We start from the raw sequence: 144,179 nt of genomic DNA on the forward strand, positions 1-144,179 counted from the left end.
TGCAGCCGTTTCGCATAAGCTTCGCTGTACTTCATATTGATTTCATTGCTAAGTGACTTGTATTGTTGTGTTTCTGTCTTTCCCGTAGGTCAACATTTTTCCCTTCCTTCTGTCTCCGATTAATTGATGGATTTTTGGCAGGCAACTGTGGCCGAGCGGTTCTGGGCGCTTCAGTCCGAAACAGCGCTGCTGCTACGGTCGCAGGTTCGAATCCTGCCTCGGGCATGAATGTGTGTGATGTCCTTAGGTTAGTTAGGTTTAAATAGTTCTACGTTCTAGGGGACTGATGGCCTAAGATGTTAAGTCCCATAGTGCTCAGAGCCATTTGAACCATTTTGAACCTTCCCTTCTGTGTGAGAGGATGAATGAGCAAATGTATTTCTAGTTGCATGCTTGATGGTAGCAGACAAGCCTGTCTGCTAGAGAACAGTAGGACCAACGTCGGAACAGGTAGCTACGCTTTCTAAAAGCAGAGAGGTTTCTATTCTTAGTATGGTCCTGTCCGTCCCTTGTCATGTTGGTATAGGAAGCTGCCTCTCTGGTCACTTCTGTTTGTATCTGTTAAGCACCCTCTGTAGGGGCCCAGGCAGTCTGTCCGCGACGAGCGTCTGAAGTGGTTAGATCTCCGGCTAACGGCGTGTCTGCTAAGTCCGTAGGACAATGGATTTCTTAAGTTCAGCCTAACTGAAAATTTAATCACCTTTATTTCAGGTTTAGCTCTAAAATAATTAATGTTATCTTAAATTGGAACGCAGTGTAATTCGAGTGTGAAGTTCAGAATATCTTCCGGTAGTTGATTTGTCACTACTTTGTGGGTAGAGTGGAACCACGTCTTGATCAGTAACTCTAACTAAGATCATCAATATTAAATGCGAATGTGTGTGAGATTATAACATCTCGTCTTGACAATATTTTTCAATAAAACAACTTTTCTTTATGTTCAACCCATGTGGGGTGTACTTTGTGAGACCAGTACCACGTGCTTATGCAATTGTTTGACCCATCAGGTTAATAGTAAGACGATAGTAACCAGTTCGAGGTTTTTCTTTTGTAAATTCCGTTTCGATCTAATATATTTTAATTATCAAAATTATTGTAGAGTTACACTCTTTGTGTAAACCAAGTTGACCACGTAAAGCATGTGGTGTAAGCATCAAAGTAGCCCTCAGCTATTCTTTTCGGGATGATTTCACAGAGAGTTAGTATGAATTTAGTATACCAGTGTATGGTAATTTCATGACAGACACGATTGCGCTACGAACGTAACTTCTTTGGGTGAAAATTGAATCGGTTGGTTGTGTTTAATTTCCTGTTGCATATGTTTCAACGTTCTTCGTGTGTTATCTTATGAATGCAGTGTTGTATGCAGTCTCCCAATCGTGGCTCCCTGTTTGATGTGTTCCGTAAGATTACAAACTCACATTTACACAATCCTAAATAAGGCACCAGTTTAGTTATGAATCAAGTTTGATATGCTGAAATTTTAACGGAACAATGATCAATGTTAAAATAAATGTCCAAATATAAACTGATTTATTTCTTTTTATTTAAATTGTCTTTATATATATATATATATATATATATATATATATATATATATATATATATATATATATATATAGGGTGAGTCACCTAACGTTACCGCTGGACTGCCGGCCCGTGTGGCCGTGCGGTTAAAGGCGCTTCAGTCTGGAACCGCGTGACCGCTACGGTCGCAGGTTCGAATCCTGCCTCGGGCATGGATGTGTGTGATGTCCTTAGGTTAGTTAGGTTTAATTAGTTCTAAGTTCTAGGCGAATGATGACCTCAGAAGTTAAGTCGCATAGTGCTCAGAGCCATTTGAACCATTTCGTTACCACAGGATATGTTTCGGAAACCACATCAAATACTGACGAACCGATTCCACAGATCGAACGTGACGAGAGGGGCTAGTGCAATTGTTTAATACAAACCATACAAAAATGCACGGAAGTATGTTTTTTAACACAAACCTACGTTTTTTTAAATGGAACCACATTAGTTTTGTTAGCACATCTGAACATATAAACAAATATGTAATCAGTGCCGTTTGTTGCATTGTAAAATGTTAATTACATCCGGAGATACTGTAACCTAAAGTTGACGCTTGAAACCTCCGACGTTCAGTTGCGTGTCGTAACAAACACGTGCCACAGTCGGCGAGCAGCATCTGCAGGGACTTGTTTACGATGACGACCGTGTTTACTAGTGTGGCTGTAGTGCACTGTTGTGGTTTGGTCTAGCTGTCGCAGTGTCCGCATGAAGCGCTTGCTGCTATTGTTATTCTGCATTCGTCTCCGCACGCAGACCAACTGTAGTACACCGTGTTAGCAGACGTCTGTGATAGTGTAGTGTTGTAGGAACTGTGACCATGGTGTATTCGAACTCTGAAAAGGCGGAGATGATATCTATGGCGAGTGTCGACGAAATGCAGCTGAAGCCTGCAGGGTGTATGCAGAACGGTACCCGGACAGAGAGCATCCAACGTGCCGCACATTGCAAAACATCTACCGCCAACTGTATGCAACAGGTATGGTCGTAGCACGCAAACGGGTCCGTAACAGGCCCGTCACAGGAGAAGCGGGTGCAGTTGGTGTGTTAGCTGCTGTTGCCATGAACCCACACATGAGTACACGGGACATTGCGAGAGCCGGTGGACTGAGTCAAAGTAGTGTCATGCGCGTACTGCATCGTCACCGCTTTCACCCGTTTCATGTGTCGCTACATCAGCAATTACATGGTGATGACTTTAATCATCGAGTGCAATTCTTTCAATGGGCATTAACAGAGAATGCGTTGCAGTTCTACCTGTTTACCGATGAAGCTGGTTTCACAAACCACGGGGTAGTGAATCTACGGAACATGCATTACTGGTCCGTGGACAATCCTCGCTGGCTCAGACAGGTAGAGCGACAGCGACCGTGGACTGTAAATGTATGGTGCGGAATCATTGGCGACCACCTCTTTGGTCCTCACTTCATTGCAGGGGACCAAACAGCTGCAACATACATCGCGTTTCTACAGAATGATCTGCCAACGTTGCTCGAAAATGTCCCACTGGAAACGCGTCGACGTATGTGGTATCAGCATGATGGTGCACCTGCACATTCCGCAATTAACACTAGGCTGACCCTTGACAGGATTTTCGACGGGCGTTTCATAGGACGTGGAGGACGCATAAATTGGCCAGCCCGTTCTCTTGATCTTACACTTCTGGACTTCCTTCTGTGGGGTACGTTAAATAAGAATGTGTACCGCGATGTGCCTACAACCCCAGAGGATATGAAACAACGTATTGTGGCAGCCTGCGGCGACATTACACCAGATGTACTGCGGCGTGTACGACATTCATTACGCCAGAGATTGCAATTGTGTGCAGCAAATGATGGTCACCACATTGAACATCTATTGGCCTGACATGTCGGGACACACTCTACTCCACTCCGTAACTGAAAACGGAAACCACGTGTGTACGTGTACCTCACCCCTCATGGTACTGTACATGTGCGTCAGTGAAAAAGACCAATAAAAAGGTGTTAGCATGTGGACGTAATGTGCTGTTCCAGTCTCTTCTGTACCTATGGTCCATCACCGTTCCCTTTGGCTACGTAATTCTGTGCTCTCCGATACACAAGATCGAACAGCGGAGGAGTGGTATTCAAGCGTCAACTTTAGGTTACAATATCTCCGGATGTAATTAACATTTTACAATGCAACATACGGCACTGATTACGTGTTTGTTTATATGTTCAGATGTGCGAACAAAACTAACGGGGTTCCATTTAAAAAAACGTAGGTTTGTGTTAAAAAACATACTTCCGTGCATTTTTGTACGGTTTGTATTAAACAATTACACTAGCCCCTCTCCTCACGTTCGGTCTGTGGAATCGATTCGTCAGTACTTGATGTGGTTTATGAAATATATCCAGCGGTAATGTTAGGTGACTCACCCTATATATATATATATATATATATATATATATATATATATATATATATATATATATATATATATATATCACCGGTTATCGTAAGATGAGTACTAAAAGATTATAATTAATGTTAGTCTGGTTGGGAATTTGGTAAGATAGACTGGATACCTGGTGAAACAGTTGTGCAGTAATGCAAGGTTAACTTCCTCAGATAGCTCACAGCTTTTAACCCACTTTTATGGTCTTGAATACCAGCACCGCTTTCAGAACAAATTAATGCAACAACATTACAAACTGACCTCTGGATCATGTCGAACAAATATTTGATGGATTTCATACTGGGCGATCTTGGTGGCTACGTCATTCGTTCAAACTATCCAGAATGTTCTTCAAACATATCGTGAACAGTTGTGGCCTGGTAACATGGAGCATTATCTTCCATAAACATTCCATCGTTGTTTGTATACATGAAGTCCATGAATTACTTAAAATGCTCTCAAAGTAGCTGAATATAACCATTTCCAGTCAATGGTCGGTCCAATTGGACCAGACGATCCAGTACTTTCCATGTACACACTGCCAGCACCGTGATGGAGCCACTACAAGCTTCCACAGTGCCTTTTTGGCTACTAGGGTCTATGGCTTCATGGGGTCTGTTCGACACTCGAACCTTACCATCAGTCCCTACCAAATGAAACACACACAACTGACCTGGCCATCGTTTTCCAGTCGTCTAGGGTCCAACCGATATCGTCACGAGCTCGGGAGAGACGCTGCAGGCGACCTTGTGCTGTTAGCAAAGGCACTCGCGTCGGCCATCTGCTGTCATAGCCCATTAACGCCAAACTTCGCCACGCTCCCCTAAAGGATACGTTCGTCGTGCGTCACACATAGATTTCTGTGATTATTTCAGTCAGTGTTGCTTGTCTTTTAGAAATGGCAACTCTGCGCAGACGCCGCTACTCTCGGTCGTTAAATGAAGGCTGTCAGCCACTGCGTTGTCTGTGGGCCAGAGGTGGGCCAACGTGCTTGCTCAGTCTGTGAAGATTTTTGTTGAACACATCATACAATTTTTCTGAACTTGTAATCTATTGTTTGTTTGTGCAGCACCTCCACCGATTTCCGTCCCATTCGGAAAATTCCTCGATGGCATGTCTCGGTTTTTGTTTTAGAGAGTGTTTTTCTACTATGTTACACGTTCGGTTGAATTATTCACAATGCAAGTGTAGTTATTTTCTTTTCTCTTTCTGTGACATCGTATGTGTGGAGCGGTAGTGTGGCTACTGTTGCGGCCAGATGCTGCTTCACACAGTGGAGAATGGCAAAACAGAGGCACGCCGGCGACCGAGGCGTTGCGAAGTAGGCAGGCACAGGTAGCCTTGCAGTCTACCAACAGACTGACACAAGGACGCACACAGACCGAGCACCGAGCGAAGCCTGGAGAGTGCTGAGTAAGGGGAAGTCAGGCCAGCACGCTAAGTTACGCTGCAATATACTGCAGGAGTAATAACAAAAAGCTACCACCGAGGGTAAAAAACGTCCTCCTGCCAGATATAAATAGTGGAGCGCAGGAAGCAACAGACAGAAGCCATTAGGAAGCAGTTCGGATCTGAGGACGGACGTGGTCCGTGTCCGAACGTTCAGTCTTCACAGATGACGATTCCGGAAGTCTGTTCCAGCTCGCAGGAGTCATCCAGATGTCAACTTCAGCTCTGGAGGACGGCCCAAGTTCGGTCGGCACCATGGCTGACTAACTACAGCGAGAACTTCCTGCAGGACCGGCCGCAGCGCGGTCTTGGTCACAGGTGCTGCCAGGGACTGACGCCCGGACTCCACGGCAACCTGGCCCCACAGCGTGTGAACCGTCCGTGCCGGGACCTCGCGGACATCGCGACTGACGGCTTCCCAGCCGCTGGTGCAGCAGGCGTCGGCAGCTGACTTCACGCTGACGCGGCTACGTGGGCGTGCCGTACTGGGGCGCCGAACGGCGACGAGTTCATCTCAACCACAGGGCATCCTGGCTTCAGCAGAGCACTGGTAGCCTGAGGTTCCCGAGTGCGATCAGCGGCGCACGTTGCGATCATTGTCGGAGAATCTACACAGCAACAGCCAGGTGGCGGGATCCGCATGGCTGGGCAGTGACGACGAGGGGAAATTGTAAATAAAGTTCAATAAATAATTGTAAAACTGCACGCCGTCTCAGTCTTTGGCGCAGCCACTGTGTCTGCTGCTACAAGTGGTTCAAAAATGGTTCAAATGGCTCTGAGCACTATGGGACTTAACTACTGAGGTCATCAGTCCCCTAGAACTTAGAACTACTTAAACCTAACTAACCTAAGGACATCACACACATCCATTCCCGGGGTAGGATTCGAACCTGCGACCGTAGCGGTCACGCGGTTCCAAACTGACGCGCTTAGAACCGCACGACCACACCGTCCGGCTCTACAAGTGGTGTGGAAGTCGTAACACTACAAACAAAGGCCAATTGACAATATAATTTCAAGTGGGTACGTTGAGGGTTGATCGGGAAAAGCGAACAGCCATTTCGCAACTTATGCATTTGCAACTCTATACGTCCACTGACCTCGACATTCCATAGGATTAAGACGAAGGCAAAGAGAAAAAGCAGAGGCTCGAAAAAACTTTATAGACTCGGCGTCCGTCAGTCAGGCAACTACGCCGGTTTTTGAAATATGAGAGTCAGGATGGAGGTCTCCTGAGGCAACACGACCAGTGGGTGTGGGTTTAAATTTAGCCCCTACGACCGGATGCCCGCAGCAATCGCGTCAGCAGGTGCCGCATCAGCACGTCATTAAGCGCCGAGAGGGCCGGGTGGACCGCGATACGCCCTCCACAGCGACGCCTTCTCGACCACTCGACGGGTCGGTGCGGCAGTTGCCGGCCCGGCAGGTGGCGGCAAGAAGTGTCCGTCCTCGGAGGGGCGAGCGCGCCGGCCTGTTAGCGCCCGCTCCGGCGCTGCCTCGAGACGTCCGCTCGATACGGCGTCGGCCCACAGCTCTGGATCTGCAACAGGTAGCGCGGCCGGCCGCACGCTGGACGAGGTATCGACCCCGGGACGATGCTGCGGCGGCGATGCGGAATGTCGCCTCCCGCTGGGGCCGACACTTAGAATGCCCGACATTTGCCACGCCGGACATTTGCCACACTTGCCCCTTCGCCAGGTAGCTCGAGTAGCGATCCCTCAGGTAAGGGACGCCCTCCCTCGTACTTCTTCTGTCCGCTTGCAAACCGCCGTCTCCACATCTTACTCGATACAACCAGTACGTAAGGGACCTCTTCTACGACATCTTGGCGAAATACAAAGCTTCTTTTCCGAAATTGTGTGATGGATTGAAGAGTTCCTAGATAACAGAACGCAGCATGTCATTCTCAATGGAGAGAAGTCTTCCGAAGTAACAGTGATTTCAGGTGTGCCGCAGGGGAGTGTCGTAGGACCGTTGTTATTTACAATATACATAAATGACCTTGTGGATGACATCGGAAGTTCACTGAGGCTTTTTCCGGATGATGCTGTGGTATATCGAGAGGATGTAACAATGGAAAATTGTACTGAAATGCAGGAGGATCTGCAGCGAATTGACACATAGTGCGGGGAATTGCAATTGAGTCTCAATGTAGACAAGTGTAATGTGCTGAGAATAGATAGAAAGAAAGATCCCATATCATTTAGCTACAATATAGCAGGTCAGCAACTGGAAGCAGTTAATTCCATAAATTATCTGGGAGTACGCATTAGGAGTGATTTAAAATGGAATGATCATATAAAGTTGATGCCAGACTGAAATTCATTGGAAGAATTCTAAGGAAATGCAATCCGAAAACAAAGGAAGTAGGTTACAGTACGTTTGTTCGCCCACTGCCTGAATACTGCTCAGCAGTGTGGGATCCGTTCCAGATAGGGTTGATAGAAGAGATAGAGAAGATCCAACGGAGAGCAGCGCGCTTCGTTATAGGTTCATTTAGTAATCGTGAAAGCGTTACGGAGATGATAGATAAACTCCAGTGGAAGACTCTGCAGGAGAGACGCTCAGTAGCTCGATATGGGCTTTTGTTGAAGTTTCGAGAACATACCTTCACCGAGGTGTCAAGCAGTATATGCTCCCTCCTACGTATATCTCGCGAAGAGACCATGAGGATAAAATCAGAGAGATTAGAGCCCACACAGAGGCATACCGACAATCCTTCTTTCCATGAACAATACGAGACTGGAATAGAAGGGAGAACCGATAGAGGTACTCAAGGTACCCTCCGCCACACACCGTCAGGTGGCTTGCGAAGTATGGATGTAGATGTAGATGTAGATTTAGATGAAATTGAAATGGCTATAACTTTTGCGAAACGGAACCAATACCGACGATTATGTCAGTATGTAATTAGTTCTGCCAAGTATAAATATAGATCGCCGGCCGGTGTGGCCGTGCGGTTCCAGGCGCTTCAGTTTGGAACCGCGTTACCGCTATGGTCGCAGGCTCGAATCCTGCCTCGGGCATGGATGTCTGTGATGTCCTTAGGTTAGTTAGGTTTAAGTAGTTCTAAGTTCTAGAGGACTGATGTCCACAGATGTTAAGTCCCATAGTGCTCAGGGCCATTTGAACCATTTTATAAATATAGATCCCTCTGTCTGTAGGGTAGCTTCCTTTCACGCTTACTGATTGCGATAGAAACAGTCCATCGGGATGGTAGCAACAAGAAAGGAACAATGTAAAGAGAATGCGAATGTTCGCTAATCATTTCTTTTTGATCACTGCATTCGTGCCTACTTTAATTACTGCAACTGCCCAAAAGACAATAAAAAAAGAAGAAATGGGAATGTGAATGTCTGACAAGAAGAACGACATCCTCCATATTAATTTACTGTGTAAAATCCGATAACCCTTGCGGCGACACATTAGTTAATAAAGTGTAGAGGGACAATCTTCAAAACATGACTAAATATACGTTCACTAAATAGAGATAAGTACATCTATGATTGACATGTCATCTAAAGTCGACGTACAATTTTAAAATGTTAGAAATAAGGAAATGAAGTAATACAGAATGCTATGCTTGTAACGTACGTTGTTGTTCTACATTGTTTAGCTCTGGTATTTACAGGGTCACAGAGAAACCATGCTAGGTTTTGGAGGGAAAAGCTGTAATTGCAATGATCTGCACTACAACAGAAACAAGAAGCACAACTTAAGGAAAAATAATGTAATGTGTGTTTCAGCTCACAAAGCGACATTGAAGCAGATAGGTCCTGTGACTTAGTATGGGGAGAGGTTGTAGTCGACAACCGGAATAAATTAATAACTGACTCCTTTTACCGACCCCCGATCTCAGATGAAACAGTTGCTGAACAGTTCAAAGAAAACTTGTGTCTCATCACGAATAGGTATGCTACTCATACAATTATAGTTGACAGTGACTTCAATCAACGTTCCGTATGTTGACAAAAATACATTTTCAGACTATATTGTAGATAGAAAACAACTTCCGTAATTGTTCTAAATGCTTTTTTAAAATTATTTTGAACAATTAGTTCACGAGGCCATTCAAATTGTAAATGGCTACGAAAACACACTTGACCTGTTAGTCACAAATAATCCTGAGCATCACGACGGATACATGGATTAGTGAACACACAATCGAGCGAGGCTCAATTCCGTAACAAAGTAATTCACCAAAACTACACGCGAAATATATCTATTTATAAAAGCAGCTAAAAATTCTGTTGACTTCTAAGAGACAGTCTCCAATCCTTTCAAGCTATGTAAGGGAAGACCATAAGTAGTGACAACAGCACTCGAGAGATTCATACCACATAAATTAATGAGAGACGGAACTGATCCACTATGGTACACAAAACACGACAGAAAGCTACTGCAGGAGCAGCGAAAAAGGCACGTATAATTTAGACGAACACAAAATCTCCAAGGTTGGCGAAGTTTTACTGAGGCTCGAAATTTAGTGCGGATTTCAATATGAGATGCATTTAATAGTTTCCACAACGAAAGTGTCTCTAAAAATGTGGCTGAAAATCCAAAGAGATTCTGGTCCTATGTTAAGTAAACCAGCGGAAAGGTTGAGTAAGTACCTTTACTGCGCGACAACGATGAGGAGGAGGAGGTGGAGGAGGGGGAGGGAGGGGGAGACAAGGGACCCAACCCTTCGGAGCAGGTAAAATCGTGGCAAATGTCCGGCGTGACAAGTGTCCGCACACCGACATTATCGCTTAGCGTTCCGAGCGCTTTCCACGCCGTTATCTACGGCGGGCGTTCAAAGGTACGGCAACACATTTGGTTCCTGAAAGCCGATTGGTTTCGTTCTCGATTCCAATACGCCATCTTATTCCTCATTTCTTACGTTACAAAAGCCCACTGGTCAACATAATCTCCGTTCAATGATGCGGGTACCTTACGAAACCTTACTGGCAGGGCCTTTATGCCTGCTACCGCTCTACTGGTCGGCGTCGGATCCAACGTCTTGCTGCATCAACAACCTCCCCATTATCCACGTACTGCATCCTTCATCGGACCGAAGAGATGGGAGTTGGAAAGTGCGAGATCTGGGCTGGAAGGTGGATGAAGAAGAAAAGTCGAATGAAATTCTGTAAGCTCCTCTCGGGTTATCGATCTTGTTCAAGGCTGGTGTTGTCATGGAGCAAGCGACGAACGCACTAAAACCGTTTCGTCAGTTTCCTCAGTGTAGCGCGATACATTTCAGAGTTGATGGTTACACCATAATGGTGGATATCAAACAGAAAACCAACTCACATGGCTTTACCGGCTAAAGTTACGTTGTGCAAGACGCGACAGTTGGCTGCGACTGCGACGCTGCCCCCTCCTCTTTTCCCACCCTGGCAGACGGCGACACGGCCGCAACACGACTGGAGTCGTCGCTGTTTCCCAAACTCCGGTCGGCGGCGGCGGATTCAAATACATAAGAAAAATAAGAATTCCGATTTTCTTGCTGTAAAAATACTGTATGTTAATGCAACAAAGTTACATCGGCTCCCAGAGTTAGTTTTTCGATACAGATTCTCCTTTTACTTTAAAAAATTGAAAAGTATCTCTTCCGGTTTTGCGTGTTTTTTTCGCTGTATATTACTTCTCTATCAATTGTGAGGAAAGTAAAAGGCACAAAAAATTGATGTTTGCGTATCTTACAGTTTCACATCACAGCTTGATAATGAGGTGTCTATTTTTCCGATATTCGTCACAGTTATTCCGATACTTAATTTACAAGCGACCTACTGCATAAAATTTGAATTGTGTACAGTAAAAAATGTGGTAGCTGGCTACTTTACGTATGGTTCACATTAGGTCATACATCGTTGGCGATGAAAAGAAGCTAACATATCGAAATTATTTTTAAAGTTGAGATCAGAATGATATCGATCTCCGTTTCCGAGATTTGGGCTCATATATCTCCGGGAGCGTCGCGACTAGCCGCCAGTTCTGTCGACGCGCAACGAGAATCGTGTGGTCATCACACGATAGAGAATGCATTTGTTTTGTTTCGCTGACACATTTGGACCTAATGAAACCATTTTATGTCCTATATTTCTCCGGTATGAGTTACTAATAGTTCTCCACATGCTCTTGACAATTTCATTTAAAATGCCACGAAATGTAGGTTTCTTAAAGCCAAGTGATCAAGCAGAACCTATTTTCTTGGTTTTGCTGAGGGATCTGAACCTGTTCCAAGCTTTCTTTCTCGTTTATTTCTCTGATACGAGTCCCGAATATTCCTCCATCTGTTTTTGCACATTTCACCTAAAATTCCAATGAGAGATAAGTTTATTAACAATAAGCGCAAGATAGCGTCATTGCATTGTTTCAAGTTCTTGACAACAAGATAGGGTTACACCTTAAACATCTCTAGAATATTCATTCTGAACGTCTACTGTATACACTGGCAGAAATGTGGAAGAAATAATGTCCATGCTTGTTCACAAAATTTCTCCAAATTATACTTGTCAGTTTCTCCCATGCAGAAACTTTTGGAGCAAGCTAAGGCAACTTTCATAGCCGACTGACTCTTTATTCCCATCCAAATGAACTTCCATATTCTTATATTCTGACAGCATACATCGTTATGGATGACATGAACATTTAATCTTGCCAAGCTACACTCAAAAGATGACTTCAGGATTTACAAGAGACGAATTTCAATTGTGAACTGTGTCAGACCAGAAGGGCCTTGTAAAATAGTAGTGCACTTTTGGCACAAGTTTTTTGAGCACCAGCTTCTACCAATGAATTGAAGTGAATGTGACAAATTACTTATTGCAGCATACTGTTTGCGCAATCTGTTGAGAAACCCCTTCCTCAAAAACGAACATCTGTTGATTACAGAAAGCTATACAACAATCTGGTGGTGGTTTTTCACAACTAGAAGGTATCATCAAGACACTAATCTACCGTTTACTTTCAAAGTGAAGGTATTGTAAAATGTAACTTTCTCGTTGTACTTTACATTGTTCATTTTATAATGTACTTGCCGTTTTCAATTTTTATCGTCACAAAAAAGAGTAATGCGAAAATTGACCTTCAAGTTCATTTTCATCATTCTAATTCTACATGTGCATGGATTATACTGATTTTCATAACAGGCCTGAAAAATTTGCATTAATGGGAAAATATTATATATTTCACTCTCCTGCCAGTTTCAACTGTGCACCAATTTCTTCCCAAATTCTGTCTCTGAACATATTTAGGGTTCTTCAAATCGTAAAGGCAAGGATGTTGTGAGACCAGCTCACAGAGTATCACATCCTGTGAGTGGCTCATTTCAGTTTTCCTTGACTGGCTCGACATCTTTCTGGCAGCCGTACGTGTTTGTGTCGTCCGACTTCCGTCGCAACACTGCTCACTGGTGCAGTGCTGCGACAGCTGCTGCAACAGTCGCGCGTCGCATCTCAAACTCGAACTGCGCATGCACCAGCAGGCAACTTCTGACGTCACGTAGCGACCCGTCGCAGTCGCTAGTGTACGTCGCGTCTTGGAAAACGTACCTTAAGACTGCGACTTCGACTTTTTCTTCGGGGAGAGATGTGGTGGCGCCAGTCCATGGATCGCCGTTTTGCGTCTGGTTAGATGTGAGGAACCCAAGTTTCACCGCCAGTCCATGGGTCGCCGTTTTGCGTCTGGTTAGATGTGAGAAACCCGTTTCACCGCTTATGACGATGTTCGAAAAACTTATCACGATCAGCTTCCTTCCTTGCTCTTTACAGTTGCGACAAATCGAGCTAGCACATACCTCTGAGTAGCACAACTGGTGAACGAGTGTGTCAGCACTACTATCAGAGACGTCAAGCTATGCTACGAGGTGTTTGATTGTGATCCGTCGATGAGCACGGATGGGAGAGTCCGCACGTTTCAACACTGCAGAAGTCACTGCTGTTTGCGGGCGGGCGGCAAGAGGGAGACAGCACAGATTTGCGGATCTTGTTGCTATGATGACAGAAGCCTCGCCCAACGACTCGCAGTGCTTTCGTTCACTGCCAGGTCTTCGCAGACATTCGTAGAGCGCCTTTGACAATTTGCGATGGTATGGTTCTAGGCCAAAAGAAAATGGCAGTTCTCTACTTGGAGCGCACCTCCGTTACGGGCATCATTTATAGGGCTTAGCATAGCGCCGCCACCTATCTCACCTTCATGAAACTATAAGGGCTGAAGCGCGAACATTCCATGATGTTCCACAACAAATTCCGCAATATTCAACAAGAATTAGTAGACAAGAAAACGTGTTGCATTTCGTCTGAATGCCCCTCGTACAAAGTACACTACTGGCCATTAAAATTGCTACACGACGAAGATGACGTGCTACAGACGCGAAATTTAACAGACAGGAAGGAGATGTTGTGAAATGCAAATGATTAGCTTTTCAGAGCATTCACACAAGGTTAGCGCCGGTGGCGACACCTACAACGTGCTGACATGAGGAAAGGGAACCGAGCGACCGCTATAGTCTCCGAATACTGCTTCGCACATGGATGTGTGTGGTGTCCTTAGGTTAGATAGGTTTAATTAGCTATAAGTTCTAGGCGACTGATGACCTCAGAAGTCGCATAGTGCTCAGAGCCATTTGAACCATTTTGAAACGTTGTTGTGATGCCTCGTGTAAGGAGGAGTAATGCGTACCATCACGTTTCCGACTTTTATAAAGGTCGGATTGTAGCCTATCGCGATTGCGGTTTATCGTATCGTGACATTGCTGCTCGCATTGGTCGAGATCCAATGACTGTTAGCAGACTTTGGAATCGGTGGGTTCAGGAGGGTAATACGGAACGCCGTGCTGGATCCCAACGGCCGCGTATCACTAGCAGTCGAGATGACAGGCATCTTATCCGCATGGCTGTAACGTATCGTGCAGCCACGTCTCGATCCCTGACTCAACAGATGAAGACGTTTGAAAGACAACAACAGTTCGACGACGTTTGCAGCAGCATGGACTATCAGCTCCGAGACCATGGCTGCGGTTACCCTTGACGCTGCATCACACACAGGAGCGCCAGCGATGGTGTACTCAAAGACGAACCTGGGTGCGCGAATGACAAAACGTCATTTTTTCAGATGAATCCAGATGCTGTTTACAGCATCACGATGGTCGCATCCGTGTTTGGTGACATCGCGGTGAATGCACGTTGGAAGCGTGTATTCGTGATCGCCATACTGGCGTATCACCCAGCGTGATGGTGTGATGTGACGTTGGTTACACGTCTCGGTCACCTCTTGTTCGCATTGACGGCACTTTTAACAGTGGACGTTACATTTCAGATGTGTTACGACCCGTGGCTCTACCCTTCATTCGATCCCTGCGAAACCCTACATTTCAGCAGGATAATGCACGACCGCAAGTTGGAGGTCCTGTACGGGCCTTTCCGGATACAGAAAATATTCGACTGCTGTCCTGGCCAGCACATTCTGCAGATATCTCACAAATTGAAAACGTCTGGTCAATGGTGGCCGAGCAACTGGCTCGTCACAATACGCCAGTCACTACTCTTGATGAACTGTGGTATCGAGTTGAAGCTGCATGGGCAGCTGTACTTGTAGACGCCATCCAAGCTCTGTTTGACTCAATGCCCAGGCGTATCAAGGCCGTTATTACGGCCAGAGGTGGTTGTTCTTGGTACTGATTTCTCAGGATCTATGCACCCAAATTGCGTGAAAATGTAATCACATGTCAGTTCTAGTATAATATATTTGTACAATGGATACCCGTTTATCATCATCTGCATATCTTCTTGGTGTAGCAATTGTAATGGCCAGTAGTGTATATACACGTAGGATCACCGAAAATAGCGCTCTAAGAGGGGAATGTCGAATAAAATGAAATTAATTTACGCAATTTTACAGACGAAAGATTCCCTTGATCCTAAAATCAAGACATGTAAACCAATCCCGTGAGGACAAGTGAACAATACAGTGTAACAGAAATAACGCGTTGAACTAGCTTTTGCTGCAATACTTGCCGCAACCCGTCCGGTATCGAGTTGATTAGACGTTTGATGTTGTCCTGAGGTAGACTCGCTCACAAACCTTGAACAGCCACATAAAATATCATGTTCAGAATGACATGGCGGCATGTGGGCGCACACACACATGTCCTGTAGGGGACAAGTCCAGGTACCAGGTCGGCTATGGAAGAGTCGGAATATGACGCAGGAAGTCTTGAGCAACTCGAGCGGTATGCTGACGAGAATTAGCATGTTCGACAAATGCCGCTGGTTGACCATGTAGGAAGGTCCCACATGGTTTGAAGAATATCATCAACATAACGGTGGCCCGTTAAGATTCCGCGTGCCATAATTAGTGTGTATCGGCTTTCGTAGGCTATGGGCCCCCAGAACGCTGCGTGGGTGGAAATGTACTGTTTGCCAGGCAGCCGTACGCGGTAACCATCCCCCCCCCCTTTCCCAAAAGAATAGGGATTCATCACTACATACCGTTTCGCCAATTTGAGGCAGTCCACAAAGTTGTGGCTTGGCACCACAGTAGTTGCCGATTTCCCGCTGTAACCGGCAGTACACGAAAATGGCGCTTGGCTTGCAAAATCGTACCTGCAATGCATCTGGAAACAGTTTGTGGGACAACTGGGACCTGTACATTTGCTCGTATCGTGGAACAAGTCACTGTGGCATCTCTAATCGCTTGTTGCACGATCCTTCTATCCACTCGCCTAGTCGTCTTCCTGATTACTCCAAATCCGGCATCTGACGTCGACGCCATCTCGTCTCCACTGCTCCCAACATCGTCTGACAGAGCATTCCGAACGATAGACCTGGCGATCAGCCTGCGGTTTTTCATGCCGATGATTAGGCCTCTCCCAAAGTGGCTTGACTGTAATGAATGTCGCCCAACACTTCTACCTGCCATTCTACGTCCTCCTCGAGACGGGATACGATAGTCAAGTTTATGACTCTGCCACTATGCGCCATTTAAATAGGGTCTCCTGCTCGACTACAGCGCCACTGCGGAGTCTGTGGACGTGCGCATTGGCACCAAACTTGAATCAATTGCATATCGGATCTTACTGCACTTGTTTGCATATTTGCGCGTTTGTATCATTTTTCCCTCTGAGTGCGTTATGTTCAGTGGTCTTGACTCTGTGGAAACTTGTGGATGACGCATGGTGCCATTATAATCAACATGTCGATTTTCAGACCAAATTTGGAATGCTGTTCTATTTGTTTTTTGGGTTATTTTCAGCAAAGGTTTCTTTCCTAGAATGGTGATATCTTGTGCAGCGTTGGTTACACCGTAAGACGTTTCGAAATAAATAATATTTCTTTCCACTGGTGACATTGTTCTCAAACCACGAACACATTTTTCAGATGAAATCCATTAATTTGTAATCTGAGGCTAAGGAGTGATATCGTTACCAAGCAAATGCGAATGGTTTTCTATTATAAAGTATTTGATTGAGTCTACATAATACGAATTGAATCATAAAGATAGAAGTAGTAATTAGGTCTCTACGACTACCTCACGTAGAACCCCAAGCACGATATTTTATTATAGATAACATAGTATTTTCCGTTAAGCATACTGGCTTATGTAAATACAGTATATCAGTTATACACGTATACTGGATGTCCCAGGAACAATTGTCAGTAATGAAGAATATAAAAGGAACATTCGAAGCGAAAAACGTTAGTTGTGTACTAGAGTTTTAGCTTCGAATGTTCCTGACGCATCCCTGAATATTGACCGTTCATCCTGGGATTTGTTTCACAGTAGTAAGACGAAGTAATGCTCGCGGCTCTTAAAGTATGAGTTTTGCAGCCCATGCACACTAGACATTTTGGTTTCGAATGATCGTTTCTTTCATATCCCTCAATACCGACCATTGCTCCTGGGGCACCCTGTATAGGTACACAGCAATCGGTCTATTCTTATCTATTCTTTTGAAATGGTCATCAAATAATTTCGGCCTTTCCCATTGATACTGATGTTACCTGATGAACTGTGTGATCGAGACTGGTATCGAGTAAAATTCTGTGTTAGTTCTGTCGTGTATCCACGTGGCGTCTATAGTGATTCTTTTCGTATAAATTGGTAAGGTTTCTTGATTATAGCAACCCTAAAGTCTCAAACAAAAGGATCCGCTGCGAAGGCTGTAAAAATGGTGATGTGCAAGAACTCTAATTTGCAACTAAAGTTGTTGGAAATCCCGATTATTTTTATTAGAAAAGAAATCGTAATCATTGACTACGTGGAATGAAGGAAATTTTGTTTCAGGCCAACAAGACATTGTTGGTTAACAGCGCGGTTGGTGACAAATGACAGTGTATGAAGTCATTTCATATAAAGGAAGTTTCTTGCAAAAAATGCAAATTCGAGTTTCTAATAATAAAATAACCAATGAGAGAGCGCTTAAGGCGCTTGGTTGTTGTGTCGCGAGACAACAATTTAAGCGGCCCGTAGTATATTACGTGATTTCATTAAAACAGGCAAAATGAGAGGTTCATTGTTTTACAAAATGAAATATGTTTTGAATGTAACTCTTATCAGCGAAATTTACAGTACTACTGTTACATCCATATCGTGGCGGTGTCAGAAAGAGGAGGAGGAAGAAATGTAATGTCACTAATTTGATAGGCGGTATAATTGAAACTTCGTAGAATGAAGATAATTATAATATCGTGGGTTACGCATGTTAATTCTTCGATTACTTTGCTTTTTTGTAAGTACAACCAAAATAGTTAGTTCTATACGGTTGGGTCAATGCAGTTGCCATAATTCCGCAAACACTTTAACTGAAATAATATTACGAATTGTTAACGCATCATTGTCCAAGCAGAAATATACTTGACAGTATTGTTTTTACCATGTCTCTTCAAGACTATTCAGTCAGAGATAAGAGTCCAGTTTTTGAGGTTTTAAAGATACGTTACACTTCATTTACTTATATAGCAGCTAGGGGAAACACTGGTTTACAACAACGGCTGCGGAATCTGCTACTTTCGCCCCTAGGAGGGCTGACTGTTGCACTCCACAGATGCGCTGCACTCTCGACTCAAGAGGACATCCTTCAGCAGGTAGAAGAAAACCCGACGGCGAGTACTCGAAGCATTGCCCACGTCGTGGGCTCCTGTAGAGCACAGAGGGAGTTACTGTCTCTAGAAGGAAGCACATTTTCAGGACTGATTTCGGGATGTAGAGAAGATAGTATGCAGAATCTTTTTAACACAGGATGTGGCAGTGTGGAACTGGAAAAAAGTAAAGGTAATAACAGCTCAGGGCTTTCGAGTATGGGAGAGGTGGCAATGTGCCAAGTATTACCTTGTGGAAGGTGGAAATGTATCTGGGATGTTCGACGTGTTTCAGGGGAAGTCAGAATGATATTAACCACTGTACAATGTGAAGCAAAGTGAGAGAGAGCGGGGGGGGGGGGGGTAATCGGTTGCAGATAGTACAATGCAAAGCTTGAAGGGAGTGCACTGAGGTGACGAAAGTCACTGGATAGCGACATGCACATGTACAGATGGCGGCAGAATCGCATACACAATGTATGAAATGGCACTGAATTGACGGAGATGTCATTTGTACTCAGGTTATTTATGTGAAAATGTTTCTGACGCGACTATAGCTGCATGATTAGAATTAACAGACTTTGAGCGCGGAATGGTAATAGGAGCTAGAGCATCATTAGGGAATTCACTATTCAGAGATCCACAGTGTAAAGAGTGTACGGTCAACACCAAATTACAGGCAGTACGTCTGACCACGCACAAGGCAGTAGCCGGCGACCTTCACTTAACGACCGAGAGTAGCGACGTTTCCGTAAAGTAGACTGTGACAGACAAGCGAAACTGCTTGAAATAACCCCAGAAATCAATGTGGGACGTACGACGAACGTATCCGTTGGGACAGTGCGACGAAGTCTGTCGTTATCGGGCTACGGCAGCTGACGACCGACGCGAGTGCCTTTGGTAACAGCTAGCGTTTCTCCTCGGCCTGTGACCACGTCGGTTTGATCCTAGACGACTGTAAACATTGATGAGCACTGATTTCAATTGGTAGGAGCCGATTTTACGGTTCGATTGCTGTGCAGAACCTACGAGGCTGTGCAAGCTGGTGATGGTTCCATAATGGTGTGGGTTGTGTTGAACTGAAACGGACTGGATCTTCTGGTGCAACTGAACCGATCATTGACTGGAAACGGCTATGTTCGGCTGCTTGGGGACCATTTACAGCCATTCATGTACTTCATGTTCTCAAGGTAGGATGAGCTTTTTACGGGTGTCACCGGGCCAGAAATGTTCGCAATATGCTTGTAGAGCATTCTGGACAATCAGAGCGAAGGACTTGGCAACCAGAATCACCCGCGATGAATCTTATCGGACAATAACGGTACACAATCGAGAGGCAAGTTCGTGTACAAAATCCTACACCGGCAAAAATTTCGCAGTTAGTGACGGCTGTAGAAGCAGCGTGGCTCAATATTTCTGTAAGGTATTTCCAATTACTTGTTCGTGCAACATCGAGAAGTTGTACTACGCCGGGCAGAAGGAAGTTCGACACGTTGTAAGCTGGTATCCCATGACATCTGCACTTCAGTCTAATGCTACACTGGATGGGCGTTTATCGAGTCTTTGTGAGTGAAAGGGAGTACATTATACCGGATGGTTGAAGAGCATTCATTGGGTTATTATAGTACGATCAGTTTGTTGGAGCTACGTTTTAAATAAAGTATATACGGATACGACCATCTGCACTGTCGTAAGTGCAACAGTAAAGTCTAATGGTATCTTTTTTCTTAGAAAGAAAGATTGCATATCAGTGAATGTAATATAAGGGACGGTCAGTATCCGTCTGAGGGCGTTGCTGCAGCTTAAATGCAACGTAGCGCGGCTCTGATGTGGTTATACAGGGTGGTCCATTGATCGTGAGCGGGCCAAATATCTCACGAAGTAAGCGTCAAACGAAGAAACTGCAAAGAATGAAACTTGTCTAGCTTGAAGGAGGAAACCAAATGGCGCTGTGGTTGGCCGGCTAGATGGCGCTGCCATAGGTCAAACGGATATCAACTGTGTTATTTTAAATAGGAACCCCATTTTTTTATTACATATTCGTGTAATACGTAAAGAAATATGAATGTTTTAGTTGGACCACTTTTTTCGCTTTGTGAGAGATGGCGCTGTAATAGTCACAAACATATGACTCACAATTTCACACGAACAGTTGGTAACAGGTAGGTTTTTTAAATTAAAATACCGAACGTAGGTACGTTTGAACGGTTTATTTCGGTTGTTCCAATGTGATACATGTACCATTGTGAACTTATCATTACTGAGAACGCATGCTGTTACAGCGTGATTACCTGTAAATACCACACTAACGCAATAAATGTTCAAAATGATGTCCGTCAACCTCAATGCACAATGCATTTGGCAATACGTGTAACGACATTCCTCTCAACAGCGAGTAGTTCGCCTTCCGTAATGTCCGCACGTGCATTGACAATACGCTGACGCATGATGTCAGGCGTTGTCGGTGGATCACCATAGCAAATATCCTTCACCTTTCCCCACAGAAAGAAATCTGGGGACGTCAGATCCGGTGAACGTGCGGGCCATGGTATGACGCTTCGACGACCAAACCACCTGTCATGAAATATGCTAGTCAATACCGCTTCAACCTCACGGGAGCTAAGTGTCAGACTTCATGTTGGAAGTATATCGCCACTCTGTCATGCAGTGAAACATATTGTGGTAACATCGGTAGAACATTACGTAGAAAATCAGCATACATTGAACCATTTAGATTACCATCGATAAAATGGGGCCAATTATCCTTCATCCCATAATGCCGCACCATACATTAACCCACCAAGGTCGCTGATGTTCCACTTGTCGCAGCCATTGTGGATTTTCAGTTGCCCAATAGCGCATATTATGCCGGTTTAACTTACTAATGTCGGTGAATGACGCATCGTCGCTAAACAGAACGCGTGCAAAAAATCTGTCATCGTACCGTAATTTCTCTTGTGCTCAGTGGCAGAACTGTACACGACGTTCAAAGTCGTCGCCATGCAATTCCTGGTGCATAGAAATATGGCACGGGTGCAATCTATGTTATGTAGCATTCTCAACACCGACGCTTTTTAGATTCCCGATTCTCGTGCAATTTGTCTGCTACTGATGTACGGATTAGCCGCGACAGCAGCTAAAACACCTACTTGGGCATCATCTTTTTTGCAGGTCGTGGTTGACGTTTCACATGTGGCTTAACACTTCCTGTTTCCTTAAATAACGTAACTATCCGACGAACGGTCCGGACACTTGGATGATGTCGTCCAGGATACCGAGCAGCATATATAGCACACGCCCTTTTGGCACTTTGATCGCAATAGCCATACATCAACACGATATCGACCTTTTCCGCAATTGGCAAACGGTCCATTTTTATACGGGTAATGTATCACGAGGCAAATACCGTCCGCACTGGCGGAATGTTACGTGATACCACATACTTATACTTTTGTGGCTATTACAGCGCCATCTATCACAAAACGAAAAAAGTGGTCCAACTAAAACGTTCATATTTCTTTACGTACTACACGAATATGCAATAAAAAATGAGGGTTCTTATTTTTTAAAAAAACGCAGTTGATAGCCGTTTGACCTATGGCAGCGCCATCTAGCGGGCCAACCATAGCGCCATCTGGTTTCCCCCTTCAACCTAGACGAGTTTCGTTTCATTGTAGTTTTTTCGTTTGATGCTTATTTCGTGAGATATTTGGCCTGGTCACTATCAATGAACCACCCAGTATAAGTATCGACATGTAGACAAGGGATCAGGGTGAGAGTCGTGTGTCTTCGACTTAATGGCAGTAAATGTCGAAACGTGAGCTGTGGTGACGTTATTACCAAATGCATCCAAACAGAACCAACGTGCTGTTATTCTTTTCTTGGCTGCCAGAGAACAACGGAGAATGAAGAAGGTCTAGGGGCAGCATGTCTGTCGAAAACCTCCGCTGCGGAATGGTGCGACCACGGCTGCTGCTGCTTCATGACATTGCATGTCCCCATATTGCAAATATCATAGCGCAGAAGTTACCCCAACTGAAGTGGGAGACACCGGAGCACCCGCGATGTAGTTCTGATCTCTCCGCAAGCGATTATCACACATTCGGTCTCTTCAAAAAGGCGTTGAAGTGTCGTCGATTCCTGTCGGACGAGGATGTACAGCAGGCAGTTACGGACTACTTCACACAGGAACACACGGTGTTTTACTAAGCGGATATCTTCAATCTACTGCGTAGGTGAGATGATTGCATTATCTTGAACCTAATGCATAGGTGAGATGATCGCATTATCTTCAACCTAGTGTGTAGGTGAGATGATTGCATTATCTTCAATCTAGTGTGTAGGTGAGATGATAGCATTATCTTCAATCTAGTGTGTAGTGAGATGATTGCATTATCTTCAACCTAGTGTGTAGGTGAGATGATTGCATTATCTTCAACCTAGTGTGTAGGTGGGGTGATCGCATTATTTTCAAGCTAGTGCATAGGTGAGATGATCACATTATCTTCAATCTAGTGTGTAGGTGAGATGATAGCATTATCTTCAACCTAGTGCATAGTGAGATGATCACATTATCTTCAACCTAGTGTGTAGGTGAGATGATCACATTACCGCAGTTTTGCCCGATTGGCATATCAATTAGGGGTTTTACGGCCTTCGAACGGAAACCTTTTGATCCCTCCTTATATTTTATCCTATCTAGCAGTGTTTTAGTGTCACAGCAGTTAACAACATTGTCGAGTGTCGTAGGATCGCTTGTGCCTGCAGAATACACCATGTACTGCGTAGGTTCCAAGCAAAAGAATTACGATTCAGCACAGTGTTCTATACCTGTTTCAAAAATGTTTAATCACTGATGATTGAAATACTACACATTTTCAATAGTGTTGTGTAAGTCGATAACAAATAACTGGTTCTAAAATATTTTCAGTATTAACCGTCTGCTTCATGGAATTGCGTTCATTCTCTTACGTTCTTTTCCTTCTTTTTCAAGTTACATAAAGCACTGGACTTGCAGCCGTTTCTAAATCGTAAAAAGCCCTCTTTCCCATCCCACTGCCAACATTTACCAACTGCTTTCCCGCCTCTTCTTTTCAAAGTTTCTCAGTGTACTTCCGTACTCAAGCTGTTTCGCAGATATAAAAAAGAAGTTAATGTCGTCTTCATTATCGGTCCCCTCAGTAAGCCGCCAAAGCTTTGCTGTGAGCCAAAAACTCTAAAATTTTCTGTATAATCTCCCAGAGCGAACACGGCTCCAGTGGGCTTCAGTCGTTGCGAAGAGCTTACCACGATCCATCTGGCTGTGTTTACAGAGAGAGGGGTAGCATGAAGGAGGTAAAAGTTGGTTAAACATAGGGCCCTGTATTTTTCTGTTCGCTTTCCGCCTTGATTACCACTTAATTTTCAATCGTTAACACCCAGGTGTTTATTATATGTACCACTTAAATCTTTAGACATGAAATTTATTTATCATGTGACTCATATATTTCACACTTAAGTAAATGAAATATTACGAAATAGGCGAATAACAGTTTCTAATTCCAGAAAACTGTCAACACGTAACTGCTGAATCCTATTATTTTCATCAGACTCAATTTGCGTATTTCTAGGTAACAGAACTGTTAACGATGTAGCAAATCTGACAATGTTTATTTACCATCCAATATCTGCTGCATTTTTCACATGGGCAGCGATGAGTCTGTCTGTCGTGGGTTTTACAAATCAATGTAATCGGATAAAATAAATACGGCGCAACAGAAAGTACACAGGTTACGGAAACACCCTAAGAAATGCATGCTTGAACACAACTATAGATGCTAGCAGAGCCTGCTAGTTACGGTGTTCCATTTTACCTCAGAAGGTACCTGTGTAACGTCGTCAATTCGTTGTGCGAAATCCTCCATACGTCGCAAGTGTCAATCGTGGCAAAAACAGAGTTTCGTGTAGTTGTGAGTGTCGAAGGTAAGTAGAGTCGAGCGTGGGAAAACTGCTCACTGCTCGTGCTCCTATACTGGATGCGCCATTACAATGACAGCCGAAGTGTTGGTAGATTTATACCGCATACAGGAAAATCGGGAAAACACTATCCCCTAAGTCACTTAAGTTTGTGCTGAATGATCGTGACAGACAGTCACTGAAGAGGATTGTGACGAAAAATAAAAAGATGGCAGCTTCAAAACCACTACAGAGCTGAATGACGCACTCGTTAACCTTTTCAGCACCAAAGCAGAGCAACACGTAGGGAACTCCATAAGCTGCTCATTGCAGGCGAGCTGGAATTCCAAACCCACTCACCACTGATGGAAATTTCGTAACAGGGAAAAGTAGCGTTGAAGCCATAAAACCTGGACTATGGAGCAATGGAAAAGTGTAGCGTGGTCAGATGCGTCCTGTTTCACACTGTATCTTATTGCCGAATTTACGTCTCAAGGCGTAAACATAGGGGAGGGGTTTCGGCGGTCAACCACACTGTGGTACTTCACGGGCCACGTGGTTACCCTGCACGGTCGCAGTACTGTCACAGACTGGGTCCACCCCATGGTACAAAGTTCGTCCCTCAATAGTGACGCTATATTGCCGTGTTCCAACACGACGGCGGCCCTTGATCAACGACCGAGATCAGTTTGCTGAGTACGAGGGGTACCAGGGTGAATCGTCGCATCTCCCCACGGTTACAACAGTCACTAGATTTCAATATTATTTAGCCTTTCTGGTCTACTTTGGAGAGAAGGATGCGTGATCCCTATCTACCTCCATCTTCGGTACCTACGCTTGCCACTATTTTGCAGGGAAAAACGGCTTATTGTTCCCACGAAACGCATACAGATCCTGTATTTATTCATCAAGACACAACTGGAAGCTGTTTTGAATGCCAACGGGTTTTCTGCATCGTATTATTCATCGTAATGTGTCTCGTTTTTTATGCTTAGATATTTTTGTCCACTCCCTGTATATGCCACCTTTGTCCACTTTCTTCACATATGAAAGAATTAGATTACATGGATACAGGTCCTGAGATGCTTTAATTTGGTGTCGGAATTGATTTTCCAAATTTCTTCGCATTAAGTTATTCATGACAACATTAAATTACAGAATGTACTACCAAACCTCATGAAACTTCTTCTGAGTCACGTGTTCGCACATTCGTGAAATCAATATCTGGGATTGGGTGACGTTCAGTACCGCGTTGCTATTACATTATAAAGCCATTCTGTTTACAAAGTGGTCGAGATTTTTCTGCTGAAACCTGTCCTATTATTCTTTGCTAGTTTTCCTGTCGTCTTATATGTGAGGAGGGTTTCTGCCGACGATGCACTCAAGTTACAACTTTTATCACGGGCAATCAACGATGCTCATGTCAGAAAAGACGACATGTCAATATATTTACTTGATTCCTACCTGTTGGTGTAAGGTATTTACGAGGTGGACGTGGGGAGTTCGTTTATTACTATCTTGAAGATAATATGAATCAGTGGGGCAGTGTGACACTTGGTCGTCTCAACACATATATTACGATTATAAGGCGTCTGACAAACCCTGCGCTCGTCGGCGAAGCGAATACGAAAGCCACTCTTCCAGGCGTTCCCTTGCACTTCTCCTTCGCCTACCACGCTGCAGGGTGATTTGTAACGTTGGTAGTAATGGGTACCTAGAGTGTCCGACGACCCTCCCCTTGATTGATGCGTAAAACAATCAAATGCACCCACTTGAGAAAGGTTTTTAATTGTTGTTTAAATCAAGTGCACTTTTCCGACAGCGGGAACGTTAATTAGTGCTTCTAGAATAGTTAAGAAGGAAGGCCACACAGCACAAATTTGATAATTCATCTCTTTCTCGTAGCTCCCCTCATTTTGACATTGTATTCTTCATTTTTCCACATTATCGTCAAATTTAGAACTTTTCATTGCAATCGTTCAAAATGCTTTCACTTATCAAAAGTTATGCTTTCTCTTAAACAAAAAAAAACAAAAAAAAAAAAAAAAGGTTTATGAGAGTTAAGCAATACGTCAACGCGTAATTAACCTCGCGATTTTCGTCAACAGAATGATTTTAATTAACTTTCAAGTATAAGATAATGAAATTAGAACCGTTCTGAATGTCAGTATACGCCAACAACTACATATGATTTCCGCCAACAGCCGACAGCCTCCTCTCACAACTAACTAGAAAGAAAAAGGATTATATATAGGTACCAGATAAATTCCTTTACGTAACAAAATGAATTATTTATCTATATTTTTTTCTTTGAAGTAATTTTGATGAGTTCAGTTAACAATTTCAATGTAGATGACATCAAATGGAAATAAAATTGAATTCTCAAATTTCGAAATGAATCCAATATATAAAAAAGTAATTAAACTTTAAAAGAAATTAAAATTATTAAGATTTATATTATATCCATTATTTGCATACGTATTTTGTGTACAAGTGTACAAAGTTATTCTACAGGTGTTTTAAAACTACTCGTTTGTAACAAATAGGGAATTTATGGAATGTATCGATAAGTTCATTTCTTTAACTGTGTCGACAATTACTATAGTTAGTGAAAGATTCGCTATTGACTAGTTCCATTCTATAGTCGGGTTGATAACATGGAGGAAGTTGCACATATCCAACAATAACATAGACCCCCCAGTTTCCTCCAAAAAAGGCAGTGCCCAGTACTGTTGCATTCTAGGCAGTTGCATAAGAGCAATAGTTTGAAGATGGCGGAAACCAGCTGGTATTGTTGACCACAGGTAACTCCTATGAGCCAGATACTCATTGTGTCGATGGATACGTTGTTGTATGAATGCGCAGATATTCACAAAGTACGCATAACTAGCTGCGTCCGTCGGGTCAAACAGTTAATGCTGATACTCACTATGGCATATTTCCATCACAAAAGTTATCTCTTGCAGGTTCTGAGGCGCGAGTTACTTGCAGCCCAGCAAGCCGGTGACAACGGAAAAACCCCACCAAATTTGGAGACGATGGGAGAAACTGAATGAATACATGCCTCTCACAACCCACTCGTTTACTTAAAAAAAAATTATGCGAGTGGGTAGTGAATTACAAAATGTACCAGAAAAAGTAGTAAAAAATTTCGCGCCTGTTTGCGACATGCCCAGCCCACTGAAAGATCACAAATGTTTTGGTATATGTGGAGAGACAGAAAACTACTGTATACGTTTCTGTATACAAAGTTCCAAAAGTTATTGCTCTCTACGTTTATGTAAAGATATCTGGCTCTCCATACACGCGGGCGGCCAATGTACAGTTGTCCGTGCAAAAAATATGACGTGTCCAGACGAATACCTACCACTTTCAACGTTTGTCCTCTTATTTATATGGAATACCACTCTCAAAGGGAACTACAAGCGTTTGAATTGGAAAGGCAAGTTTGCCGGGATGATAGTTAACTTTCATGGATCAATTTGTAGTGGCGTTACCCATTCTACAGGAACAGTAGTCACGTTGACTATCCCGTAAGAACAGTGATTTTTTTCGGAATAAAAGGTAGCCTATGTATTAATTCAGGGTGGAGGATATCTCCATTCCAAAGTTCACTGAAATCCGTCCAGCCGCTTAAGTGAGAAGGAGTAACAAACTTACTAACTCGACAAAGAACGAAAATAAGTAATTTACAGTTCAGTGCAGAGAAAATTTTATGATATTTGTACGTGCAACAGCGTCATCTGCCCTCACATGTGGGCCTGTTACCAGCAGACACGCAAGCTTTTGAATGACACCGTCATTGTGAGCCTTTAAGCGCCTCAGAAGCTATAAGATACAACTAACAGCTGCTAAAATGCGACGGGCTTTTGCGGAATTTCTGATAGAACACTTTAACGATGTATAATGATTGTATTCAGTACGTTGAATCGTGTTACGTAGGGTATATTAAACAATAAAAGCATATTCAAATGATTCTGTTCAAATTTCAAAGAGTAAATACACTGATGTACAAAATTAAAGCAACAAGTTGAAATTTTACAATGCGTTGTATTTTGCCACAAAACAGTATAAACAGGTGATAGTAAATCAGAAATAATGTAAAGAATACAGAACGTAAACAACTGCAACATGCTTAATGGTATACAGAAAAGTTTCATCATTTTTTCCAATTTAAAGGATTTCCGCACACATTACAACTGATTAATGTGCTCAGTAAGGGTTGTGACCACCTCTGGCAGCAATATAGGCCTGACAACGTCGGAGCATTTGTTGCAATAACGCCCAGTGTTCCTGCAGAGCTGCTCGCAAGTCTTGGAGAGTTGTTGGTAGATGCTGAAGTGACGCCGTGTGTGCAACATCTTCAGTTTCCAAGAAACCATCAACTTTGAGGTCGAGTATTGTCGCCTATCAATACGAAATCTGGTCCAACAGCACCTCGCAACGACGGCACATGGGGTCCCAAGGTCACGTCACCATACATGACAACAATTAAGCTTGCCGATACACTGGTTCAGTTTCCTGAAGAGGCGTTTGAGTGGTCAACATAATCCCTGCCCACACCATTAGGGATCCTCCACTATATAAACTCTTTCCACAATGAAACTTCCTGGCAGATTAAAACTGTGTGCCCGACCGAGACTCGGAATCGGGACCTTTGCCTTTCGCGGGCAAGTGCTCTACCAACTGAGCTACCGAAGCACGACTCGCGCCCGGTACTCACAGCTTTACGTCTGCCAGTACCTCGTCTCCTACCTTCCAAACTTTACAGAAGCTTTCGCAGGTCCCGAGTTCGAGTCTCGGTCGGGCACACAGTTTTAATCTGCCAGGAAGTTTCATATCAGCGCACACTCCGCTGCAGAGTGAAAATCTCATTCTTTCCACAATGATTGGGCCCCGAAGTCGTTTTCCACGTGCTCTGCCGATGATAATCCTTCGAGAATCACTCTCCAGACCAAATCGAGACTCATGTGTGATAATAAAATTGATCCACTCGAGGACTGCACAGTTGGCATGTTGGTGACTCCACTCTTAGACGTTTCCTTCTGTGAAGAAGCGTAAGAGGCACACGTACAACAGGTCTGCGACAATAAAGGCCACTCTGCCTTTCTGTAAGCCGTTCGCCTCGATATGACATCCAGTGGGCGCTGCAAGGTCAGATGCCAGTTACCGTGCAGTTATAAGGCAGAAACGTCGTGCCCTTACTGCTAAATAACGCGCTTCTCTTTCTAATGTCACACGTGGTCGGCCGTGCCCTGGTCTTCAGGATACAGTTTCCTTCTGTATAAACTCTCGCCACGTCCGAGAAACAACAGAACGATTCACATTATACCATAGGGCCATATGACTTTGCGACTGTGCTGCTTCCATTCTTCCTATGACTCTCCAAATCAGACAGTCTGGTAACCGTCTTCTCTGTGCCATACTGCACTGTCTGTGACTCTGTAAACAATGATTGTGGATGCAAGACTATTCGGCAAACACTACCCCGTTTGACAAATGCCCTGACGTCATCGTTGGTGTGGTTGTAGATTGACTGGTATGCTATCTTCCGTGTAGAACACGATCGTACGGTCACCTGTCGACAGTTTGTTCGATTAGATCATGAATCAGATATAGGATAGGGATGTATCGGGTTGTTACTTTAATTTTGCACAGTGGTGTATCTTTTTCGAAGAGTGATTATTGTTTCTGTTTATATAATTCAAATCAATAAACATCTTGTGGTACGCACTTTTAAAAGTAGTCTATGTGTTAATTCAGGGTGTAAGCTAATTCTCTTCCAAATTTATTCTAAATCCATCCATCCGTTTCAGAGTCAAGGAGTAACAAACACATATGCAAACTTTCGCATTTATAATATACAGGGTGTTCGGAAATTTCCGTAACAAACTTCTAAGGCATTTAGAGGGGAATAATTAGAGAATATTTTGAATAGGAACCCATGTCCGGAACGTACGGTTTCCGTGCTACAGCCGTTTGGATACATGATATAGGTATACAACCGGGTGGTCATAATTGGGAGGGGGCTGGTTACGTTGGTTTGGATAACGTTACTTGACGTCTGTTCTAGCTCTATGGCCTGATACGACCTCATTTACGTATCTGTGAGTGTTAGGGCAACATGGGCGAGTCCACATTTGGAGAATACACCGACATGATCCTTTTGAATGGCGAAGCTCACGGTAATGGAGGAGCTTCTCGTCTTCTTTATCAAGTCCACAAGGTCCGTCTCCATCGCCTACCTTATTCGCAAAAATTGTGCAGCTGTATCGAGAAAGGTTTCCTTAACCGTCAGCAGGCGTAACTGCGGTGCTCCGAGCAGACGCCGCAAGCTCGAACAGGGAGAGGCCCTACTGCATCACACTGAAGAGATATCGTCAACGAATACACCAGGCATTTCTTTGACTGTTAATAGGTGAAACTGTAAAAAAAAAGTAGATGTACTGGGTCACATCTAATCATTTACTTACACAAGTGGTCGCGTTACCAATATATTTTGAAATGGTTGTACGCTTCGGGACATGGGTCCCAGTTCAAAATACTGTCTATTCACTTCACTTGACATGTCCTAGAAGTTTGTAACGGGAATTTTCGAACACCCTGTACATGGAATATTCTCCAACTTTTCTTGGAGTTTGCGTAATGGTAGATCCGGAGCAAGGCATGCAGAGGCAACGGCAACAGCCCTGTCAAGCCTCTTGATAAAGAGAGAGTTGTTAAATTAAGTTTAATTTACATTTCCAATCGCAGATTCGGGTTGCAATAACGAGTCCAATGATAACGGCTCACCGGTTGCTCAGATTACAAATTCAAAATTCTATGAAATTAACTGATGAATAAGTGATCAATATTCCCCAACAAACGAACACCACCTGGGCTTGCCTAAACTTAGAGTTAGCGTCTCGTGGGGCCAGAGTAATTATCCGGACCACGGAATAATTATTTCTGCAACGACTTCCGAGTCGTTACTCTGAATGTCAAGCTATGGCTGCCTAGAGGCGCAAGGACACCGGACCTATCCGACATCGCGAAACTGTCGCCATTTCAGTCCCCCAACTTCTGAGCAGTCAGGCCACGCTACAATATGTGATCAAAAGTATCCGGACACGCCAAAAAACATACTTTTTCATATTAGGTGCATTGTGCTGCCACCTACTGTCAGGTACTCCATAACAGTCATTAGACAGAGCAGAATGGGATGCTAGACGGAACTCTTGGACTTCGAATGTGGTCAGGTGATTATGTGCCACTTGTGTCATAAGTCTGTACACGAGATTTCCACACTCCTAAACACGCCTAGGTCCATTGTTTCTGATGTGATAGTGAAGCGGGAACGTGAAACGACACGTACAGCACAAAAGCGTACAGGCCGATCTCGGCTGTTGACTGACAGAGACCGCCGACAGTTGTAGGTGGTCGTAAGGTGTGACAGACAGACATCTATCCAGACCACCAGACAGGAATTCCAAACTGTATCAGGATCAGACCAATAGCTCTACATGCACGTCCAATACGTTTCCGCGAGAAAGTCAAATACCTCGGTGTCTGGCTGGACCGGAAATTACTCTGGGGGGACCACATACAACACATGACCAACCGAGCTAGCGCGAGGCTCAAACAGCTCTATCCTATGCTCAACAGGCGTAGCACACTGAACAGAGGGGTGTCGAGGTCCATGTACATCACACTTATTCGACCCCTGATGACGTACGCAGCTCCAGTCTGGGGATACGCTGCGCCTACACGCCTGCGCCGTCTGCAGCGCATACAAAACAAAGTACTACAAATCATAAGCAATGCTCCACGATACACATGCAACGCGGACCTCCACCGGGAATACCGACTTGAGACTCTCACGGAGGTAATCCACAAACTCACCACAAGACTATACAGAAATTCCAGACATTCGCAGAACCCGTTTATTCTGAATCTAGGGAACTACGACCACAACCATAGATGGAAACATAAAAGACCAAAGGACATACTTGCAAGGACATAACATCTATGGCCAAGCATACGCAAACATAACGGCACAGGCGAGCCCCTGTTAATCAGACGCATTTACTGGATATCCAGCTGAAATACACTGCCCAATAACTGGCACCACACAGGGAAGCCGTACCGTACACTGCATGCAAACAAGCTTCACACATCCCCCACACAGTGAGATGATCTATGGCCGATCTCCCACTACTGTATAACGATCTTGATTGTTCCAGGAATGTAGCAGCTGCAGCAACTGGGACACATCGCCATCGCTTGTCACGGTAATGATGCATGATACCTATACTAACAAATCCAACCTTGCATGAGCTATCGCAGCGAGTAAGCCACTACTGCTCTTACTACCCATCCCACTGTCGCAGAGGTTTTTTTCCCACGGCACGAGCCATGTCACTTTTTTCCCTCTGCTCTTCAAATCGCTACCCTCACTCGCGTTTCGTCCACTATCTATCACCTGATGGACCGTGTTAATGCGTAGCCTTACCCAGACGCACGGACAACATCACAGCCCAGCGTCCTGTCATCCACTTACTAGATAACTAACATGTTTACGGAGGTGACAGTAGAACTTTTGGTTTGGTCACCACGTTGGTGCGGGCGTGGAGGGGCCCCATCTCTCTTTAAAAGGATCCACTACAAGTAGTATGACAGGTGGGCGGGAGGTGAGAAAACTTGGATTTCATGGTCGAGTGGATGCTTATAAGCCACACATCACGCCGGTAAATGCCAAACGTCGCCTCTCTTGGTGAAAGGAGCATAAACATTGGACGAGTGAACAGTGGAATAACATTGTGTGAAGTGACGAATGACGGCACATAATCAGGCAATCCGATGACTGGGTATGGCGAATACCTGGTGTACGTCATCAGCTAGAGTGTGTAGGGCCAACAGTAAAATTCGGAGGCGGTGGTGTTATGGTGTAGTCGTGTTTTTCATGGAGGGGGCTTACACCTCTTGTTGTTTTGCGTGGCACTAACACAGCACAGGTCCAAGCACCTTCATGCTTCCCACTGTTGAAGAGGAATTTGGGGATGGCGAAAGAATCTTTCAACACAATCGAGCACCTTTTCATTATGCACGGTCTGTGGCGGAGTGGTTACACGACATTAACATCCCTGTGATGGACTGGCCTGCACAGAGTCCTGACCTGAATCCTACAGAACACCTTTGGAATGTTTTGGAACACCGACTTCGTGCCAGGCCTCACCGACCGACATCGTTACCTCTCCCCAGTGCGGCACTCCGCGAAGAATGGGGTGCCATTCCCCAAGAAACCTTCCAGCACCTGGTTGAACGTATGTCTGCGAGAGTGGAAGCTGTCATCAAGGCTAAGGGTGGGCCAACACCATATTGAATTACAGCATTACCGATGCAGGGCGCCGCGAATTTGTAAGTCATTTTCAAACAGGTATCCGGATACACTGATCACATAGTGTATCGCTGGCAGAACAGATCGTAGCCACCACCCTTTTTATGTTGGCCACGGGGTCCTCTTTCTGTCGGCGGATGCCTATTGCTGTGCAGCATCATGGACAAAACTCACGACAGACACTCTCATGAGTGCAGTCGGTCGCAGTTGGTGGTCAGAGCCACTTCGCCACTTCACACGGCTCTCGCTGCCATTATCATGTCTGTACGCCTGCCAACTGTACTTGGTGGCAGCCATGGAGCCAGCAACTCGTGTTAGTACTACCTTTGCTCATTGATACGTTCACCCTTATTTAGGTCGCAATTTCTTAAGTATACTTCTACTAGCAATTCGATCGATATTCACGGCACAGCTGTGATGTTCCGGCCTGGGATTCAGTCAACATAGAGTTCTCAGCTTTTAGCTACACTGATGGAAAGAAAGGCGCAACACCAAGAGAAAGTTGTGTGAAATGAACGAAAGTTGATAGGCGCGTTACATCTGAAAGATAGTGCCTATTGAAATTTCGGAGCATCAGCATTAGAGTGATTTCCTTTACCACACACTGTAACGTCCGTGAGCGGTAGATACTCTTGAGATTGGAAGTGACGAGTGGATGAGAGTTAAGAATGTCTTTAAGGCGGCGAAGATTCCATTATCAACACCTCACTGAGTTTGAATACGACTACGAGAAGCTGGATTTTCTTTCTGCGATAATGCAAAAACTTGGCAGGAATATAGCCAGTGTACACGATCGCTGGCAACTGTGGTGACGAGAATGTAAGGTCAAAGGAGACCGGGCTCCGCGCGGTCACGTGGTACTAACGAGAGCGAAGACCATCGTGTTCGGTGTACGGCTCTGCCGCATTGTATTGCATCTGCAGCAGCATTTCGAGCAGCAGTTGGCACCACTGTGACACAACGATCCGTTACAATTCAGTTACTTCAAGGACAGCTACGAGACAGACGTCCAGATGCGTGTATGCTACACCGCCATTTCCGGCTTCAGTGGCGTGAAGCGAGAACTCATTAGAGGGTAGAATGGAGGCCTGGTGTGTGTTCTGATCAAAGCTGGCTCTGCTTCGGCGCCAGTGATGGCCGTTTGTAGATTACAAAGAGGCCAGTTGAGGGCCTGCAATCAACCAGTCTGCGTGCTTAGACATACTCCACCTACACCTGCAGTTATGATCTGCGGTGCGATTTGGTATGACAGCAAGAGCACTCCCGTGGTAATCCCACGCACACTGACTAAAATTTGTGCGTCAGTCTACTGATGCGACCTGTTGTGCTCCCATTCATGAACAGCTTTCCAGAAGGTCTTTTCCAATAGGATACCGCTCGCCCACATACCGCTGTTGTAACATATTATGCCCTACAGAGTGTCGATATTTTGTCTCGGCCTGCTCGATCACCAGATCTGTCTCCAGACGAGCACATATGGGACATCATAGGACGACAACTCCTATATTGACTGACAAAATGCAAGAGCTTGGGACCCACAAAATGGCATCCGACAACCTGTACGACACAATACACGAACGTTAGCACGCTTGCATTCAACATTCTGTCGTCTAGACCAGTTATTAATGTATCAACATTTAACATTTGCAATGGATTATCTCGCGTTTCCATCAACCTGTGATGTCACGATGCTACTCATTCAAATATGTCACTTAGACATTACTCTACATAAATTAGTTTTTGGTTTTCATTCCGTCAGCGTGTTTCCAACGTAATTATCAGTTTGTACTCTTCACTCAAAACTTCCGGGCTGATAGACCGTGGTCGAAGTATAAAACTGTCTCCTGACGTTTCGTCTCCGACTGCGGGAGACATCCTCGGAGGTAAAGCAGTTCGCCGCTTTACCTCCGAGGATGTCTCCCGCAGTCGGAGACGAAACGTCAGGAGACAGTTTTATACTTCGACCACGGCCTATCAGCCCGGAACTTTTAAGTGAAGACAATACCGGCCGTGAAAGCTTACATAGTTTGTACTCTCTCTATCTAAAGAGGGTTCAAAATGGCTGAGGTCTAAACAGGGGTCGGATGCGTTATTCATATTTAATTTCATGTATTCAGCTGTCTCTATACTTTTGTCTTGACCTGCAGCATGACGTTTTCGTGCCAGGTTGTTGCTTAAATTGTGTGTGTATTAAGGACAAACAGAATGTAACGGGGTACCTCACATTTCATGTGTTTGTAGTCAGTATCCTAAACTTCACCAGATGTCTCTGTCTTCTGATCTGGATCTTCATTTACATCAATACTTCGCAAGCCACCTCACAGTGTGTGGCGGTGGGTGCTTGGGGTACCACATACTAATACCCCCTTCCCTGTTCCACTCTCGAATGGTGTGTGGGAAGAATGATGGTTGCTAAGCCTCTGTGTTAGCTGTACTTTCGCGAATTTTTTCAGCGTGATCATTTCGCGAGATATATATGGGAGAAAGTAATATGTTGTCCGACTCTTCGGAAAGTACTCTCCCGAAATTTCTATAGTAACCTCTCCGTGGTGAAGAACGCCTCTCTGTAGCATTTACTCGTATCCTCACATCAAAATATTATGTTTACCTACCAGAAATCACTGTCTGACGGCATGGAGTCCTGTGATATAACGCTCAAGACAGCCGATTGGCGTCGCGCGGAGTGGCCGCGCAGTTTGGGGCGCTATGTCGTGGATTGCACGGCCCCTCCCGCCGGAGGTTCGCGTCCTCTCTCGGGCATGGGTTGGTTTGGTTGTTTGGGGAAGGAGACCAGACAGCGTGGTCATCGGTCTCATCGAATTAGGAAAGGATGGGGAAGGAAATCGGCAGTGCCCTTTCAGAGGAACCATCCCGGGATTTGCCTGGAGTGATTTAGGGCAATCACGGAAAACCTGAATCAGGATGGCCGGACGCGGGATTGAACCGTCATCCTCCCAAATGCGAGTCCAGTGTCTAACCACTGCGTCACCTTGGGCATGGGTGTGTGTGTTGTTCTTAACATTAGAATTAGAATTAGTTTAAGCAGTGTTTAAGTCTAGCGACCGATGACCTCAGCAGTTTGGTCCCTTAGGAATTCTCACAGAGCTGACTGGCAGGTGAGACTAATTATTCCAGCTAATAGTGAATGAGGTGTAGAAAGTTCGAATAATCCCACATCCATCCATTTATCATTCCATTATCACCATTATCATCATTATCACGAACAACCTAAAAATGTCTTTCCTTCTAAACTTTTTTTTTGTGTATACCAGCCATAATTGTCCTCTGATTTATCCAGTTATTGGCAGCTGCCTGTGAAACTAACTGTTGCGGTCACTGTATGTGGTGGCTACACTGAATTTCTCCACTTCGCGCGTGAGTTTTCGTGTTGGGGGAACATTGCGTTTTGTTGTAGTGTAAGTAGACTGTTTATGTTTTCTTATTGGCAACGTTACATAGCGTTCTGTATGAAAATCGCTGACTGTGCTGTGTGCAGTCTGTGGCTAGTTTGCATTGTTGTCTGCCATTGTAGTGTTGGGCAGCGGCAGCTGGATGTGAACAGCGCGTAGCGTTTAGAGGTGGGTCGAACTCGTTCATTCCCGTGAACTACTTCATTCATTTCACTCTTTGCCGTGAAGCGTTCAAATGAAGTAGTTCATTCGTGAAGTACGGAAGCCTAGCGAAGTTGCCCAGTTCGCCGCTCAGCCGCTGCTACGCTCGCTTCGCCTCGCTCGTACAATAAAGCTTCGTAATACTTCACAATTTTACCAACAGATGGCGGAACTATGGAGTAACGTGCACGCAACGTTTTACGCTCTTACAGCGTCTGATTTATCTTAAATAGAGCATGGTCGAAGGGGACAAAGGAAAGATAAACAGAGAAGGCTATCACGTATAAAGAAGGTACTACATTTAATCTTGCTCGACATTTTCTCGTGAAGCGCCCAAAAAAGTCTTTATCTGCCAAATGAAACATTATTTGTTGTATTCATGGACTGAAAAATAGGGCTACCGACGAAATGCAGTCCAATTTTATGTTCCTTTTAAAATTTCATCCAAAATAGAATGAGTATGTTTAACACTGTCACAAAGTCTATATACCTACGTTAAGTAATTATTCAGAAGTTTTCCTGTAGATTTTATTTTTGTTGACTATAATAACCCACTAGATTCAAAACGTAAACTGTCACCTGTAGTCATTGGTACGATTTCAGGTAAAATCCCTCTTTCAGTGTTATTAACAAACCTTTTATTTTCATGTTGGCTGTGCGTGCTCACACAGATAGCCTCTTCGTTTCCATCTTTAATATTCATTTGTCTTCAAGCGCTGCCAACGGTAGGCTACCCGTAGACGCGAAGTTTAACTGCACAAATAGTCACGGGTATTGATGTCAGCACTGCAGGTAGCAGCTGACGCTGTCTTCTCCTCGCCACTCACATCCCCCGTCCCTCGTAAACCTATCGTTCCCCACAAACACCGCGCGATTCGTCGACAGGCAGCACAGGGAGGACTGAAGTGAAGGGAGGATGAGTGACGTGGGTGAGGGAGAGGGGAAGAGAGTGAGTGAACTAGAAAAAAGTGTGGAGTGTGCCATCTGTGAAGAGTTTGAAGTACCAGTTCATTGAAATTGAGTGGTTAGTTCACACTTCACAGGAGTGAAGCGTTCATTTGAACGACTCATTCACGAGCTCCCCATCACTAGTAGCGTTGCGCAGTTGGAGGTGAGCCGCCAGCAGTGGTGGATGTGGGGAGAGAGATGGCGGAGTTTTGAAATTTGTAAAACTGGATGTCATGAACTACTATATATATTATGATGTTAAGGTAAATACATTGTTTGTTCTCTATTAACATCTTTCAATTGCTAACTATGCCTATCAGTAGTTAGTGCCTTCTGTAGTTTGAATCTTTTATTTAGCTGGCAGTAGTGGCGCTCGCTGTATTGCAGTAGCTTGAGTAACGAAGATTTTTGGGAGGTAAGTGATTTGTGAAAGGTACAGGTTAATGTTAGTCAGGGCCATTCCTTTGTAGGGATTTCTGAAAGTCAGATTGCGTTGCGCTAAAAAATATTGTGTGTCAGTTTAAGCACAGTCATGTATAATTTTTTTTTAAGGGGACGTTTCAGTAGAAGATGTGGACAGCCGCCCTAGAACGGCCCCTTACGCGTGGTACTTCTGCCATTTATTGCAGCAGAGCTGTTAAAAGTGTGTTTGCTAGATGCTGAGCCAACAGCAGTGGGCGGTTACGTGCTATTTGTAGCCTTTGTATGTAGATTTTGGCGGCTTGTCCCCATACGACGACAGCGCATTCCAGTGTTGTGCGGTGCAGCGCCTTCCAATGAGTTGCCAGGCCGTGGTGATAGAGTGGAAGATGGATTCACCAATGGGTGAAACCTGCTGAAGCGACCGACGGCTGTCGTCTCGGACGTGCTAGCGGCACGTTAGAGGGAGGACAAGAGTGATACGATCATACCGTGTCACTCTATTGCACAAAACTGTCTGCATTGGAGATGAATGGCAACGCTGCAGGAATGGCGCAGCGCATAACAACCAAGAACTGCGTGTTGGTAGCACCGAATTTAGGGCACCGCAGTCGATGGTGGAGAGTGCTCGTAATCATGCTGCAGCTGGAGATCGATGAGAACCGCACGTGGTCTGTCTTAACCCGTCGGCACACGGACCTTGTATCCGAACGTTGAGCGTTGAGCGTGGCGAGTTTCTGACGTCATAGCGAGGAACAGCACGTTAGGGAGTCTTTCCGAACGTGCAGAGCAATATCTGGCATGTCAGATATTCTGAGCGGGCGTCTGAGCGTTCACCAATGAGACGGCACAACGACACCCACGTCACATGCACGCCGTCTCCCTTCAGTATACAGTTGTGAGGCGCCATATTGGCATTCATTTCAAGCCTATATGTATATATGTCGTTTCTGAGCCCCAGCAAATTGAGAAGCACTCGAGAACCCGTTGTTAACGGTGTGATCCGTTCCAATAAAATAATGAGAAACATCATATTCGTGGCAAAAGAACTATTTGAACTTGCGTATTATGAGAGTAGGCTATTTGAAGGCAGCGACACACTGAAGATCCACCCAAAACGCATTGTTCTTGGTACAATTTGTTATAATTAAATTTCAATTAGTAACATATGTACGATTAAGGTTTTCAGCAAAACGTAACATAGTATGATTAGGCGGAAAGGGTGTGTTGTCGGAGTAGCGTAATTACAAGTGTTACAGTCCACTATTGACTTGTTTCATCGGGCGGTGGTTCGCGGCTTGCCACTCCCAATTCTTTTTTTCCTAACATTAGCGTTTTTGTTAGGTTCTGGTACTTTATTATTAGTTTAATATGAGTATATACTATAATATTTGATGTTATGTAAATGTAAGTTCACTCTTTTTTTTGAGGGGTGACTTTCTTCGATTGACTTAATCTACAGGACAGCTACTTGTATAAAGATATTTTGCTCCTTTTTCTTTTACGCTTCGTAATTCACTTGTTGCAAAGATTCTGCTACTGGGTAGGAACAGTGATCAAGTAAGACTGACCTTGGGGTTTTACTAAAATGTGGGAATGATGAAATAATGTTTATCTTATGCGAAGAAGTATTCCAAATTTGTACCGCACTGCTTGTAACGGAACTTTTACAAGCCTGTGTCCTTATTCACTGGACATGGTACTTTCCTTTTCGTGGACGATGTGTGATTTACGAACTAGAAACATCCCTCAACTGCCGTTGGAGTGCGTTTCGATCGCGTATACCACGTTGAGGGCCCACGTACCGTATGCACAAGTCGCGTCGTTCCTGAGCGTTCACCAGCACGTTGCACTTGGGACGCTCAACGTTAACGTTCGACAGCACGGTCCGTGTGCCGACGGCTTTAGGTGCGTCAGCGCTGTAGACCGTGTACAGTATCAGTCCATGGATTGAGTCCTGTGGCATGCCAGCACAGATAGGACGAAATGTGGATAGGCCAGTTTCAGTTCGCACATGGAAGGACCTGTCGTCGAGGTAGGAAGGGCTAAAGCGGACACTTGACACCGTCGCTCTATGCTCGTGTAAAAAAACAGACCGCCAAGCCAAAAACTGTCGAGCGTTCTCGAAAAGTCAGGAAGCACCAGCCAGGAGGTACCTTCGGCGCTCCTGGGCTCCGAAGGCCTCCTTCACTAATCGTAGGATATGACGTTCGCTTGAATGTCCCATCCGAAACCCGAGCTGATCCTCAAGTAGTATTTCCTCGGAAGTGACGTGACACTGTAGCTCTGCGAATATACCCTCCCAAATATTTTGGATAGTGAGGTAACAGCCCTATAGATCTTGTTTTGCTGTGTCCCAAGATACCCTTCCAGTGTTTGAAAGACGACACGGTTCTGTACGACGACTCGGGAGGTAAGTCAGCTGCTGTCAGTCCTCCTGGCAGTTGAGCGACAATAAGCTCGGATTCTAAGCCTGAAATGACCGTTCCAGACTTGCAAACAGGCTAAACCCGGCGCTCTGCTTAGCCGCACTGAGAATACCGTTGCCGTTCCATATAAGGGATTTCGGTTTATTCTCTAAGGAAACCCAGTTCTAAGCAGAGAAGGGAAAGCAGAAAGGTGGAAGGAGTATACAGAGGGTCTATACAAGGGCGATGTTCTGGAGATAAATATTATAGAAATGAAAGAGAATGTAGATGAAGAGGAAATAGGAGATATGATACAGCGTGAAGAATTTGACAGAGCACTGAAAGACCTAAGTCGAAACAAGGCCCTGGGAGTAGACAACAAATCATTAGAGCTACTGACAGCCTTGGGAGAGCCTGGACTAACAAGACTCTACCATATAGTGAGCAAGATTTATCAGACATGCGAAATACTGTCAGACTTCTAGAAGAATATAATAATTCCAATCACAAAGAAAGCAGGTGTTGGCAGATATGAAAATTACCGAACTATCAGTTTAATAAGCCACGGCTGCATAATACTAACACGAATTCTTAACAGACGAATGGAAAAACTGGTGGAAGCCGACCTCGGGGAAGATCAGTTTGGATTCCGTAGAAATGTTGGAAAACATGAGGCAATACTGACCCTACGACTTACCTTAGAAAATAGATTAAGGAAAAGCAAACCTACGTTTATAGCATTTGTAGACTTAGAGAAAGCTTTTGACAACATTGACTGGAATACCCTCTTCCAAAGTCTGAAGGTGGCAGCGGTAAAATACAGGGAGCGAAAGGCAATTTACAATTTGTACAGGAACCAGATGGTAGTTATAAGAGTCGAGGGACATGAAAGGGAAGCAGTGGTTGGGAAGGGAGTGAGACAGGGTTGTAGCCTATCCCCGATGTTATTCAATCTGTATATTGAGCAAGCAGTACAAAAGAAAAATTCGGAGTAGGAATTAAAATCCATGGGGAGGAAATAAAAACTTTGAGGTTCGCCGACGACTTTGTAAAGACAGCAAAGGACCTGGAAGAGTAGCTGAACGGAATGGACAGTGTCTTGAAAGGAGGATATAAGATAAACATCAACAAAAGTAAAACGAGGATAATGGAATATATTCGAATTAAACCGGGTGATGCTGCAGGAATTAGATTAGGAAATGAGACGCTTAAAGTAGTAAATGAATTCTGCTATTTCGGGAGCAAAATAACTGATGATGGTCGAAGTAGAGAGGATATAAAATGTAGACTACCAGTGGCAAGGTCTTTCTGAAGACGAGAAATTTGTTAACATCCAGTATAGACTTAAGTGTCAGGGAAGTCGTTTCTGAAAGTATTTGTATGGAGTGTAGCCATGTATGGAAGTGAAACGTGTACCTTAAATAGTTTAGACAAGAAGAGAATCGAAACTTTTGAAATGTGGTGCTACAGAAAAATGCTGAAGATTAGATCACATAACTAATGCGGAGATATTGAATAGAATTGGAAAGAAGAGAAATTTGTGGCACAAATTGAGTAGAAGAAGGAATCGGTTGGTAGGACCTACTCTGAGGCATCAAGGGATCACAAATTTAGTATTGGAGGGCAGCGTGGAGAGTAAAATTCGCAGAGGGAGACCAGTAGATGAATACACTAAGCAGATTCAGAAGGATGTAGGTTGCAGTAGGTACTGGGAGATGAAGAAGCTTCCACAGGATAGAGTAACATGGGCAGCTGCATCAAACCAGTCTCTGGACTGAAGACCGCACACACACACCTCTAAGGATAGAAAACAGCATCACAACTTTTCTCAGTGGCACATGAATGTGATCTGGTTTGACCGTTCAATCTGATGGGGAGACAGTTATAGAGATGCCAGTCTAATGCCAGTCTAACGTCACAGTATGAAAGAACGAGTCATTAATGGTTCAAATGGCTGTGCGCAGTATGGGACTTAACATCTGTGGTCATCAGTCCCCTAGACTTAGAACTACGTAAACCTAACTAACCTAAGAACATCACACACATCCATGCCCGTGGCAGGTTTCGAACCTGCGACCGTAGCAGCAGCGCAGTTCCGGACTGAAGCGCCTAGAACTGCTCGGCCACAGCGGCAGGCTCAGTAATATTTGACAAATAAATCTCTTCCAGCTGTAGGCCTATATGAACCTTTATTTATAGGAACACGGCGGTTTCGTGATGTTACATCACATCCTCAGGAGCATCTGAACAAGATACAAGATCCAAAACGGATACCAATCCTTATAACATAAGCCATATGACTAACAGTTCGAAAATTCACATGTCCCCATAACATTGAATCCTTAAGACGGGAAGAAGGGGGGATCAATCTTCTCTAAATGTTGTTACTGGTAACAAGCAGGGTGTCACTATCTGCAAAATTATATATTACGCACGAAATTTTGTTTTGAGTTCTACTCTGTGATCTAATTTGAAATTATAATGAAACGACTGTAGAAACGTTGCTCGAGAAGAATCAGAGCGCTATTCTAAAACACATAACTGACAGATGCAGCAAGGGCCTTACGATTTCATCCAGTAAATTATCAATACCCAAATAAAAGAGGTAAGGTAAATGAGTAGGCATTCCATTTGGTGTCAAGTGAACACGTCGGAACTTTTTTTATGCCTAATGGCAACTTAGTATGTTTGGAGTCAAAACCGGTGAATTGTCAAGACAGCTCTAAATGAGACATATTTCTGAAGAGAAACCGTGTCCTGTAATTTGACGTTGTCAAATTTAATAGAAATATTACAATGACATCCTCTGAGGAGAACGTGAACAGACCCAGACCATCAGTATGTGCTGTTAATCCGGAACCCCTTTCCCGTTCAGGCGGTTATAGCAAACAGAACTACTTGCCCATAGTCATCGATTACACGATCTGGTGCCAAGTGCCACATCACTCGAAAATCGCACGCAGCTGGTGTGCGGCCTATATTGTCAATTACGCCTTGGTAACGAGTAATTCCACGCAACTTCACTGCAGGCAGTTGTAATGAGAAGGATACGTGATCAGCTCTCCTCCCATTGCCAGCTTTATTCCCCCAGGCAGTCGTGCAGTGCGATAATGCCCTACCTTACACAATTGCCGCGTCGAGCGCTGTGCAGGAGCCTTAGACGCTATTTCATCGTCACAGCGTTAACCAATCTCTCCCTGATACAAAATGCACAGGACGAAATTGGATGCGCTTCATAGAACACACCACCTCCGCGCAATTTCAGCAGTTGGGTGCAGCTGTTTGAGTAATCTACACCAGATTACGAGAGGGTATCAGACACCTGTGCGCTTTCATTCAGTTACATTCAGAATAGCTTTTGTAGCTTACCGGAGGTAGATAATCGTAATAACGGTGTGAACTACTCTGGTTTAAAATGAAGATGATTTAATTCTGTCGTGTTTATTCAACCAGCAAAAAATATTTAATCCACTTTATTTATGTTTCAAATCGAAAATCAAAGTTAAATGAGCATATCATTTGAATTTTCATCACTGTATATTAAATACTTCTTGTATTTTTACATAAACTGTTCAGCTAATACGAAGGATGTTGCGACAGATGTGATTTTTGTCTTCTAGACAACAAACAAAGTCAAATAACTGAGAAGTAACCACGCATCCGGGAGATGCTCGGAACACTTTTACTGTGTATTTTCTATGTAGAAGCAAGTGGCAAAAAATTGACGATGGACGAAGTATAGGGTGAGAACAGCAAGGTAATATTTTATGAAAATGAGCAATTTGAGGATGTCAGAAATAAATCTAAGTGTTAAGAAGGTCCTTAATTAAAGTATCTGACAAGTGTAAGGTCATATGGAAGCAAAACGTGGACGAGAAACAGTACAGACGAAAATAGAAGATTTTATACAGTGTTCAAAAGAATGCTAAATATAGGATGGGTGTAGCTACTGATGAGCTTCTGCATGTAATCGCCGTCCGTTGTGGCTGAGCGGTTTTGGGCGCTTCAGTCTGGAACCGTGAGACGGTTACGGCAGTAGGTTCGAATCCTGCCTCGGGCACGGATGTGTATGATGTCCTTAGGTAAGTTAGATTTAAGTAGTTCTAATTTCTAGGGGACTGATGACCTCAGATGTTACGTCCGACAGTGCTCAGAGCCATTGGAACCATTTTGCAAGTAATCAGAGAGAAAACAAATTTACTACGTAAATTGACTAAAAGAAGGGGTATGACTCTTCCTAAGGCATCAAGGAATAGTTAATTCAGTTTAGAGGCAATGCAAGAACGCAGTAAAAGAACCAGGAGAAAGAGAAATGAAACCAGCAGTTCAGGTTGCTTGGTAATTAATCACAAGGCATGTAAACAGGCTAATAAGATCGTATGACACGCAAGGAAACAAAGAGAGAAGGTGTCGGTCACAGAAAATGTAAAGAGACAATGTGCTGGTTACACGAAAGGAATAATGCAGCCCATATTAAAGTTGAAGTAATTATTTTAAAGGAAGAAATATTTATCTGAGAAATGAAGACAGAAGCTTAATTTTAGTGATAGATCGGATATTGGACAGGAATACTTAACGGGTCTCTACGATGGAGGGAAGCTCTTCTAAAATTGTGATAGGAGTTTGCGTAGCAGGCGGAATAAATACGCAAATCAAAATCTCCTCTGCCAATGGAAAATGGCGTACTTGAAATGTTGATAAAAGAGATAGAAGAAATGGCAATAAATTACAGAGACAGACGAGCAGTCTACAAAATCTAAAACCATCTGATAGTACTAGACGTGCAAAATTCAGAGACATAAATTTATGTCAAGAGTGCTGTTAGCTTACATGAAAACTTTCCGCCGCTGTTTATCAACGAATAATTGAAGGAACTTCAAGAGACATTTAGAATACGTAGAGAAATAAATGTGAGAGGGGTTGATATACCAGTGCTAAGGCGTGCAGCTCTTCGGGTATATTCTGAAGAGAGTAAAATATGTTTCCAAAATGAATTTTCCATGCTGCAGGGCAGCGGGCGCTCTTCCGAAACCTCAAAGGTGATTTAAGCCATGTACCCGAAATATAGAAGAACTGCTGAATTACAAGCATAGTTTACTGTGCGGAGCGCTTGGTTAAAGATAAAAAGAATCATAGAAGCAAGCGAAGAAGATGGCAGAAGCAGCGTAGACAAAAAGAACCAGACAGGGTACGGCGAACGAAGCTGTCTATAGAGAAAGAAAACTAAGGAAAAATTTCTTGAAAACCTAGGTGAGGTATACATAATTGCAAGAGATTGACGTGGAACGGGGAGGAAGATAGAAAATACCAGAATTTGGATTGTGCTATAAAATAATATCAAAATAAAAAAAAGGAAAAAGAAAAGAAAGCGACCACTGAAGGTTGAGATGTGTTACAAGACATAGGAGAGAAATACCTCCGAACAGTTTGAATGGATGTCTTTTAAGGTATCCAAGTGTATTAGAATTTAAAGCAAATTGCGGAAATTGAGTGTTGTAGGTATACAGGAATCAAAGGATGGAGAAAAGTAGAAAGAAGCGGACGCCGACAGGAGACGATTATAAATTAAAAAAAAAAATGAAAATGTATAGGTTTCTGAAAGAGCCAATGTATACTCTTCAGCCAAGTTTCCCTTCATTATAAAATGGTTTAAATGGCTCTAAGCGCTATGGGATTTAACATCTGAGGTCATCAGTCCCCTAGACTTGGAACTACTGAAACCTAACTAACCTAAGGACATTACACACATCCATGCCCGAGGCAGGATTCGAACCTGCGACCGTAGCAGCCGCGTGGTTCCGGACTGAAGTGCCTAGAACCGCTTGGCCCTTCATTATAAAACGGCCAAAAAGTCGCAGGAGCGAAAAGAGTGGAGCGACTTATTATCTGAGTAAATAGTGGACTTTTGTTGAGTTTTAACATGAATCGACTAACATAGGAATTTTCTGGCACATTAAAACTGTGTGACCGACAGGGAGTCGTACCAGGGGCAAGCGATCTACCAAATGGACTGCCCGAGCACGACTCACAACCCGTACTCACAGCTGTACTTCCATCAGTGTCTCTTCCGGAAATTCAGTATTCTGAGATTCACAGTGTCAAGAGTGTGGCAAGAGTATCGCCACGGAAAGCGCAGTGGCCGACGGCCATCACATACCGATCGGAAGCAGCAGCGTTCGCGTAGGGTTGTCAATGAGTGAAATAAAGGCAGAAATCAATGTGCGACGTACGACGAACGTATCAGTTAGGATAGTGTGGCGAAATTTTGCGTTAATGGGGTACGGCAGCACTCGACCTACGCGAGTACTAGTGCTGACAGCAAGACATCACTTACAGCGCCTCTCCTGGGCTTGTGACCATAGGGATGGCCAGATGAGTCCCAGTTTCGGTTGGTAAGAGCTAATGATAAAGTTCGATTATTGAGCAGACCCTGCAAACATGGACCCAAGATGTCAAGGTGGCCGGAGTGGCCGAGCGGTCCTTGGCGCTACAGTCTGGAACCGCGCCACCGCTACGGTCAGAGGTTCGAATCCTGCGTCGGGCATGGATGTGTGTGATGTCCTTAGGGTAGTTAGGTTTAAGTAGTTCTAAGTTCTGGGAGACTGATGACCTCAGAAGTTAAGTCCCGTAGTGCTCAGAGCCATTTGAACCACTTGCACCGAGATGTCAACAAAGCACTGGTGATGGCTCCATAGTGGTGTGGTACGTGTCTACATGGAATGGACAAAGTCCTTGGATCCAGCTAATCGATCATTGACTGGAAATCGCTCGCGACTGGTTTGAAGTACATTTCGACAATTGGAGAGAGTTATTTGGCCACCCGGATCGCCAACATGAATAACATCAAACATTTGTGGGACAAAATCGAGAGGACAGTTCGTGTGCAAGATCCTGCACTTTCGTAATTATGGACGGCTTTAGAGGCAGCATGGCTAAATATTTCTGCAGAGCATCTACGACGAGTTGCTGAGTCCATGCCACATCGAGTTTCTGCACTACACCGAGCTAAAGGTGGTCCGACACGATATTACGAGGCATTCCCTGACTTTTGTCACGTCATCGTATGTTGGGCAAAATCCCATTGGGCAAAATGTCACATGTAATGTATGCAATGAATCAGGACATCATCCGGAAAACTGTCCACGGCGAATGTTTACTCTACGATATAACCTGCAAACAGCGGGAAACATCTGAGGCACAGGAACAGATCCACAGTAGTAATGCAGCGGACACCACCGAGAATACCTCCACAGAATCTACTGACCAAACCCATAACTTAGATGCAGGAGAATTCCAACCCTTGAATAAGGGACCAGCAAGAAATGAATTAGTGGAAAATCAGACAACGGTGAAGAGGCTGAAACCGATAAAGACCAGTCTGCAACTACCTTCCAGGGAAACAGCTACGAAGTACACGAAATTTCAATTCACCAACAAGCAAACGACATGGATAACGTAAATGCAAGTCCTTCCAGTTCTGATATAAAAAAACACACACACAAGAAACGGCCATTACAAATGGGTAGTAAGAGGCCCGAGGAAGACGCTGAAGAGAAACTGGTGCAGATACCTAGGAAAAAGAAATCTGTTACCGTTACAGCAATGCAGGGTGGATACGAGATTGAAACCGAAAATCGTGAGGTAGCAGCTATCTCCCAGTCCCGCAATCAGAGGTGACCAGCCGCTTCAGACGACTAAAGCTGGACGGTGAACATCAACCGATGAAGGAAGCTTCACGCCAGGCAACAACACAGGAACAACTGAGTGAAGGGACCGCAGCGTTTACCGAAGCATGTAAATAAGGCAGTAAATTAAAAGATCGTGAGGAACCAAATATCACTATCACCACAGACTCAAAGAAACACTCAGTAAAGTGAGTGGTGGAAAGTAGCAGCAACCAGAAGGCTACAAAGGTGTTGCGAAAGCACCAAACGAGGAAGCAAACCCAATCGAAAAAGTGTGGCACGTAAAAAAAAAAAAAATGCAGATACGGAATACAAAGAGGAGGAGGAACAGAAAGTGAACCTACGGAAACCGCACTGGTCAGAATATTAAATTGGGTAGTAAGAAGGAAAATCAAAACTGAAAAATAAGTTAACAATGGACAGTACAATGTCAGCTTTTTTCGAGCTAGGCTGTTACTATGAACGGAGATGAGTGACAGGAACAACCGCTAGCAACGACACACATGCAAACAGTAGACAACAAATTGATCTGGTCAAAGGACTTAGAATTGCTGGACATGAGCATGCAGTGATGTAAAATAGCATCTGTCAACATCAGCCGAATCGAATTCAGTCAGACGTAAAATTAAAATGCTTTACAGTTTATTTTTATTCCGCAGATGTAGACGTAGCTCTTATCCAAGAAATGATCACGCCAAAGATTTCAGATTTATTAGCATTTGATGTGATAATATTGGTGAAGAATCTGGAACGGCGATTCTATACAGGAAGGGCATAGAATGTACGGTTCAAACGTGCCTAGAGTAAAGAAGAATTGCTGCCCTGGTCTAGAGGATGTGCTCCTCCTCAACATTACGCCTCTACGGGTTCAAACGGTAGGAGAACGAAAATTGAATTATTTCAAGACGGAATCGCAATCCTCATTACTAATGCACGCCGAAATATAATACTAGTAGGACAGTTTAGCTGTAGTGGTAAAAAAAGAAGTTTAGAATCCCAATTATGAATTCTGTCCGGAGATAACAGATGACTTGTACCTCAAAGACACTTGGATCGACTTCCACCCTAATGTTACATACTACACGTTAACCAGTAGACAGTCAGCCAGTAGATTAGAAGGAGTTTATATCTCCAGAGAATGTCAAATAATCTACATTATTATGAAATATGGCCGCTCAACTTTAACGTCCATTGCGCTTGGAATACAATCGTTTCGTACATCAGACAGAAAACTTTTATAGGGCATGGCGTATGGCAGTTGAATGTGTCGCTGCTGTACGAGTTTTGTTTTATACAGAAAATTGTAATTTTGGTAACATTTTGGATGTCACGAGGAAAAGTAAAGCTTCAATAGGATCTAAGTAATAGTGGGCAACATTTCTGCCAGAGAGGTAGCACTGCGAGAGACTGTTAGCAGAGCCTTTGCTTGTGAGTGAAATGCTGTTCTTGGAGAGAGAGACGAGGAGTCGGGTTGTACCTTTGGTGGAGTAAGATGTGTTTAGACCACGTTGTGTCCCGACAATAATTTTCAAAAAGATTTCAAAAGGTAGTGTAACAGCGCATTTGCGGAGACACCCAAGCGTACTAATTAATTTTGCCAAGGATTTAGAATTGGATATTTTTATGATAACTTAACAATGTGTGATTTACTGATTTTTGTTCAAAGATGGATACATCTACATCTACATTCTACATTTATACTCCGCAAGCCACCCAACGGTGTGTGGCGGAGGGCACTTTACGTGCCACTGTCAATATCTCCCTTTCCTGTTCCAGTCGCGTATGGTTCGCGGGAAGAACGACTGTCTGAAAGCCTCTGTGCGCGCTCTAATCTCTCTAATTTTACATTCGTGATCTCCTGGGGAGGTATAAGTAGGGGGAAGCAATATATTCGATACCTCATCCAGAAACGCACCCTCTCGAAACCTGGCGAGCAAGCTACACCGCGATGCAGAGCGCCTCTCTTGCAGAGTCTACCACATGAGTTTGTTAAACATCTCCGTAACGCTATCACGGTTACCAAATAACCCTGTGACGAAACGCGCCGCTCTTCTTTGGATCTTCTCTATCTCCTCCGTCAACCCGATCTGGTACGGATCCCACATGATGAGCAATACTCAAGTATAGGTCGAACGAGTGTTTTGTAAGCCACCTCCTTTGTTGATGGACTACATTTTCTAAGGACTCTCCCAATGATTCTCAACCTGGTACCCGCCTTACCAACAATTAATTTTATATGATCATTCCACTTCAAATCGTTCCGCACGCATACTCCCAGATATTTTACAGAAGTAACTGCTACCAGTGTTTGTTCCGCTATCATATAATCATACAATAAAGGATCCTTCTTTCTATGTATTCGCGATACATTACATTTGTCTATGTTAAGGGTCAGTTGCCACTCCCTGCACCAAGTGCCTATCCGCTGCAGATCTTCCTGCATTTCGCTACAATTTTCTAATGCTGCAACTTCTCTGTATACTACAGCATCATCCGCGAAAAGCCGCATGGAACTTCCGACACTATCTACTAGGTCATTTATATATATTGTGAAAAGCAGTGGTCCCATAACACTCCCCTGTGGCACGCCAGAGGTTACTTTAATGTCTGTAGACGTCTCTCCGTTGATAACAACATGCTGTGTTCTGTTTGCTAAAAACTCTTCAATCCAGCCACACAGCTGGTCTGATATTCCGTAGGCTCTTACTTTGTTTATCAGGCGACAGTGCGGAACTGTATCGAACGCCTTCCGGAAGTCAAGAAAAATAGCATCTACCTGGGAGCCTGTATCTAATATTTTCTGGGTCTCATGAACAAATAAAGCGAGTTGGGTTTCACACGATCGCTGTTTCCGGAATCCATGTTGATTCCTATATAGTAGATTCTGAGTTTCCAAAAACGACATGATACTCGAGCAAAACACATGTTCTAAAATTCTACAACAGATCGCCGTCAGAGGTATAGGTCTATAGTTTTGCGCATCTGCTCGACGACCCTTCTTGAAGACTGGGACTACCTGTGCTCTTTTCCAAACATTTGGAACCTTCTGTTCCTCTAGAGACTTGCGGTACACGGCTGTTAGAAGGGGGGCAAGTTCTTTCGCGTACTCTGTGTAGAATCGAATTGGTATCCCGTCAGGTCCAGTGGACTTTCCTCTGTTGAGTGATTCCAGTTGTTTTTCTATTCCTTGGACACTTATTTCGATGTCAGCCATTTTTTCGTTGGTGCGAGGATTTAGAGAAGGAACTGCAGTGCGGTCTTCCTCTGTGAAACAGCTTTGGAAAAAGGTGTTTAGTATTTCAGCTTTACGCTTGTCATCCTCTGTTTCAATGCCATCATCATCCGGGAGTGTCTGGACATGATGTTTCGAGCCACTTACTGATTTAACGTAAGACCAGAACTTCCTAGGATTTTCTGTCAAGTCGGTACCTAGTATTTTACTTTCGAATTCACTGAACGCTTCACGCATAGCCCTCCTTACGCTAACTTTGACATCGTTTAGCTTCTGTTTGTCTGAGAGGTTTTGGCTGCGTTTAAACTTGGAGTGAAGCTCTCTTTGCTTTCGCAGTAGTTTCCTAACTTTGTTGTTGTACCACTGTGGGTTTTTCCCGTCCCTCACAGTTTTACTCGGCACGTACCTGTCTAAAACGCATTTTACGATTGCCTTGAACTTTTTCCATAAACACTCAACATTGTCAGTGTCGGAACAGAAATTTTCGTTTTGATATGTTAGGTAGTCTGAAATCTGCCTACTATTACTCTTGCTAAACAGATAAACCTTCCTCCCTTTTTTTATATTCCTATTAACTTCCATATTCAGGGATGCTGCAACGGCCTTATGATCACTGATTCCCTGTTCTGCACTTACAGAGTCGAAAAGTTCGGGTCTGTTTGTTATCAGTAGGTCCAAGATGTTATCTCCACGAGTCGGTTCTCTGTTTAATTGCTCGAGGTAATTTTCGGATAGTGCACTCAGTATAATGTCACTCGATGCTCTGTCCCTACCACCCGTCCTAAACATCTGAGTGTCCCAGTCTATATCTGGTAAATTGAAATCTCCACCTAAGACCATAACATGCTGAGAAAATTTATGTGAAATGTATTCCAAATTTTCTCTCAGTTGTTCTGCATACGTGTCTGTAAGAAAGTAAGGATCATTTGTTCAGGTTTTTCCACTACCAGTGTAAAGTGAATATTTTAATATTTCGAGGGAAGAATTATTTTGTCTCAGTGATGTAAAGTTTTGTTACTACAGATATTTTATGTTTTACCATCATCCAGCGTTCGTCTCTTTATTTCAAGTTTCACATATATAATTTTGCTTTCCTGAGTTTCTCAGTAACGAGATTCATTAGTACAAAAGTTTTGTGGATGTCTCTGTAGCTTAAAGCACGCATTGCACATCGTGTTGCTAGTAGTTTGAATTTTTATTTTTTAACTAGCATAACAGCAGCAGCTGCAGTAGTTTGGAGAGAGCAGCGGCACAGCATTTATTCATTGTGCAAACAGGTACGTCATGTATAATTTACGTATGATACATTTAACATTTCAACACTGACATACTTTTCAGACAGGGCATTTTTGGTCGTTATTTGCATTTCATATTTTTCTTGCTTCTATTATTGCTAATCGGTCAGTTTTCTGAAATTTAGCAGGACTGCACTCTCGACTCAAGCGTTGCAGTACACAGATTTAGTGTTGCATTTCTGATTAACTTTTGCATTGCTGATCACTTTTCAAGAGTTACGAGATCACGTATGAACTTAAATACGAGCTTAACTGTTTCTCTAATCAAGAGCACAACTTAACATTACCACACAGAAAAAATACCAGTAAATGTATCTATACATTACCATACAACTAAAGATAATTAATCACTTTCACTAGTTGACGACAATACATAACGGTAGGTAATTCAGGACATTTGAGATAATGTTTAGAAAGACGAGACAGGTATCGAGAAATAGTGCTACTGTGGACAGAGTGGACAAAGACGCAAATAAAGAAATGCACCTTACAGTTTCCACAGAATAAATTGTACTGAAGGAAAAATATTCTGGAGTATTACTTCACAATTGTCTGAGAACTATGTAATCAACCGGACGCTCCAAAGTCTAGTCTAATTAAAATCAGAAGAATTAAAGCATAAATAACAGCACAAGTTCACGGAACATTACCTGGTATTAAAGTACGGGCTCGAGATATCAATGATATTAACCAAGAAACTGCATCCGTGTCTCACATGATACGAGAAACCAAACAGAAACTTCCTACTTAGGTTTTAAATGATGGTGGAAATGAATATTTTTAGCCAAAAACGACCAAGGAATATGGTGTGAGATATTATAAAGAGCGCTCCTCACCACCGAATGTAGAAGAGACGTCGGCAGATTTCTTTTTGAACAGTATAACATCGTGTATTGAGTCAAGTGATGACGAAGAACTATTCGCTGGGATAACAAAAGAGGACGTAAAAACTTGTCATCTTCAACGCCCCCAAGAGGGGAGCAGCTGGATTAGATGGATTACCCATCGAATTTTCGAACAGCTTTGGGATAACATAGGAGAGGAACTCACTGAATGTACAATAAACATTTAGTAAATCACGTCTTTCCCTCACAATTCAAGGAGAAAATGATGGTTCTAATACCAAAGACTGCCCAGAGCAATAGACCGGAAAATTTGTGTCCTCTTATGTTGTTCAAAGCTGACTTTAAAATCATAACTTGCGTTATAAACAACAGAATAAAACAAATACTCGGAAAATAATTAGACCGTGCCAAGCCAATGCATGTACCCGGAGGTCAATGGTAAATATGTTAGCCGGGTACAGAGATATGGCACATTTAACGTGGATATGCAAAACGAGATTAGCTATAGCTTTTCTAGAGTTTAATAAAACCTTTGACGGGGTTAATCAGCAATTTCTGTCTCAAACTTTGGCGAAAATGGGGTTAGTGAGCCAGTAATGAAACTGATAAAAAAAATGCATAGTTGGCATAGGATCGAGGCTAAAGACTAATAGGCAACTGACAGCTTCGGCGTAAGTTAAACAAGCAGTACGACAGGGATGCCCCCTCCAAATGGCTTCGCCATAGATATAGAACCTTTATTGAATAAATTCCATAGTTCCCTTCTAGGACTTCAGACAGTTAATATAAAAACGGCATGCCAAGCTTACGTGATGACGTGAGTGTGATCGTCAATTCCAGGAAAAAAGTTTACAAAGTTAGACGAACAATAAAAAAGTATGAAGATTCAACTCGGAGCAGTTCCAACAGATCAAAAATAGTACTCCTAGGATTGCAAAACGAATACATGGATCAAACCTGGCTTCAACCACGAATGAAGTAAGACGTCCAGGGATCACTTTGATCCAGAATCTGATGGATATGATCAAAGTGAACTGGGGAATGTAACTTATATAGTGCGTATTTAGCAGAATATACCACATGGGTGCAATACTTTCCATTACAACTACTATAGGACGTAAAATATTAACCTTCGCTTGTTGGTATACCTGGGAAAGCAAGTTCTTTAAAGTAAACTACAAGACAACAACCTAAGGGCGTCTCAAATGTGGACTAGGTATGAAAGATATCGAATCAATGTGTTCCGTAGTCTCCGTTCATAGCTAGAATACTGCAAGACAACAGGCCAAAACTTTATTGATGTCCTAGATCCCAACGACAGGACTCCACTAACGAACATTGGCCGCATCAACAGCGCATTAGAATACGTTCGTAGATATTTCGTGGAAATCAGATACATTTCAAATAGCCCAAAAAGGCTTACTACCAGGCAGATTTACAGCCTCATCATCAATTCACTAACTGCAAACCACATCGTAGAGAAATACCCTCACAGAAACTGGAAATCCATATAGGACAATATTAACAATCACACGCTAATTTCTAACTTAGCTGGACTATGGTACGATGTAGTAAATGAAGTAGTTCCCACATGTGAAAAGCTGAATTATATGAACTCCGAGTCGAATCCGCACAGCGAAAAATGTCACCACGACGCCACGTTAGCGCACTCTTTCATACGCAGTGATCGCAACCGTATGTGGAAGCGGACTAGGGAAAACTGGCAGCCATTAAACGGACACGGGATACAGTGATAATGATCAAAGATATTGTAAATCCCGATCGGAAATTATAGCCTTCTGTGAAGAATAGCGGTTACACCAAGCTCGTCGGTCAGTATCTTTATTATGTGGAGACGAAAAAAAGAACCAAGAGTGTTAGAATGTATTACTTACATCTTGGATTGTCACCATCGTATAGATAAACATTCGAAAAACCAAGAATGGTTTCAGAGATTTTTATCGGTTTTATTATCACAAGAAAGATAAAATGGGTTTAGTGTTACTTAGCTCAAGAGGAATGGGTTCTTGTCTTCCCATAATAACTGAGTGAAGGAGTTCACTTCACAGACTCATAAGAACTGTGTCAATGTTAATTTTAATTTATCTCCTTGTTAAAACAGCAACAAGTATAATTAATATTATGTGCGGTTATCTAAGTGCAGACATACATCATCAAACAATGGTTCTAAGGAGTAGATAACAATGGACTCGTAGTTAAATCATTTGTTGTCCATTTATGATAAGGAATATTTTAATTTGAAAAAAAAAATGTAATGAACTTTTTTGATGCGAAAAATGAAAACAAGTTTTAAGAAATATATCAACAGCCTTGCCGCAGTGGTGACACCGGTTCACGCCTGGTCACCGAAGTTTTGACGCAACTTGTTTGAGAAGTAGAGTCATCGGTCACGATAACTGGCAACAGTCTGGCTATATAGGTATACAGGGTGTTACAAAAAGGTACGGCCAAACTTTCAGGAAACATTCCTCACACACAAATAAAGAAAAGATGTTACGTGGACATGTGTCCGGAAACGCTTAATTTCCATGTTATAGCTCATTTTAGTTTCGTCAGTATGTACTGTACTTCCTCGATTCACCGCCAGTTGATCCAATTGAAGGAAGGTAATGTTGAATCCGCACGCAATTGTGCAATCACGTCATCAACACAGATTTTTTGTGAACGTTTGGGCAGGCATTGTTGGTGATGTCTTGATTGGGCCCCATGTTCTTCCACCTACGCTCAGTGGAGCACGTTATCATGATTTCATACGGGATACTCTACCTGTGCTGCTAGAACATGTGCCTTTACGACACAACATGTGGTTCATGCACGATGGAGCTCCTGCACATTTCAGTCGAAGTGTTCGTACGCTTCTCAACAACAGATTCGGTGACCGATGGATTGGTAGAGGCGGACCAATTCCATGGCCTCCACTCTCTCCTGACCTCAACCCTCTTGACTTTCATTTATGGGGGCATTTGAAAGCTCTTGTTTACGCAACCCCGGTACCAAATGTGGAGACTCTTCCTGCTCGTATTGTGGACGGCTGTGATACAATACGCCGTTCTCCAGGGCTGCATCAGCACATCAGGAATTCCATGCGACAGATGGTGGATGCATGTATCCTCGCTAACGGAGGACATTTTGAACATTAACAAAGCGTTTGAAGTCACGCTGGTACGTTCTGTTGCTGTGTGTTTCCATTCCATGATTAATGTGATTTGAAGAGAAGTAATAAAATGAGCTCTAACATGGAAAGTAAGCGTTTCCGGACACATGTCCACATAACTTATTTTCTTTCTTTGTGTGTGAGGAATGTTTCCTGAAAGTTTGGCCTTACCTTTTTGTAAAACCCTGTATATATGAGAATAGTCTTATAAACTGACCCGTGCCGGCATGGTTTGCTTGTCTAACTACGTGTGGCACCGGTGTCGACAGTCACCTTCCTTGTGACTTATCTTTGGTTTTCCTGGTTGAGGTGTTGAGGCTCGGCGCGGAGGTGGTGGAGTGGTGAACGGCACGTGACCGGAGGAAGAGGGCTGGAGCTGCAGTGCCTGGCGGCGGGCTTTGGTTGGACAGATTTGGGATGGACAACGCGTGTACCCAGCCGGATCGACGAGCGACTTGTCGAATGCTGGGCAGCCGCTGAGGAAAGTGATGGAAGTCGTGCTCTGGAGCTCTGGTGACGAGGACCTCCTGTTATTTGAAGAGGATTTAAAAGGATAGTTCACGGTGGGGAGAGTGCACCGTAACATACCCCCTATGGACGTTCTGGCCCTGCGCTTTTATTGTTTAAAGGAAAACTGGCGCAATATTATTGTGTCTTGTTCAGTGAATAATGTGTATTTGTTTTTTCTGCAGTACACCTTGGCTTGAGAGCTGCCAATGGTTGTTAATGCGTCTAATTTGAAGCCACATGATTCTGTTAGTTGTTACATCAATTGTGTGCACCCGCTTGGAATGCGATGTTACGAACTGAAGTTGTAACACCGGTGAGTGGCACTGTATCCGGTGGCCATGTCATGGTACTGTATCAGGTACTGGGTATGAATGTAAAATCTAATAGTGATTTAGTAAAGTGTATTCATTCTAATCTACGTTGATGTGCTTTATTCATATTTGAATTACGTAGGGCTAGTACTGAGTGAAATTTTCTGCCTTGCTTAAGAGTTTAACTGCAATTGCTCGTTTTGTATCTGCAGCTTGTCAGTTACATGTCCTCGCTTATCCTCGTACCTAAACAGAGGTGTATGTATTTATTTTGTGCGACAAATTCAATTCTAGTTATCTCTGTCAATCTTAGCGGGTTTCCCCTGATCTGATTAAAAGCCTACGTTTATTTAAGTTTGCCTTTAACTATTTCTTTTATCTAAGGTTACGAGTTGTATTTATCTTGCTAAAGCGAGTGTCATCATTCATGAGTGTGTATTCTGTCATAGTTTGAGGGTGCTGCCTTGCGTGTGATTTGTGTTCGCAGTTGATTGCAAAACACGCGAGTCTATGTGTTTGCAGCCGTGAATTCTGGGCCGCTACCTTGGCGGCATCCTGGCCAACACCGAGGTCTAAGTTATTGCCACTGGAGCGCTTTGCCGCGTCGTCATACCTAGTAAAACTTTTTGTTAGTTTTGTTAGTTTTCTTGATCCTTGGAGCTATACCTGGGTTGAGCGACCGCCTCCAGAGTTGTAGGCTATGGAGTTTGGTGGGATTAACTCATGAAGTTTTGTAAATTACGATTTAAATTTCATTCTTTTTTTATATAACCTCTGATGATTTGTGTTTATTGAATATTGTTTTCTTTACTTATATTGGCAAATTGCAGTAGTTTGTTACTTTGTATGTCAGTATAAGTCTGATGGTTTTCATTTAATCTGGAATTTAATTGATCAGTCTGTTTTTTTCTTGAATAAACGTTAATTTGGTGAAAAAGACGAACTACCTGATGAGTTTCCTTTCCACATGTTGATGTTTGATCCTTTCTTACCCTGAACCTGTTACCTGGGTTTCATAGACAAAAGAATGACAATAACTTAAGATATTTTGGTTTTGAGAAATAAAGGTATTTAGTTAATTTTAAGAAGAATAATTTCTTTAGTGATGGAAAATACGAGTATACGTGATGGAAATACGCATATACGTTGAGAGGGTACAGTACCGCCCGACATTGAAAACAGGTACAACATTCTTCGATATTCTTGTCAGAACAACATATTTTTTTGTAATAATAACTCAATTTCACTTAATACACCGAAGCCGGATACCAATGTAGGAAAGAAGGACAATTTATTTATTTCATTGATCACATGTATACTCCCACAAAATAAATCCCTACATCCAATGTGGTGAGATCTATGAAATGAATGAATGTTTGGTCGTCTGCTAACCGCAGATAGTGAATGTGCAATATATGATCATCTTTGAGACGGTCCTTTGGTCACCTTTGGTGGAACCAAAGAAATGAAATTTACCTGAGCTTTGAGCGCCTGAATTGTGGCTGGCCAATACGGTAGCATGGCTCCCCCACCTTGAGGGAGGTGCGAGCTGACCTGAAGAACGGCCATGTTTCAGCACTCTGGTGCTGGATCTCGTGTTGGTAAGACCTGTCTTAGGTGTGCTCCGTAAAGACAAAATAGTGGAGAGAATGGTATGCATGAATACTTGAGAGTAGTTTGGAATAATTATGTCTATATTTCAGGAACTTTTGGGGGGAGAATTTTATGACAGCCAGGTAATATTAAAGGGATCGTAGTAATCTTCGGAAATGACCAACGGTCACAATGAAACCACATGTAGCAATAAGTTGAAATACTTGCGAGTGCTAGTACTAAGTTGAAACACTTCCGAGTGCTAAAGTTAAGCTGAATTACTGGCACGTGTAAAGTTGGAAATATTTAAGAAATGGCGTGTGCAGGACTTGAAATTAGAGACGAGTACTTCCACTTGGTGAGCACTGTGTGAGTCTCAATCTGTGTATGAGACAAAGGATAAAGAGAAGTACTCGTCCATAGTATCAGTTGAGGACTCGCGTGTGTAACGAATATGTTCTTAATATTAGTTTGCGTGTTATGTTTCCTTGTGACGCTTGATTCAAACTCTAATACTCAGTGAGAGAAGTAAGGTGAGTCAGCCGTCTATCCAGCAACGTACATATATCCTCCAGAGTTCGTAGTAGGAAAGAAAAGTTACGAAGTGGGGGAGTGTCGTGTGAAACTGGGATGAATACTAATTGAAGTGGGAAAGCTGAAAGTGAAGTGATTCTAACGTTGTGACTATTCTTTGGGATGTATTGTATGTTGCCAGTGTGATGTACTTCATGTAATTTAAGTATGTGTGGTTTGTATGGGAGAGTAGCAACATAGGTTCAGAGGCAGTGGGTTATGCATGTTCCTTTTTGTACCACTCGGTGTGGAGGAAATTTTCGTGATGATGGGTGTGAGAGTCGAAGTGTGAGATGTAGCAAAAGATCCACCATCCTATCCAGAAAGTGCACTGTAGCGTTAGATAATTACGAGACCATAAGATAGAGAATCACCAATGTAAAGCCATGCCCACTGGGCGGAGTTCTCCTGTGTAATTGTTGTATAAAATGTAATGGTGTATTTAGGTTATCTTTGAATTATAATAGAATTTATCGCAATAAAAAAGATAGTGAAAAGAAAAAGATTGGTGGCCTTGCTCTTCGAATAGTGTGTAGCCACGATATCCAGAATTTATAATGTGTGCGCCATTCATATTCAGTGCGATGGCCACGTGTTGATCAAAGCTGTTGAATAAGAAAGAAAATGTGGTATCGCCAGAGCGTAGTGAACAATCATAGTTGTGTAAATTCCAAATAGTCAGATATGCGTTATCCGTTTCCGTTGTGTATTATTCAAACAGGAGAATAATTTGTAGCTTAATTGTGAGTACTAGAGGTCATTAACAGTCATTGATATTACTCCATAGATAAGAATAAATCCACTCGCTTGGCAGACCACTCATCTTGCAGGCCTGACTGCTTGATTCCACAGTATTAGCAAGGCATGTGGGTGCCTCTCAACGTGTAGGAAGCTAGGTAATGATGTTATAGTTGACGAAGATTCATAACAGCACACACCCCACCGCAGAGTTAAAATTCATTCTAGAACACAGATATTGCTAAGGTATGGCTCCATATCTAATATGCAGGATGCTGAGGCACAATTTATTTCAACTGTTCAACTTGTGAGACGAATGTAAGTGTCCAGAGAAACAGGTATCTACTGGATAACTTGCGCATTATTTGTTGATGGGAAACGATGTACGTTCGCAATGTAGGAATGGAAAAGTGAGAGACGGAGAGAGGCAGCTAAGCAGAAATACCTCTTTTCGTTTTGTTTTAGGCAGATGGTCCTGGATGCCACAATCAACGTGGATTACTTTTCCTGGGAATTAAAATGCTCTGCAGCTGACCTCGCGACCTACGGCCGCATGCTAGAGCAAGATGCTGGGACACAGCACGCTGCTGTATGCAGGGGCATCACCGGTATTTAAAAATAGGGAGCGTGCGGGAGCAGTCGCTGCCGGTGTCTGAGAGCGTTGCGAACCCGAAAGCACTTTCATTTCCATTCCAGACGCAAGGATAGTACCAACGCGATGCGTTCATACTTCCAGATGCTTCTACACCTCTACTTGCGCCGAATGGACGCGATACCAATACAAGAAGCGCTACTAATTTACAAGAGAGCAGAGCTAAGGGCTAGACGCACTTCTCAGTACAAGGGATATGTGCACCACTCCAAGACTAGCAAAATACTGAAGTGTCGTTACAGTAGAAAAATGTGTCTCTTTTGCTGTGAGAGTGCGTAACGTCAAAAATTGGAGATATTTGTGAATTCCAATGGGTGGACAAGAAGAACAATTTGAAGTCAGTTGTGCGGATGTAAATTAGAAGTAAATTGTTCCCCTGCTCGGAAGACAGCCACATGCTCTGTATGCAAGGTCTTCCAGTACAGCACGTGACTGGGAAATGATTTTACCGTTCTGACAACAGTGAGATATATGGGGAACAATTTTACAATATTCAAGATGTTTGTTTTAACTTGAGACAACTAAATATCTCGAAAACGACGCATCGTAAGAAGTAAATGCTCTAGATGAAAAATGAGCATTAGTAAAGGGGAAATCTATTTGTGCGACAATTGAGCACCTCATCATCATCTCATCTGTGTGGGCAGAGACCTGTTTCATGTTTGTAAAAGGGAACCCCCCCCCCCCCCCCGTATATGTATTTCATAATAGGATTCTATGCCAAACCATTGTTTTTCATTCTTGGTAGATGGCACAGTAATCTTCAAATATCAAGTTTTTTGCAATTGAGAACCGACGCATTTCACTCTACATTTCATCTCGGTGTGCACGTTGTAAGTAGGCTGTTTATGTTTTCTTTATGTAAGTAGGCTGTTTATGTTTTCTGATTGGCAACGTTACGTAGCGCTCTATATGAAAATCACTGGCTGTGCTGTGTGCAGTCTGTGGCTAGTTTGCATTGTTGTCTGCCATTGTAGTGTTAGGCAGCGGCAGCTGGATGTGAACAGCGCGTAGCGTTGCACAGTTGGAGGTGAGCCGCCAGCAGTGGTGGATGTGGGGAGAGAGATGGTGGAGTTTTGTAATTTGTCATGAACTGCTATATATATGATGATATTAAGGTAAATACAGTGTTTGTTCTCTATTAAAATCTTTCATTTGCTAACTATCCCTATCAGTAGTTAGTGCCTTCAGTAGTTTGAATCTTTTATTTAGCTGGCAGTAGTGGCGCTCGCTGTATTGCAGTAGTTCCAGTAACGAAGATTTTTGTGAGGTAAGTGAATTGTGAAAGGTATAGGTTAATGTTAGTCAGGGCCATTCTTTTGTAGGGATTTTTGAAAGTCAGATTGCGTTGCGCTAAATAATATTGTGTGTCAGGTTAAGCACAGTCGTGTATAAATTTGTTCTAAGGGGACGTTTCATATGTCGACCCTTAGCCTAGGATACCTCACTGGAATCTTCTGATTTTTTCTTGTAGTTTGTGTATTTAGTGTAGCTTTTGTTTATTGCTAGCGCGTAATTATAGAGAGAATTTCCTTGGTAGTTGTGGTTTTTCATTGTTGCACAGTAAAACAGTTGTGGCATGCATGTAGATTTGCACCAAGTATTTCGCAGCTGCGCTTGCAATTAACTAGATATTATTTTCAGTTCTATGTTAATGTGTTCTCTTATTTTTGCTCTTCAAATTGTGCTTTTCTGTGTTGTCGTGTGAAATATTGTGACAATAATAGCGTGTGAAAAACGTAACACAAGGCTCCAAAGTAATCTGAGAAATGACAGTGAAGAAGAAAGCAGTGTGTTAACGCCACCATGTAATGAATTAACTAATATTCAGAGTAGTAATTTGGTAATTGTACATAGGGAAATGGAGCGGGCTGCAAACAATGGTGTAGACAGTGAAACAATTAGTGAAGAGGGAAGCATTATCGATCGATCGGTCGGCAACAGCTCGCCTCAGGAATCCGAAATGACAGGACACAATCTTGCAAATACTGTAGATTCAGGTTTTGCGTCCTCACCGTTTTCTCAAATAAGTCAAGACACATTTTCTGCTTGTCAAAATGTGAATGTTGCTGGTGCAAATGCAATGCCGAAAAGCGTAGAGGAACAGATTCCAGACACTAATGCATTGTTATTACAATTAATGCAACAAATGGGACAAAATCTTCAAAAGTTAGACACAATGGAACAAAATCAGAGACAAACACAGCAAAAGCTTCAAAAGTTAGACACATTGGAACAAAATCAGAGACAAACACAGCAAAAGCTTCAAAAGTTAGACACAATGGAACAACACCAGAGACAAACACAGCAACAGTTAGACGCAATGGAACAAAATCTTCACACCACACTTGAACAAACACGTGAAGATTTAACTACTGAGTTACATACCATTGAATCGAAATGTCAAAAAGTCTGTAATGACGTAAAAACACAAATTTGTGAGCATTTTCAACCTATTTTTTCGCGGCATGAAAATGCATTACAGAATCACGAAGCAGCCATAAAAGAACTGCAAACCATTGTTCATGAAAATCATGAGACCTTGTGGGCTAAAACTGACTCAGTTGCATCTACCGATTCGGTTACGCAACTTGCAAAAACTCAGGAAAACTTAAAGGACACAGTAGATTCGATTTCAACACAAATGGACACTCTGAAACTTGGTTCAGAAAAACACACTGAGGAAATGTGTTCACTATCGGAGAAAGTAGCCGAACTTTCGGATCAGGTCACTAACTTATCTACAAAGGTAGATGATGATCTGAATGACACAAGACCCATAGCCTTCACTGACACAGAAGAGTATGAACAAATAAGAACATTCAAACAAAATCAAAATCAAATCAATACACAGTACAAAAGAGAAATCCGGGAAGTACAAGATCAGTTGACGCAGATGTTACAAGAATTACATATTTCAGAGGACACTCGCACTCCAACACGGGAAGAGGAACTTAGAAATACGGAAAAGCCACAAAATAATAACACAGGGCATTTCGGTAATTATGAAAGGAATTGGCAAGGTGGACCGAATTTTGAGATGGAACCGCCGACACGACGTTACAGTGACCGATATGCTACTCGCCGACACGATGACTTTGACTATAAGCTGTTCATTACTACACGTAAATTCAAAACATTTAAGAATTCTGCCAACGACATTCGCCCACAAGCGTGGCTCCATCAATTCTCTCATTGTTTTCCTCCCAACTGGTCATTAGAACACAGATGAGAATTTATGTGTGGCTACTTAGAGAATGAACCAGCTGTAAGAATGCGATCGGTCATTCACGATTTTCACAGTGAAGGAGAATTTTATCATGCCTTCCTCTCAGCGTATTGGTCTCAAGCTACACAAGACCGAGTAAAACATAGCATCTGAATTTTCCAGTCTTGTCAAATATTTTGAAGACATGTTGCACAAGAATCAGTACCTGTCAAACCCATACAGCCCATCAGAACTCATCCGCATTTGCTTAATCAAATTACCTGAACATTTATGGCATATTATTTTGGCAGGACGTTGCAAAGACGACATTGAAGCTTTTCAGGGACTCTTACAAGAATTAGAAATTGACACAGACAGTCGCGGGATGCGAAAACAGGAAAACAATCACTACAGGTCACATCCGTCACAATTCTGTGACGACAGAAACAATAAATGGCCACGACAAGCCTATTCTTACAACATAAATCGTGAACAAAACAGACACCACCCATATGACAACCACTGGCAGAGTAATAGTTACAGGGAAAGATCACCTTTCCGTGGTAATGACTATCACAGAGACAATCAGAGAAACAGACAATATGGGAACCAAAACAATTATTATCAAGGGAGACAGAATAACTTTAGACGCAACGGTCCAGCACGCAGTTACGACTCAGGGAGAAATTCTCCACCACGTGACCGACAAGAAAGAAACTATGGAATCTACTGACATGACGACAGATGATATGATCTTAACGACAGACCTGAACTGCATCAGAACTGGCGGGATTCTCGTCACGGTGAATTTGTAGAAGTTAGGTCTCCAAATCCCAATAATGACGCACACCAACAAAGAGAAAATAGGCAATGACTCACACCGCTGGCAGCCAGAAAACGTACTTATGAAACTGACGACGCAGCTGCCGTAGCTAGTAATTACGTAAAAATGGAAGACATTAGGGACATCTTACTCCAGGAACACGACGTAATACATAACAACATTGCATATCCTGTGATTCACATTACAGTAAATGACGTAAAATTTACTGCAGTACTTGACTCTGGCAGTCCCATTTCAGTAATTAGTGAAACAGCCTTTAGCAAACACAACAAATCGAACGATTGCCCCACACTTCCGTTGCGTAAGATTAAATTACAAGGTGCAATCTTTGGAAAAAGTGTAGATGTACGCCAACAAACCAATTTAGAATTCTTTTGCCAAAGCCACAGCTTTTCTATGAACTTTCTTATTGTTCCATTATTCTCGACGGAAATTATACTGGGAGTAGACTTTTTGAATGAATACAAAGCAATTTTAAGCTTTCACGATGCTGAAATAAGTTTAGAGAAAGAAGGTAAGTCAATAGCTTTGAAATTTGAAGACTGGCTCTCAAACCATGATGAGGAAATTAATCGGCTTTACGTTCTGTTAGACAACAGTTCGGAATTTTCTACGGAACTAGACACTAACAATCACTCTGGAAGTACTGACAGGGATGGTATCGACGGCATATTTGAAACTAATGAGTTAATTCAGAATAAAATTCAAACAATTGAGAATTGTAATGACACTGATAGGCAGGACCTTTTTGAGATTTTACAAGCACATTCCACAGTTTTTACTCACAAAACAGGAACAATCAAGGGATTTCAATACCAATTTCGTGTTCGTGAGCATACTAAATTTTGTGTAAGACCATACGTAATTCCAGCACATTATAGGGACCGTGTTAGAACAGAAATACAATCTATGCTTGACGAGGGCATTATTGAGCCTGCAGTAAGCTCATACAACAATCCGTTACATGTTGTTGAGAAGAAAAATGGATCGATCAGACTTGTCTTAGATTCGAGACAAATCAATACTATCATTATTCCTGAAACAGATAGGCCGCAGACGATGGAACAACTTCTTCAAAATTTTAATGGTGTAAAAGTGTTGTCTTCCATTGATCTCAGATCCAGCTTTTATCAGATCGAACTTCATCCAGAATGCAGAAAATACACAGCTTTCCTTTGTTTCGGCGTTTGTTATCAGTTTCGGAAACTTCCTTTTGGTTTGAACATTTCTTCAGCGGCATTCATTCGGGGGCTAAATTCCATATTACCTAAGTTCTTAAAACGTCACATCACCTTATATGTGGACGATATTCTAATAGCAGAAGCCTCATGGGAACAACATAACCGCATCCTCAACAGTTTGTTACGTACTTTTGCAGAATCTGGAATTACAGTTAACTTGGAAAAGTCTGAATTCGGTAGGTCAAAGGTGAAGTTTTTAGGACATATTATTTCTTCTGAAGGCATTCAGCCGGATCCTGAAAAGTTAGAAGCAATCAGAGCCATTCCAGTTCCATCCACAAAAAGACAAGTCCGCAGTTTTCTAGGTCTCGTAAATTTTTACCGTCGTTTTCTGAATATGCAAATTCTAGTTACACCAAAACTTTGTTCTCTCACTGGAAAAAATACTATTTGGAACTGGGACGAACAAGCACAGTTGGAATTCAATTCTTTGAAAGAAGCGTTACTTCACGCGCCAATACTAGCTCATCCAGATCTGTCACAAGATTTCTGCCTTAGCACTGATTCTTCCAAAGTTGGTCTTGGTGCCCATTTATTTCAAGAAGCCATAGAAGATGACATTACTGTTCAGAAAACCATTGCTTTTGCTAGCCGAGTGCTAACAAAATCTGAAAAAAATTATTCCGTTACTGAATTAGAAGCTTTAGCTATCGTTTGGGCATTTAACAAATTCCGTTTCTTTCTTTCTGGTAAGCACGTAAAAGTATACAGTGATCATCGTGCATTACAGTTTCTTATGTCTTCAAAATTAAATCATGATAGGTTAAAACTTTGGGCATTGTTTCTGCAAGAATTCCGCTTCACAATAGTCTACATTCCCGGCAAGGAGAACATTGTTGCGGACGCACTGTCACGCGCACCGGCTGGGCTTGAGAAAAGTAACACAGAAGGCAACCTCGAGAAAAATTTCAGTATTCTTTACATTCAGAAAGTCGCCTTTGAAAACTTCATCACCACATCTTTAAAGGACATTGCTCATGAACAAGATAAAGATCCGATTTGGAAAGACATCAAAGGTAAATGGCATGAAAAGACACACACTCAGATTCGGCATTATTACCTGGTTAGAAACAACATACTCTTCAAACGCTGCACTGTTGATGACAAGCTATGGGTACTTTGCATTCCAGACGATTTTGTTAATAAGCTCATTTGGTACATTCATTTCAGCTATGCACATTTTGGCCCACGAAAATGTTTTCATATTCTTCGAACGACTTGTTATTTTAACAATATGGAAAAGAGAATTCGAAGAGTCTTGTCTATTTGTAAACTTTGTCAAAAGGCGAAACCATCTACTATCTCACATCGTGCTCCGTTGTTTCCTATTATTCCTTCTAAATTAAAAGAATTTGCTGCTGTTGATCTCTTGGGACCCCTTGTCAGAACATCGAATGGATTTTCGTACGTTCTAGTCGCTGTTGAACTTACTTCAAAATTTGTTTCTTTCACTCCGTTAAGTAAAGCCACTGGACGGTCTGTATCCAACGCCTTCGTTAAAAATTTCTTACGTGAAGTTGGCCACATTGCTAAAGTCATTTCAGATAACGGACCGCAATTCAGATCTGCTGTTTGGTCCCGCATGCTTCGGAATCATAAAATCAAACTTCTTTTTATTTCATTGTACTCACCACATTGTAACCTGTCTGAACGGATTATGAAAGAAATCAATAAGCTTTGCAGACTTTATTGTCACAGAAAGCATCAGCATTGGGACAGATATTTACACTTATTTCAAAACGTGCTGAATGAAATGCCTCATGACTCCACTGCTTTACCACCTACTCTTGTACTGAAGAATGTAGAACCTCCGAACAGAATCAGAGAGCTTGTACCTTTCCCGAATACACGTAAACTTCGACACAAAGACATAATTGATTTGGCTCTTAAAAATATAAAATCTGCAGCAGACAAAAGGAGAAAACTACACGGTAAAGCAAATGCAAAGAAATTATGTATTGGTCAGAAAGTTCTCATTAAAGCTCATTCATTGTCACATAAGAAGAAACACTTGAGTCACAAATTCTTACTAGTTTACAATGGACGTTACAGAATCCGACGTATACCACATGATAATTGCGCTGAAGTTGAAACTCTGCGTACTAGGAAGAGTAAAGGTTTACACCACATTTCACATGTAAAACCATTTATTGACAGATAATCTGCTTTTTAACTTAGTCTTTGCAATTTTCACTTCACGCTACTTGTACAATTTGTCACACTGAGAAACTGTTACCATGCAACAATGTTTAAAGTTAAATATCCAGTCATGAACCAAGAGAACTTATTCAAACAGAAATTACGAATGCATTGTTATTGCGAACAGACGACACAGTGTTATTGTGTGTGTACATTCTTGCTTGGTAGTTGCACGATTAGAACATTTACCAGTACTGCTAATGAGATTTTAATGCAACATTTTGGTTTACTGGAAAATACATTCTGGATTTAAAGTACTTTCTGTGAGATTAAAGATGACTTAGTATTTGGTTTCTTTGACACCTATACGATTATATCACGACGTTACTAATGAGTGACAATTTACAATGTTGCTTTTGCGGTGTATCTGTTTTATATCGGCACAGTTTTTTCTGAATCATTCTGGAAAGCAAAACATGTTTTAGTAGTAACTTTTGTAGTATAGCTGCAATGAGACAGCCTTTTCCGTAGCACAACAATACGTTACAGCACAGTAATTTCTTCATCACAACAATAAGCGTAATAACTAAGAAATCTATACGCAAAGCATTTCACTTTTGTTTATCATGAGGTAAGTACACTGGCTTCTGCTGAACTTAGCTTTCGAAGGACGATAACTACGACACTCCCACAGAGATTATCTTATAGCAAGACGCACATTTAGCGCTACAGGACATGTATTTGAGTGATTAATTTTGTACTTAAAACATTTATTTTTAAAGATTTTTGAATTACAAAGAAAGTTTTCCGTGATACATTTCATTCCATTGCTGTAATCTGTAACACCTGAGGGTATAATTACATTAATTCTCAGGGGGGTACATGCTTACTTTGTGTACCATGTGTTTGGCAAGCACAAGGAACCCTAGCTAATATGGTATTTGCTTATACAACTTTACACATCGGTACCATATTTCTCTAAAACATAAATTACACAGCTATCTGATCATTTAACTGTGAGATAAACATGTTTTCTACTACGTCAGTGAAACATGTTTACACAATTAAACAGTTGGATAACTTCACACTTATGAAATTGTATTCTGTCTGTACTTTGTGAACTGTTCATATTTTTTCGGAACCATTGTGATACTATGAGAGCTTTGAATGATGTATTTGGTATGAGATCATGATTTTTAAAGTACGTTTGAGGCAGATGACACTATTGAAATGAGCAGAGAATATTTTTTATGCTTTGAAATTATTGCAGAAAGCTACGACTTTTTTGAGATTTGACTGAGGTGTTATGATGTTATTTTTACGACGACGATGTGTATTATGCTGTTGAGGTATGTTTATGTCAATAAGATGATGCTACCATATATGAGGAATGTGATTACGTGTTTATATGTATATGAATAATGAATAGAAGTTAGGGACTCTTGACTTGTGAAAAAGGATGTTGGAAACCAAGAATCGTACTTTAAGAGTTATGAAATGTGTGTAAATGCGTGAATGTATCACAATGCCGGCAAAAATTTTTTTGGACACTCTTATATTCATAGGATTTTGTTTCTACACATTTGCAATGTAAATTCTCGACCTGTGAAATTTTTATATGAGACTGTCACTGTAGCGGAAACTGCTGTCGTAAATATTTCCGTAAGAAAGTTAAGTGACCACCTGCACGTGCGTCGTAGGCACACAGCTGTGTCAGACACCTGGAGAACAAGCCATTAGGGTGTGCCTTTCCGGAAGCACAGGTACGTGAAAAAAAAAGGGAGGCCATTATCCTCGCCATTGACATGCCTTTAGAGAAAGCATCGCAAAAACGACATGGTCGAACTTGAAAACATATGATTACACTGTGGAGCTCTTAATTTATGATATTTACTGAAATGCCTAATGAAATGACGAGAAATATTTTTACATCTGCACACCTGATTACGACAAGCGTCTTTCTACGAGAGTTGAGAGAATTTCTACTAACTTATGAAATGTCACATGACTATTGAATGATATTTTTATGCTTTGCTTTTCGTAGTTGCTTATTTCATTTGATATCTGTTTTCCAGCTGTGTTGCAGCATTGGTTTTATAAAATAAACTTAAATGCATCTGTTAATGTGAACACTTTCTGTCAACAGATTTATTAAATAATTATTTTCTGATCCACATTCTTCGAAAAAGGAGCTCTTGGAATGGAGAGAACAATAAGAAGGGACTAATAACAGTAACTGCATCTATAATTTTCTTTTCAAGTACTTGGTAATTTTTTGTAGAATTTGTTTTTGTGGTGCACCACTTTAATTACATAGACATTAAGATGTGAATATACATTTTCCTTTTCTGCATTGTTGTTTTTACTGTAATATTTTTTCTGCTTGAGCTATGTCATGTTTAGGTATAAGTTGCTGCTGTTTGCCAGGCATAGTGTTATTGAATTTGACTTTGTATTATTCTGTTAAGCCAGTTTTACTAATGATTTATTTTTATTGTTTGCTGCACATTGCCTTAGATTAGTTGTAATATTACAATTGCTTTGCTTATTTCTTAATGCTGCTTGCTTCGCAAATCTGCGTTTTTTTTCATTGCTGTTTATATTAATTGTTTTATGTGATGCTGCATTGCCTCGTCCCTTGGTATATATATCTGAGTTCAGTAGATTTAAGTTAGCTTAAGAGGGGTAGACTATATAAGAAACTAACTATGATGACTTGGAAGAAATGTATTGAGAAGCTATATGAAAATGGTTTGGGCAAAAAAAAAAAAAGGATACTGTACAGTGGAAAAAAACTATTTTTGACAGAGGATGTGAACAGAATACAGAAGGCAGACTTAGATAGGACTTTTGGGAATAATGATGAACGAAGGGAGATCTCCATGCAAAATACTGCAGTAAAACAAACCCTGTCCTTTCCTTTTGTGTTATCCCACTATGTGTTTGTGTACCCTTGTGTATTTGTTTTCTTCCTGTCTCTGTGTAGTTTCATAGAATTTTTCTAATACTCAGCTACATTCACTATGATGAGGAATACTGTTATCCTCAAATATACTTTGCATTAATAATATGGTATTTTCTTTGTAAAGATGCTTAGACATTATTTATTCTGTTTTGTTTTAATGCTCATGTGTGAAGTTGATGTTTCGCAAGTTATTCTGATCTTTTATGTATGTACTCATGTCATAATTCCTGTAACACTGATGTATATGTTATTTCGATTCTTTTGTAAAGCTTGTACTACAAATGTTATCTGTATTGTTATGTTCTTTAATGATGCATTTTGTACCTTTGTAATCGTATTCTTATGTTATAAAATTGTAATTGACACCAGTACATCAAATTAAGTAACTTGTAAGCATTCATTTCACTGCACATATTTCTGTTGGTCATAGTAATGCACAATATGTGAGAAGTTGGGACTGTTAGTGTTTGCACGTGTGTTAATAATTCAGCAAGGGACTGGATAACAGCATTGCTGGTTCTAAGGACAATTCCAAAAACTTTGTGCGTGCACAAGTGGTGGTTTATGGACTTACTATCTTCTCTGCAAGACTCTTCGATGGTGATTGTGCACCTGCACAGTCGCAGCAGATGGCTGCTGGCCATCTCTACAAGGACTACAGTGGGTCTGCATCTTTGATGACCCACCAATACCATTATATACAAGGACTGCAGTGGGTCTGCACCTCTGGTGGCCCACCAATACCACAATCTCTACCAGGACTACAGTGGGTCTACTCTGTGATGACCTACCTACCAATATTCTTCAAAACTTCGGCTGACTCTGCTGTGGGTTTGCTTTGTTGTGGCCCATTACCTGTCAGCATGTCAAGAGTCAGCACTGTCTTTCTGTTGGAAGGACAACACTACTTCTTCAAGACTGCATGGACATCCACTACTTCCGTGTGCATTGTCTTTTACTGCTCAGACTTTGAAAAAAAAAAAGCCACTGAAATTTTACTGTGATGAACAATCTGGACTGTCTTTATGGACTGTGAGAAAATTTTAGCTTTTGACCAACATTGTATAAATAAGTGTGTGCATTTGATATCTTTGTTATTGTAATTATGAAAAATTTTTTCAAATCATTATTGGCCACTGCCCAAAAATATTTTGTAAAATTTTTTGTGGGGAGCATGGGGGCTATGTAAGTAGGCTGTTTATGTTTTCTTTATGTAAGTAGGCTGTTTATGTTTTCTGATTGGCAACGTTACGTAGCGCTCTATATGAAAATCACTGGCTGTGCTGTGTGCAGTCTGTGGCTAGTTTGCATTGTTGTCTGCCATTGTAGTGTTAGGCAGCGGCAGCTGGATGTGAACAGCGCGTAGCGTTGCACAGTTGGAGGTGAGCCGCCAGCAGTGGTGGATGTGGGGAGAGAGATGGTGAGGTAAGTGATTTGTGAAAGGTATAGGTTAATGTTAGTCAGGGCCATTCTTTTGTAGGGATTTTTGAAAGTCAGATTGCGTTGCGCTAAATAATATTGTGTGTCAGGTTAAGCACAGTCGTGTATAATTTGTTCTAAGGGTACGTTTCAACGTAAACCTTTGTCCTATAACGGTTCATATTTATGTTCGAAATTTACGTTGGTGTTGTAAATTTGATTGTACATTACAGTTTGGAAAGCCGTTTCAGTGACTGGTGAAAGGTGGCTACACTGAGCCACAGCGCCAGAAATCGCGCCAGAGAGTATTGTTCCCCCGCCTCCACTGGCAGTGATTATTGAGACGCAGCGACAGGCAGTTCTTGCCGAGAAGTTGTGGTGGACACTGCTTGTAGCTGAAGTTAGAGTGAGATGTGGTAGTGGAGAGTGTTGTTCCATGTTTTATGCATTGGTTTGATGGGAGAGATAGCAGATGTTGTTCTAATGGAGATATTGTAATGGTCAGAGTGCATTTCGTCAATATATATGGAGGTATTTTCTTTTATTCTTTTATTATTTGTGTGTCCTGAATAATGTGCCATTACAGGTTCAGTCAACAAAGCACCTGGCTTGTGTTCTTGTATTAGAGTGTAATTCTGCTTTCCTTACGCAATTATAGTATTTCTAATTTTCTTTTATCACGTCAGTATAATTGGTATTTAAAAATTCTTGTTTTGTTGAAGAAGAACCGTGCCAGATGTGCGTTGAGTCATACTACCACACACAGAACAGCTACACTTGTGCTATGTTGGCTTCGTAGGTTTTATAGTTGCTGGGGACTTAGTTAATTAACTGTGTTAATGAAAATTTTCTTACATTCTTTGTTGTCATTCTAAGCAGTCAGATTGCGTACTAAAACTAGTCAGGGCCAGCCGTTTACGAAACAGCGTAATCGGACTCACAGCTACTAAAAATATTTGCATTATTTATATAAAATAAGCCCCCATGCACGTGGCGACCGCTGCTTCGGATCGTCCCTTGGAATCTTCTGATTGTAAAAATAGTAGACCGTAGGATTGTTGTAGTAATTTGTAGTTTAGTAATTGTAGTCTATTTTGCATGTGTAGATTTGGTAATTGTCATTCTTCTAATGGTATTTTCTTTTTTTTAGAATTTGGTTTGTTGTCTTGTATACGCGTTTGACGCTTTTGTGCAATTATTTCAATTGTTCGTTAATCGTGTTTGAGGGAAACATTTCGTGTGAATGGTATTGTTGGAGAGAAGGAGTCATTGTGTGTAATTTTCATATAGTGACGAGTTTTGTATATTTTGTAAATGATTACGCGATCAATGAAAAAGGCAAAAATGATGAATAGTGAGAATGACGAAATTGTTAACACGGCGAACTCGCCAACACAGGAGAACAGTGTGATGAATAATGAAGTGGAAAACAATGTAATAAGTCGGGAAAATAGTCCGGAACCATTTCAAAATTTTTCTCGATCAGAAAATTCACAGAATCCGAGATTAACAACAGAAGATTCTGGAATGGTATCGAACACAGATAGCTTTACAGCTACGACGAACGAAGCTGGTTTTGCGGGAAATGTTAGGGGCGAAAATAATTTCGAACAAGTTAACATGGAGCAGTTGATGAGTGCAATATTGAATTTACGATCTGAATTAAAAACAAATAGGGAAACAATGGCAACACGGTTAGACTCACAAAGGGAAACAATGGAAGCACGGTTAGACTCACTGGGATCACAAATGGGAACAATGGAAGCACGGTTTGGATCTGAATTAAAAACACAGATGGGAACAATGGAAACACGGTTAGACTCACGAATAGGGACATGTTTCAAAAATATGAAAGATGAATTAAAGAAAGAAATCAGAGAAGAAGCACAACTAATGGCAGTAGAGATTAGACAAAGGGAACAGGATAGAGAACAGAAGGAAAGAGATCGCGTGATAGTACAGAAATTTTCAGAGTTAAATTTACAACGTGCAAAAGATAAGGAAGAAATATTTGAGAGAATCGAGGAATCCGTACCAAATGACAGACTAAATAACCTAACACAACAGTATGAACAGTTAACTACTAAATGCGTTAATACTGAAACGCGAGTCGCGACACTTACGGAAGACGTAAATAAACAGAAAGAACAAATTGGTGACTTATCGGAAAGAGTGGAGGAGATTTCAGATAAATTGACAAATCTTAGTTTAAATGGGGACAGAGATTCAGATGACACAGCTCCATTGCCATTTTCAGAAACCGAAGAGTACCAGAGCATAAATAAACATGTTGAAAATCAGGGAAAAATTAATGAACGCGTTAAAAGGGAAGTTGAGGCATTACGAAAGCAAGTCAAACAAATTGAAGGCGAAATCGTAGGAAAAGACAGCAGAAGAAATCTAGAATCACAGGTAGCAGAGGGCTTTGAAGAAAGTAATTTATTTCATTTACGGGATGCAACAAGAGAGCGCCAGGCGCGCGAACTTGACAATAATCGACATTCGGACTGGAACAGACGCGGTAGGTCTTTGTCGCCACGAGGCGAAAACTTTGACTATAAACACTTTTTGACTGTTCGGAAATTTAAGATCTTTCGTAATTCTAAGAATGACATACATCCATGTGCATGGTTAGATCAATTTACGTACGCACTTCCGCTAAATTTGTCACTAAGTCACAAACTGGAAATTATGTGCAGCTATTAAAGTCCTCAGGGGATTCACTACTCTTTAGTGAATATGTGCCGTAGCGTGCACAGGGCCTCGAGCTGTAGTGGTGCTATTTCTCTTTTAGTTTTCTGCACCGCTGCCTACTCTTTTACTATTCTTTGAATCTATCGAAACAACTCTTCTACTATCAATCTATCTAGTGAGTAAGTAAACAATAACCGGATATGACTATTTTACCTAAAAGCGACTTCGTAAATTACCGTTTGGACTTTACCTTCAGCAGCATTCATTTGTAGCTTAAGTGAAATTTTACCTGTTTATCTTCGTGACAATATTACTTCATATGTTGACGATATTATTATTGCTAAACATTCTTGGAGTGAGCACAACAAAATTTTGGATTCATTATTACGTATTTTTGCAAGAGTTGGCATTACAGTGAACTTGGAAAAATCTGAATTTGGTCGTTCTCAGGTGAAATTTCTTGGTCACATTATTTCTACAGAAGGTATTCTTCCTGATCCAGAAAAATTAGACGCTATTCGTAATTATGCTGTTCCTACCACAAAACGTGATGTTCGTAGTTTCCTTGGTGTCTGTAATTTTCTTAGACGCTTTGTTACATTGGACAATTTGGCCACACCTCGTTTTTGCGATCTATCTGGAAGGTTCTTTTTAAACGAAAATCGGTCGACAACTCTGTTTGGTTAGTTTGTATTCCTGATGAGTGGGTTAATAAGCTGATTTGGTATACGCATTTCAGTTATGCACACTTTGGTCCCAGAAAATGCTTTCATAAGTTACGAGAAAATTGCTACTTCAATAATATGGAAAAACGTATTCGATTTGTTCTTGCCAACTGCAAATTATGTCAAAAGACTAAGCCGCCAACAGTATCTCACAGAGCACCGTTGTTTCCTATCATTCCAGCGAAATTAAAGGACATGGCTGCAGTTGATTTGTTCGGTCCAGTGGTTCGATCTACTAATGGTTTTGCGTACATTTTCGTAGCAGTGGAGTTGACATCAAAATATGTGTGTTTTACACCGTTACGCAAAGCAACAGCTCGTTCAGTATCTAACGCTTTCATCAAACATTTTCTTAAAGAAGTGGATCATGTTGATAAGGTTATATCAGATAATGGATCACAGTTTCGTTCTAAAATTTGGCTTCGTACTCTACAGCGTCGTAAAATTAAACCAATTTTCATTTCACTTTTTCACCCCCAATCTAACGCTTCAGAGAGATGGATGAAGGAAATCAATAAATTGTGTCGTCTTTATTGTCATCAGAATCACAGAACGTGGGATCAGTATCTTCATATTTTTCAAAACATTCTGAATGAACTCCCTAATGATTCAACTTCTTTACCGCCTTTACTGATATTAAAAAACAAAGCACCGACAAATCGCATTTCTGAAATCGTTCCTTTTCCGCCTACACGAAAACTGCGGCATTCTGAAATTGTCAACCTGGCTCTACGAAATATTGCATCTGCGGCCCACGGTTCCACGACGATTCTGCTTACGTCGCGCACAGTATGTGGTCTTTCTCGACGTCCAATAACAGCCCGTTTAATTTCATCCCATACTTTTGTGATTGTGTGCGTGTCCGGAGAACAGGCAGGCCACTCCATCCCGGTGATGTTGGCGTGCTGAAGGGACACACTAAAGACGAGCGTGATGAACGCGCGAGTTATCATCCAACCATATGAAAATGTCAGAAAAATGTTGGCGATACTGTCCCGTTGTTGCTTGCAGATTCTCGTCCCTGCACTGTAGAACTGTAGAAGAGTGAGATTGCCTTTAACAACCACGAGAAGTGTATGGTTTTGCGGCAAAGATAATATCTATGACGCAGCTGGCTACGGCAAGATTCCAACGACAGCTGCAAATAAAAACCAACTATACTTAAAACGGAAATTAGCTTGCTGTGTTTGTTCTTCGTAAATGGTTCTTCTTTGTTCCATGAGAAGTCATTGATTGGTAGCCGGACTAAGATCAATTTGGCTGTGTTTGAACACTACTCGAATTATTATAACAGGTTACGTCACATTTCGGGAAATCTCGGGTCCTGTTCGATCTCTCTTGAACGGCCTGCGGTCTAATAACTTTTGTTTACGCTATTACAACGACTTGCCTTAACATTTTTAATCCAATATGGATTTTAACAATACAAATAGCTGTGAAAGACTGTCTGAAGAATCTTCAAGGGTGTAGGTCACGCGTAACAATGGCAACTAATAAATAAATGGAATATTGCAATCATGATTCTGTGTAATTCTCGACATTCGGTCGTCCAGCGTACTGTAGAGGTCTGATGGTATTATCTGCAAAATGGGTCACTCCGCTGTAATTTATTCTCGCGATAGGAATTACACTCACATTATTACGATATATTTAGTTTTTTCTGCATTTAATTCTTGATTACTTGTCTTGATTATTTCATCTGAATGTTGCTGCGTTGTTTAAAAACTGATTAAAATCTGCTAAACTTTTTATCTGTTAATCAAATATGTGAATAGAGGTTGAATTGCTCATTTTCAATCTATTTGGTAGCTCGTTACCATCTCTGATAATCAAATAATATATTATATTTGGGCCAGTCAAGCAATATTTATTGGAGGACAACGTTTTCGTCTTTGTCATCTTTACTTAAGAATCGGCATAAATTGTTAGAGTATAAATCCTTGAATACTGTATGACAGCTCGGTATTTTAAATTTTTTCAAACACAACAGAAGTTTGCGCAGTGATAGGATTTAATGCTGTTTCCTCCACTGTTTCACGAATTTGAGAAATTTGAGCTGAACCGTAGCTTACTGTCGTTGCTAGTTCGTAGTTTCTTTCACACCCTTTGTACTCGCACCAAGCGAGTAAAATGTCACGTGATTGTTCGAACAATCTCGATACTGTATCGAACGCTGGGGCGCATCGTGAAACCTCGAGCCCGTTCGAACATGAGTATTGTTTGTCCAGCCCTGAAGATCAGTCGGGATCGGGGTTAGACTCGGGCCAAACGCAACAGCCGTTTAGGAGAACTCCATGGTACTGTTATCGGTTTACGCGGATCTGTGATAACTTTGATTTCACTTTGTCGGGCAAAAAGCGTCAAGTGATTGATTTGTGACGGAATTTGGAATTTTATCTAGGTAGCAGTAGTGACTACAATGTATTATAGTTTAGGACTGCTTTGTCTTGGTCCGTGAATATATGCCAAAACAGTTACTGAACGAAGTGTAGCTTCGTAGGTGATCCATACCTGGGTTATACTGAAGATCTTCCATTTTGTTGTAGGAGATAATGACGTTATCGCTTTAAATCTTTATTTGAATTTGTAGCTGAAGAAAGCTCTCACTAAGGAAATAATGCCTTTGACTTGTTGTAGTAGTGGATTTGAAGGTGAAAGCAGGAAATAGCGACTTCGCAGTATTGTGTTAGGGCTTATTTTGCGACTTCAGCATGAGCGTCGATACATTTTAGTTAATGTTTGGAAAAGATACATGGACAATGTGATATTTGTAATTAGCAGATCGAACGTCCTACTGTTGTATGTGATATAGTGAGAACCAATCTGAATCAGTAGGAGATCTGAAGGCGCGTTCTCGAATCTAGTTGCTTTTCCTATAAAACTCTAAATATTTGATTTTTGTCTATTTTAATATTCAAGCCGTTTAAAAGTGGCGGTGACACCCAAGTGGTTCGTTCAATTTTTTTCACTTTTCCGCTTAGACGGTTTTGTTTGATTGGCCAGCACTCGTAAAAACAAAGCTGACTTGTACCTTTACGTGAAAGAAGACAGGAAATAACGACAGAATAGTTTGTTTCAAAAATAAATGTAGTGTCCCGAGTCTCATTTGCCCGATATTTAATATTCAAGGATATTTTAAAAGTAAAGTTTGATTTTAAAGCAAACGAACAATTTGCAAATATCACACAGAAAAGTGGTAAAAGGAAGATTAGATAAAGCCTGCAACGTTACAAAAAGCAAAGATATTAATTCCCAAAGAAATAGGAATATTAGCGCATATAGGTTAATTTACAAAGAGAGAAAGTATTTCATAATTCTTAAGTAAAAAAGGAGAGAAATTATATTCAGGATTTTATTGAAAGGGAAAGGTAATTAATTCTGAAAAAGAAAGCTGATTTATTTACTGTCGAGAGAGTAAGAATTTTAAAACGACGTGCAAAGATACTGTATTGTTGGAGCGTGGTTGCTGCCCACGAAAGTTACCTCTGATTAATATCGTCCGGTAAACAAAAGAGCGAATTATTCTTGTGTAAGTGCGACATAAATATTATATAAAAATGCAGACAAGCACACTGAAATTAGCTGGTTCTATGCAATCTGGCTGTGGTTTCTAATTGGAAAGATGGTTGTACGGTACGGCGAACACGATAGCTCGTTTTGCTTACCGAGCTGAGTTGCAGTGTAGTACAGTTACACTCTGAAAGATTTAATTTGTGGCTGTGTGTGGTGAGGTCGATTGGCTGATTTTCTATCCATCGTTTACTTTAGTGCATTGCATTTTCCATTGAAGCTGAGATTGTCTTTCGTTGTAGTTATTCACACGAACCTTGCAGATCTTTTGGTAGTCAGATGCATTATTAATATCATTATCATCATTATATTCTGGTACCTACCACAAGCCCGTAAAACCGCAAATATCATCTGTGGCAATGCACAACATCTTCGTAGCGGTACGTAGTGTAGACTGTATCGAGAGAACTTCAACATCCCTTAAAGTTGTCTACGTTGTGATCTGGACAGGCATCACTTCCAATACAGAAGCTTAAGGCCGCTGATTACTTTAGCTATTGTCTTACCTATGAAGTCGAGTGACGTACTTCCACAATAGAGGTACCATAGCAGATTCTTCTGTTGTGCTTCTTGAGGACAGCAGAGCGAACCTAAGTTGTTGATTTCTGCTGTGCGACGTTGCTCTCTCCTTACGTGTCATCGTGTCTCTGTAGAGTCTAATCGTTTTGTTATTTCTACGAGGATGGTCGTATCTGTGGTACGGGGCAGTATACCGGATACAAACAGATCCGAGTTTCGCCGTTAAACACCGCCCGACGCCTATCCTGGGGCGTCTATTATTCGTGATTTCTTGGCCATCTGTAACTGATTGTGAGTCCACGGTGTTGTGGTATGTGACATGTTACTCGCCATGATCGTCGATGTATCTTGTTCATCCGTAATGGAGTCCAAGGTGTTGTGTTATAAGACGCGGTGCTCGCCATGGTCGTCGGGAATGGACTTCGTATCACGCAAGTGTCTCCTAACCGTTTGATGTGATAAACGGCATCACGTAGCCGCTTCCAACGCCAAACGCAGTTCCGGAGCACTCAGTTTACTATTTCTTTGGCTCAGATGTTGTAGATAATGTTCATCATGTCCACCTGTTAAAAGTGGACAAGGTGTCTAGTATAATTCCTTATCATTATCCGTCAATTAGAACATACAAATGACAGTTATTGAACTATTCGAAAACAACGTAAATTAGTTTCAAACTACGCGTGCACACGCTTTTCTCAACATGTAAACGTCACTACAGATTTTCGGCTTTAGTTTATGCATGTTCGACATGCCTGCCATTATTGGTGAGGATGTGGCGCAGACGAATAGCTAACGTCTGCATGACCCGCTTAAGTGCCGGAACATAGTTGCTGTCAATAGCCTCCTCAGTGGTTCTTTACAGATCAGCGAAAGACTTTGGGCTATTGTTCAAAATGGTTCAAATGGCTCTGAGCACTATGGGACTCAAGATCTTAGGTCATAAGTCCCCTAGAACTTAGAACTACTTAAACCTACCTAACCTAAGGATATCACACACACCCATGCCCGAGGCAGGATTCGAACCTACGACCGCAGCAGTCCCGCGGTTCCGGACTGCAGCGCCAGAACCGCTAGACCACCGCGGCCGGCTGGGCTATTGTTGTACGCTTTGTCTTTAATATAGCACCGCAGAAAGGAGCCGCATGTGTTCATATCCGGAGGATATATAGGGCAATAAATGCCCATCGCAGTGGCCTCTGAGTACCCCAGAGCCAGAACGCGGTCTCCATAGTGCTCCTCCAGGACATCGAATACTCTTCTGCTTCGGAAGGGTCGAGTTCCGTCGTACATGAACCACATCTTGTGGAAATCAGGTTCACTTGGGATAATGGGAATGAATCATCTTCCAGAACCTTCATGTTCAGTTCGTAGTCACCGTGACATCAAGGAATATTGCACCGATTATTCCGTGACTGGACACTGCAAACCACACAGTCACCTTCTCGATCGCGAAATGCGGCGATTTGCTTATTGACGAACCCGTCCAAATGAAAGTGGGCTTCGTCGCTAGACCATACCATACTCGCATCAAAGATCAGTTCATGAATTCTGTGGACAATACTGTTAGCGAAACACAACAGATGTTCCATGGCCCTGTTCCATGACTTAGTGGCTGATGGGTTTGAATTTTGTGTGGGAAGAGATGCAGATCTTCAACAACAATTTGTCGCAGTGTTCCCTGTTTCATTACCATATGTTGTGCAATTCGTCTGATAGATTTTCTGCAGCTGGTTTGAAACACAGCGCGTGTCTTCTCGATGTTTTCAGGCGTTTTCACCCTTTTTGGATGACCGACGTTGCCAACACTGTCATCACGAACTCAACCCATTCTCTCAAAATTGCGCATCAAATTCTTGACTGTCAGCACATTTGAACCAGTTGTCTTCTGCTTGAACTCGGTCGCAAACTTTCTTTGAACCACAGTTTTTCTGTTATTGCTCAGACAGACCTTCAAAAGCTCTATACCCTCAGGCACGCTGTACTGTGGCATTTTCACGTGCGAATGGCGTGTGCGCATCTGCATACTAATTCCCATCATGCCCCGCGACCAACCGTGCCGTTTGAACATCCTAACGCAAATCGTTCGGAGGTTATGACGATTTCATTTCATATACTAGTTCAATAATTATCACCCTGCGTTCCATGCCGCAACACTTTACCTTGGCTCCGGTGCACCAGTAGAAAACTTTATTTGCTACAAACCTTCACATAAAGTCATCTTGCGCACCAGATCTTTGGTCGCAACTGTCCTGCATGACGTCATTAATATTCACTCTACTGCTCCACGGATGTCTCTAACGCATACATACTGGTGTTTTAATTTGAACTGGAATGGTGCAATATATTCGAATGGGCCGATCTACCCGAATGTAAGGCTCACGGTAACTGTGTGCATGTTTTCAGATAACGTCAGGGGTGATCTCCCGATCGGCACAGGAACAGTCGCAATAGTAACACAGACGCATGACATTTCGGGCTGATGCAAAAATTTGGTTAATGTCTGAATATAACTTTTCTTGAGACTACAACAGCTGCTAGGTTTCTCCGGTATGCCTTTTTTATTCAACATGAAGTTTTCATCAAAGTAATAAAGTATTTTCACACACACTTGACTGACTAGAGTCCGATTTAAAGTAGGTGACGTTTGACAGTTAGTGTGGTGGATTGCTCTCTCTCCATCTGTACACTAACAGGAATATCACTAGTACCGTCAGATCGGACCGTTTGCAACTACTGCTGCGCAGAGCACTGTGTCTGCCAGTTCGCATGTAGCTGACTTTTATGGACGCAAAAATGTCATCTGCTTCAAGAAACGAAACATCAATCTGGCGCTGATTAAAATTAAGATTACGTTTATGACATTCTTAGAGATACTACAGAAATAAATACAGTAAGCGTATTATAAAACCTTTATGTGATTAGTGAAGGAGAAAAGGACTCCATAACTGGTTAATTAAAAGTTAAATAATGACAAGGAAAGGCAATGTGATACGCAACTTTGAAAAGGTACGTTTTCGAGACACAACATGATGAGTTTCTAGCTATTTCTTGTATGGGATAATTTCACCCAGAAAAAAAGACCTCTGTTCATTATTAAAGTTAAGAGTGGATTTTTGGCATGCTTTGAAGCACAGTTTAGAGTTACACCACCGGTAAATTTCCTATTTTTTGTATGTATTTTTACGTATGTAGAGACTTCAGAAGAGATTTCGTCTCGCCGCTAAGATGTAAGCTCTGTGGCGACTGACAGCAGACACTTTGGATCTCCGACGTTAGACGCCAAATAAATTCTGATTATAGTATCTTGGAAATAACGCAGGATGGCTTCTGGCAAGCATGAGTCCTGCCTCAGGGTTGCCGAGGTCAACTGAAGCACCACAGTTACTCGAGCTTCCTGCAGTCTTTCATACTGGTTATTTTTAAAGAAAAAACATGTCTGTACTGCACACCATTGAGGTCAAGAGTTTAAGACTCTCACTAAAAACAGACTACGCCTCGCCTTCAAAATATTGTTTTAAATAGACATCTCTTGAAATTTCACCTAGCGGTGTCTTGCTATGGAAACTGCTAGAGACTATGTCACTTCACAATGGTGACTGAAATAAGAGTGAGTTTAATTTTTAGTTATCGCAAAAATTCATATATATAGTCTTATGCAGATATTTTTTATACAGAAGAATATCATTTTACTTACTTACGCATAGTATACATGAGATACTGATGTACACTGCCTTACTGAAAGAAGTATTTCATTTTTGAAATTGGTATTTAAAAGTCATTTCATTATTATCATGTATATTATTGCGGATTGTCATTTTTCCCTCTTCCATCGTTCCTTAGTGGCTCCAGAATTCATGAGGTATGCTCCGTGACTTAGTTACAAAGATGGAACATACCGCTGTGAAATATTGTGAACGCTGTTAAACGCATGCTGTGATCAATGCGCTGCTGGCTTCATCTGTTCTGCTCAGTATAGATATTGTTTTGGCTAGAGCAAACCAAATACTGCGATTCATTGGCAGAACACGTAGAAGGTGCAACAGGTCTACTAAAGAGATTGCTTACACCACGCTTGTCCGCCCTATCCTGGAGTATTGCTGTGCGGTGTGGGATCCGCATCAGGTGGGACTTCCTGATGACAGAGAAAAACTTCGAAGAAGGGTAGCTCGTTCTGCAAGGTTCGCAGGAGAGCTTCTGTAAAGTTTGGAAGGTAGGAGACGAGATACTGGCAGAAGTAAAGCTGTGAGTACCGGGCGTGAGTCGTGTTTTGGTAGCTCAGATGGTAGAGCACTTGCCCGCGAAAGGCAAAGGTCCCGAGTTCGAGTCTCGGTCGGGCACACAGTTTTAATCTGTCAGGAAGTTTCATATCAGCGCACACTCCGCTGCAGAGTGAAAATCTCATTCTGGAAACATCCCCCAGGCTGTGGCTAAGCCATGTCTCCGCAGTATCCTTTCTTTCAGGAGTGCTAGTTCTGCAAGGTTCGCAGGAGAGCTTCTGTAAAGTTTGGAAGGCAGAAGTAAAGCTGTGAGTACCGGGCGTGAGTCGTGCTTTGGTAGCTCAGATGGTAGAGCACTTGCCCGCGAAAGGCAAAGGTCCCGAGTTCGAGTCTCGGTCGGGCACACAGTTTTAATCTGCCAGGAAGTTTCATATCAGCGCACACTCCGCTGCAGAGTGAAAATCTCATTCTGGAAACATCCCCCAGGCTGTGGCTAAGCCATGTCTCCGCGGTATCCTTTCTTTCAGGAGTGCTAGTTCTGCAAGGTTCGCAGGAGAGCTTCTGTAAAGTTTGGAAGGTAGGAGACGAGATACTGGCAGAAGTAAAGCTGTGAGTACCGAGCGTGAGTCGTGCTTTGGTAGCTCAGATGGTAGAGCACTTGCCCGCGAAAGGCAAAGGTCCCGAGTTCGAGTCTCGGTCGGGCACACACTTTTAATCTGCCAGGAAGTTTCATATCAGCGCACACTCCGCTGCAAAGTGAAAATCTCATTCTGGAAACATCCCCCAGGCTGTGGCTAAGCCATGTCTCCGCGGTATCCTTTCTTTCAGGAGTGCTAGTTCTGCAAGGTTCGCAGGAGAGCTTCTGTAAAGTTTGGAAGGTAGGAGACGAGATACTGGCAGAAGTAAAGCTGTGAGTACCGAGCGTGAGTCGTGCTTTGGTAGCTCAGATGGTAGAGCACTTGCCCGCGAAAGGCAAAGGTCCCGAGTTCGAGTCTCGGTCGGGCACACAGTTTTAATCTGCCAGGAAGTTTCATATCAGCGCACACTCCGCTGCAGAGTGAAAATCTCATTCTGGAAACATCCCCCAGGCTGTGGCTAAGCCATGTCTCCGCGGTATCCTTTCTTTCAGGAGTGCTAGTTCTGCAAGGTTCGCAGGAGAGCTTCTGTAAAGTTTGGAAGGTAGGAGACGAGATACAGGCAGAAGTAAAGCTGTGAGTACCGAGCGTGAGTCGTGCTTTGGTAGCTCAGATGGTAGAGCACTTACCCGCGAAAGGCAAAGGTCCCGAGTTCGAGTCTCGGTCGGGCACACAGTTTTAATCTGCCAGGAAGTTTCAAATGCCGGAATGGTTGCTTCGAAAGGGCATGGCCGACTTCCTTCCCCATCTTTATCTAATCCGATGAGACCGACGACCTAGCAGTATGGTCTCCTCCCCCAAATCAACCCCTCAACTTCCTTTAAGACCATGGCAGAAAAAATAATGTTTCTCATTATACAGGGTGATTCAAAAAGAATACCACAACTTTAAAAATGTGTATTTAATGAAAGAAACATAATATAACCTTCTGTTATACATCATTACAAAGAGTATTTAAAAAGGTTTTTTTTCACTCAAAAACAAGTTCAGAGATGTTCAATATGGCCCCCTCCAGACACTCGAGCAATATCAACCCGATACTCCAACTCGTTCCACACCCTCTGTAGCATATCAGGCGTAACAGTTTGGATAGCTGCTGTTATTTCTCGTTTCAAATCATCAATGGTGGCTGGGAGAGGTGGCCGAAACACCATATCCTTAACATACCCCCATAAGAAAAAATCGCAGGGGGTAAGATCAGGGCTTCTTGGAGGCCAGTGATGAAGTGCTCTGTCACGGGCTGCCTGGCGGCCGATCCATCGCCTCGGGTAGTTGACGTTCAGGTAGTTATGGACAGATAAGTGCCAATGTGGTGGCGGTCCATCCTGCTGAAATATGAATTGTTGTGCTTTCTGTTCGAGCTGAGGGAACAGCCAATTCTCTAACATCTCCAGATACTGTAGTCCAGTTACAGTAGCACCTTCGAAGAAAAAGGGACCAAAATCTTTATTGGCTGAAATGGCACAGAAAACGTTCACCTTAGGCGAGTCACGTTCATACTGAGTTGTTTCCCGCGGATTCTCAGTGCCCCATTGTCGTCGATTCACCTCTGCCGTACTCAATAACACAAAAAGCTTTCTGTTGAGCGGTCGCCATCTTAGCATCAACTGACGCTGACGCCTAGTCAACAGCGCCTCAAGCGAACAAATGTACAACTAAATGAAACTTTATAGCTCCCTTAATTCGCCGACAGATAGTGCTTAGCTCTGCCTTTTGTCGTTGCAGAGTTTTAAATTCCTAAAGTTGTGGTATTCTTTTTGAATCACCCTGTATTTTCTTCGAAAAAATCAGCACGATTCAAAAAACAAAATACTAACATTTCATTTTGCGATTCACTGGAATTGGTACGAGGAGCATTCAGTAAGTAGTGTAAGACGTTTTTACACAGCCAGTTTCGGTAGAAGAATTTGTTGTGGGACATCATGGACTATTCCCCGACTCAGCGCCCTGTAGTTTCATGAAGTTCTGATAGGTGGTGGTGCTATTCGTAGCCTTAAAAATGGCATCTCTAACGGAGGCGCATTCCGAGCAGGGAGCTGTCAATGAGTTTCTTTTGGTGGAAAACCAGAAAATCGCGGATACTTATAGACACTTGCAGAATGTTATGAAGATTGACAGTGAACAAAAGCACCCTGAGTTGTTGGGCGAGACGTCTGTCATCGGTGTAACAAGGGCCCGCAAATCTGCACGAACTCCCGCGTGCCGACGGGTCGCACATAGCTGCAGCTCGTGTAATGTTGGAACGTACGGAGACTTTCATTTAAGGTGATCGACGGATCACAGCCAAACACCTCACTGAACAACTGGACGTCTCTGCAGATAGTGCTGACACACGCGTCCAGCAGTTGGGATAGTCAAAGGCGTCTGCCAGCTGGGTTCCTCGCAGCCTAAGAGAAGACAATGAAGAGCAACAAAGGACCATCTGTGCAGAGCTGCTCGTGCCTTCCGAGGTTGATTGCGACAATTTACACGTAAGTGTGCACCCGAGAGGAGCTCAAAAAACTTCACTGGACTTTTCTAAAAAAAATAAATAAAGTAAAAAAAAGGCTCTGAGCACTATGGGACTTAACTTCGTAAGTCATCAGTCCCCTAGAACTTAGAACCACTTAAACCTAACTAACCTAAGGACATCACAAACATCCATGCCCGAGGCAGGATTCGAACCTGCGACCGTAGCGGTCGCGCGGTTCCAGACTGTAGCACCTAGAACCGCTCGACCACCCCGGCCGGCGGACTTTTCTTCCTCTACCACCCTACAGCCCGAATATCCCACCTTAAGACTACGATATGTTTGGCCAAAAGGAGAATGCATTTCTCGGGAAGCGGTACGTGGATCACGGGTGGGTTATTGATGCTGCGAGACGTTGGCTCCGACGTCGACCAGTAGAGTGAAACCATGCCGGAATACAGGCCCTCCCAGGAAAGTGGCGTGAGCCTGTTGTAACTTAGTCAAAAGAGTGGGGAATAATATGATATATCGGAATCCTGAATAAAACCAATATGATATCAGGAAAAGAAATTTTACGTTAGTTATTGAACGTCCCTCGTACAAATAATTTTAATGTGACCCGCCGTGATTTGCTCTCCTGTACCAACAACGTCAGCTCCGAACAGCACTTATACGTAACAACCACATTCATTTGTTGGATATGTTCCAACCTCCGCATCCCCCTACAAGTTTTTGTCCCCTTCGTCTCTCTCTAGTGCCATGGACATTATTCCGACATTCTCTTTAATTAAATCTGAAACATGGCGCCACAGAACATCGTTGTCGCCAGCTACGCGATCGCTCTCTCCGGCTAAGCCATCATTGATGGCTGGTGATTTGTGGACACTACTTATTTAAGGAGCAAGTTGCCGTTTACCGGGAGCGGACTTTCGGGGATTTTTTTTGTGTGTGTGTGTGTGTAGTGTGGACTGAAGAGATCATCCTTGATGACTTATTCTTCTAGGATGGGATGTAAGGATAAAAGGAAAACACTTTATTTATTACGCATTCAGTTAGGCTTGTGCACGCAATGGGTCCTTTAGCCTGCTGTATTTGGTGATGTCTATCTCCTGTAGAGGGTGAAATGTGTCAAGGCTGTTATGTGTGACTGCTTCCTCGTGTTATGACAGATTACCTATGGGGGGTGAAACGTTATTGACTTCGGTACGCGATACTTGTGCCATCTTGCAGGGTTTACCGTTCCTACCGATTGTAATTCTCGAACTTCGTCCCTAAGGGCATCGATCTTGTCAAAAACTCGTAGAGCCTTGTCATGGACCTTCTCTTGTATAGTGGTCTCGTGGAGTGCGGTGCGGATGTCGACGTTTCTTGTCCACCATGGAGCTCCTGTGGTCCATCGATAGCAAATGTTTTGCAGCGCTTGGAGTTTGTTGTAGTTAGAGACGCACGTAGTTCCCCACGAGGTGGAGCCATACAACATTGTGGGTTCCACCGTTGCCTTATACAATTGGAGTTTAGTCTTAGGGTTGAGATCCTTACTCTTCAGGAACGGAATCAACGACCTGGCCATCTTCTGGGCTGCCGTCTTCTTGTCGTCAATATGCTGCGTAAAGAGTAATTTTTTGTCAAGGTAGACACCGAGATACTTCACTCCCGGTGACCATGGGATAAATTGGTCAGCTATTTGGAGTCTGTCGTTCAGAACTGGTTTCCTCTGTGTGAACAGAACTGCTGCCGTCTTCGTCGGGTTGATCGTTATCTTATTTTGCAGCGCCCAGCGTTCCATTACAGCAAGTTGCCGTTGCATCCTAGCGATTAGCTGGTCCAAGTGTCGTCCAGTTGTCAGAAAGGCCGTATCGTCCGCATAAAAACTCGCCGTAACAAGGGGGACTGTTGGGATGTCATTTATATATAAGTTGAAAAGTAGAGGCGAAATGACAGATGGCTCAAATGGCTCTGAGCACTATGGGACTTAACTACTGAGGTCATCAGTCCCCTAGAACTTAGAACTACTTAAACCTAACTAACCTAAGGACATCACACACATCCATGCCCGAGGCAGGATTCGAACCTGCGACCGTAGCGGTCACGCGGTTCCAAACTGACGCGCTTAGAACCGCACGGCCACACCGGCCGGCGAAATGACAGAGCCCTGCGGAATTCCTGCGGAGATCAGTTTCATTTCGGAGTTTTTATCGTCGACTACTTTCGGGGAAAGAAATGTGGCGGAGAGTGTTCCGGTGCTATCCGCGAGAGGGCTCTGTCGCTGCGGCTGGGTTGAGAAGTCCCTGGTGAGTAGTGCTGCAAGTGGGGCGGGCAGCTGCGACGCGCCCGCTGCAGTGTAGCCTGGAGCTCAGCTGTTTGGACGGCGGACGTAAAGGACCTGCCCGTTATTGCGGAATTGGGTTTAGCAGTGGCCGCGGCAGGAGCCGTGCTGTCGATGGGCTGTCCGTGCTACTACCCGCCGGTACGTCGCCTGCAACCCCACATCATGTCTGACGCCTTCACAATGACTGTGGCTGTTGGGATTATTCGAACGGTGAGCGTCTCTGGCTTGTAGTGCAACTCTAAGACTGCAAAATTGTGCCAGGCGTCAGTGACTGCATATGCACTGTGTGAGCGTTTACAAGTTGCGTGTCATTTGACTCAGGTCTGTTGAAACCCGAACCCTCACACTGTTGTCTCTCGGTATGTGTGTTTTCCTTTAGCATAATTCTGTCACCCGAGATATAGGCAGATTTTACAGAAAGAGTTTCAAGAAACTTAAGGGCAATTTGCTGGCAAAATTCGAAAATTTTGACATTTTACAAAACATGCTCTAGAACATTATCTATTCTTTCTTGCACAAAATGGTACATAAATTATCTGTGTGTGACATTTAGAAGCATTTTATTTTTAATATTTTGGTTTTACATGTGTGTCTTTGAAATGACCAAATTTCGGATCGGTATCTGTTTATACGTGAATATTTCGGAAACTACGCTTTATAGAATGCTGTGATTTTCATCCATGGACAGAAAATACATGGCGCTGCATGTTAGTCACACTGCCGTATTGTCTGTCACTTGGCAATTGTTTGTTTGCTTTAAGTGAAACACATCGGAAAACTCGGTTGCCACAATCACAGCTCTAGACACAGACAAAGTAACTGATTTCGAGGTACTTACAAAACATTGCTGTAGCTCCTGTGAGAAAAATGGAAAAAATGAACACGACAACTGTCAGAAAAATTATGACGGAACCAGCGGAGGAATGAAAGCTGACGCTGCAATGAAAATGTTTAGCCGATCACTGCAGGAAAGGGACGTCCGATACACACAGTACCTTTGGGATGGAGATTATAAAGTGTATAAGTGTCTTGTTGAAGCAAATCCATATGGAAATATTGTGATAAAGAAATTGGAATTTATTGGGCATGTGCAAAAGAAGATAGGCACATGTCTCAGAAATTAAAACAAACTCTTCGCACCACTGCATTGTCTGATGGCAAGCCACTTAGAGGTTGGACGACTGATAAAACAATAAATCAGCTTCAGCAGTATTACGGAATTGCCATTTGCCATAAAAAATAACGGAAATGAGGAAAGCAGTCTGGGCCTCATACCCACAAACTTTCAACCGACAGAAAACTGATAAATTCACTCTGTCCACCTGGACCTGAATCGTGGTGCAAATTCCGGAAGGCTGAAGTTTCAGGAGTGTCTTTTGAACACAAGAACTCTATTTCTGATGCTGTTAGGTAAGCAATCAAACCAATTTATAGAGACCTAGCTCACTCAGCCCACCTCAGATAGTGTCTACATGGGCGAACACAGATTCCTAACAACCCATTCTATAACATTATTTGGACACAAGTTCCCAAGAATAGTTTTGTAGGGCTCAATACACTAAAATGATGAGTTATTGATGCTGTATTAACATTTAATGATGTAAACACGGGAAAAGTAAGAGTTCAAAAACAACATCAATGCAGGCTACCATACTCTAAACGGCTTGAAGCTATTGGACAAGTTGAGACTCGCCAAGGCACAGTGTGCAGCCGAGTTCACCACCAAAGGGGCAGGGTTTGTCAGAAGAAAGGAGCTTTTAGAGAAGCAAGCTGACAAAGATGATGATGCTGACTATGCTGCTGGGTGTTTCGGAGACTTGATTTAAAATTACAAGTCAATTTTTATTATTTTAAACTTACTTTCTCAAAATTACATTTTTATGCTTTATATTCCTTTATATCGATAACTACTCGGTTACAGTGATACAGTTATATAAAGTAAGCTAATTTAACATTGCCTCCATAGGTCCTGCAAACTCCCCTTAATGAATAACTTCACTACTGTATATTAAACGTTATTTCTCATGAAACAGAAGGTGCTCAGTGCCAGGTTACGAATCCTAATATTGCACGGACTGTTCTGCAGAGCATGAAGTTGCACATAAATGCATTTATGTATTTAGATTTGTAGAACCACTGGTTTTCATTTATGAACATAGTTTCCCTTTCTTTTAATATCACGACTAGTTACTGGCTTGGAGCTTCAAAGCAGCCACCAGTGTTTGGTCATGCATTCGGATAAGCGTATTGTCACAGTTAAAGAGCTAAAGTTGCATTCCGCCTAGATAATCCGGCGTAACGTTATTTCCTCTCCTTTCTTAACTCTAACAGCGTAACAGCGTCACGCCTTTTGGCTTGTAATTAATATCTATTCCTTATATTATAGAGTACATCTAATTTGGCCTGTATGTACGCTACTGCGGCTGGTGTTGTTGCTACCAGAACAGTCTTGAGTACCTCCTTGCTTCTGGTAGGCGCACTGTAAGGTGTGTACCACCATAAAATCTTTAGTGTTTTATTAATGTTATTTTATCACGTTTTTTAATAATATTAAAGATACTGTGATGGTTTCTCTTAGAAATTATTACGTATTTTTCTTCTGCCCATTCTGACTGAATTGGCTGCGGCAGATAAAATTCTGATGGAAGTGTTCTTTGAGCAAATTATATTAAACTTGATGACTTATTAAGCTGGTCTAAGTTCTTGTGATAATTTTCTCTCGTTTATGAATATATTTGAAGCATATTAATGAGTGGTGGCCCTTCTGGCCAGCTACAGTAATTAAATCAAACATTTGCTTATTGATTAACTTGCTGCAATTAATTTAAGTCTATGCGTCATTAGTAACGGATTTTAGTGTATCAACTTACTGTCAGTTTTGATGACGTTCTTTGAACCATCTATCCATTATTTTCCCATATTATAAATTGTAGCTATATTTATCTTAAAGTAAAATTTCTTGACAGCACATTTCTTCAGCCAATTCTAATAAATTTATCTTAATGAAATTTATGCATGTCATCACCATTGTATGTGTTCAGTGCTGCAATTTTAAAAATAAAGTTTTAAACATATCTTTTATTCTTAGTTGCGCTTATTTCAGCGAGTCAGCAGCCTGTATGTTCTGAAATCACCTTTCAAAATCCTCTTGAATATACCTATATTTATCAGACAGCTAAAGGAGGATTTATAGGCTAAAAGACACAAGAAACGAATACGTATACAGTGTAGTGCAATAAATCTGAATTTGTTTGTCGCTGAATCCATGTTATACACCGAAAGATTGAAATTTTGAGTGAGAGCTGGTCGATGTTCCCAGGGGGACAATCAGCGACTGCGGTCAAAGGCGAGGGCCAACAAAGGCTCGGGTTCAGTCGCACGTGGACAGCCATTTAACCACTGCACCACGCTCGTAGTCAGAATACAGAGTCACCGCATGATTGGTTTCCGCGCAGCATTAGTGTGTAGGACCTTACTACGTCTCGGCATGGTAAGACACAATGCTCTCTGCATTCCTCACTCTCTTGGTCTATTGCGATACGGTTCAGCAGGTTGCAGATTCTCCAGCCGCTTCGACCAGTGGACAGACTCATTCCCCCAGATGCTACGGAGCAGATGATGTAATCTAATAGCCCATAATACGGACGTTCTTAATCTCATCGCACTATTAAGCAACACTTTCTGATTCATCACTCTGGAGTGCAGTAATAAAAAGTTATTAATGACGCAGTGAGATGAAATAGCTACAGACTACCTGCTACATGAGAAATACAGGGCTATTACAAATGATTGAAGCGATTTCACAGCTCTACAATAACTTTATTATTTGAGATATTTTCACAATGCTTTGCACACACATACAAAAACTCAAAAAGTTTTTTTAGGCATTCACAAATGTTCGATATGTGCCCCTTTAGTGATTCGGCAGACATCAAGCCGATAATCAAGTTCCTCTCACACTCGGCGCAGCATGTCCCCATCAATGAGTTCGAAAGCATTGTTGATGCGAGCTCGCAGTTCTGGCACGTTTCTTGGTAGAGGGGGTTTAAACACTGAATCTTTCACATAACTATGCGTGAAACTTGCCCACACGCGTTCAACCGTTTCTTCGCTCACTGCAGGCCGACTCGTTGATTTCCCCTTACAGAGGTATCCAAAAGCTTTAAACTGCGCATACCATCGCCGAATGGAGTTAGCAGTAGGTGGATCTTTGTTGAACTTCGTCCTGAAGTGTCGTTGCACTGTTATGACTGACTGATGTGAGTGCATTTCAAGCACGACATACGCTTTCTCGGCTCCTGTCGCCATTTTGTCTCACTGCGCTCTCGAGCGCTCTGGCGGCAGAAACCTGAAGTGCGGCTTTCTACGTATCTGTAGTGTATCGTGACCATATGTCAATGAATGGAGCTACAGTGAATTTATGAAATCGCTTCAATCATTTGTAATAGCCCTGTATTTTCGGTCTATTTTGCTTTATGTTGCCGACGAAAAATACTTAGTCTGCCAGTTACGAACAATAAGCATAAATTAAAAACAAATGAAGAGTGTATTCGTTGTGATTACGACTTTCGCCGACAAATGAAAGGCAGAAAACCAACAGCTTAGAACATGTAGTCTCACACGGGGACCATCAGTCCCGTTAACCACGGCTTTTGATAAATCTGGTATGTTGTAGAGGGACCTGACCTGAGCAACTGGTTGAGGGCTCTTCACGCGACGGCCGCTAGTGTCCGAGAAAGTCGATGTTGAAGTTTTAGTCTTATTCTCTGTACGCGTAACTTTATCTATCGGCGAACTGAGCGGAGCGCAACGGCTAACGTCAACAGCTATCACGCTGGTAGTACGGTTTCAAACTCTGCCCGTGTGTTTTTTTCCGTCAGTTTCATCGTAAAGAATATAATAATATAGTAATGTCATGAAAAAGTATTCAGAAACGGTAATTTCATTAATAATTTTATCAGTACAGCGAACTTTCCTTAAATGTGTATTCCATTTGTCACACACTCATTTTTCTTGCAATCGCTTGCATCACTTTCTGTGCTAAAACAAAACTCCAGATAGCATTTGTTGTAGAAGCAACCGTAATAGAAACTCTTAGTGCCGGCCGAAGTGGCCGCGCGGTTCTGGCGCTGCAGTCTGGAACCGCGAGACCGCTACGGTCGCAGGTTCGAATCCTGCCTCGGGCATGGAGGTGTGTGATGTCCTTAGGTTAGTTAGGTTTAACTAGTTCTAAGTTCTAGGGGACTAATGACCTCAGCAGTTGAGTCCCATAGTGCTCAGAGCCATTTGAACCATTTGAAACTCTTAGAGCACCACGACATTTAACGAAAGCTTGTCTTGAAGGCTCACTGATTTATCAGAAGCGATACCGGGAAACATTTCGTTTGGATTCAGAAAGTGTGTTCTTCCTCCGCTCAACTCCGATGTGATCCACGAATATTTTGATCGTCCCCCTCGAAGCGATTTCTCTATTAATCTTCAGCAAGTCGAAAGCATTTTGAATTTTTCTCTAGAAAATTTGAAACTGACTGTAAAAATGAACATCACAGGTTTTGAAAAATGAAGACATTTGGGTGGGATAATCTCTACGGCGCAGGTGCACGATTTTCTGTCATCTATATAGATCTGATCGTGAAGTGTCTAATCTGTCCTACCTCCCCATGAATCAGTAATATGAATAAATTTTTCTTGTCCCACGTAAGGAAGAACAGCAGACTTCAACAGCTCTTCGTACAGCACTTTCGTGAACTTTCCTTATTTCTGAGCCAAAATGTCGCCTTTTTTGAAGAATCCGACCAAATTTACCTGATGGACCTCACATACAAAGGGCCATGTGAGGGAATATCTCTGCTCGCGCAGTTATAATGGTTCAAATGGCTCTGGGCACTAAGGGACTTAACTTTTGAGTTCATCAGTCCCCTAGAACTTACAACTACGTAAACCTAACTAACCTAAGGAAATCACACACATCCATGCCCGAGGTAGGATTCGAACCTCCGACCGTAGCGGTCGCGCGGTCCCAGACTGTAGCGCCTAGAACCGCTCGGCCAGTCCGGCCGGCTCCTCAAGCAGTGATAGTCCACTGTGCTGTGAACGAATGCCTATTCTTGTTCAAAATACTTGTGCACATACAAACGGAATACGCCTTTGAAGGGAGTGTCCAACAATGATTGATTTATCAACGAAATTACTACGGTGGAAATCACTATTGGTGAATAATTTTGCATGGTATATACTGTTTAGTACGATGAAAATGGAAAAAAATAAATAATTAAAAAATTAAACCAGTACCACCGGCACAGTAACCTGGAACCTATGCCGCTGCGCTGCGCTCGGTTGGGTGAAACAGGAAAAGCGTTACAGGAATAGGAGATACTCAAGAAAAAATCAGCACTACATTAAGGATGACGGACTGATCTGGTCTTGCTGTGTTGGTACTGCGAACGGCTGAAAGCAACGGGAAAAAACAACCGTAATTTTTCCCGAGAGTATGCAGCTCAACTGCATGATTATATGATCATGATATCCTCTTGGGTAAAATATTCCGTAGGTAAAATAGTTCCTCATTCGGATCTCCCGGCAGAGACTACTCAGAAAGATGTCGTTGAGACGAGAAACAAAACTGGCATTCTATGGATTGGAGCGTGGAATGCCAGATCCCTTAATCGGGCAAGTAGTTTAGTAAATTTAGAAAGGGAACGGATAGGTTAAAATTAGGTATAGTGGGAATTGATGAAGTTCAGTGGCAGGAGGAACAAGACTTCTGGTCAGGTGAATACAGGATTATAAATACAAAATCAAATAGGCGTAATGCAGGAGTAGGTTTATAATGAATTAAAAAAATAGGACCGCGGATACGCTACTACGGACACCTTAGTGAACTTATTATTGTAGCCACACCCACCACAGTAGTACAAGTTTATATACCAACTAGCTCCGCAGATGACGAGGAGATTGAGGAACTGTATGGTGAGATAAAAGAAATTATTGAGGTAGTTAAGAGGGAGGAAAATTTAATAGTCATGGGGAACGGAAATTCAACAGTGGGAAAAGGAAGAGAAGGAAAAGTAGTAGGTGAATATGGACCGGGGAAAATGAATGAAAGAGGAAGCCGCCTGATAGAATTTTGCACACAGCATAATTTAATCATAGCGAACACTTGGTTTCAGAATTATGAAAGAAGCGACCTGGAGGCACCAGAAGGTTTCACATCGATTATATAATGCTAAGACAGAAATTTCGGAGGCAGGTTTTAAATTGTAAGACCCCCAGGGGCAGATATGAACCCTGACCATAATTTATTGGGTAGAAACTGCAGATTAGAACTGAAGGAACTGCAAAAAAAAATTAAGGAGATGGGACCAGGATAAACTGAAAGAACCAGAGGTTGTAGAGAGTTTCAGAGGGAGCATTAGGGACGATTGATAAGGACAGGGGAAAGGAATACAGCAGAAGAAGAATGGGTAGCTTTATGAAATGAAATAGTGAAGACAGCAGAGGACCATTTACGTAAAAAGACGAGGGCTAGTAGAAATCCTTGGGTAACACAAGAGATATTGAAATTAATCGATGAAAGGAGAGAATATAAAAATACAATAAATGAAGCGATGAAGCGGGAGAAAGTGGTTACAAAAGTCTAAAAAATGTGATGGACAGGAAGTGCAAAATTGCTAAACATGGACGATAAACGGTTGGACAAGAACAGAATGGAAAGTCTGAAATGCGGTACCACAGAAGAATGCTGAAAATTAGATGGGTAGGTCACGTAACTACTGAGGAGGTACTGAATAATTTCTTCGTGACCTGAAATCAACATTGGGTCTGACCGCTTTTAGCAATCTAGTCAACGTTATGAAATATACATTTTCTTATCTAAGTATTTATCACTAAGGACGCCTGTTTCACTGGAAGTGAGACACTCCACAGTCACTAGTTCGTGAGCTGCACTAAACATCTGCGTGAAACGACATTTTGAACCATTAATTAATATGCCCTTCGCTTCGTAAACGCTAGTTAACGAAATGGGGTTACTTCCCTTAGTTATTGGAATATATTGCAAGACTCTTTTCATCGGTGCATGCTGATGAACACGATACAGCCTCCGTTCTTTTACCAAGTAGCTTAATCGGTAACAGAAGCCTGTAGGGAGCTGAAGAGTTATTCCTTGGGCAAAACTTTCATCGTTCATATTATCAGACACTACCTGCTTGGTTTTCGTGGGCTAACACAGTATCTTGACAATGGACTTGACTGTGGACGATGAACTTTTGCAAATGACAGAAAGTAATCTCCAAACAGCGTAGCTCATTTTGTTGCGATGGATGTATCCCTGCGCAGAAAGACAGCGGGGTAAGACGCATAATTTTCGATTGCTGCTTTGTGTCTAAGAATAGTCTTCCGTTGATTGTCTAAATATTGCTGCCACCTCCAACTGGTTGTTTTCAACAACTGTGTCACTAAACCAAATGGTTCAAATGGCTCTGAGCACTATGGGACTTAACATCTGAGGTCATCAGTCCCCTAGAACTTCGAACTACTTAAACCTAACTGACCTAAGGACATCACACACATCCATGCGCGACGCAGGATTCGAACCTGTGACCGTAGCATTCGTGCGGTTCCAGACTGAAGCGCCTAAAACCGCTCGGCCACACCGGCTGGCAACTGTGTCACATGTTTCCTGATCAGAGTCCATAGTATCGTTGAGCAGTATTCTTGAAAGATTATTTTATCACTGTAGAAGAACCCTGCAGGTTCCTGTCGTTCCTAAAATTAGAAAAAATCTTAATATGGAGGAATAGTGGTGATTTCGAAAAATATCTAGAGCTGTGCTCCATTTATACTGTTCTCACAAGACTATCGCGATAACTGATTTCTGTTCAAATTTGGCGCAGTAAGACATTACCTCCAAATTCATTTCGACGAATTCTTTGTGGAATGAAATTTTCACTGTGCGGCAGAGTGTGTCCTGATACTAAACTCGCTGGCGGATTAAAACACTGAACACTACACTCAAACAAGGCGTGCAAACGTCTATATTAACAAGGTGTAGGAAAAAAAGAAAAGAAAAAACTTCAAATATACAAAGAGGTGTGAAGGCGTAGACAATGAGGGAAGATAGGGTGGGGGGGTGGTAAGAATGTCAGGCATCCTCCCGCCCGGCGGGTTGGACATTGGGGGCAGAGTGGGCATGGGTCAACATGCGAGGCCTGGTCATGGTGTCCCCGGCACCACTAGCTGGCAGAAGTGCACGGCGGCGGCGGAATCCAGGTAGGAGGGCACAGTATAATAGCGGGAATGACTGTCTTGGTCTGATTTAGTGCTTAAAAGAAATGTGCAGGTGAAAAATATTGTTTGCAGAGTCTGAGACGTTAAGCCGGCCGTTGTGGCAGAGCGGCTCTAGGCGCTACAGTCTGGAACCGCGCGACCGCTACGGTCATAGGTTCGAATCCTGCCTCGCACATGGATGTGTGTGATGTCCTTAGCTTAGTTAGGTTTAAGTAGTTCTAAGTTCTAGTGGACTGATGACCTCAGATGTTAAGTCCCATAGTGCTCAGAGCCATGCTTTTTTGGTTGGTTGAGTCGGGGTCATCGATCCCTTCGGATTAGGGAAGGATGGGGAAGGAAGTCGCCCGTGCCGTTTCGAAGGAACCATCCCGGCATTTGCCTGAAGCGATTTAGGGAAATCACGGTGGCCGGACGAGATTTTGAACCGTCGTCCTCCCGAGTGCGATGGGGAAATAAGTATCCGAAGGATTTATAAAAGTCCATGGGTCAAACGAATCCGGCGGAATGCGGAAGTAGTCGGTAACGAATTTTCGACCCATTTTCCAGATGTGACGCTGGTGGCAGCACAGGTCTGGTGATGGGCATCGCCGTCCACGAGGTGGCAGATTGTACAAAGAGGAGTGTCCGACAGTTCTACTGCCTGAAGAAGTTGATTTGTGGCGAATTTTCCACATGCGACAAGATACCATGTTACCCGAACGCTGGAGGGAAGGAAACATGAGTCACCTGCGAAAGTCGCTTGCCTTAGTGCTGCTTAACCTTCACTTGGTGGCTGGAATGTGCCCAGGCGCCGACCCTGATACCCAGAGGGAACGCCGGAGGATGAAGGCACAAATTGTGACGTTGACACGCCGTACGTTGCAAAGGTCTCATGATGACCACAAGTCAAAATTCGGGGACACCTGAACATCGCAGCATGCATCATGCCGCCTCAGCGACGACAACGACTTATCACAGAGATCTACACTTGGCGCACCTAACACAACACTCATTGGGCCGAATTCATCAATGCCTTTGTAGATCACTATCACACAGGAGCCTAACGACACCCATGCTGAGGCGGTTGTGTTATCACATGTCACATATCACTCTCTCCGGCGACGAGGTGGTCGAGCTGACGTGCGACGAGGTCCACGATGCAATCAACAAAGGTGCTTTGAATAAGTCACATGGCGTCGACGGACTGCTGATAGGGTTGTAGCGCGTCTTGATTACCGTAATGGAGTCACGGTGGATGACAATGTTTCATGAACTGTTGACGATGGACAACTCCGTACCGCCATCCTTTGTCACGGGAATTTTCATACCGATCCACAAACTGACAACGGGAGTGACGGCAGGACATTACCGCCCCCTAACTCTGCTGAACGCAGAATATAAAATTTTTGCGCTACTCCCGGCGACGTGTTGCCGCAAGATACTGCCTTGCATTCTGTCCCCAGTACTGACAACTCCGGGTGGCTCAACTAATATACAAACCGCCACAGAGTATGTCGCATTCGGAATTCAGCCCAGCATTCAGCAGTGTGTCCACGTACAGTGCCACAGAGTAGCAAAGCAGCGATAACGTCTTCCGCCTGGAGCTTGAATGATACTTCGCAAACTCGTATGGTGTGCATGCCTAAGCCTGCGTGGTCGACAATGACAGCGCCGACATTGCTGTCGACGTAGGTAAAGCTTAGTTCTTGTCCAGTGTCACAAAGTATTCGTTCGTGCGCTGCATCACTGATGAAGCACACTGTTCTGCCGCGCGGTTCTAGGCGCTACAGTCTGGAACCACGCGACCGCTACGGTCGCAGGTTCGAATCCTACCTCGGGTATGGATGTGTTGTCACGTGTTTATGACGTCATACCTCTTAAACGGTTCATAACATGAACGGTACTTCGTGCAGGAACACACCAGAGAGGCTACAGAGATGCGGTTATGTCGTTAGTTAAGCAAGCTGTTGTGACGGAAAAATCTTCCAAGAACGTCAGAACGTCATAAACATTGAGAAACGTGAGAAACTGCTGCATCGTACATGACATGCGTGAAAAAATGTTGAATCACGCACATGTGAATGCAACTTCGTACAAAATCTCCATACGTTCCTCGTTGTTGGCCCGCTAGATGTCGCTGCCAGAAGTCAAACGACTATCAGCTTCGTTTTTTAAAATAGGAACCCACATTTTTTATTACATATTCGTGTAGTACGTATGGCACACAATTTTAGACGAACAGTTGGTGCCGGCCGGTGTGGACGAGCGGTTCTAGGCGTTACAGTCTGGAAGCGCACGACCGCTGCGATCACAGGTTAGAATCCTGCCTCGGGCATGGGTGTGTGTGATGTCCTTCGGTTAGTTAGGCTTAAGTAGTTCTAAGTTCTAGGGGTCTGATGACCTCAGAAGTTAAGTCCCATAGTGCTCACAGCCATTTGAACCATTTGACCAAGCAGTTGGAAACAGGTAGGTTTTTTAAATTAAAATACGGAACGTAGGTACTTTTCGGTTGTTCCAATGTGATACATGTACCTTTGTGAACTTATCATTTCTGAGAACCCTTGCTGTCACTGCGTGATTACCTGTAAATACCACATTAATGCAATAAATGCTGAAAATGATGTCCGTCAACCTCAATGCATTTGGCAATACGTGTAACAACATTCCTCTCAACAGCGAGTAGTTCGCCTTCTGTAATGTTCGCACATGCATTGACAATGCGCTGACGCGTGTTGTCAGGCGTTGTCGGTGGATCACGATATCAAATCTCCTTCAATTTTCCCCTCAGCAAGAAATCCGGGGACGTCATACCCGGTGAACGTGCGGGCCATGGTATGGTGCTTCGACGACCAATCCACCTGTCATGAAGTATGCTATTCAGTACCGTTTCAACCGCACGCGAACTATTTGCCGGACATCCATCATGTTGGAAGTACATCGCCATTCTGTCATGCAGTGAAACATCTTGTAGTAACATCGGAAGAACATTAAGTAGGAAATCAGCATATACTGCCCCATTTAGATTGCCATCGATAAAATGGGGGCCAATTATCCTTCCTACCATAATGCTGCACCATTCATTAGGCAGCCAAGGTCGCTGATGTTCCACTTGTCGCACCCATCGTGGATTTTTCGTTGCCCAATAGTGCATATTATGCCGGTTTACGTTACCGCTGTTGGTGAATGACGCTTCGTCGCTAAATAGAACTCGTGCAAAAACCTGTCATCGTCCCGTAATTTCTCTTGTGCCCAGTGGCAGAACTGTACAGACGTTCAAAGTCGTCGCCATGCAATTCCTGTTGTCTGGAAATTCGGTACGGGTGCAATCGATGTTGATGTAGCATTCTGAACACCGACGTTTTTGAGATTCCCGATTCTCACGGAACTTGTCTGCTACTGATGTGCGGATTAGCCGCGACAGCAGCTAAAACACCTACTTGGGCATCATCATTTGTTGCAGGTCGTGGTTGACCTTCCACATGTGGCTGAACACTTCCTGTTTCCTTAAATAACGTAACTATCCGGCGAACGGTCCGGACATTTGGATGATGTCGTCCAGGATACCGAGCGGCATACATAGAACACGCCCGCTGGGCATTTTGATCACAATAGCCATACATTAACACGATATCGACCTTTTCCGCAATTGGTAAACAGTCCATTTTAACACGGCTAATGTATCACATGGCAAATACCGTCCCCACTGGCGGAATGTTATGTGACACCACGTACTTATACGTTTGTGACTATTACAGCGCCATCTGTCACAAAGCGAAAAAAGAGGCCCAACCAAAACATTGAGATTTCTTTACGTACTACACGAATATATAATAAAAAATGGGGGTTCCTATTTTAAAAAACGCAGTTGATATACGTTTGACCTATGGCAGCGCCATCTAGCGGGCCAACCATAACGCCGTCTGGCTTCCCCCTTCAAGCTAGACGAGTTTCTTTCCTTGTAGTTTTTTCGTTTGATGTTTATTTCATGAGATATTTGGCCCCGTCACTATCAATGGGCCAGCCTGTATATACACTCCTGGAAATGGAAAAAAGAACACATTGACACCGGTGTGTCAGACCCACCATACTTGCTCCGGACACTGCGAGAGGGCTGTACAAGCAATGATCACACGCACGGCACAGCGGACACACCAGGAACCGCGGTGTTGGCCGTCGAATGGCGCTAGCTGCGCAGCATTTGTGCACCGCCGCCGTCAGTGTCAGCCAGTTTGCCGTGGCATATGGAGCTCCATCGCAGTCTTTAACACTGGTAGCATGCCGCGACAGCGTGGACGTGAACCGTATGTGCAGTTGACGGACTTTGAGCGAGGGCGTGTAGTGGGCATGCGGGAGACCGGGTGGACGTACCGCCGAATTGCTCAACACGTGGGGCGTGAGGTCTCCACAGTACATCGATGTTGTCGCCAGTGGTCGGCGGAAGGTGCACGTGCCCGTCGACCTGGGACCGGACCGCAGCGACGCACGGATGCACGCCAAGACCGTAGGATCCTACGCAGTGCCGTAGGGGACCGCACCGCCACTTCCCAGCAAATTAGGGACACTGTTGCTCCTGGGGTATCGGCGAGGACCATTCGCAACCGTCTCCATGAAGCTGGGCTACGGTCCCGCACACCGTTAGGCCGTCTTCCGCTCACGCCCCAACATCGTGCAGCCCGCCTCCAGTGGTGTCGCGACAGGCGTGAATGGAGGGACGAATGGAGACGTGTCGTCTTCAGCGATGAGAGTCGCTTCTGCCTTGGTGCCAATGATGGTCGTATGCGTGTTTGGCGCCGTGCAGGTGAGCGCCTCAATCAGGACTGCATACGACCGAGGCACACAGGGCCAACACCCGGCATCATGGTGTGGGGAGCGATCTCCTACACTGGCCGTACACCACTGGTGATCGTCGAGGGGACACTGAATAGTGCACGGTACATCCAAACCGTCATCGAACCCATCGTTCTACCATTCCTAGACCGGCAAGGGAACTTGCTGTTCCAACAGGACAATGCACGTCCGCATGTATCCCGTGCCACCCAACGTGCTCTAGAAGGTGTAAGTCAACTACCCTGGCCAGCAAGATCTCCGGATCTGTCCCCCATTGAGCATGTTTGGGACTGGATGAAGCGTCGTCTCACGCGGTCTGCACGTCCAGCACGAACGCTGGTCCAACTGAGGCGCCAGGTGGAAATGGCATGGCAAGCCGTTCCACAGGACTACATCCAGCATCTCTACGATCGTCTCCATGGGAGAATAGCAGCCTGCATTGCTGCGAAAGGTGGATATACACTGTACTAGTGCCGACATTGTGCATGCTCTGTTGCCTGTGTCTATGTGCCTGTGGTTCTGTCAGTGTGATCATGTGATGTATCTGACCCCAGGAATGTGTCAATAAAGTTTCCCCTTCCTGGGACAATGCATTCACGGTGTTCTTATTTCAATTTCCAGGAGTGTATTTTTATAATATGTATGGAGTAAGTTGTTACTACTTGGAAAAAAAATCTGCGAAGTTTGGAAGGTAGGAGACGAGGTACTGGCGGAATTAATGCTGTGAGGACGGGGCGTGATTCGTGCTTGGGTAGTTCAGTTGGTAGAGTACTTGCCCGCGAAAGGCATAGGTCCCGAGTTCGAGTCTCGGTCCGTCACACAGTTTTAATCTGCCAGGAAGTTTCATATCAGCGCACACTCCGCTGTAGAGTGAAAATTTCATTCTAGGAAGTAAGGTAGTTTTCAAACCACACTGCTTTGAAGGCATTTTTCACCTTTTGACAAACAGCTGTTGTAAGAGGTCAAGACAGTGGCCGTAGAACGCTAAGGTGATAGGTAGTGCCGCGATATCATTATCAGATTGTAGAGGCGACAGTTTATTGCACATTACTAGTGGCTCGAGTGAGCGATCCGCCTAAACAAGTGCCCAGCTGCGGTGCTAGGTCAAGTGTGGCCCGCCCTCTGCTGGAGCAGCGAGGGTCGCAGCGCTGAAAGAGCCGCCCCCCTGAAGTTACGGCCTGTGACCGCGGCGGCTAAACACTGGCTCCCACCACCATCCCTACCCCTGGACGCATCGGGGCGCCGTTACGCTATCGTAAATTGTTCGCTCACCTGTTGTGCCACCTGCTTCCGCTCGGAGCCGCCGACAACAGCACACTCCATAATTTGCTAATACACCGCCCGGCTCAGGCTACTGTGTAACACTATAGCTGCAGAGAATTTTCTCATAACGCTAGGATGCCAAAATGTCGCAATAAGTTACTGTAAACGTCCCATTAATCGTAAGAATATGTGACAAGTTCCGAAAAACCTTTATACGCGTGATACACTGTGTTGAACCTTTCACGTAAGATTATATCTCACAATGAGTAGATTATATCAGCATTTTAAATTTTTAAACTGGGCCACTACTTATATGAAATATTGAAAATCAAATTTTTGTTATTCTTGGAATCCGTTATATAGGCAACCTGTAACTGTCTTCGGGTTCCATGTCATTGGATAGCCTCTTTGTAATACAGATATTACAGCTGTTTCTGGGAAGTAAAGGAAAATGTAACGAAAATTCTTGAAAAACTCATGTCCAAAAAAAAGCGAAATGGTGGCAAAGAGTACGTAATAAATGTTGCATACACAATAACCAGTTACAATACGTAAGCGTAACTGATTTTATACCGGAGGTTTGTAATACTTTTCGAATCACTGCAGTTCCTCTTCGGGCTTCAAGAAATACAGAACACGTGATATTATTTTCGCTACTAAGACTGCTACAAAGAATGAAAGCTGGTCGTATCTGAACTTGAAGCAAGGTGCTGATTATGCGTGTAACATTTGCGCATGAAGTTAATCGTCAGCTGGTCCTGAAACACATTGTTAGTTGTCATTACGTAAAAAAGAGATCTTCCTAAATTTTTACTGACTAAAAGAGATAAAGATTTAAAGTTCAATATTACTTGGATTACTATCACAGACCGAAATACCCGTGATTAGAAACGTGACTGAAATGATGCTGCAACGTACCACTTGCTGACTGTACCGGCGTCCTAGAACCGTTCGCTATTGTTGTCGCCTCAGCAATTTCCAATTGCAATGAAAGTGGAATTTTGATCCTAAATAATTGGTGGTCGGATCCGACTAGGCTGATTGTAACGGTGACCAATTCCACCATGACGGCCGGTGTTTTCCAACATCTGTGCAAAAGAAATTTGTAAAACTTCTCGTAGAAAGCAACCCCTTTGCAGAAGCACTGTAATGGAAGCGGCAAATTGTCGATAAAAATGCCTACTGCTGTCCAGGGTGTCACCTGTCACGTTTTTGCTGGACAATGGGGCTCAGTTAGAAGGAAGACTCGTCATTGACGGCAATGTTACTCCAGTGAATGCGATTCCTGGGCGAGACGTGTCTGGATATGAACCTCATTGTTTCTTGTCGTACTGCCCGACAGCAAGGAGATATTACTTTTGATAGCAGCATCCCTTTGATTGTCATCGGCGGCACTCATACAGCACATGTTGCCCTGCACAGTAAGCCATCCTCTGTTTGGGCTGCAGGGAATTAATGCATTTGCTCGTGCTTGTGAAACATTGTCTTGGTCTCCCCAACTGAGGATGTTTTTTGGAGAACTATGGACAGGGCCCTCGAACTAGTTTGGGATTTTGACTATCTAAAGCCCTGATTAGACATAATTTGACACGATGTCGCTCTGGAGGACACTCAACAGCTCTGTCAATCAGTGCCAAGCAGAATAACTGCTTGCATAAGAACCAGAGGTGAAACAACGCATTATTGACTTGCACAATCTGTGAGGCTCGTTCTCTTTAATAAATCATACAATTTTTCTAAAACTGTAATCTTTGTTTGTCTGTACGGTAAACCACATTGCTACCTTAGCCGTTACCTCCTTTTGGGTACTGTAACGTCTCCTGGCAAAACACATATTATATGTGGTAAAAAAGGAGAAAACAATAATTGAACTGGATGATTCTAATTGCGTGGACAATGATGGTGTGAACTTTATGCGTCAAGTTTTATACTTGTATGGAATTATATACCGATTTTTTAAAAGATAATATCTGTACCGGTGAATACTGAAACCGCCACAGATGATACTTATTAAATATCAAACAAAGATGAAAATATACGAAACCGAGTATAAATAGTAGTGACCGAGCATTAATTTCTCTGTCGCCTTTTTGTAGTTACATGAGTGGGAAGAGCCTGTGACGCTTTATTGTATGTTTGTGTAGCATTATTTTGTCAAAACTGAGACAAGGATGCCACTAGGCATTGATTTGTAAAGGTGTGTAAGAAATTAATCTGTCTAAATGTTTTGAATAGAGTTACTTAGTGAAATCTTGCATTTTGATTTGTAATAAGCTTGGTATTTTATCCCATCATTATGAGACATTTTCAGATATTTAAATATTATTCGTGGTGCAGTGCTGCGCTACGAACAAACGAGCCGCTGCCGCGGCGCATTCAGACTGCATTAAATGAAACCAATCATACCGCAAAGAAGCAAGCAGGTAATATTGAACTAAAATTATTTCTTTCAGGTTTCGGGATTGCAGGGCAGAGCAGCAGATTTTATGATGTGTTTCACAGGTGGACTCGGGCTCCGGATGATATTAACAGTGCAAAAAGATAATTTACCTTCATGAAATAAAAGAAATCTTGCTGTGCGTAGTTCTGGTCTGGCAAACATTACGGTGAAAACATAATTTCTCTTATAACAGTCTCATGTTCTCGTGTTAGTGTGGTACTTTTTGGTGTTTTACTGTTAACAAAAATGCACTGCAAAATTGATGTTGAACAAACATTGCGTACTATAACATTGATAATAATACTATAACATTGATAATAATTTTCAGTAACCTTTTCAATAACTGTAAAGTAAGAAAGATATGTTGAACTTTGTAGCCAGTTACAGTAAGGAAACAATGTTCCCTTTATAGAAAGCCAAATCCAGAATAAGAACATAATATATTTTGTTTTGTTGAAGATTAATTAGCCGGCCGAAGTGGCCGTGCGGTTAAAGGCGCTGCAGTCTGGAACCGCAAGGCCGTTACGGTCGCAGGTTCGAATCCTGCCTCGGGCATGGATGTTTGTGATGTCCTTAGGTTAGTTAGGTTTAACTAGTTCTAAGTTCTAGGGGACTTATGACCTCAGCAGTTGAGTCCCATAGTGCTCAGAGACATTTGAACCATTAATTTGAAGATTAATGATCCAAAGAAAGCCGCAGCACAGCATCTCTAAAAAGTATTTCAGAGCTCTTTTCGTAGCAGCATATTAATATCATCCATTTATCAATATATTAGTTGTTACGCAAGCAATAACAAATGGTTCAAATGCTCTGAGCACAAGGGGCTTAACATCTATGGTCAGCAGTCCCCTAGAACTTAGAACTACTTAAACCTAGCTAACCTAAGGACAGCACACAACACCCAGTCATCACGAGGCAGAGAAAATCCATGACCCCGCCGGGAATCGACCCGGGAACCCGGCCGTGGGTAGCGAGAACGCTACCGCACGACCTCGAGCTGCGGACGAGCAATAACAGCAGACAGCGAAAGTACAAAGTAAAATGATCCAACCTTTGCCGCCAAATGATCGTCCTCCGCGGTATATTAGGATTTGGGGCTACAAAAACACACACAACTCACACGAACAGAACCGTGATAACCAGCAGCTTTATGTTTGGTGTGATCTAATGCACGAGAATGTGATGGGCTCGTTTCTCTTTGCAGAGTTAAAGGGGAATTATTTGCCTGGACATGCTCGAACAGTTCCTCCTACCACAGATCTATGATCCCCAGCCGTCAATGACCTTCTAGCATGATGGTGCATCCATATACTGGAATTGAGCGTGCGAGAGGTGCTGAATGACACATTTTCTGAGACGTGGATGGTTTGTGATGGCCCCTTCACATGAACCCCTCCCTCTCACGGTGTCACACCGTTAGACATCCTTTTGTGAGGTTACGTCAAGGATCGTGTGTACAGAACACCTGTCAATAGGTTACAAAGTATGATTTTTTATAAATGATAGGGGTACTTCATAGAGATCCTGTATATATGAGTACAGACACTCCCAGAGGTACTCCTGTCACGAGAGTACAATATGTGGTGTAAATAGCGAGAGAAAATCGTATCATCACTTCTGCCACATCTCGAATTAGGGCTGGATACGTTGTGTCTGTGCCTCAGTACGCATTCTGAACTTGCACTTTTAATCGTTCCGGGATATATACGATGGAGTGGGTAAAATCATTGTACAATGTGTCTCCAAAATCGCTTCCTTAAACCTGAACACCAGGGTTTTCCGAACAACTTTGTCTCTCTTCCAAAAATCCCCTGTCCAGCTAATGTCCTCTTTCATTCTGACTGATTCCGCAGTTGCGTATACACTGCAAGAAAGGAAGAAAGAATTTTGCACCACGACTGAATGTCCAAACGGGTCGCAAATCGTGAGATGTACACGTAAAGACAAACAAACGATTACAGTTTTCGAAAAATTAGATGATTTAGAAGGGTAGGAAGTGGAAAATGCATTATTGACTTGCTCAATTTGTGAAGCTGTTTCTCTTGAATCATGCATCCAATTTTTCTGGGTGTGTAATCATTTGTCTGTCTGAACGCGTAAATCACATCTACCGATGTTCGTTCCACTCTAACATTTCTATAGTGATGAGGCTTTAAATTCTTTCGGCTCCTCAGTTACTGCAGACTGATGAGAATTAAAAAAAATAATAACATAAAATAAAAAGAACTGTACTGTCCGCGTCGTATTATAATTGTTTTTTTATGAGGAAAGAGATACATTTGTAACCGCAAAAGACGTTGAATATGTATATTATAAAATAATATGAAAATAGAAGCTATTTAAACAGATCTCTGCTGGAAGTATTGGGTCTTGCAAAAAATTTAATTCTTCAAAGACTCTTCTGTCTTTTTTTTTTGGCAGTATATGGGGATTGTTTACCGTATACTTGTTCATTCTTAGAAGCTGGAATGGGGATGGTCCGCTCTTCGTCCTGTCACACCAAGAAGTAATTTATCTAGAAACTAATCTGAGTTTCTGGAGTTGAGTTTGGAACAAGGGAAGGTAATGACGAAACACGTCCACCTCATGGAAAAACTGCCCACATGTTGGCGAGCCGACATGATGGAGGTGGACTGAGAGCGACCGATTTCTCAACAGCTACACGCTGGCTGCTTTATAGCTTCGTCATTGCAATTTGTGCTTTGCATAGGCAATTCAGACATCTTGGCCTACTTGCAGGAGAAATTCGTGTCCTTGCCCGGGATATGATCTCAAAGATTCACTGAATCGAGCTCCAAGATAACCCACTAATATCTGACAGTTGATCTATTGTCTCTCGACGGCATGTGAACACAAGTTCTCGAACTTTTTCGTTATTGTCGTCGATTCGACGTCGAGATCGAGTTTTGTCATCAATCGATATGTTGCCATTTTTAAGCAGAGCAAACCACTTGTACACTTGAGTTTTTCACATAGCGTCCTCTTGGTAAGCTCTTTTTAACGTTAAAACAGTTTCAGTAGCATTTTTACCCAAAATGAAACAAAATTTCACTCCTGCCCGTTGTTCAGTTAAACTTGTCATCATAAAAAACGAAACAAGAACAAAACAGCGCTAGCAAAAAACAATCACTGCTGATGGACAGAACAAGCCTGGTCGACAACAGAAACGGCACTGAACTGTCAATGAGTTGCGCTACACACGCCTAGCGGCAGAAATGCATACTACACAAGCTCCGCCCACGGAAATGTTATTCCGTTTCTTTTTTTTTTTCTTTTGGTATCTCCTTGTATAGTCAAAGTCGGTGTAGTAAGGTGACTAGCACTCTAGCAGTTTAAAATAAATTACTACGTTTAATTAATGTTTGATACTTCAAGGATAAATAATTTCTAATTAACTCTTTATGTGGCAGATTCGTTACAAGCCATTCGTTCATTCTTCAAATTGGCCGTATTCTATCCGTTCGAATATCTTCAATATTTCTTTTTAAAGGAAGGAGTGCTAATGCAGTATCCTACGACTTGGAAACGAAGTGTTACAACTTCTATGACTTACATCACTGGTAGAAGTCACGTGACAGCCGGGGATCAGCTTTATACGCCCTACAGTGTTCCAAAGCCACCAGTGTGCTATTTTAAATGGTTTCTAACACATAACCAGCCAAAAAAAAGTGAAGCCCCCAGAAGGTGTAGTCGGATGTCGGTGTAACTTGGTTGACATACATATCATGGACGGGTATATAAATGATTAGAGTTACAACTCCGTGTGACAGGTAGAACGGCCACCAGAAACGTCACCACCCCTAGTAGGGTGTATCTGTGCCCCCCCCCCCCCCCATTCTCGCAATGTTCTTCCGGATGTACGTGGTGTTACTCGTGGCGTAATGATGTGGAGAGCCCCCGGGTATAGCTTCAGGGCAAGGCTGGCAAGGAGTGAGGGAACTCGGACGGCACTCCGATGTGTCACGGACAACTTGCGTCCTCGTATGTTAGCTGTCATGGGACGGTATCGTGGTGCAGTATTTCAATAGGACGATGATCGTCCACACACGACACGTGTCTCTCTGAACTATATACACTACTGCCCATTACAACTGCTACACCACGAAGATGACGTGCTACAGATGCGAAATTTAACCGACAGGAAGAAGATCCTGTGATTTGCAAATTATTAGCTTTTCAGAGCATTCACGCAATGTTGGCGCCGGTGGTGACACCTACAACGTGCTGACATGAGAAAAGTTTCCAACCGATTTCTCATACGCAAACAGCAGTTGACCGTCGTTGCCTGGTGCAACGTTGTTGTCATGCCTCGTGTAAGCAGGAGAAATGCGTACCGTCACGCCTTTGATAAAGGTCGGATTGTAGCCTATCGCGATTGCGGTTTATCGTATCACGAAATTGCTGCTCGCGTTGCTCGAGATCCAATGACTGTTAGCAGAATATGGAATCGGTGGGTTCAGGAGGATAACACGGAACGCCGTGCTGGATCACAACGGCCTCGTATCACTAGCAGTCGAGATGACAGGCATTTTATCCGCATGGCTGTAGCGGGTCATGCAGACACGTCTCGATCCCTGAGTCAACAGATGGGGACGTTTGTGAGACAACAACCATCTGCACGAACAGTTCGACGACGTTTTCAGCAGCATGGACTACCAACTCGGAGACCATGGCTGCGGTTACCCTTGACACTACATCACAGACAGGAGCGCATGCGGTGGTGTACTCAACGACGAACCTGGGTGCATGAATGGCAAAACGTCATTTTTTTCTGATGAATCCAGGTTCTGTTTACAGCATCATGATGGTCGCATCCGTGTTTGGCGTCGCCGTGGTGAACTAACATTGGAAGCGTGTATTCGTCATCGCCATACTGGCGTATCACCCGGCGTGATGGTATGGGGTATCATTGATTACACGTCTCCGTCACCTCTTGTTCGCACTGATGGCACTTTGAACAGTGGAACATTTCAGATTTGTTACGACCCGTGGCAGTAGCCTTCATTCGATCCTTGCGAAACCCTACATTTCAGGAGGATAATGCAAGACCGCATGTTGCAGGTCCTGTACAGGCCTTTCTGGATACAGAAAATGTTTGACTGTTGCCCTGGCCATCACATTCTCCAGATCTCTCACCAATTGAAAACGTCTAGTCAATGGTGGCCGAGCAACTACCTCGTCAGAATACGCCAGTCCCTATTCTTGATGAACTGTGGTATCGTGTTGAAGCTGCATGGGCAGATGTACCTGTACACGTCGTCCAAGCTCTGTTTGACTCAGTGCCCAGGCATATCAAGGCCGTTATTACGGCGAGAGGTGGTTCTTCTGGGTACTGTTTTGTCAGGATCTATGCACCCAAACTGCGTGAAAATGTAATCACATGTCAGTTCTAGTATAATATATTTGTCCAATGAATACCCGGTTATCATCTGCATTTTTTCTCGGTGTAGCGATTTTAATGGCCATTTGTGTACATAATGGTGAGCACTCCCGTGAGGAGCAACATCCTCCCATCTGTCTCCGGTAGAACGTGTTTGGGAGCAGCTAGTACATCCAGAATGAAATTTTCACTCTGCAGCGGAGTGTGCGCTGATATGAAACTTCCTGGCCCATTGAAGCTGTGTGCCGGACCGAGACGAGCTCGGGACCTTTGCCTTTGGCGGGAAAGTGCTCTACCCGAGTTCGAGTCTGGGTCCGGCACACATCTTTAATCTGCAAGAAAATTTCAGTTAGTATGTCATCTGTATCTCAGCGCCAAGAAGCAGGATGTCAGGGACCAGTTACGAGAGCTGTGGGCCAGCCTGCCTCTCGGGGTGATGCAGCGGATTTATGACTCCCTTTCCGAACGAATCAGTCTATGCTTCCAGATCAAAGAGGGTTTGCCACTTCCTGCTGATAAATGGGCTCATACCATGTTCTTTGTAAATTTGACCAGATTCTGCAAATGACTGAAATAATGTCACATACCATCCCATCTCGCGAAGTTTCATTTCGTGTCCTCCTGCACCAGAGTCAGTATCGGTTACATCGATGACCAGTTACAACACTTGTGGATCAGCTTGCTTCAGAACAGAATACAACTGCCTTATGACAGCGTTGTTAGCCGAATCAGTACATGTAGTTGTGTCAGAGGGGGTGCAGCGTTATACGGACAAGTGGATTATACTGCCAAGTTGTTCGTAAATTTAAGTCGATATCGTAATCACTAACATAACATCGCATACTGTCTGAATCTGTTAAGTTCCGTTTCATTCCTAATCTCCTTAAGAGTAGTGATGGCGGTTGTCGCTGAATCAACCTATTTTCGGTAATATCACTGTTTTACACGACAATTTAACTTCACTGTTAAAACCGCTTAAAATAACCGGTTTCTGAAATAACTGATTTTGGGTTATTTATTCCTATTCCTAGTTCGGGCGGTAAACGTACAAATCTAAAAAAGACTGAAAACTTTTGCCTCTGTTTTTCAAGGCACAAACTATTAATTTAAATAGACAAATAAGAGAAAACTTAGCCAGTCCACCATTAGCAGCTTTCCTCGAAAAGTGTTAAGTGACTGAACACTAAAAAAATCAGCAGTATTCTCCTACGGATTCTGGGGTTCCGAACCTCTGCTAAAACATTATGATGTTATCGGGGATCACATCACTATTTGGGCATTACGAATTGTCGGTGCTAAAATGTGAAAACAAAGGCTGGAAAACTCTTTTTTCATGTTAATTTGTCCGTTTTCAAGGGGTACAAGCAGATAAAGACATGAAACTTCCTGGCAGAATAAAACTGCATGCCGGACCGAGACTCGAACTCGGGACCTTTGCCTTTCGCAGGCAAGTGCTCTACCATCTGAGATACCCAAGCACGACTCACGCCCCGTCCTCACAGCTTTACTTCCTCCAGTACCTCGTCTCCTACTTTCCAAACTTCACAGATTCTCTACTGTGAACCTTGCAGAACTAGCACTACCGAAACAAAGAAGGAGACGAGGTACTGGCCGAAGTAAAGCTGTGAGGACGGGGCGTGAGTCGTGCTTGGGTAGCTCAGATGGTAGAGCACTTGCCGGCGAAAGGCAAAGGTCCCGAGTTCGAGTCTCGGTCCAGCACACAGTTTTAATCTGCCAGGAAGTTTCATATCAACTCACACTCCGCTGCAGAGTGAAAATCTCATTCTAGATAAAGACATATTATGGAGACAGAGGCAACAGATCAGCTACTTTCAATTTTTATTCTATGCCATGTATGAATTGTTAAGTTTTCACTTTATTACTGTTATTATAATTTCCGCCCGCATCTCGTGGTCGTGCGGTAGCGTTCTCGCTTCCCACCCTCGGGTTCCTGGGTTCGATTCCCGGCGGGGTCAGGGATTTTCTCTGCCTCGTGATGGCTGGGTGTTGTGTGCTGTCCTTAGGTTAGTTAGGTTTAAGTAGTTCTGAGTTCTAGGGGACTGATGACCATAGATGTTAAGTCCCATAGTGCTCAGAGCCATTTGAACAAATTTAAATGACAACGTTACCTCCCATCTTTCGACCAGTTCCGGAAATATTCTGGGGGACTGGGCGCAAGAAATGGACCAACAGGAACGGGATGAAAATACGAACGCGACGATTGAGGACAGTCCTGGCCGGAGGCCGGGAGGGGTCGGGAAATGTTGACCAACTTAGTGTGTTGAGGAGCGCCGGGGGTGCAGATGGACGCTTAATGACACCGCCCTACAACTGATGAACACACGCCAGGCGTACCGCGTTGCCACGATAAACATTAATGGCATACGGTCACCGCTTAAAATTCAAATGCTGAAAGATATGTTACGCGCTGCGGACGTGGATATTGTCCTCTTACAAGAAGTGCGTTTCACATCGCCGCCAGAGTTCTACGGTTACGAGGCACATTATTCAGTGCACGATGAAAGTGGATGCGGTGTGGCGACTCTCACCAGGGAAGGAATAGGATTGGAGGACGTCAGGTCTCTCCCTTCGGCACGCGGCATAGCGATCACTGTCGACGGCGTTCGTTTCATCAATTTATACGCACCATCTGGCTCCACAAAACGAAGAGAAAGGGCGACTTTTTACACCGAAGAGATAGCACCGTTGTTCGCTGGACGCTTTGATAACTATGTAGTGGGCGGCGACTTTAATTGTGTCGTCGACAAAAAGGACCAAGTACCTCATTATGTGCCATGTATGGAACTGCGTGCGTTGATTACCGAAATGGCACTCCTGGATACCTGGGAACTGCAGCATGGTGACAGACCGGGTTATACGTTTGTCACGGGACACTCGGCGAGTAGACTTGATAGAGTGTACGTGACACGAGCTCTACGGACGACGATACTGGATGCCGAAATCTGGCCAGCGGCTTTTACGGATCATATGGCGTACGTCTGTACGATTTCACTAACGCGTCAGAAGATATGGCGGAGTAAAGGTCACTGGAAAATGAATTGTGCACTTTTACGTGACACTGAATGTCACCGGTCGATAGAGGCGGCCTGGGAGACCTGCGTTCGTCGCCAACGAGCATACACCTCGGTTCTCCAGTGGTGGATTAAATGCGCAAAACCAACGTTACGGAGAACGTTGATACGATACGGGCAGGACAAATCGCAGTGGAACCGCACAACGGCTGATTTTTATTTTACAGCCCTGAGGGAGCTGATGACCCAACAACCATCGCCGGAAAGGCACACGGCCATGCGCAGGATAAAAGCCAAGTTATTACAGCTGACGAGACTAAGAATGGAAGGTATAATGGTCCGGGCGAGATTGGCGGACACAGTTGCTGCCGAAACCCCCTCCATGAACCACGTGGTACGTGAACGCCAACGACGACGCAGGACATTGATCAGGGAACTAATCTCTGAAACTGGCCAGCCAGTCGTGCACCAGCGTGATATTGCGCATGTGTTTACCGACTATTTCCGCCAGTTATATGGACCTGTACATGTGAACCACGAGACACTACATGATGTCATCTCGGAAATGCCAGATAGAGGACCACCGCTGGATGCAGAGACCTTCATCACAGCGATAACAGAGGATGAGCTGACAGACGCAATTGCCAGGGGGACTCCGAACAAGTCCCCTGGACAGGACGGCTTCCCAATTGAATTTTACCGCGCCTTTGCATACCTCATGGGACGGACCTGGATTCAGATGTACAACGAACTCCTGTTACCGCAGACTGAGATACCTGCCGAGTTCACGGAGGGTATCATCATCCCCATACCCAAACCACGCGGTGGCAGAAATCCAGGAGATTATAGACCACTCACTCTCTTGAACTGCGACTACAAGATTTTCGCGCGCATACTTGGGGCTCGCCTGCGGTCTTCACTATCTGATAGACTCCTCATAGATCAAACTTGCCTCGGTGGTAAGAGCAACGTACATACGGCACTCAGTGACTACCGAGATATCATCGCATTAGCAGCGGCATGCCGAGTGCGTGCGGCACTCGTCGCTATCGACTTCGATCATGCATTCGACAGAGTGGATCATACCTTTTTGCATGCGGTGATGGACAGATTGGGAATCCCACAGGCCTTCATCCTAGTGATCATGCGACTGTTACACGGCGTACGATCAAAGGTCTCGGTGAATGGGCGGGGCACTGACTACATTGTTATTTCAAGGTCAGTTCGTCAAGGTTGCCCCCTGTCGATATTTTTGTATGCAATGGCTTTGGAACCCTGTTTATATGGTCTCCGAAGACGGTTGGAGGGAGTGCCGTTGCCACAACTGACCTTTCATTGCCGCGCTTATGCTGACGATGTGATGCTGGTGGCACGGACAGGCGAAGAAGTACGTACGGCGTTGGCATGGATACAGCGATACGGGATGGCGGCAGGAAGCGTGCTTAATCTACAAAAATCACGCTGCATGAATGTCGGTCGAGGATTACAACCGGGGGAGGAAGGGCCGCTCATCTTAGTTAAGACCGTAAAATGCCTAGGTATTACGTTCCACACGGATGTGCAGCGGACAGCAGCGGATAACTACCGACGCATATTAAAGCTGATGCGGACAATGGTGCTGTTACAGAAACTAAGAGCGTTGGATATGATTCAGAGGGTGACCTATGTTAACGTATACCTAGCACCGAGACTCACTCACGTAGCGCATGTCCTGCCTTTAACGCGCACAATGGCATCACGCATACAAGCAACTTTCGGAACCTACGTGAGTGTGGGACACCTGTTTAAGATCCGATACACAACGCTTACGCTACCACCTGGAGAGGGTGGACTTGGTCTAGTGAACGTATATGAAAAGGCACGGGCGTTATTCGTCAGTACGATTTTCCGACAGTGGCGCGGCCAATTTCGCAATATCTCGGGTGCGTTGGCCGATGTACTAGCGCCCACTTCAATGCTGCCACCAGTCGATGTGGGCCATATTTCACCGAAGCTGTCACACTTCAAGTCTTTTTTTTTGGAGCTTAGCTATGTCAGAGATTCCTTCCCAACAACACGACTACCGACGACGCGAGACGTATACCATCTCTTACTGCGCCGGTGTCCCAGGAATACCGTGGAAAAGAAGTACCCAGACAAGAACTGGCGACAGATCTGGCGCGTTATACGGAACGTTTACCTCCCAACGTCGGTACGCTCAACATGGTATGTGGTGATAAATAGGAAGTTCGCAACGAATCAACGGCGGCACGCGATTCATTTGGCAGACACTCCACTATGTTTAGGCTGCGCAACAGTGGACACTGATGAACATCGTTTAGCATGTATTGGGACGGCTCCAGTGTGGCAGTTGACACAACAGATATTGGCGTTCCTGTTACGCTCCGCCCCTCACACAATTTCATCAGACACACTTTTTTCCCCCAAGAATCTTATTTCCCGGTCCAAAAAACCAATGCAGTGACATGGGTGCGGGGAATGGTGGTGGGCTACGTGTATAACGAATCGGAAAAGGACAAAATTGATTTTTGGCATTTTCTCTTGGATGGGCACACGAAGCTGCAACAGCGTAAGAAATATAGGCAAGACTTCGCTAATTACTTGCGACTTACATTTACCGACCCGCCGGCCAGATGGGGTGTGACGGGTGAGAGATGAGATAGACTAAGAAGCCGAGATTGACATCGATCACACTTACGGTCCCTTAGTTAATTTCGAGAAGACGACCCAGTCTTACACCAACGTCTGGAGAACGAGTCGATAGATGGCTCTCTTGCTCTATCGAACGTCGGGTCGTGAGCAGGTGTCGCCCCCGACACGAATTTCATTTCATTGCTACAGGAGCATGTTTCTTTTGTATTTGTACTATCCGCAATGTCTTCATGACTTTCAGTTGAGCATTTTCAGTTTTATTTATTTCCTTAATTAATTAATTTTCTAATTAGCCACTTTTGTCAACATATGGAATTTGTAGACACTATTTATGCGATAGTACAACAACATGTATGTCAGCAAAGGTGGTAAGCCTGACATAAAAAAAGGTGGTAGAGCACTTGCCGGCGAAAGGCAAAGGTCCCGAGTTCGAGTCTCGGTCCAGCACACAGTTTTAATCTGCCAGGAAGTTTCATATCAACTCACACTCCGCTGCAGAGTGAAAATCTCATTCTAGATAAAGACATATTATGGAGACAGAGGCAACAGATCAGCTACTTTCAATTTTTATTGTATGCCATGTATGAATTGTTAAGTTTTCACTTTATTACTGTATTTATAATTTCCTTCCTTTTTTATTATTCCATAGAAATGACAGACAAATCTTTAATCTTTTAAAGAAAATTAAGCACATTCCTTCATTATTAGGCCATTTCGTAAAAATATTTTTCCCTAGTAGGATTATCGCGTAGGACTACCCGCAGTTCCGATTTTCTGTAACAACCCAATGTTTCAAACGAATGCAGGTATTACGAGCAAAATGTGCTCTTTTATAAAAAAAATGTTTATTTAAAACCAAAAAATTAATACTGCTGTAATGGCTAATTGATATTTCAATATTTTGCTTGGTTATTAGAAAGAGAATAAAAAGAACGCGTGTTAAAGCTGAGACCAAACAAATACCGAAAAAATAGCGGTTATTCAGACCTAAATTACCAGTATCGGATGTAACGGATGTTTTTTCGGATCCCTACTCCTTGGTGCTCCACTTTTCTTGTCGGACGGTGTATAACTTCCTTTGAGCATAGTCACGCATCTACCTTCTAAGAATACCGCAACTTGCAAAGTAGGTTAGAAATCAGACTAATAATGTTGCTCACGCAGCATATGTTCGTTTTATCGGGCAACAAAAAAGTTATTGACTGTGGATGGTATCCTAAGAATGGAAATAATGAAGTCACTGTCAAAATATCATTAATTTTGGCACTTATCTTGAATGGATTCCCACGTACATTTCGTCGAAGTTGTTATGGCTCATCTTGTTCATTCTAGGGTGATTCCACTTTGACTGATAGAAGGTCCAGAACTGTATTTTAGCAATATTTGAAGACCTAACAAATGTGTTTTTCTGGAAATTCTTAATGATCAAACAATCCCAGATCAGAACAATGGTATGGTAGAAATAATTTTTGACTTGGTGTTCACGATCCACATTTTTATTAAACTTCTTGTGAATTCACATATACTTCTTCGTAATTGTCACATCATCAAGAAAACAGTTTTGTATCAATCTTCATATATTTACAATGAAATGAACAACCTTAGCTGCCTACAGACGTCAACGGGGACGGATGAAAATGTGTGCCCCGACCGGGACTCGAACCGGGAATCTTACATGGCAGACGCTCTGTCCATCTCAGCCACCGAGGACACAGAGGATAGCGCGACTGCACGGATTTATCTCTGGCACGCCTCCCGCGAAACCCACATTCTCAACGTATTGTGCCGCACTACATTCGTAGTGTCCCTGCCCATTATACTCATTACTCGCGGCGCGTTGCCGATTCCCGTATGAGTTCGGGCACTGTTTCTGCATTCGCACAGAAGAAGAAGATGGTCAAGTGGCCGGTGAGCCTTAACTGTATATATACTAGGACGGTATCTGTTCTTTCGGACATGTCCGAAAGAACAGATACCAACTTAGTATATACTTCATATATTTAATTTCCACTTTAACCAAACACAAGACTTGACTTGACTTAACTTCTGAAAAGTGAAACAAACACTGCTCTGTGCGCATTCGCGCCAATACGGTTACAAGTAACTAAAAGATTATGACAGTCTCACAGAAATGAATACACAAGAACCATATCATTGTAATATATCGATACATCGGAGTACCTATACATTAATAAAACCAAATGTGAATATTGTCACAAAAATATGTCTGTTACTTCGCAGAAAAGTAGTACGATATTGCCGCCCGGTGTGGCCTAGCGGTTCTAGGCGCGCCAGTCTGGAACCGCGCGGCCGCTACGGTCGCAGGTTCGAATCCTGCTTCGGGCATGGGTGTGTGTGATGTCCTTAGGTTAGTTAGGTTTAAGTAGTTCTAAGTTCTAGGGGATTGATGACCTCAGATGTTAAGTCCCATAGTGCTCAGAGCCATTTGAACCATTTGAACCAGTACGATATTACTGGTATCGAGAACTGGGTTTGGAGTGCCGTAATGGTCACGTAAATAAAGAACCATTACAACCTGCAGCCTTGTACTTCTCAACGTTTCTCATGGTTCTCTCCAATAAAAGTCTTAGAAATCGCATAACGATTTGATCGAGACGCTACTTGCTTGTATCCTTCCCCCCTACTAACCCCGTTCCCCTCCTTTCTCCGCATCTCGTGCTCTCACGCGCACCTGCAAGCACGCGAAGCCCCGCCGTTCACAGCCGTTCCAATAACCGGTATAGGCTGCACACTCAATTAACGTAGGAGTACCGCTAAAAGGATATACGTGGGGCCGAGTCAGCGCCGCCGCCAATTAGGGCGTTCAGATTGGATGCCGCCGACTGGCGGCCGCGGCCATGTCCTGCCCTAGGCCCGCGGGCCCACACTCGCCGCTTCATTAGGCGCGGCTGCTTACGCGGAGGGGGGCGGTGTGGGGGCGGGCAGGTGTTGCCGGCCGGCGGCGGCTAATGTGATTACCCCGGCCGCGGCGGCTGCAGCCGGCGGAGCGCGGAAGCCCAGCCGCCTTCCCCCGCACGGAGCCGCCCCGAGCTGCGGTTCCGTCAGGCCGAACCGCCATAACAGTTTGGACGACTCGAAGCGCGAAGACTGTGCCCAAGTTCGCAGACGTTACCTGCACTCGGAGAATTGCACCTATGAAAACTTAACTTATTTGCTTTTATTGCCACTTTGGCTCGCACTAACTTAGATCGAAAAACTGAGAAATCTGAGCCACAGAACTGAGCGAAAGGAGAAAGTAAAACAACTCCCAGCAGTGTGGACCTGTGTGGCCCTCGAGCAGCTGCCACTGGCTCGTAAAGCAGGTTCGAATTCCGCCTCGGAAGGCGGTCGAAACGATTAATGCGACTATTTACTGTTTCCTTGATGCAGCTGACGTTCCTAAAGTAACTTCCGTCACTGTTTTTCACACGGAAACTGAACCGTGGCGGCTCATATCGATAGTGCCACTCTGGTGGTTTATCTTTCCTGCCACGGTCAGGGCGGTAAGCAGCGCCCTCTGGGGCCTACTAGAGGAGTAACGAGGCGAGGTCCTGTAGGGGGGGGGGTGTGTGATCCGGGACGTGGTGGAAGACGGTTGTCGGGTTGACGCAGCGAGTGTGGGACCGGACGTATCGCATGGAGATATATAAGTTGGCTCTGAACGGAAGGCGCTGTAGCAAGCAGCGGGAAGCGGTTCCCGAGAGATGCGGTGGCTGCTTTCGGAGAAGAGAATTGGTAAGAGCTTATGTCTACGCTCTTTTCCGTACGATCTTGCTGCCTGCCGTTATAAACGGGTGGGAATCAGGCGCTTCTATTGACTATACGGGAACTGGTGATGTAAAAGTACATTTGTGATTGAGTCTCACTTGTACTGTGACAATTTATAGTCGAAAACTGTGGTGGTTTCATTAGGTCTGGTTCTTTGCTGTGCAACTAAGGGAGTCAGTTATTTGGGGTAACTGAGGGAGCTCCATTATATTGGTCTAAGTGATACGTTCTCCACGTTTTGTCTATGGCTTTGCGAATCGAAATCGGGGGTGAGTACACGTGTGAGTAATTTGCTATTGTATTGATGGTTATGTTGTAAAGACTGTTCCCTGGTGTGTTAAATCACGCGCTGATTTGTAGCCAATCTAACCAGAAGTTACCATTGCTACTTGCTTATGTGCTACTGTCCTTATGATTGGCGTTGTTTGTCTTTTGATTGTGGGTGTGCTCACGTTAAAAAAAAATTACGGTTACTATTCATAAGGGTTGTCTAGTAAGGAAATTTCTTAAGCTTTTATCATATGCTCGTCTGTTTGCCTATCACATTGGCTTTCTATGCAGTAACTGAAGGAATGTGTATGGTGGTTCAAGATTGTAGGCTGACTAGTATTTGAACTGGTGTTGAGCTTAAGGGCGAGATCAGCATCCCGCAAACCCGCACGCTGCGCGTGGTTCAATGTTCCGCTATTGGGGAGCCTGCTCTCTGTTCTTGGATTTTGTAAGGATACGTGATGAGCGCATCGCTGTAGTTTTTCGCGTGCTAAATTGCGGGGTGTCGGTGCCGTCCTTGGGCTAGACTTGTGATGTATGTTATGTTGAAAGGGAATTAACTGTACCAAAGTTAAGAGAGCTTTTAGTTTGTTTTAGCTCTGTACATGGAATGATGTTGATATTTTGTCGATTGCGGCGATAACTTCCTGTGTGGGGAGATCCTCTGAGGGACTTGTATTGTACTGCTGCAGTGCAGTCCATCTGAAACGTGCTGCTTAAAACTTAGGACTGCAGCTCTCTGATGTTATATACAACTGTTTAATTTTAAATGTCTTGGATGTAATAGGGTTGTTGAGGATTATGTAATTAATTTTGATCGCTGGTTCCTTAAAGGAAGTATTTCGTTTTAAAATACGTGCTCGGTCAGAGCCTATTTAAAAGTGATTTTAACTCATCATTCAAATTTTCTAGTCTTGCTTTCTTAAAAGGCTTTCAGTTAAATGATTGCTATTTGCCTGTTTAGATGTTTGAGTGACTTAAAGGAAAAGAATAATATTTTGTAATTTGTACTGACTGTTCATTTTGGATAATACCTGACTTATGTGTTCAATAAATGAATGTCTAGTCAATTCTCAGTTCCATTGCTAGCCTACCCCTTCCACTCCACAGCCTATTCAGCTGCTTTGTGTCGAAATCGTGTTCAAAACACACCACTGACCTGACACCTCAGAAACTTTATTGCTTTCCAAAAACAAATACACCACTATATTATGAAGTATACACCTTGCACTATTTTTCGACACAGTCCCCACCGACATTGGGACTTGCCTCATAGCGCGGTGAAGAAAACACTCTGGTAAAACTCGATGCCCAGCGATGCAAAGAATTATCACACATCCTGTTCCACGACAGCATTGGTTTAGAAGTGACGTCCCGAGGGTACGGCTTTCAGTGCAAGATACAGGTGAAAATCCGATGGGACAGGAAAACCAGCGACCAACCATTTGACGAGGCATGAACTCTTCACTTAACACGGAGTGTAGGCGTTCATGTCTGGAACCGCGCGACAGCTACAGTCACAGGTTCGAATCCTGCCTCGGGCATGGATGTGTGTGATGTCCTTATGTTAGTTAGGTTTAAGTAGTTCTAGGTTCTAGGGAACTGATGACCTCAGAAATTAAGTCCCATAGTGCTCAGAGCCAGTTGAACCATTATGCGTTCATGGATGACGTACACAATAGTCCCACATGCCCATTCATACAAAGTAACAGCAAGCACCTCCATTGGCGACCATGTTGTCAGTACACATCCGTCTGCCATCGTGATGTGTACTCGAATAACCACGGGTACACCGGTCTGCTGCTACTCTTCTTCGGCGCTTTGCGCATGCGTCGTTCCTCCTCCGCATACGCACCGTACCGTTGTTGAACAGCAGCGGGCGTGGATTGATATGGCGTAAGCTTGAGTCACCTTCCCTTTCAAAAACAATGCAGTACTTGCTTTCGCCAAGTCCCTTGTACATAGCGAACTTGAAATACGATAAGGGAAAAAAAGTATCAAATGGATCAAATCCTGCCTCGGGCGTGTGTGTGTGTGTTGTCCTTAGGTTAGTTAGGTTTAAGTAGTTCTAAGTTCTAGGGGACTGATGACCTCAGAAGTTAAGTCCCATAGTGCTCAGAGCCATTTGATAACTCATGCCTGAAGTAAATTAAACAGAAACGCAGGAGGCAGCGTAACGTATAACAATATACCGTGACGGCAATGCTTCGGTAGCAGGTGCATTAAACACAGCTGGTTTGCAACAAGTGCTGACCACGGCGCACAGCGGAAAGGATGTAAGTCTGTCAGCTCAGTCTGTTAACGGACGAGGTTTTGCCCCGTCGCTCATCACCAGAGAGACAGCGACAATGGACGAGGGGGCGCCCTGCCACCAGGCAACAAGATGAATGGCCTCTTTTACGGAGTCGAGGCTTTCGCCGATGGAAAAACACAGAGGCGAAACACTTCACTCCTTGCAGACGCGTGTCCTTGCAGCAGCGTTTTTTGAAGCTTTCTTGAATTTGTACTTTTTCAAATATTTTGCTCGTCTGTGAGTAGAGTATATATACTAATATCCAACTGAGTTAGACGTTCATTTAATCATAATATACCGTAGATCCCTCGAACAAAAAAATCATTTCCTAGAGGTCTACAAGAAAGGTAGCAGAAGATATCCACGAAGTTAGTGTACATTGTCTTTGGCGTCGATCTGCTGCAGAACGTTAACACGTAGTGAGCTCAATCTTAAAGACGTATCTGCATTCAGAATGACAATCTCCGTGGCAACCAGTACGCATTCCGCAAACATCGGTCGTGCGGATATCGTGAAAGGTCTGTGTTGGATTCCTTTCATGTTAATTTCTTAAATCTGTTGTCATTTACGGCATAAATTCCTGTTCTAAATTTACTGTGGTGTTTCTGACTATCTGGGAGGAGACTGAGCAGTGAAACGTGTTACTTTTACACATAAACAACAAACGATCTGCCACACTACTACACTTCAAAACACAGTTTATATGTAATTCATGTCACACAGTCTCATACGGAACCTACATCCGCTTTCTTTTATATACTGTATATGCTAAGATACTGTCATCCCCCTTCCCTTCTGTGTGAGAGGATGAATGAGCAAATGTATTTCTAGTTGCATGCTTGATGGTAGCAGACCAGCCTGTCTGCAATAGAACAGTAGGACCAACGTCGGAACAGGTAGCTACGCTTTCTAGAAGCAAAGAGGTTTCTATTCTTAGTATGGTCCTGTCCGTCCCTTGTCATGTTGGTATAGGGAGCTGCCTCTCTGGTCACTTGCCGGCCGGAGTGGCCGAGCGGTTAAAGGCGCTACAGTCTGGAACCGCACGACCGCTACGGTCGCAGGTTCGAATCCTGCCTCGGGCATGGCTGTGTGTGATGTCCTTAGGTTAGTTAGGTTTAAGTCATTCTAAGTTCTAGGGGACTTATGACCACAGCAGTTGAGTCCCATAGTGCCATTTGAACCATCTCTGGTCACTTCCGTTCGTATTTGTGAAGCACGCTCGGTAGGAGCCCAGGTCAGTCTGTCCACGGCGAGCGTCTGAAGTGGTAAGATCTCCGGCTAAGCACGTGTCTGTTAAGTCCGTAGGACAATGGATTTCTTAAGTTCAGCCAAACTGAAAATTTAATCACCTTTATTTCAGGTTTAGCTCTAAAATATCTAATGTTATCTTCAATTGCAACGCAGAGTGATTCGAGTGTACAGTTCAGAATATCTTCCAGTAGTTGCTGTAGTGTTGGCAGAAGAGCCAACACTGTGTTGCAATAGGAGGCCGAAATGCACGTGTTTAATTCACGCCGGTGGCGCTAGGTCTGAAACAGGATACGTAATGAATGCTATAAAGAAAAGTACGTAGCTGCTGGAATACTTAACTTTAATCCATCATTTGTGTACAGTATTCTGGATGATACAAGTGAGACTCTCTCTTGAAATGGTTAATGGCGCCTTGCTAGGTCGTAGCCATGGACTTAGCTGAAGGCTATTCTAACTATCTCTCGGCTAATGAGAGAAAGGCTTCGTCAGTGTAGTCGCTAGCAAAGTCGTCGTACAACTGGGCGAGTGCTAGTACGTCTCTCAAGACCTGCCGTGTGGTGGCGCTCGGTCTGCGATCACTGACAGTGGCGACACGCGGGTCCGACATGTACTAATGGACCGCGGCCGATTTAAAGCTACCACCTAGCAAGTGTGGTGTCCGGCGGTGACACCACAGTTGCTTTGTCAGTACTTTGTGAGTAAAGTGGAACCACGTGTTCATCTGTAACTCTAACTAACATCATCAATCTTAAATGCGAATGTGCGTGAGATTATAACGTCTCGTCTTGACAATATTTTTCAATATAGCAACTTTTCTTTATGTTCAGCCCACGTGGGGTGTACTTTGTGAGACCAGTACCACGTGCTTATACAATTGTTTGACCCATCAGGTTAATAGTAAGACGTTAGTAACCAGTTCGAGGTTTTTCTTTTGTAAATTGCCTTTCGATCTAACTTTTTTTAACTATCAAAATTATTGTGGAGTTACACTCTTTGTGTAAACCAAGTTGACCACGTGAATCATGTGGTGTAATCATCAAAGTAGCCCTCAGCTATTCTTTTCGGGAAGATTTCACAGAGAGTTAGTATGAATTTAGTATACCAGTGGGTGGTAATTACATGACGGTCAGGATTGTGCTACGAACGTAACTTCTTTGGGTGAAAATTGAATCGGTTGGTTGTGGTTAATTTCCTCTTGCATGTGTTTCAACGTTCTTCGTGTGTTATTTTATGAATGCAGTGTTGTATGCAGTCTCCCGATCTTGGCTCCATATTTGATGCATTCCGTAAGATTACAATCTCACATTTTCACAATCCTAAATAAGGCAACAGTTTAGTTATGAATCAAGTTTAATATGCTCAAATTTCAATGATCAATGTTAAAATAAATTTCCAAATATAAACTGCTTTATTTCTTTTTATTTAAATTCCATTTTTTGTATATATATGTCTCTGGTTGTCGTATGACTATTAAAAGATTATAACTAATGTTAGTCTGGTTGCGAATTTGGTAAGCTAGACTGGATACCTGGTGAAACAGTTGCGCAGTAATGCAAGGTTAACTTCTCCAGGCATCTGACAGCTTTTACTCCGCTTTTATTGTCTATCAGCACCGCTTTCAGATCAAATTAAAGCAACAACATTAAAATCGGCTGCCGCTTTTCTCAGATGACAGCCTGAAAATCATGACAGTTAGGTAGATGCCGCATTACTTTACTTAAAAAACGGTTTTGACTCAGTATTGTAACGTATATGCAACAAATATGTGAGTTCCTAGAACAAATATGTGTATGTCAGTGAAAATTGACTCGATAAGCAACCTGAGCTATCAGTAAACGGAATCTAACCTGCATAACACTGCGCGCGTGTTGTCTGAGTGTAAATTTCTGTGTCATTTAATCCCTCAACAGATCGTTACATGAAAAACTTAATACTAACATTAGGATAAGCTAGCTGACTGCGTATTTCAATACGAAAACCAACAGGAACAAATGAATCAGTAATAATGAATACCTAAGCTATCTGCGTTTTTGAACGAGAATTTTCAAGTGATACAGAATCTGACTTGTGCTACGGAATTTACTGTATTAGAGTACATGACGTGTTGTGGTGTGTCAGTGTCTCTGTTTTGGACCTACGTTGTGCACTCACCTCTTTAGATGACTGCCTTTTTCCATGTGGTTTGCAGTAATTCGCAGCAGCATGCAGCAGCAGCGGTTAAAGCTTATTGTCACTAAGAATGAATTTAATAAAAAGGAGTTTCCTTGGGTCCTGTTAACTACTAAATAACTTATGAGAAGACATTTCATGAATTAAGTCTATTTAAAAACTTCAGAATTCATCATGAATAAATATTAATAATGACAATGACATAGGTGTCAATAATGGCTAAGTGCCAGATTAACAAATTATTTCAATTTCACAGTTACATTGACAATTAATAACCACAGCGTTTATTTATTAATTAGATGTGGAGAATAATTATTATTATTTCGAGGATGAGGAGGCTTCTTTCACCGAGAAGCCTAAACCTGCAGTTGCTTTTGCGCTATGCTTGCGAATTTTACCTTGAATTCCATCTTCAAGCGTAGGTAAGCCATCTGAATCTCTCCTGACTGTATAAATGAAATCCGGCCTTGAGTGTGGTAAGATCTGCCACCACCGACGTGTGGGCTGCGTGACACGTCTTCTGTCTCCGAGCTCTCGACCGACACTACTACTTCCACTCTCTCAGACAGACCTAGTCTCACAACAATGCTTAGAATCGCACTCCCTTGTTTCGCCCTCAGATTTTTACTATCGATATCTGAGTGCTTACACAATGCAAAGAATAACGTTGAGTGGGCTGTATTGTTTTCAATGTAATGGAGAGTTCTGACACACTCCTTAAAGTACTACATCAAATGAAATTTGTGACTGGAATGAACTTTTATTAACAGGGAGGACGCAATATGCTGTCTTATACTGTCCGTCCAAAACGTTCCAAGATTGATTTTACTTCTTGCGTATAAGCGAGTCAGCGCAGTGACTTCGGTGACATTTTCAAGAAACAACTGTAAACAACAGCTATGCATTCGACAGGTCAGTTGTGGGATGACAGTGTTACGTTGTGGAGGTGCGACCGTACAGTATCGATGTTGTTACGTTACAAATCGCAACAGAGCAACGCCTCTAAATACGGCGTTTGAGGACATCCCCCAGAACGTTGTGAAGAAGAAAAGAATGTGTGCAAAGTTTTTTCCACACCCCTTGACGCCCGAACAAAAACAATGACGTGTGTCACCTACCGCGAGATTATTTAAATGGAAAATGCGGACAGACATTTTCTGGAAAAGTTCATCTATTATAATAGATAAACATGGGTTCTATTTCTGATACTAAAGTATGTGCTTCTAGACCATTTTACCCTGGGAAATTCAAATATGTAAACAAAATATCGTTGTCAGGGATACTTTTTATGTAATATGTATATTCACAATTCATGGCAAACACAGAGACGTTATAGAGAAATATGGGTATGTTGCCGCTTCCAGTAGTGATAGAACGTGATAATTTCTTGTGCAACAGCAGGTGGGAAGAATCAGACATCATTAGGTTATCTCCCGCCACACCTATGTCATTAAGACCACCTGAAACATGTCATTAACTCGAATGGCGACAGCCGGTCCCTGGCTTGGCAGTAAAGCTTCACGCCTCCTAGAGGCAGGTGCATCGAGTTTACAACAGTGGCGTTAGCCGCTTTGTGTCAGTCTTAACGAGTGGGTGTTTGGGCTGAAAAGTAACTGTCTGTCATATTTCCGAGCACGGTTGAATTGTTTAGTTCCTGTGTGTAAACTGATTGAGCCTGATGCTGGAGGTAAAACGACTGCTTGTTTTTACACATCAGCGTTCCTCTAGTTCCCTACTATTAATTTAATACAGGTGTATTACACAAAGTGGTATTTTTAAATTTGCAGAAATGCCACGTCATCGTGGATGTCGATATAAGCCGGACAACTTCTGCTACATATGTAGGAAGTTCACTTATACCAGAAATAGGAAGAAAATTTCTTCAGTCATAAAAAAAGCATACAAACATTACTTTGGAGTAGAGGTAGGAGACCAAGATAAAGAATGGGCACCACATTTCTGTTGTGCTACTTGTTACTGCAAACCAATTCAGTGGTGGAAAGGTAAAGAGAATGTGGCGTTGTTTTCTGTTCCCATGGTGTGGAGGGAGCCTAAGGACCATGTTACTGATTGTTATTTCTGTCTAACAAAAATTCAGGGTTTTACAAACAAAAAGTCGAAGAGGCACATTGTTTACCCAGATCTGCCTTCAGCGAGAATGCCAGTGCAGCATTCCGACAACCTTCCAGTACCTTCAAGAGCTCGAGGTCAAATTCCGAGTGACAGTGAAATAAATAGTACTGAAGAAATCACAGATGATGATTCTCTATATCACTGCACAAGTGAGTCATCGCCACATTTGTTAACACAAGGAGATTTAAATGATTTAGTACGTGATCTAGGACTAAGTAAACAAAAGGCGCAGCTGCTTGGTTCAAGATTACAAGAGTATAATCTACTGCACCAAAGTACTAAAATCAGTGTGTTCAGGCAGAGAGAACATGCCTTTCTTTCTTATTTTTCAACTGACGAACCACTGACATTTTGCAATGACGTTGCTGGTCTGATGAAAGTGCTGAACTTCACTTATATTTCACAGGAGTGGAGACTTTTCATAGATGCATCGAAAACAAGTCTGAAGGGTATTTTGCTCCATAACGAAAATAAAATACCCTCTGTTCCAGTAGCTTACGCTAGTTTGACAAAAGAGAATTACGAATTCGTACAAAGGATGCTAAATGCATTAAAATACAGTGAACACAAATGGAAAATATGTGTAGATATCAAGGTAATTGCTATGGTACTGGGAATGCAACAAGGCTACACAAAGTATGCCTGTTTTTTCTCTGCGAGTGGGATAGTCGAGACCGAAATTCTCACTACGTGAAAAAGAAATGGCCTAGGCGAAGATGGAAAGTTGGCGAAAAGAATGTGCAACGTGAAAGTCTGGTAGCTCCTGAATATATACTACTTCCACCGCTTCACATCAAACTTGGCCTGATGAAACAATTCGTGAAGGCCATGGATCCAACAGGCTGTGGGTTTGCATATCTAGCTATCAAATTCCCCCGTCTTTCAGCTGCAAAAATAAAGAAAGGTGTATTTGTGGGCCCACAAATCAGGGAGCTGCAGAATGATGCAAATTTTGAAGCATGTTTAACTGATAAAGAAAAAACCGCATGGGACTGTTTCAAGATGGTGTCGGAAAACTTCCTCGGAATAAGAAGAGCTACTAACTAAAAAGCAATGGTGAAGGATATGATCAAAGCATATCAGGATTTGGGATGCAATATGTCTTTGAAGGCACATATGATGGACTCTTATCTGGACTACTTCACAGAGACGTATCGGATGAACATGGGGAAAGATTCCATAAAGACGTTTCTGCGATAGAAAGGCGCTATGAAGGGAAGTGGGTACCTTCTATGTTAGCAGATTATTGCTGGAATATCATTCGAGAGAAGAAAGATTCACAATAAAAGAGAAAAAGTGATGTGCATTACAAGGCATTGGCTGATTGTTTGTCAATTTTCTGTAATTTCTCATGTCAAATAAATGCTTCAAAGAGTACACACAAAGGTTACTGTGTTATATGTTAGATCCCACCCTCCATTAATGTGATGAACTTATGACATCATAAAGATGTGCAATTGTTTGTTGAATTTCACCTCACGTTTGCCGCACTATATCAGAAACTGAAAAGAGAAATAAAATTGCGATTACTCATAAACTATCCCTGACAGAAAAAAACCAAAAACAGTTTTCAATTCAGCATTCAAAATACAACTAGGATCACAATAATTTTTTTCAGAAATAGAAAAAAAGGTTTTTTTTTGTAGAACAGTGTTATCAACACTAACCTGCCACGAAGCGACACAGTGCAGAAATTCACATGAAGGGTCAACACCCTGACGACATAACCGACATGCAAGTCAATGTGACGCACGAGTTGACCAACATTCGAAAGGAAAACTTTTCTGATAGTTTCATAGGGATGCATTGTAATCAAATGGGGCAAGACTTTGTAGAACACCACAAGCATTAAAACTGCTATATTAACTTCTCTCTGTTTGTTATCAATCCAGTCTCTAACCGTTTTGGACTGCCGGGTAGGTGAATTTTCATGGATAGACTTAAAAGTAATTTGGGTTCGCCCCAAGGAAGTGCTGGAACTATGGATGTTCAAGTTGTCTACTATTGATTTGGCATACATTATTAAGAGCAGCCTCAAGAGTTTTCATAAATGATGCCATTATCCTTAATGAAGTTACGTCTGTAAAAGAAAAAAGAAAAGCAATCAAATTTACAGGCAGGTCTTGACAAGTTCTCACAGTGATGCAGTGATTGATCACTACATTTAAATCTGCAGAAATGTAAAATCCTACATCTCATAAAACGAAAACAGTAATGTCCGAAGACTATAACATCAGTGAGCCACATTATTAATCATTCAGTTCACTGAAATATCTGGGTTTAACATTTTGTATTCTAGTGACGTGAAATGGCTGTTAGTAGCTGAAGGAGGTGACAGATTACGATTAGTGGGTAAGATAGTGGGAAAATCCATTAGCCAACAAAGGAGACTGCATACAAACACTAGTGTGAGGCATCCAAGAATATTGCTCATGTGTGTAGAATTCATAAAACTTGGACTACCAGAGAATATTGAACATATGCAAAGGAGGGCAAGACGTATAGTGACAGGTTTGTTTGATCCATGTGAGAGCGCCACAGAGATGCTGCGACGTCTGAACTGGCAGACACATGAAGATGGATGAGAACTATAACGTGAAAGTCTACTTACCAGGTTTCGAGAACCAACAGTAAGTGAGGAACCTGTGACTGTACTGGAACCCTCCACACAACGCTACCGTAGCAACCGAAGCGTACGACGCTAATTAAAACGGTCAGGAAGAGTTTAAGCAATCATTCTTCCCGCTCTCCATATGTGAATGTAACAGGCAGAAATCCTAATAACTGGTACAATGAGAAGGTTTTCAAGTGTAAAAATTAAAATAATGTGCCATTATTTTTTATTTATCCATACTGTTATAATAAAAAGTACATTCATCCAAGGGTAAGATAAAAAAGGAATAGAAGGTTCAATAACAGTGAAAAGGCAAGGTATCGATGTATGAAAAATTACCTGCCAGTTTTTACACAGCAGAAGTTTTTTGAGGTAAAAAATTCCTTCCCCTTAATCATTATCGTTTGTCTTACCTCACAAAGCACACGAGGGTATCAGCGACAATTCTTTATATTGTTTCGAGTAATAACTTTGCATATTTATCAAAAGCGTCTACCGTTACTGTAATCACCTACAAATAGTTCAAATGGCTCTGAGCACTATGGGACTTAACATCTGAGGTCATCAGTCCCCTAGAACTTAAAACTTACTAACCTAAGGACATCACACACATCCATGACCGGGGCGGAATTCGAACCTGCGACCGTAGCGGTCGCGTGGTTCTGGACTGAAGCGCCTAGAACCGCTCTGCCACAACAGCCGGCGTAATCAACTACAGATTCCTCATATTATATACAGGGTGAAGCGAAATTCGCACACTCGGGCTTCGCAGCGCGACTCCTCACATGCCAGCGATAAGAAAATGTCTCTCGCAAAATTTCGTCCGACGAGTGCATCCGGCAGAAAAACGAAGTTAAAGAGTGGCAATCTGGCAACGTTGTATCCATATCTACGGTAACTAGCTTTGTCAGGATATGTTACTTGTGCTACACAGTTGGTACACAGAGTAGAGTATTGTGTTAGCATGCAGGAAGTCGTGGGTTCGATCCACCAATGGGGGTGCATTTTTTTTATTTGCTAATTTCATTCTGAAATTTCGTAATATACGCCGTTTCTTACGTCACATGTATCCTAACTTTACAACGTTTTGTAACTCTGAACGTAACAAATACGTGGTTAGACAAATAAGAAATACAGAGTTGAAGCAAATGACCGGATGGAGGACAGAATAACTACAAAAGCAATACCAATTTCGAGATGCTAAAGATGCACCTGTTCCATGTAATGCTCATTACCCATCTGACAGATATTGTTCTGCATGATTCATACTGACATCGCTAGTTCTGAAATGTTCTGTTTCGATTTACACTGTGTCCCTAACGGTAATATACGTGATGTATCCACAGTCCCATCGATAGAATAATAATAATACTAATAATAATAACAATCATAATAATAATGCATTGAAATAATACTAAACAGCATGCGATTGCCAGACTCATTGGTGAAAGGCATGGAACCATGGTGATAACACATACAAATAGTAACCGAGTTTGGACAGTATTCGCAAATCACATTGGTAGTCGTATTGGTAACGTAAGGCCCTAACGAAATGTATGGATCTGAACAGGGCAAGAATAATGCTTGCTATTAATTTCTGAGACCATTGGAAGAGGATAAAAAGAAAACAGGTTTCGCATCTACTGGATGAGGAAGTTGTGAAATTCTATGACATGAAAAGGGCTTCTTTCAAAGCTACCCAATCTTCTATTTTTACGATTGTCGTATGTAAGTGCAAGTGGTTTCTAGAGGACTCGCTGCAACCGCTGTTGACGATTAGGATGCCAGGTACCTTACCACCTGCACTACATTTACCAAATAAAAAAACATACGCCTCAACCCAGGATCGAACCGTCAACCTGTTGCATGGTGATCCAAAACTCTATCCACTGCACCAACTAGAACAGTCTGCTGACACAGTTAGTTACCATCCATGTGGTTACAATGTTGCCAGATTGCCCCTCTTTAATGTCCTTTTCCTGTCGGGTGTACTCGCCGGACGAAATTTTGTGAGAGACATTGTTTTATCACTTGCATGTGAGGAGTTGCGTTGCGAAGCCCGAGTGCGCGAATTTCACTTCACCCTGTATATGCATATATATGCTGTGTATTTTCTGTTTTAGAGACGGTGTGTCGGGAAGCGCAACGTACATTGCTCGAATGCAGTCAGACCGATCGCGGATCGGTTCTTGCAATTTGAGCACTGTATTCCGAACACAACCTGCATCTTTAAACACGAAGTCCGATTCAGCTTTGCTACCACTGTTTAAGGTGGAAAATAAAGTTACACCTTTTTTCTCTGCCTCGTGATGACTGGGTGTTGTGTGATGTCCTTAGGTTAGTTAGGTTTAAGTAGTTCTAAGTTCTAGGGGACTGATGACCATAGATGTTAAGTCCCATAGTTCGCAGAGCAATTTTTGAAAGTTACACCTTTACGGTCATTCTTCTTATCGAATAATGATATGTTCATCAGCACCCACCGCCTAATACAGTCAGTAATCATTGAGCGATATGGATTTCATTTCTCTTACAGGAATTCACATTAATACTCATATTTTCTAATGTTTGGATGTAAATGCAATACGCCATGCAGTCGCTTCTGTGATGTGCCCTTCCGACAGAAAACTTTTAATTCATTCATGCATTGCATGCCATTGAGTAGATTCATTTAACTTTATCATTTTCATACCTGCTACTGCTACTCGGCGAAGAATAAATTACATGTCATCTGCCATGCACTTCACAGTGGTTTTCAGGGTGTAGGTATAAATGTAGATCCAGGCTTCGGAAAACTGACAATGAAGGCTCTAAATCTTATTTAAAGATAATGTAAGAATATTGGTACCAAGTTTCTATGGAATTGTATTTCGTAGTTTGCTTCTTGCAAATGTTAAGTAAAATCATACGACGACGAAGTCCTTTACGAAAGATTAATGGGTGGAGAATACTTGCAAGACATAAATATCTCGGTGTAGCATAGTTTATTTCGAAAGGCTGCCGATGATTGTGCTTTGATACCCAAAATAAGACGGCTCCTTCATTCGGGTCGCACTGTATGCAGGAGACACGGTGATAGTATGACGGGCCACGAACGCTCGACACCTACAAGACGAGATTGAAGCTCGTATAACCTCCTGGGCGCTGAAGTAACGCCTGCCTTTCAACGGAGACAAAAGCGGGGCCATTATCATCAGACGCCGGGTCATTCGTGAAGGAAGAGGGTCAGTAGGAACAGTTCACTAAGCGGAATTTCTAACGGATGGCCAGTCACCGTTCCATACAAATCATTGCTTCGGTCTCATTCCTGCACGTAATTATCCATGTAAGTAACAAACAAGATAATGTTAACTTCATTCACATGACTTGTCATAATTCTGACGTAGCGCTTGTTTGAAGCTGTGAAAATGACGTCACAAGCAACCAGAATAAAAGCAGCAGACTAAGCTGTAGGTGGGGAGAGGTGTGATCAGCTTTAGAGTGGGTTGAGCTACTTAGACCAGTGATTCCGATACTTCCGTTTTGATAAGTAATATATTGGCAACACTGACTCAGCCAGGTGCAATACACCTTTGTTTCTGAACTGCGCTATAATAAATAAACTTTACGCAAAATTTTTGTTTGGTATTTATAAAGCCAACATACCCTCAATGGTAAACTGGATCCATGGACCTGCATGCTTGGACAACCAGCGACCACAAGATAAGTATATCTACGAGAATTGTGGGTTTGAAAATCTGGTGACGGAGAGACATTTTTTGTAAAGCGAGCACGAAACGTATGTAAATCTTAATGTGTAGACAGGAACGGATGAAGCGGCACTGAAATGTAACGAAGAGAAAATAAATGTGTAGCACCACTTGAATAGAGAATGGAATCGGTTGATTGGACACACACACTGAAGTGTTTTATAAATTTTCTAAGATGTTACAGGTTAAGATTACATTTATTAAAATTAAAATTAATTTTCCGATTAATATACTATTTTCGTAAAGGAGAGCTTGTAATGGATCATGTCACCGGAATTAACTGCTGTAAGAAATCAGTTTGCTGATCTGTATAATGTTCGCATTGGAAAAAATGTGACTGGGATTTCGTACTGTTACTCTAGACATCTACATGTGGTGTCACCGCCAGACACCACACTTGCTAGGTGGTAGCCTTTAAATCGGCCGCGGTCCGCTAGTATACGTCGGACCCGCGTGTCGCCACTGTCAGTGATTGCAGACCGAGCGCTGCCACACGGCAGGTCTAGAGAGAGTTCCTAGCACTCGCCCCAGTTGTACAGCCGACTTTGCTAGCGAAGCTACACTGACAAATACGCTCTCATTTGCCGAGACGATAGTTAGCATAGCCTTCAGCTACGTCATTTGCTACGACCTAGCAAGGCGCCATGACCAGTTTATATTGAGATTATATAATGTATCAACAAGAGCGATGTTCTCCAATTATGGATTAAAGTTAAGTATTCCAAGACCTTCGTACTTTATTTATTAGACTCAACTCCTTTAACTGTTCCAGACATCACGCCAGTCTGCGTGAGCTTAAACGCGTACATTTCGGCCTCCTCTAGCAACACGGTGTTGTCTCTTCTGCCAACACATCACTACATCTACATTCATACTCCACAAGCCACCGGTGCATGGCGGGGGGTACCCTGTACTGCTACTAGTCATTTCCTTTCCTGGTCCACTCGCAAACACAGCTACAATCCTCCGTAAGAGCACTAGTTTCTTCATCTTCATGGTCCTTAGACGAGATGTATGCTGTCGGCAGTACACTTGATCTGCAGGCCGCCTCATAATCCGGTCTTTTTATATTCCGCTTTAGTGCCTTGCGAAAAGGGCGTCGTCTTCCCATCTTCACAATAGGACTTTTCTCGAACGTGTAGTCTGCGAAGACGTCTGGGAAGTGGTCCGTGATTAAATCTCATTCAAATTAATGAAAACGTAGACTTTATATTCACATTAATTGTGTGGAGCCACTGGCTTGGAGAGAAAGTCCCCTAGAACTTAGAACTAATTAAACCTAACTAACCTAAAGACATCACATACATCCATGCCCGAGGCAGGATTCGAACCTGCGACCGTAGCGGTCGCGCGGTTCCAGACTGTAAAGCCTAGAACCGCTCGGCCACGCCGGCCGGCTTGGAGGGAATGTTTTACTGCAGTTGTAAATAATATTTCCCTTCGCTGCTTATTGACGACAAATGTTCGTTTTCCCAATGGCATCTCCTTCTTCATGTCTACTGGAGATAATAAGATGTTTTTATATATGCCATTTCAAACAGCGGTCTTCGCTAAGCCATTGACTATTGCACTATAATTAATGCTAGAATTTCCCTTGATCTATATAAATCTAACCTTTTGCCCGAGATCTTCGTTTCATTGGTCGCTTTCACAATATCCGTTACCAGTGTGTAGTTTTCTTGAAGAGGGCTGGTGTCTGCATATTTTGGAGCAAGCTTCACAATTCATTAAATTCAAACTTTTTGCACTGTGATATTCTCCAAGTAGGGTTGCAGTCTGCCAAAACTGCAGTTCGCTGGTTTTGGTACAATACATAAGTGACGTAGTAAATGGTAAGATTACCGGTATTGTTAGTAGCTTTGGTAGGGAAAGAGACAGAAGTGAGTGTGTGAGAGAGAAACCGACTTTTCTACGTTTTGTTTTTGTATTGCACATAATTAGCAGAGTACATCGTTCAGGATTAATTGAATGTGTATCCTGTATTATCACAAAACGTACATTGCATTTTATAAGTAATATAAGGTTTTTGATCGCATAAGGTCTGCGCTTTTATGTAATCGAAGCAGTTCCTTTCAATACAGTTACCGTTTAATTACACAAACATAAAAAGATCTATGTCATTATTGTTCTTTGTACTCAACAGAGCATTCTTCATCATCATCAAAACGAGGAGTTTCCTATTATTATCGATAAATCCGAAAGTTGTTTATGAATAACAATTGGAAATTTGTGGTAAGGTCGTCGGTCCCTAAGCTAAACACTACTTAATCTAACTAAAACTAAGTTACACTATGGACACCACACACACACACACACATGCCCGAGGGAGGACTCGAACCTCCGACGGGGATAGCCGCACGGACCGTAACAAGACGCCTAAGACCGCCGCGCTATGAATAAGAGAATCATGTTTTTTATGAGTTCCATGAAGTACTGAAGTGATATTTTATACAGTGTTACAAATCACAGTGAATGAGAAGTCACAGGTATCACAATAACAAAAAATGGTTCAAATGGCTCTGAGCACTATGGGACTTAACATTTATGGTCATCAGTCCCCTAGAACTTAGAACTACTTAAACCTAACTAACCTAAGGACAGCACACAACACCCAGCCATCACGAGGCAGAGAAAATCCCTGACGCCGTCGGGAATCGAACCCGGGAACCCGGGCGAGGAAAGCGAGAACGCTACTGCACGACCACGAGATGCAGGCATCACAATAACAACTTCACAGAGTCTAACTGCGATTTCAGTCACAATTAGCAGTCGCAAGTAGCATTTCACATTCAACGCCATGTGCCATCTGTTGGCCGAATTTCGTACTGCTTTCTGTAAACTTGGTGCCCTGCTATGGAATTAGCAAGTAGCAACTAAAAACCGCAGTTAAACAGTCAACGCCGTGTGCCACCTTTTGGCGAAAGCACGAACTGCTATATCACTGCTACACGCTATGGAGTCTAACCGAGATTTCAGCGACAAGTCGCGACTATGTGTCGCAAATAGAAACTAAGAAGCGCAGTCAACAGTCAACGCCGTCGCCATCTGTTGGCCAAAGTTCGTACTTCGCTCTTTCTCTGCGAATCACTATCGATTCCAACTACGATTTCTGTGACAAATCGCAATTGGAAGTCACAAGTAGCAACTAAAAAGCGCAGTTAACATTCTTTGCGTAGTGCCATCTGTTGATCGATGTTCTTACATTGTTATAAGAACCTTGTGCCTCACGAGATCGAGATACTGTGTCTGCATACTATGACAACATGCACATTCAGCACCAGTTATAATCGGTCAAACACAGCTGTGACTACGAATGTATTATATCAATAAGAAGCAACATTGCCTTTTTCTCCTGAATATAACATTTAGAGACAAGTAACCTAAAAAATGTGTTTGATTCTGCTTCCTATATGAGAGTTGTGGTTAATACTCCATATACCTACAGGACTTGGCAATTAGAGTCCTGCATGACCGAGTAAACGAGCACAAAATACGAGGTGGGGCGAGCACACCCTAACTGGATAGGCTACCCGCACTAGTTCTTGTGACCGAGCATAGAAGCCGTGACCGAATACGTAGCACATAACTTCGAACACATTACACGTGATATTATCCGTGTGACACTGCAGCCAGTACGGGCTTCTTATTTGTGGTGTGTCTCTCTCTGTAATCATGCAGCGCGAGGAAGCCAGTGTAGTAAGACGTAAGATTGAAACCAATGTTTACACATTAAAGAAACGGGAAGGTCTAAAAAGCCAAGTATGGAGTAAATTTCTGTTGGTTGTAGCTGAAAACATTGCGTCTACTGGGTACGTATCGTGCATAAACTGCTCCACTTTATTGTTTTTCCAGTCGGGAACCACTCATTTAAAGAAACACAGTTGCAAGAAACCTCACAAAGATCGTTTCTTTGGCCGTCCTTCCGTTATCTTAATATGCTTGAAATAAGTGAAATGCAGGAAATTCTTAAAAATGTGCGACAAATGTGTGCTACGTACGCAGGTACAACATTCAATCATTAACATAATCGTTTTTGCATAGTTAGTGGAAAGTGTATTATAGAGAAACGGGAATGTTGTGACTCGTATAATATTTCATTAACGTAAAACATCTCGTTTTTATGGGAACGGGGGTCAGGTTGTTTGGGGGGAGAGAGCAAACAGCGAGGTCATCGGTCTCTTACGGGAATATTTCGATGATTTCCATATCAGTTCTGTATTACTTGTCTCTTTTGTTTATTATCATATATCCTTCAAGTACTGTGTCATCACCACCCAGAAAGAGAGCTCGTTTCAAGGAATGGAGGAACAACAGATCATCCGCAGCAGATGAAGTAGATCTGTACATTTTAATGCACCCCGGAGATGATGATGGTGTTTGGTCTCTCCCCCCCAAACAACCTGACCCCCGTGATGGTGGAGCAGATATGAAACAGATCTGCCATGTTTGGCTGCAGTTCCAAGACGTATTTTATGTATCCCAGCAACAAGCGCACCTAATGAAAGGTGCTTTAGTAAAGCCGACATGTTGCTAACAAATTGCCGCAGCCAATTAAATCCGGAACGCGTTAGTGATTTCCTGCTGATCAACAATAACTATAATTTTGTTTATGTTGCAAACAATTGAAACGTATGGCAAGTTACGTCTGTAAATGTTTAATGTTCTTTGTATGCTTTCTTTATGAAGATGTCTGTCTTCTAGATTACAGTGAAAGCACTTATTTAATGTTTCCTATAAATGAAAGGAAAAATATCTCTTTTGTTTGAAAATGAGACTCGTCTTCTATCCACGATTGTATTGAAATATCATTTTACTTTCCAGGTGCTTTATGAATTTAGCTGTGTCACGTACTCGTTCTTGGAAATGTTACTTTTGTATGAAGAGAGAGAGAGAGAGAGAGAGAGAGAGAGAGAGAGAGAGCCGTTGGATTTGTAGAGTACAGTACAGAGCAGCGAGCTGGGGCGAGGCGAGGTGAGGCGTCAGCGGTGGCCGGTCATGCTCGGTTATCCGCGTGTCCGGAATCCGGACAACAGACATGAGGCGAGTACGCGACCGAGCCGAGTCGTGTGGGGCCGGACACGAGCGACTCGGTCCCCCCGTCAACAGGCGAGCCGTGACCGGTCAAACACTGAGCGTTGCAGCACTCTATTAGCAATGTTAACACAGCAGAACTCAGACATCTGTGTAAGTGTAGTGAAATGAAAAAAAAATATTATTGAGTTTTATGAATGTCTCAGTTATGTTCCGACACAGTTCAAGACTCTGGAGAAAAATTTTATACCTGTCGTTCTACATGGTAACTGCACACACAAGAACTTTTGCCGACACTACGACCACCTACACAAGTAAGCTTTTCCTGTGTTACCTTCAAGTATTGCACTTAAACTATTCCTGATTTAATTGGAAGATCCGTACTTCCCACTTTCCAATCAACAGCCTCAAAAAGCACGCTCTAGGCCTCGAGCTATGTTACAGGTATCACCACGCCAAGATTGCGGGGAAGATGGGGGGGGGGGGCGGGGGGGGCATGTCACTCTGTAACAAGTATTGACCAAAACCAATAATTAAATGGCGGACGGCTTAAGGCATGGGAAAAATGAGATTTTCATTATTCACTCACTGAATTGAACATTTATTTATGATTCCTTTAAGATCGCATAATAACTTCAATTAAACACAGTTCAATCACTCATTCTGCACACCTGTTTCATTATCATGGCGGTCTTAAGCTGAAAGTACTCTAAGAGCTGTCTTGAATCTTCACGATTCTCTCTCAAGAACCTTTATGTGTATAGATACGTACAGCAACCAGTAATCAGAACCGGAACTGCGTCAGCAAAAACATTTAAAAATTTATGCTCACACTAATTACAAGCAATGTAACTGACACAGTAGTATTGTTAATATTTTCTGGAGTGAAAGCTACTCAATGGGGGATGTTTCACGTTTGCATTGACGATCTCACTTAAGTAATTAAGTTCATGAAACACTTAGAAACTAACCTCTCGTCTGACGAAGACAGTCTAAAGACGCAGTGGGTATTTCTCCAGATCTGTTGATAATGATATTTTGAATTATCGCTGTACTGAGTGAGTGAAAAGTAGTTCAGGTACCTGTGAACGTAACAATACGTTAGAATTTGTTTTCTGAACAGCAACTATTACGGTACTGTATGGCTACTTACATATTAATTACAGTATTTTTATTTTGAAAGTTGCTTCTCTAATGCAAAATTAAGGCCAGCGGAAGACCAAATGCAAAACATACTTACCAATGACAGTTTTCTTGAGACGCAATTTTCTGTGCGGACAAGTGT

The sequence above is a fragment of the Schistocerca cancellata genome, chromosome 9 (assembly GCF_023864275.1).
Source record: "Schistocerca cancellata isolate TAMUIC-IGC-003103 chromosome 9, iqSchCanc2.1, whole genome shotgun sequence".
NCBI lineage: Eukaryota > Metazoa > Arthropoda > Insecta > Orthoptera > Acrididae > Schistocerca > Schistocerca cancellata.